The sequence below is a fragment of the Crinia signifera genome, chromosome 12 (genome assembly GCF_055691185.1).
Source record: "Crinia signifera chromosome 12, ASM5569118v1, whole genome shotgun sequence".
Lineage (NCBI taxonomy): Eukaryota > Metazoa > Chordata > Amphibia > Anura > Myobatrachidae > Crinia > Crinia signifera.
The window spans coordinates 4,582,363-4,696,538 of record NC_139228.1 but is presented as its reverse complement, the minus strand read 5'-3'; the positions used below and the strand labels follow the sequence as shown (position 1 = coordinate 4,696,538).

Sequence of the window (114,176 nt, the reverse complement as noted above, 5' to 3'; positions counted from 1 at the left end):
TGTGGGGATGAAGACAGAAGGTTGGAACTGGAGAGACACTGTGGGGATGAAGACAGAAGGTTGGAACTGGGGAGACACTGTGGGGATGAAGACAGGAGGTACGAACTGGGGAGACACTGTGGGGATGAAGACAGAAGGTTGGAACTGGGGAGACACTGTGGGGATGAAGACAGAAGGTTGGAACTGGAGAGACACTGTGGGGATGAAGACAGAAGGTTGGAACTGGGGAGACACTGTGGGGATGAAGACAGAAGGTTGGAACTGGGGAGACACTGTGGGGATGAAGACCGAAGGTTGGAACTGGGGAGACACTGTGGGGATGAAGACAGAAGGTTGGAACTGGGGAGACACTGTGGGGATGAAGACAGAAGGTTGGAACTGGAGAGACACTGTGGGGATGAAGACAGAAGGTTGGAACTGGGGAGACACTGTGGGGATGAAGACAGAAGGTTGGAACTGGAGAGACACTGTGGGGATGAAGACAGAAGGTTGGAACTGGGGACACTGTCGGGATGAAGACAGAAGGTTGGAACTGGAGAGACACTGTGGGGATGAAGACAGAAGGTTGGAACTGGAGAGACACTGTGGGGATGAAGACAGAAGGTTGGAACTGGAGAGACACTGTGGGGATGAAGACAGAAGGTTGGAACTGGGGAGACACTGGGGATGAAGACAGAAGGTTGGAACTGGGGAGACACTGGGGATGAAGACAGAAGGTTGGAACTGGAGAGACACTGTGGGGATGAAGACAGAAGGTTGGAACTGGAGAGACACTGTGGGGATGAAGACAGAAGGTTGGAACTGGAGAGACACTGTGGGGCTGGAGAGAAACTAAGGGGACCGGAGAGGCAGAAGGGGGCTGGCTGAAGACACTGGCACTGAGGGGGGTTGTACTAATTAACTAATTACTGGCTTCAGGGGCCTGTGTCTACCGTCCAACTTATCCCCCTCAGCAAACTGAGCGTGATCCGGAAAGCAGGTCCCCCCCAGTGGCGGATCTAGACTTTTCTTCTAGGGAAGGCGGTTTACAGTCCCCTCCAGTCCTGACTCCTCCCCTTCCCATTCCTGACTCCTCCCATTGTAAGACTGCAAATAACCCCCCAAAATAATAATAATAATAAAAAAACAATAATAAATGTTAAAGAAAAAACCCTGCATGGGGGGTCTGCATTGCACACATATAGGTAGCACACCACAAACACACATGTACATTTCACATCACACACAGCTCACCCGAAATACATACATAGTATATCACACATACAACACACTGTATGTGCAGCCGGACACACCAGCAGCCGGACAGTGCACACACAGGGGAGCTCCAGGCTGTGGCTGATCCCGCTCATCAGGCGACTTCATCCTGAAACCGGGCACACAATGGGCACACACCCACCATGCTGCAGACACAGCCCACCCCACACTGTCTGTGAGCATTCACGGTGGCAAACCACCTAATTTACAGCCCACCAGCCAATAGGACAGTAGGATGGGGAGAGAAAGCCCAGCTATATCAGCTACTGGGTGAGAGAGGCGGCGTCATCACCTCCCCATCATCACTACAATCATTACTTAGTAGGTGCGGGTGCAGATGTGGCCGGCGGCAGTGAGGAGTATACCCCTCGCCCAGGGCCGTCTTATAAGCAGTGTGGGCCCCTGGGCAATGCACTGGGGCCCTTACCCATTCTCCCCTCCTAGGGGTGGGGGTGCTATCAGCAGCTGCTTTGATGTCCCACGGGTGGCAGGGGGTGCTCTATCTTCCATTCAACATGTAGGACCTGGAGCAGTAACTTCTGCTAATTACTCCTTTACTGCACAGGTGGTGGGAGGGTGAACACTAACGTGTGGAAGGGGGCACTGAGCTGTATGAAGGGTCCCATGTAAATGACTTCCAGGGAGGTAGGGGGTGTTTTATACGCGGGGGAGGGTTGGATAATGGAGTGGGCTTAACATTTGTCATTTTCCGGTGGAAGGGCAGCTTGTTTGACTGCAGATATCGCCATTATCTGGAAATAGATTTCTTAGCCTTCAATAGTATAAAAACCTAGAGTCCCAGCTTTCAGGAGGTGCTGGGGACTTGGGGATCAGAGATCAGGAGCCAGAGCAATCCATTGACAAAAATATAAAACTGTACACCAGATGTTTGGAGCTGGAGCAGGGACCGGCTGCTGGAAGGCTGATATCTCTGGTTCTGGGCATGATAGAGACAAGCCGCTAGTGTCCACAGAAAGGGGAGAGTCCCAGCTGTTGGGATTTACTCTCAGAAAAACTATGTCAGAGAGAACCTGAGAAATATGACTGGGAATTGTAATTAACAGGTTGGATGTGGACTGCTGCTTTGAAGTTGGATATCTGCAGTTCCCTAGGGTCGATTTTCAAAATTCTGGTATCCCTGGAAAAAGGGGCCCTCAGCTATCAGTATAGTGATTCAACTGGCCTAGGGGGGGCGATCGCCCCGTTGCCCCCCCCCCCCCCTTAAATCCGCCACTCATCCCCCCTCTCTATCAGCGCCATGTTCCCACTGGCTTCGGGAAGATGGCAGCACACAGAGAGAACATTTTGGGAGTCTTTGCTCTCTAATGCACATGTGCCATCTTCCTGATCTTACCAATTGGCTCTTTTTTACAAACTACCATCACCGTAGAAACACAGGGCTGGTGCCGTTTCTCCATCTGGCCTTGGACTTCTGTACCAGCTGCTTGAACTAACATTCCCGCGGACACCCCTCTATCACACATGGTGAATGGACTATTTATAGCTGCATTTCTAGCCACCTCCCAGTCACCACCAAGGAACATCAACTACATCTCCGCCTCACTACTGCTGATACTGTGTCCCGACACCAACAGCGCATATAAATCCACCATAAGGATTTTTTACAGATCCTTCACCTCCCCCCATGTGGTAATAATGTATTATACAGAACCTTCTCCTCCCCCATGTGGTAATAATGTATTATACAGATCCTTCCTCTCCCCCCATGTGGTCATAATGTATTATACAGAACCTTCTCCTCCCCCCATGTGGTCATAATGTATTATACAGAACCTTCTCCTCCCCCCCATGTGGTAATAATGTATTATACAGAACCTTCTCCTCCCCCATGTGGTCATAATGTATTATACAGAACCTTCTCCTCCCCCCATGTGGTAATAATGTATTATACAGAACCTTCTCCTCCCCCCATGTGGTCATAAAGTATTATACAGATCCTTCCTCGCCCCCCATGTGGTAATAATGTATTATACAGAACCTTCTCCTCCCCCCATGTGGTAATAATGTATTATACAGAACCTTCTCCTCCCCCCATGTGGTCATAATGTATTATACAGAACCTTCTCCTCCCCCCATGTGGTCATAATGTATTATACAGAACCTTCTCCTCCCCCCATGTGGTCATAATGTATTATACTGAAAACCTCCCTCCCCCCATGTGGTAATAATGTATTATACAGAACCTTCTCCTCCCCCCATGTGGTAATAAAGTATTATACAGAACCTTCTCCTCCCCCCATGTGGTAATAATGTATTATACAGATCCTTCTTCTCCCCCCATGTGGTAATAATGTATTATACAGATCCTTCTCCTCCCCCATGTGGTCATAATGTATTATACTGAACCTTCTCCTCCCCCCATGTGGTCATAATGTATTATACTGAACCTTCTCCTCCCCCATGTGGTAATAAAGTATTATACAGAACCTTCTCCTCCCCCCATGTGGTAATAATGTATTATACAGATCCTTCTTCTCCCCCCATGTGGTAATAATGTATTATACAGATCCTTCTCCTCCCCCATGTGGTCATAATGTATTATACTGAACCTTCTCCTCCCCCCATGTGGTAATAATGTATTATACTGAACCTTCTCCTCCCCCCATGTGGTAATAATGTATTATACAGAACCTTCTCCTCCCCCCATGTGGTAATAAAGTATTATACAGAACCTTCTCCTCCCCCCATGTGGTAATAATGTATTATACAGATCCTTCCTCTCCCCCATGTGGTCATAATGTATTATACAGATCCCTCCTCTCCCCCCATGTGGTCATAATGTATTATACAGAACCTTCTCCTCCCCCCATGTGGTCATAATGTATTATACAGATCCTTCCTCTCCCCCCATGTGGTAATAATGTATTATACAGAACCTTCTCCTCCCCCCATGTGGTAATAATGTATTATACTGAACCTTCTCCTCCCCCCATGTGGTAATAATGTATTATACAGAACCTTCTCCTCCCCCCATGTGGTCATAAAGTATTATACAGATCCTTCCTCGCCCCCCATGTGGTAATAATGTATTATACAGAACCTTCTCCTCCCCCCATGTGGTAATAATGTATTATACAGAACCTTCTCCTCCCCCCATGTGGTAATAATGTATTATACAGAACCTTCTCCTCCCCCCATGTGGTAATAATGTATTATACTGAACCTTCTCCTCCCCCCATGTGGTAATAATGTATTATACAGAACCTTCTCCTCCCCCATGTGGTAATAAAGTATTATACAGAACCTTCTCCTCCCCCCATGTGGTAATAATGTATTATACAGATCCTTCCTCTCCCCCATGTGGTCATAATGTATTATACAGATCCTTCCTCGCCCCCCATGTGGTAATAATGTATTATACAGAACCTTCTCCTCCCCCCATGTGGTAATAATGTATTATACAGAACCTTCTCCTCCCCCCATGTGGTAATAAAGTATTATACAGAACCTTCTCCTCCCCCCATGTGGTAATAATGTATTATACAGATCCTTCCTCTCCCCCATGTGGTCATAATGTATTATACAGATCCCTCCTCTCCCCCCATGTGGTCATAATGTATTATACAGAACCTTCTCCTCCCCCCATGTGGTCATAATGTATTATACAGATCCTTCCTCTCCCCCCATGTGGTAATAATGTATTATACAGAACCTTCTCCTCCCCCCATGTGGTCATAATGTATTATACAGAACCTTCTCCTCCCCCCATGTGGTCATAATGTATTATACAGATCCTTCCTCTCCCCCCATGTGGTAATAATGTATTATACAGAACCTTCTCCTCCCCCCATGTGATACTGAACCTTCTCCTCCCCCCATGTGGTAATAATGTATTATACTGAACCCCCCCCATGTGGTAATTCTGATTGACTCATTAAGCTGCGACGATTGCAGCTTATCGAGTCCCTGTGATGTCGCCCTGCCATTTCCCCTAGCAACCATACAAGGAAAGGGGTCTAATTGGGTTCCTTGCATGTGAACCAGAATCGGCTCCATTGCTGTGATCCCATGCTGCTGCCATGCTGGCGGTGGGCAGAGGTTCGGTCTCAGCAGCCTGCGCCCTGTATACTGGTCTTGGTTGGGTCAGGGAACATGAATTCTGGGTAAGCGGTTGGTCCTATGTGGGACAATCGCTCAGTCAGGAGTTGGATCTCGGAGGATTGGACAATCTGATTGGTTGCTGTAGGCACCATCGCCATCTCTCCCTCTCTGATATATAAGGGAGGTACTGACAAGATGAGTGGAATTATACAGCTATAGCAATGGCTGATCCGAGTTTGGAGATGACCCTCCTGAGAAGTGGCGCTCAGTAGAACCATTTAAAGCATTGGGCTTCAAACTGTGGCCCTCCAGATGTTGTGAAACTACAAATCCCAGCATGCCTTGCCACAGTTTTAACACTCCTTTATAGCAAAACTGTGGCAAGGCATGCTGGGATTTGTAGTTTCACAACTTCTGGAGGGCCACAGTTTGAAGACCCATGATTTAAAGGGTGCCTGGGCATGCTGTGACCTGTAGTGCCTGAGCCCCGTTCAGTTATTCTTCCCCATGATCGCTGAGCACTGTCTGCCATAGAAAATCCTAGGTGTCACATCCTACAGGATTATAGATAACGCAGGGTCATGGAGAGGAAATATCGCAGTCACATAGCGGCACGCCCTCGCTGGGTTACATGGGGAGGTCCAGGAATGAGGCCAGGTTACTGGAAATAATTAACTCCAGAGGTGGGGTGGGGGTGGGGGGAGGAGAACACGCTGCCACGTTCCAATTCCCAGAGGCGAGACAAGTGCAGATCTAGGACATTGTGATACAGCTCTGACCCCTCCACCCCCAACACAAGCTCTGTGCTGTTCCACATAATACATCTCAGCACCAGGTGATAGGAGGCCGTAGTACAAGGTACTGTGTGCGCAGGAATTGGTGAGGGAGCCTACTCGCAAAGACTCAATATTAGATTTAATACTCACAAATGGTGACAGGATATCAGACATATATGTGGGTGAGAAAATCAAATGGAGGAATAATAAGACTGCGGACAGACACTGAGAATTTGGTGGAGGGAGACAAGGCAATTGCAGATCATCCAAAGAATTACTTTTGCTCCGTATTCACTATAGAAGGAGAAGGGAAGGGACCACAGTTAAGTTGCAAGGACATTCATAAAAATAAGGTAGATTGAAGTACATTTACTAGGGAGAAAGTCCTAACAGAACTTTCAAGACTGAAAGTGGATAAATCAATGCGGCCAGACGGAGTGCATCCAAGGATACTAAAAGAACTAAAAGATGTGTTGGTAGCACCATTAACAGATTTATTCAACCAGTCACTAGATACAGGTGCAGTTCCAGAGGACTGGAAAAGAGCAAATGTAGTTCCACTGCACAAAAGCGGAAGCAAGTAACTACAGACCAGTGAGCCTTACATCAGTAGTAGGGAAATTAATGGAAACACTATTAAAAGAAAGAATAGTGGAATATCTTACATTAAACAATTTACAGGATCCAAAACAGCCTGGTTTTACTGCAGGGAGATCATGCCAAATAAGTCTCTGACTTTTTTGACTCCATGACCAAAATACTAGATGAAGGGGGGGCTGTAGATGTGGCATATCTAGACTTTTAGTAAGGCATTTGACACTGTCCCACGTCGCAGGCTGCTAATTAAACTTGAAAGTGTGGGATTGGATTATAAAACAATTAAATGGATAAGAACCTGGTTGCAGGATAGGAAACAGACAGTTGTAGTAAATGGAGTGCATTCTATGGAGGGACATGTTACCAGTGGAGTACCCCAGGGATCTGTACTTGGACCAGTGCTCTTTAATATCTTTGTTAGTGACATTGCAAATGGTATTGAAGGGAAAGTATGCCTTATTGCAGAGGACACAAAGATATGCCACAGAGTAGACACACCAGGAGGGGTAAATCAAATGACTGATGATCTAAGTAAACTTGAGAATTGGTCAGGAGCATGGCAACTACAATGCTAAAAAATGCTAAATTATGCACTTAGGACTCAAAAACTCAAAGGCTCAATATAGTATCAAGGGTACTATAATGGAAACTACTGAGGAGGAAAGAGATCTAGGAGTCACTATTTCAAGTGACTTAAGGCCCCCATACACTATACGATTTTGGGACGATTTCATCCGATTTCGGCACTTTGGGCCGATAACCGGATGAAATCGCCCCAAAATCGCAGGTGTGATGTATGATCCGATCCGATGCGCGGTCCCGTGCGCATCGGACCGGATCAGGGAGGTCGGACGGTCAGCACATAAGATCATCCGACCTCCCTGTATGCTATGCATATGCCTGCCCACCTGTCAGGCATATGCATGCAGACACCGGGGGGCGGGGGAGCACGGCGGGCAGACACACTGACCTGGCTGGGCAGCTGTGATCACAAATAGCAGCGCTGCCCGCTGCGGGACGGGACGGGACGCACAGTGGCGGCTATTAGATTTTTAAAATCCCTGTCAAATGACCGGCCGTTCTGTGATTGGCTGAGAGCTCTCTCAGCCAATCACAGAACGGCTGGTCATTTGACAGGGATTTTGAAAATCTAATAGCCGCCACTGTGCGTCCCGTCCAGCAGCGGCAGCGCTGCTATTTCTGATCACAGCTGCCCGGCCAGGTCAGCATCACTCGCCGCCGCCCGCCCCCACTACTGCCGCCGCCCGCCCCCACTGCTCCTCACCGCCCTGCAGCTCCCCATTTGTTTTACATGTGATAAATCGCAAGCGATTTATCACATGTAAAAACTGGCTCATCAAGTGCCAAATTGTATGTGAGCCTCCCGGGGAGCTGCCGGGCGGCTCACAGGAGAATTGGGTCCGACTTGTCCTAAGGACAAGTCGGCCTAATGTATGGGGGCCTTTAAAGGCAGGTAGGCAATGTAACAAAGCAATGAAGAAGGCAAGTCAGATGCTTGGTTGCATAGGGAGAAGAATCCATAGCAGAAAGAAAGAAGTAATAATGCCACTGTATAGGTCATTGGTATGACCTCACCTAGAGTATTGTGTTCAGTTCTAGAGACCATATCTTCAGAAGGATATGAATACATTAGAGAGTGTACAAAGAAGGGCAACTAATATGGTGCATGGCCTACATCACAAAACGTACCAGGAAAGACTAAAAGATCTTAACATGTATACTTTAGAGCAGAGAAGGGAAAGGGGGGACATGATAGAAATCTTCAAATATATCAAGGGTTTTAACTTAAGGTGCCCACAGACGCATCGATCCCGGCGTGCGTTCTGTGCTTAACTAGCACACATCGCATCGTATGCCTTGTGCATGCGATGCGATGCGATAAAAAGCTAGTACAAAAAGTATGTGCAGCACATACTTTTTGTACTGTGCGATGAGGTGCCGCGGGAGCGCGCACCCCATCGCATAGCATCGCACCGCCGGGATCGGTGCATGTGTGGGCACCATTAGTACAGGAGGTACATTTTCTTCAAAGAAAAATAAGTAATAGAACACGAGGACATGCACTGAAACTGGAGGGAGGTAGGTTTAGGGGAAATGTTAGAAAGAATTCACAGAAAGAGTAGTGGATAAGTGGAATAGCCTCCCATCAGAGGTGGTAGAGGCTAAAACAGTAGTACAACGTAAACATGCTTGGGATAGGCATATGAATATCCTTACAAAGAAATAAGGATCAAAAAGGGTTGAGATTACCTGAAGGGTGAAAAAGGGGCAGACTAGATGGGCCAAATGGTTCTTATCTGCCGTCAAATTCTATGTTTCTATGATGTCACTGACTGCAATCAGATAGGCCGTGCTCTCAGTGATGTCACTGGCTCCTATTGATTGGATAGGCTGCGCTGTCAGTGATGTCACTGGCTCCTAGTGACTGGATAGGCTGCACTCCGTGATGTCACTGGCTCCTAGTGACTGGATAGGCTGCGCTCTCAGTGATGTCACTGGCTCCTAGTGACTGGATAGGCTGCGCTCTCAGTGATGTCACTGGCTCCTAGTGACTGGATAGGGTCCGCTCTCAGTGATGTCACTGGCTGCTAGTGACTGGATAGGCTGTGCTCTCAGTGAAGTCACTGGCTCCTAGTGACTGGATAGGCTGCGCTCTCTGTGATGTCACTGGCTCCTTTTGACTGGACAGGCTGTGCACTCAGTGATGTCACTGGCTCCTAGTGACTGGTTAGGCTGCACTCTCTGATGTCAATGGCTCCTAGTGACTGGATAGGCTGCACACTCTGATGTCACTGGCTCCTAGTGACTGGATAGGCTGCAATCTCAGTGATGTCACTGGCTGCTGGTGATTGGTTAGTCTCCTTATATACTCTGTGCTGCTGGGTACCCTGCTCCTCCCACTTTATAAAGCTCAGTCTGTGGCTTCCTGCAGCCTCCATTCCCCTCCTCACATCATGTCACTGCTCCTGTCACATGCAGCCCTGTCCTCACTGACATACCCCTCATTTCCTGATATACTCTGTGCTGCTGGGGACCCTGCTCCTCCCACTATATAACTATCAGTCTGTGGCTTCCTGCTGCCTCCATTCCCCTCCTCACATCATGTCACTGTCCCTGTCACATGCAGCCCTGTCCTGACACATCCCTTATCTCCTGGTATACTCTGTGCTGCTGGGAACCCTGCTCCTCCCACTATATAACTCTCAGTCTGTAGCTTCCTGCTGCCTCCATTCCCCTCCTCACATCATGTCACTGCCCCTGTCACATGCAGCCCTGTCCTCACTGACACAGCACTCATCTCCTGATATACTCTGTGCTGCTGGGGACCCTGCTCCTCCCACTATATAACTCTCAGTCTGTGGCTTCCTGCTGCCCCCATTCCCCTCCTCACATCATGTCACTGCCCGTCACATGCAGCACTGTCCTCACTGACACATCACTCATCTCCTGATATACTCTGTGCTGCTGGGACCCCGCTCCTCCCACTATATAACTCTCAGTCTGTGGCTTCCTGCTGCCTCCATTCCCCTCCTCACATCATGTCACTGTCCCTGTCACATGCAGCCCTGTCCTGACACATCCCTTATCTCCTGATATACTCTGTGCTGCTGGGAACCCTGCTCCTCCCACTATATAACTATCAGGCTGTGGCTTCCTGCTGCCTCCATTCCCCTCCTCACATCATGTCACTGCTCCGGTCACATGCAGCACTGTCCTCAGTGACACATCACTCATCTCCTGATATACTCTGTGCTGCTGGGGACCCTGCTCCTCCCACTATATAACTCTCAGTCTGTGGCTTCCTGCTGCCCCCATTCCCCTCCTCACATCATGTCACTGCTCCGGTCACATGCAGCCCGGTCCTCAGTGACGCATCACTCCTCTCCTGACATACTCTGTGCTGTTCTGTGGACAGGCAGGAGGTGCAGGCACAAAGTGTGGGTTTCAGGAATTTATTGTGTTTTAAAATATTATTTTTCTTAAAAATAAATGTACATTACGTAGCGGTGAGCAGCGCATCCTGGAGCGAGACTTTTATTTACAGTTCAATAAGAAAATATTAAATTTGTTTTCGTATAAAGGTCCTGTCCCCATCATGGGAGGGGCTTAGCGTCCACTCAGTTTATTGCGCCCGTGGAGTGTGGTCTCCGTGGGGGAAGATGGTGGACAGGTAGTAAGTGAAAGACGCAGGTAAAGTCCCCAAACACACAAACCACGTCCTCATCCGCCCTCAGTGGCCTGGATAACGTCAGCTTCATCCAGTGTGGGGGGTGATCAATCACTGTCTGAGCCCACCGCGGCAGAACCCTTCCTCTTCCTCTTGCTGGGCTTTGGCTTGGCGTCTTCTTCGTCCTGTGAGCGAGAGTCAGGGCTCTATATTATTACATCACATAATGGTGGTCATTATCCTGCCACATCCCACCCAGAATGCGTCACAGTGACCTCCACCCCCAGCACTACGGTGTGGCCTCATCAATGGCCAATAGTTCCCCTTACTATGGCCAACTCACTCCCCCATGTGATCTCAGACAGGTCCCCACCAGGCACTCTCACCTCTGTCCCCACCTCCCAGTCCCCACCAGGTGCTCTCACCCGTCCCCACCTCCCAGTCCCCACCAGGCGCTCTCACCCCTGTCCCCACCTTCCAGTCCCCACCAGGCGCTCCCACCCCTGTCCCCACCTTCCAGTCTCCACCAGGCGCTCTCACCCCTGTCCCCACCTTCCAGTCCCCACCAGGCGCTCTCACCCCTGTTGCCACCTTCCAGTCCCCACCAGGCGCTCTCACCCCTGTCCCCACCTCCCAGTCCCCACCAGGCGCTCTCACCCCTGTCCCCACCTCCCAGTCCCCACCAGGCGCTCTCACCCCTGTCGCCACCTCCCAGTCCCCACCAGGCACTCTCACCCCTGTCCCCACCTTCCAGTCCCCACCAGGCCCTCTCACTCCTGTCGCCACCACCCAGTCCCCACCAGGCGCTCTCACCCCTGTCCCCACCTCCCAGTCTACCCCCAGGCGCTCTCACCCCTGTCCCCACCTTCCAGTCCCCACCAGGCGCTCTCACCCCTGTCCCCACCTCCCAGTCCCAACCAGGCACTCTCACTCCTGTCGCCACCACCCAGTCCCCCCCAGGCGCTCTCACCCCTGTCCCCACCTCCCAGTCCCCCCAGGCGCTCTCACCCCTGTCGCCACCACCCAGTCCCCCCCCAGGCGCTCTCACCCCTGTCGCCACCACCCAGTCCCCACCAGGCGCTCTCACCCCTGTCGCCACCACCCAGTCCCCACCCAGGCGCTCTCACCCCTGTCCCCACCTCCCAGTCTACCCCCAGGCGCTCTCACCCCTGTCCCCACCTTCCAGTCCCCACCAGGCGCTCTCACCCCTGTCCCCACCTCCCAGTCTACCCCCAGGCGCTCTCACTCCTGTCGCCACCTCCCAGTCCCAACCAGGCACTCTCACTCCTGTCGCCACCACCCAGTCCCCCCCCAGGCGCTCTCACCCCTGTCCCCACCTCCCAGTCCCCCCAGGCGCTCTCACCCCTGTCGCCACCACCCAGTCCCCCCCCAGGCGCTCTCACCCCTGTCGCCACCACCCAGTCCCCACCAGGCGCTCTCACCCCTGTCGCCACCACCCAGTCCCCACCCAGGCGCTCTCACCCCTGTCGCCACCACCCAGTCCCCACCAGGCACTCTCACCCCTGTCCCCACCTTCCAGTCCCCACCAGGCGCTCTCACCCCTGTCCCCACCTCCCAGTCTACCCCCAGGCGCTCTCACCCCTGTCCCCACATTCCAGTCCCCACCAGGCGCTCTCACCCCTGTCCCCACATTCCAGTCCCCACCAGGCGCTCTCACCCCTGTCCCCACCTTCCAGTCTACCCCCAGGCGCTCTCACTCCTGTCGCCACCTCCCAGTCCCAACCAGGCACTCTCACTCCTGTCGCCACCACCCAGTCCCCCCCAGGCGCTCTCACCCCTGTCGCCACCACCCAGTCCCCCCCCAGGCGCTCTCACCCCTGTCCCCACCTCCCAGTCCCCCCAGGCGCTCTCACCCCTGTCGCCACCACCCAGTCCCCACCAGGCACTCTCACCCCTGTCGCCACCTTCCAGTCTCCACCAGGCGCTCTCACCCCAGTCCCCACCAGGCGCTCTCACTCCTGTCGCCACCTTCCAGTCCCCACCAGGCGCTCTCACTCCTGTCGCCACCTCCCAGTCCCCCCCCCAGGCGCTCTCACCCCTGTCGCCACCACCCAGTCCCCCCCCAGACGCTCTCACCCCTGTCCCCACCTCCCAATCCCCCCCAGGCGCTCTCACCCCTGTTGCCACCACCCAGTCCCCACCAGGCACAATCTGACCCCTGTTGCCACCACCCAGTCCCCACCAGGCACAATCTGACCACTGTTGCCACCTCGCAGTCCCCACCAAGAGCTCTAACCCCGGTCACCAGTTTATAGTCCCCACCAGGCACCCTCTGACTCCTGTTGCCACCTCCCAGTGCCCACCAGGTGCCCTGACCCCTGTTGCCAACTCCCAGTTCTGACCCCTGTTGCCACCTCCCAGTGTCCACCAGGTGCCCTGACCCCTGTTGCCAACTCCCAGTTCTGACCCCTGTTGCCACCTCCTAGTCTCCACCAGGCGCTCTGACCCCTGTTGCCACCTCCCAGTTCCCACCAGGCACCCTGACCCCTGTCGCCACCTCCCAGTTCCCACCAGACGCCCTGACCCCTGTCGCCACCTCCCAGTCCCCACTAGGCGCTCTGACCCCTGTTGCCACCTCCCAGTCCCCACTAGGTGCTCTGACCCCTGTTGCCACCTCCCAGTCCCCACTAGGTGCTCTGACCCCTGTTGCCATCTCCCAGTCCTCACTAGGCGCTCTGACCCCTGTTGCCACCTCCCAGTCCCCACTAGGCGCTCTGACCCCTGTTGCCATCTCCCAGTCCTCACTAGGCGCTCTGACCCCTGTTGCCACCTCGCAGCCCCCACTAGGCGCTCTGACCCCTGTTGCCACCTCCCAGTCCCCACTAGGTGCTCTGACCCCTGTTGCCACCTCCCAGTCCCCACTAGGCGCTCTGACTCCTATTGCCACCTCCCAGCCCCCACTAGGCGCTCTGACCCCTGTTGCCACCTCCCAGTCCCCACCAGGCGCTCTGACCCCTGTTGCCACCTCCCAGTCCCCACTAGGCGCTCTGACCCCTGTTGCCACCTCCCAGTCCCCACTAGGCGCTCTGACCCCTGTTGCCACCTCCCAGTCCCCACCAGGCGCTCTGACCCCTGTTGCCACCTCCCAGTCCCCACTAGGCGCTCTGACCCCTGTTGCCACCTCCCAGTCCCCACTAGGCGCTCTGACCCCTGTTGCCACCTCCCAGTCCCCACCAGGCGCTCTGACCCCTGTTGCCACCTCCCAGTCCCCATTAGGTGCTCTGACCCCTGTTGCCACCTCCCAGTCCCCACCAGGCGCTCTGACCCCTGTTGCCACCTCCCAGTCCCCACCAGGCGCTCTGACCCCTGTTGCCACCTCCCAGTCCCCACCAGGCGCTCTGACCCCTGTCTATGACTCACCGATGCGCTGCTGGATGCAGAGTCCTCTTCAGTGTTTGCTGGCTGGGCCATATTCTTTCTACTTCGAGGACTCGTCATGGGACCTTTCCGCCGACTCTTGGGCGGCTTTGTCGAGTCTTCATATTCCTCCGCCAGTGAGAAAAGGTCACTGAATCTGATAAGACAGGACACTACCTAAGTAATGTTCTTATGTGCATGACTCTATTATCAGACTATACAGATGGAGTGAATGACACCTCAGTCTCTACAACTGCGTCGGGCAACAGAACCCCCCCCCCCCCAGTGAGGCACTTACTTCATCTTGTGTGCCTCGTCGCAGCTGGCCTGGACATGCTGGAGGGCTTGGAGGATCGGCGTCTGGCTGAAAACTAAGCAGAAATGACCGTTATGGGTCCAGTTTGGCAATAACTTTCCCCAGCTGCCAAGGACAGGCCTTCAATGACCAGCAGTGAGACGGATGTCCTCGGTAAGGCGATGTGCCCGGGATAACCATGTGTCAGGGTGCTAGTTACATGTGACATTACATACATAGCTGTGAGGCATTCAGCTACATCTGGTGCTACCAGAGGAGATGCGGGTACACTATTCAGCTGAATCACCCCCAGGTATCACAACAGTGAAGCGAGTTAGAGTTAGATAAGTCATTGCAGCCGCTGCAGCTGGTCCATAAATCAGATAACTGTATATAAAATGTAACATACATCAATCCAAACAATATGATTGCTATACAGTGATACATAGGTGTTATATACCGATACGGTCATTGGGTCTACAGCAAGATGGTCGACATGGGTCAAGGCCAACATGGGTCAAAGGTCGACATGGGTTTTTTCACCGTTTTTTGAGCTGACATGTGCCGACAGGTGGTGTATCATGCCATACCATCCACTAGGGCGTGGTGCCCGAATTGCAAACGATGTGATGCACTGGAAACTATGTCCATGTCGACTGTGTCGACATTCGGGTCAAAAAGCAGTGAAAAACCCCATGTCAACCTTTTGACTGCCGACCTAGACACTGTCAACCTAGACCCATGTTGACCAACTTGCTGTAGACCCATCCAACAATTCCAACCCGTTCTGTACAACGTCCACCAGAAATCTTATTTTAGCATTGTATAGAACAGTTTGGTTTTATATATGTTACATTTCTGACACCTCTATACCACTCTTACCACCTGCAGTAGCTGCTGTTATCTATCAAACACCCCTACACCTGCCGTAGCTGCTGTTATCTATCAAACACCCCTACACCTGCCGTAGCTGCTGTTATCTATCAAACACCCCTACACCTGCCGTAGCTGCTGTTATCTATCAAACACCCCTACACCTGCCGTAGCTGCTGTTATCTATCAAACACCCCTACACCTGCCGTAGCTGCTGTTATCTATCAAACACCCCTACACCTGCAGTAGCTGCTGTTATCTATCAAACACCCCTACACCTGCCGTAGCTGCTCTCATCGAACACCTGCCATAGCTGCTGTTATCTATCAAACACCCCTACACCTGCAGTAGCTGCTGTTATCTATCAAACACCCCTACACCTGCCGTAGCTGCTGTTATCTATCAAACACCCCTACACCTGCAGTAGCTGCTGTTATCTATCAAACACCCCTACACCTGCCGTAGCTGCTCTCATCGAACACCTGCCGTAGCTGCTGTTATCTATCAAACACCCCTACACCTGCAGTAGCTGCTGTTATCTATCAAACACCCCTACACCTGCAGTAGCTGCTGTTATCTATCAAACAACCCTACACCTGCAGTAGCTGCTGTTATCTATCAAACACCCCTACACCTGCAGTAGCTGCTGTTATCTATCAAACAACCCTACACCTGCAGTAGCTGCTGTTATCTATCAAACACCCCTACACCTGCCGTAGCTGCTGTTATCTATCAAACACCCCTACACCTGCAGTAGCTGCTGTTATCTATCAAACACCCCTACACCTGCCGTAGCTGCTGTTATCTATCAAACACCCCTACACCTGCCGTAGCTGCTGTTATCTATCAAACACCCCTACACCTGCAGTAGCTGCTGTTATCTATCAAACACCCCTACACCTGCCGTAGCTGCTGTTATCTATCAAACACCCCTACACCTGCCGTAGCTGCTGTTATCTATCAAACACCCCTACACCTGCAGTAGCTGCTGTTATCTATCAAACACCCCTACACCTGCCGTAGCTGCTCTCATCGAACACCTGCCGTAGCTGCTGTTATCTATCAAACACCCCTACACCTGCAGTAGCTACTGTTATCTATCAAACACCCCTACACCTGCCGTAGCTGCTCTCATCGAACACCTGCCGTAGCTGCTGTTATCTATCAAACACCCCTACACCTGCAGTAGCTGCTGTTATCTATCAAACACCCCTACACCTGCCGTAGCTGCTGTTATCTATCAAACACCCCTACACCTGCCGTAGCTGCTGTTATCTATCAAACACCCCTACACCTGCAGTAGCTGCTGTTATCTATCAAACACCCCTACACCTGCCGTAGCTGCTGTTATCTATCAAACACCCCTACACCTGCCGTAGCTGCTGTTATCTATCAAACACCCCTACACCTGCAGTAGCTGCTGTTATCTATCAAACACCCCTACACCTGCCGTAGCTGCTCTCATCGAACACCTGCCGTAGCTGCTGTTATCTATCAAACACCCCTACACCTGCAGTAGCTGCTGTTATCTATCAAACACCCCTACACCTGCCGTAGCTGCTGTTATCTATCAAACACCCCTACACCTGCAGTAGCTGCTGTTATCTATCAAACACCCCTACACCTGCTGTAGCTGCTGTTATCTATCAAACACCCCTACACCTGCCGTAGCTGCTGTTATCTATCAAACACCCCTACACCTGCCGTAGCTGCTGTTATCTATCAAACACCATTACACCTGCAGTAGCTGCTGTTATCTATCAAACACCCCTACACCTTCCGTAGCTGCTGTTATCTATCAAACACCCCTACACCTGCCGTAGCTGCTGTTATCTATCAAACACCCCTACACCTGCAGTAGCTGCTGTTATCTATCAAACACCCCTACACCTGCAGAAGCTGCTGTTATCTATCAAACACCCCTACACCTGCCGTAGCTGCTGTTATCTATCAAACACCCCTACACCTGCCGTAGCTGCTGTTATCTATCAAACACCCCTACACCTGCCGTAGCTGCTGTTATCTATCAAACACCCCTACACCTGCAGTAGCTGCTGTTATCTATCAAACACCCCTTCACCTGCCGTAGCTGCTGTTATCTATCAAACACCCCTACACCTGCCGTAGCTGCTGTTATCTATCAAACACCCCTACACCTGCCGTAGCTGCTGTTATCTATCAAACACCCCTACACCTGCCGTAGCTGCTGTTATCTATCAAACACCCCTACACCTGCCGTAGCTGCTGTTATCTATCAAACACCCCTACACCTGCCGTAGCTGCTGTTATCTATCAAACACCCCTACACCTGCCGTAGCTGCTGTTATCTATCAAACACCCCTACACCTGCCGTAGCTGCTGTTATCTATCAAACACCCCTACACCTGCCGTAGCTGCTGTTATCTAACACCCCTACACCTACCGTAGCTGCTGTTATCTATCAAACACTCCTACACCTGCCGTAGCTGCTGTTATCTATCAAACACCCCTACACCTGCCGTAGCTGCTGTTATCTATCAAACACCCCTACACCTGCAGTAGCTGCTGTTATCTATCAAACACCCCTACACCTGCCGTAGCTGCTGTTATCTATCAAACACCCCTACACCTGCCGTAGCTGCTGTTATCTATCAAACACCCCTACACCTGCAGTAGCTGCTGTTATCTATCAAACACCCCTACACCTGCCGTAGCTGCTGTTATCTATCAAACACCCCTACACCTGCCGTAGCTGCTGTTATCTATCAAACACCCCTACACCTGCAGTAGCTGCTGTTATCTATCAAACACCCCTACACCTGCAGTAGCTGCTGTTATCTATCAAACACCCTACACCTGCAGTAGCTGCTGTTATCTATCAAACACCCCTACACCTGCAGTAGCTGCTGTTATCTATCAAACACCCCTACACCTGCTGTAGCTGCTGTTATCTATCAAACACCCCTACACCTGCCGTAGCTGCTGTTATCTATCAAACACCCCTACACCTGCCGTAGCTGCTGTTATCTATCAAACACCCCTACACCTACAGTAGCTGCTGTTATCTATCAAACACCCCTACACCTGCCGTAGCTGCTGTTATCTATCAAACACCCCTACACCTGCTGTAGCTGCTGTTATCTATCAAACACCCCTACACCTGCAGTAGCTGCTGTTATCTATCAAACACCCCTACACCTGCCGTAGCTGCTGTTATCTATCAAACACCCCTACACCTGCCGTAGCTGCTGTTATCTATCAAACACCCCTACACCTGCAGTAGCTGCTGTTATCTATCAAACACCCCTACACCTGCCGTAGCTGCTGTTATCTATCAAACACCCCTACACCTGCAGTAGCTGCTGTTATCTATCAAACACCCCTACACCTGCAGTAGCTGCTGTTATCTATCAAACACCCCTACACCTGCAGTAGCTGCTGTTATCTATCAAACACCCCTACACCTGCAGTAGCAGCTCTCATCTAACACCTGCCGTAGCTGCTGTTATCTATCTAACACTCCTACACCTGCCGTAGCTGCTGTTATCTATCAAACACCCCTACACCTGCAGAAGCTGCTGTTATCTATCAAACACCCCTACACCTGCAGAAGCTGCTGTTATCTATCAAACACCCCTACACCTGCAGTAGCTGCTCTCATCTATCAAACACCCCTACACCTGCAGTAGCTGCTGTTATCTATCAAACACCCCTACACCTGCCGTAGCTGCTGTTATCTATCAAAAACCCCTACACCTGCCATAGCTGCTGTTATCTATCAAACACCCCTACACCTGCCGTAGCTGCTCTCATCTAACACCTGCCGTAGCTGCTCTCATCTAACACCTGCAGTAGCTGCTCTTATCTATCTAACACCCCTACACCTGCCGTAGCTGCTCTCATCTAACACCTGAAGTAGCTGCTCTCATCTAACACCTGCAGTAGCTGCTCTCATCTAACATCTGCAGTAGCTGCTCTCATCTATCAAACACCCCTACGCCTGCAGTAGCTGCTGTTATCTATCAAACACCCCTACACCTGCCATAGCTGCTGTTATCTATCTAACACTCCTACACCTGCCGTAGCTGCTCTCATCTAACACCTGCCGTAGCTGCTCTCATCTAACACCTGCCGTAGCTGCTCTCATCTAACACCTGCAGTAGCTGCTCTCATCTAACACCTGCAGTAGCTGCTGTTATCTAACACTCCTAACACATGAAGTAGCTGCTGTTATGTATCTAACACTGCTAACACATGCAGTAAATGCTCCTATCTATAGAACACTCCTAACACACGCAGCAGCCGCTCTTATCTGTCTAACACTCCTAACACACGCAGCAGCCGCTCTTATCTGTCTAACACTCCTAACACATGCAGTAGCCGCTCTTATCTGTCTAACACTCCTAACACATGCAGTAGCCGCTCTTATATGTCGAACACTCCTAACACATGCAGCAGCCGCTCTTATCTGTCTAACACTCCTAACAAACGCAGCAGCCGCTCTTATCTGTCTAACACTCCTAACACCTGCAGCAGCCGCTCTTATCTGTCTAACACTCCTAACACACGCAGCAGCCGCTCTTATCTGTCTAACACATGCAGTAGCCGCTCTTATCTGTCTAACACTCCTAACACATGCAGTAGCCGCTCTTATCTGTCTAACACTCCTAACACCTGCAGCAGCCGCTCTTATCTGTCTAACCTCCTAACACAAAAAGCAGCCGCTCTTATCTGTCTAACACTCCTAACACACGCAGCAGCCGCTCTTATCTGTCTAACACTCCTAACACACGCAGCAGCCGCTCTTATCTGTCTAACACTCCTAACACCTGCAGCAGCCGCTCTTATCTGTCTAACACTCCTAACACCTGCAGCAGCAGCTCTTATCTGTCTAACACTCCTAACACCTGCAGCAGCCGCTCTTATCTGTCTAACACTCCTAACACACGCAGCAGCCGCTCTTATCTGTCTAACCTCCTAACACAAAAAGCAGCCGCTCTTATCTGTCTAACACTCCTAACACACGCAGCAGCCGCTCTTATCTGTCTAACACTCCTAACACACGCAGCAGCCGCTCTTATCTGTCTAACACTCCTAACACCTGCAGCAGCCGCTCTTATCTGTCTAACACTCCTAACACCTGCAGCAGCAGCTCTTATCTATCTAAAGCCCTGTATACATGCTTAGATTTGCTTTAGATTTGATGTTAGATTCGATTTTCTATTAGATCTGGCATTGGATCTTCCCATTAGATTTGGCATTAGATCTGTACTTTTGCATTCGATTCGATTTCGATTTCACAATGTAGGCACAATGTACTCATTCCATTTACTGGATCGAATTGAGATTTCCTTGGCTGCATAGAAGATTTTTGTGTTCGATTTGGTGAAAACGGGAGCGCGCATCGAATCGAAAGCAGATCGAAAGTGACACAAAAACCATTCGATTTCGATTAGGATTCGATTTGATTTTGCTTCTATAAGCAAAATCGAATCGAAAACAGGCAAAAATCTAAGCGTGTGTACTGGGCTTAACACTCCTAACACACGCAGCAGCCGCTCTTATCTGTCTAACACTCCTAACACACGCAGTAGCCGCTCTTATCTGTCTAACACATGCAGCAGCCGCTCTTATTTATCGGTACTTGTGTATTATCACGGCGCCCATTGCATCGCATATCACTAATTAAGGTATGCGATGGCCCCGATTTCAGCCTTTTTTCCGGGCTGAGTATACAATTTTAAAATCGGGTCACATCGCATGCCATTACAATGGCATGCGATGCGATTTGCCATTGAGTCCCATGTTAAATGGCACCCCCAGACCCGATTTTTAATTGTATACCCACCCTGATGGGTAATAAATATGTAAAATGCCCCCATTATCAACTCCAACCCGAAGCGTGGCGAGCATAGTGAGCCCACGAGGGGCGGCGGTACGCGTCCTCCGACCTTTTCATACCCCCACTATCCACGTCGGCGTGGAGCTGATTTTATAAAGTGTGGCGAGCGCAGCGAGCCCCGCGCAGGGACGCGTATTACTTTACATGTATTACGCGTCCACTCGCCACACTTTATAAAATCGACTCCACACCGACGTGGATAGTGGGGGTATGAAAAGGTCGGAGGACGCGGGCTCACTGCGCTCGCCACGCTTCGGGTTGGCGTTCATAGTTGGGTGGCGTTAACAATGGGGGGCTTTTCACATACTCATGACCCATGAGGGTGGGTATACAATTAAAAATCTGGTCTGGGGGGGCATTTAGCATGGTAATAAGACATCTGGGTGCCTGTACAATGAAAAATCGGTTGAAATCGCGTCATATCGCATGCAATGCGACTTTTCATCGTACAATGCCCTACGATGGAAATCGGGGGCGCCGTGATAATACGCAAGTACCTATTTATCTAACACGCTTTAACACTTGCTCTATTAGTATGATGCCTTGGGGTGGATTAGTTGGGCTGGTATTTGGGGTGTCCCACGCCCAAGATTGGAACCCTGAGAACGTTACGTACTTACCTGGTGATGATACATGGAGTGGTGGGAAAGGCCACAACTAGCCACGATCATGTATAATCTATAACCATTGTAATTAGTGCACCTGCACCTGTGTGTGCAGCACTATAAGCCCCAGCAAGTTAGCAGCTCTCATTACACAGGGAGCACAGTCTGGGGCCCCTCCCTATATATCCTACATGGGGTGCCAGAAAACCGCGGATAAAGGGACCCTCATATGGCCGATATATGCAAGAAGCTCTGCAACTGGGAGAAGAGGAAAAGATAATGCGTTGGCCAGGAGATTTATACACTGGACTTCCACGGCAATAATACTGGAAAATCTATCAGCCTGCAGTAGTAATGTTCTACCACAGGGGGGTGCTGCAGCTCCACAGCCAGAATTACATTTTGTGCAATGAGGCTTCTGATGCAAAAGCCTCTCATTGAATGTGCTGAATTAAAAGCCTAAAGGCCCCCCACACACTAGAACAATTTTTTTGGCCGATTGTCCGATATAACGGCCGATTTTTATCGATAATCGGCAATAATCGACCGATTATTGCCGTTTATCGGTAAAAAATCGACCGATATATGGGACGATCGGTCGGAAATCGGACAAAAAAATCGTTCTAGTGTGGGGGCCTTAAGAACAGGGTCACACGGAATACGAGAGGTACTCTAGATCAACCCCCAAAGTCTTGGAACATTGGGGTAACCTAGCTGTGAGCTCACGTACCTGCCCCTCTGTGCTTTACCCCATTATAATGACCCCCATTGGAACACAGCGCATGGTAGGGTATGATATACCGCCTGTCAGCACATGTCGGCTAAAGAAACGTGTGAAAAACCTCATGTCGACATTTTGACTGTTGAACTTGCCATTGTTGACCTAATGCTTGTGTCGACCTTAGCCACGCCGACCTATTTAAGGTGTTGACCTAAGCCCTGTCTACCTTTAATGGTCGACCCATCGCATGTCAACCTAGTGACCACATTCCTGCTGTGACCTCAATAACATACATACATACATACATATATATACATACATACATAGAGCATCCCTACTGTATCCCCGCTGTGACCTCAATAACATACATACATACATATACATACATACATACATATATATATATATATATATATACATACGTACATAGAGCATCCCTACTGTATCCCCGCTGTGACCTCAATAACATACATACATACATATATATATATATATATACATACGTACGTAGAGCATCCCTACTGTATCCCCGCTGTGACCTCAATAACATACATACATATATATATATATATATATATATACATACGTACATAGAGCATCCCTACTGTATCCCTGCTGTGACCTCAATAACATACATACATACATATACATATATATATATATACATACGTACATAGAGCATCCCTACTGTATCGCTGCTGTGACCTCAATAACATACATACATACATACATAGGATTGGCCCCACTGTATCGCTGCTGTGACCTCAATAACATACATACATAGGATTGGCCCCACTGTATCGCTGCTGTGACCTCAATAACATACATACATACATATATACGTACATACATACATACATAGGATTGGCCCCACTGTATCGCTGCTGTGACCTCAATAACATACATACATACATCGGATTGGCCCCACTGTATCGCTGCTGTGACCTCAATAACATACATACATATATACGTACATACATACATACATACATACATAGGATTGGCCCCACTGTATCGCTGCTGTGACCTCAATAACATACATACATACATACATACATATATACGTACATACATACATACATACATACATACATACATAGGATTGGCCCCACTGTATCGCTGCTGTGACCTCAATAACATACATACATCGGATTGGCCCCACTGTACCGCTGCTGTGACCTTAATAACATACATACATACATACATATATACGTACATACATACATACATACGTACATAGAGCATCCCTACTGTATCGCTGCTGTGACCTCAATAACATACATACATATATACATACAAACATACATATATACATACATACATCGGATTGGCCCCACTGTATCCCTGCTGTGACCTCAATAACATACATACATACATACATACAGCGGATTGGCTCCTTTCTTAACAGTATTGCAGCCAATATAAAAAAAAAAAAAAAAATGACCTTTCTCCAAATACACAGATATCTGTATTCCCGAGCACGTGGGGCAGGGAACTATGAGGGTGGTGGTACTAGGTTGTATGGGTTATGAATAAAGGGATATGGGAACACGGATATCTTGAGAGAAAAGAGACCTGAGCAGAAGATTTAAGAAGAGGATAGGGGTGAGAGGAGGGCGTGGCATTATATAGAGGTACGTGGCAAGGTCAGGAAGCGAACAGGTGTGAGGCCCCATGGCAAGAGTTGGTGAGGGGGATGGCACGTGGCTCACCACCACGGGGACCGGAGGGCATGGCATTATATAGAGGTACGTGGCAAGGTCAGGAAGCGGACAGGTGTGAGGCCCCATGGCATGAGTTGGTGAGGGGGATGGTACGTGGCTCACCACCACGGGGACCGGAGGGGAGGGCATGGCATTATATAGAGGTACGTGGCTAGGTCAGGAAGCGGATAGGTGTGTGGCCCCATGGCATGAGTTGGTGTGGGGGATGGCACGTGGCTCACCACCATGGGGACCAGAGGGGAGTGTGTGGCATTATATAGAGGTATGTGGCAAGGTCAGGAAGCGGATAGGTGTGAGGCTCCATTGCATGAGTTGGTGAGGGGATGGTACGTGGCTCACCACCAAGGGGACCGGGCGTGGAATTATATAGAGGTACGTGGCAAGGTCAGGAAGCGGATAGGTGTGAGGCCCCATGGCATGAGTTGGTGAGGGGGATGGTACGTGGCTCACCACCAAGGGGACCGGGCATGGAATTATATAGAGGTACGTGGCAAGGTCAGGAAGCGGATAGGTGTGAGGCCCCATGGCATGAGTTGGTGAGGGGGATGGTACGTGGCTCACCACCACGGGGACCGGAGGGGAGGCCGTGGCATTATATAGAGGTAGGTGGCAAGGTCAGGAAGCGGATAGGTGTGAGGCCCCATGGCATGAGTTGGTGAGGGGGACGGTACAAGGCTCACCACCACGGGGACCGGAGGGGAGGGCCATGCAGCAGCAGGATTATATGGTTGGGTCAGTAAGAGGAGATGTGATACTAACAGTTCTGTTTGGTGTTGGACAGGTTCACTCTCAGATTGTCCAGATGTTCCAGGATCTGCTCTAGCGTCAGTTGGGCCAATTTACTGCTCGAACTCCGGAGACTGTAAAAAGGAAACCACAGAATTATTATTAATGTGCTCAATGCTCAGGGACTAAGAGGCCATACAGCACAATTCCCATCTCTCTGTCCAGATTTGTGGTCTAGGCCCTTACAGTGGGTGAGCTGGGAAGTGGTGGTCTAGGGCCTCAAGGTGTGTGAGATGGGGAGTGGTGGTTCCTGGCTCACAGGGTGGATGAGATGGGGCGTTATGGTCTAGGTGGTGGATATCGGGAGTGAAGGTCTAGGTTCGGACTATGGGTGAGATGCAGAATGGTGGTTCCTGACTCTTAAAGATTGGGTGAGATGGGGAGTGGTTGTTCCTGGTGCTCAGGGTGGGTGAAGTAGGGAATCATGCTCTAGACTTTAAGGGTTGGTGAGATGGGAAGTGGTGGTGTAGGCGGGCTCAGAGTATGGATGAGATGGGGATTGGTGATTCCTGGCACTCAGGGCAGGCTACATGGGAAGTGGTGGTCTAGGCTTTGAGGATGTGCGAGATGGGAAGTGGTGGTCTAGGCTTTGAGGATGTGCGAGATGGGGAGTGGTGGTTCCTGGCTTTCAGGATGGATGAGATGGGGAGTGGTGGTTCCTGGCTGTCAGGATGGATGAGATGGGGAGTGGTGGTTCCTGGCTGTCAGGATGGATGAGATGGGGAGTGGTGGTTCCTGGCTGTCAGGATGGATGAGATGGGGAGTGGTGGTTCCTGGCTCTCAGGATGGATGAGATGGGGAGTGGTGGTTCCTGGCTCTCAGGATGGATGAGATGGGGAGTGGTGGTTCCTGGCTCTCAGGATGGATGAGATGGGGAGTGGTGGTTCCTGGCTCTCAGGATGGATGAGATGGGGAGTTGGTGGTTCCTGGCTCTCAGGATGGATGAGATGGGGAGTGGTGGTTCCTGGCTCTCAGGATGGATGAGATGGGGAGTGGTGGTTCCTGGCTTCAGGATGGATGAGATGGGGAGTGGTGGTTCCTGGCTTCAGGATGGATGAGATGGGGAGTGGTAGTTCCTGGCTCTCAGGATGGATGAGATGGGGAGTGGTGGTTCCTGGCTTCAGGATGGATTAGATGGGGAGTGGTGGTTCCTGGCTCTCAGGACGGATAAGATGAGAAGTGGTGATTCAGGTTGGATCAGAGTATGGATGAGATGGTGATTCCTGGCACTCAGGGCAGGTTAAATGTGGAGTGGTGATTCATAGCCTTCAGAATGGATGAAATGGAGTTATGGTCTAGACTCTGAGGGTGGATGAGATGGGGAGGGGTAATATAGGCTTTGTGGATGCATGAGATGGGGAGTGGTGGTTCCTGGTGCTCAGGGTGGGTGAGATGGGGAGGGGTGGTTCCTTGTGCTCAGGGTGGGTGAGATGGGGAGGGGTAATATAGGTTTCTTGGATACGTGAGATGGGGAGTGGTGGTCTAGGCTCTCAGGGTGGAAGAGATGAAGAGTTATGGTTCTCAGGATGGCTGAGGTCATATTGATGTTTGTAGTCATTGTGTTGGCTGAGATTGTTTGTGGTGGTACCAATGTTGGTTTAGATCAGTATTGCTGGTACTAGCTCACGGTTAGGGATGTGGTAGTCTTCTAGCCGGACCAGACTTGGCCCACTATGGCTCTTACCTTTGCCGTTTCCGGGGAAGACTGTTGTTCTTGATGAGCAAAGACTTGATATGCTCTGCCAGATTGTCGTCATGTTTCAAGCACCAGTGCCGCAGAATACTCGTGGTGAACTGATCATCGGGGTGACATGGCCGGCTGAGGACCATCTTAACCATCTCCTCAGTAGGTCTGGCAATTACAAGGAGAATCATTGGTGAGATAGTATATAACCCCGCCGGGATGGGGATGGGTTGGACAAACGCTATGTAATGGTACAATGAACCTCTGCATAGAGATAAATGATCTGAGTGATGGAGGACATGAGATCACGCTGTGGCAGAGGAGTGTTGTCGTGTTCTGTGTATATCTGGGAGTTCATCGTGCTGCCATACTGCCAGCCACAGATGGTATGATATAGTTACTGGAGGGGCACTGGGCTTACACCACTCTACCCTGCCCAGACCCCATCCCCTGACTACTGGCTGCATGTGCCATAAGTGGCAGCATTCAGTGTCAGCACGCTCTTATCTTCCGAGCCGCTGCCTCTCCTCTGCACAATAGGCGGATTCATTACACAGAGGGTGCTGAGCGGTAGGCGCACACACACAACAGGGCCCTCGTACAGATAAGAGTCCTGGATAATTACAGATTAGCACAGCTCTAATTGTGGTGCTTCATTCACTCATTCCTTCCACTCAGAGGCGCCCTGCAGGGGACATGGGGGCAATGTGGGGACATGGGGGGCGACGGGACAACAGACAATTCTTCAGCTGCTACACACAGTCCCCTCTCCCATCCTGCCCCAGCTGCACACAGTCCCCTCTCCCATCCTGCCCCAGCTGCACACAGTCCCCTCTCCCACCCTGCCCCAGCTGCACACAGTCCCCTCTCCCATCCTGCCCCAGCTGCACACAGTCCCCTCTCCCATCCTGCCCCAGCTGCACACAGTCCCCTCTCCCATCCTGCCCCAGCTGCACACAGTCCCCTCTCCCATCCTGCCCCAGCTGCACACAGTCCCCTCTCCCATCCTGCCCCAGCTGCACAGTCCCCTCTCCCATCCTGCCCCAGCTGCACACAGTCCCCTCTCCCATCCTGCCCCAGCTGCACACAGTCCCCTCTCCCATCCTGCCCCAGCTGCACACAGTCCCCTCTCCCATCCTGCCCCAGCTGCACACAGTCCCCTCTCCCATCCTGCCCAGCTGCACACAGTCCCCTCTCCCATCCTGCCCCAGCTGCACACAGTCCCCTCTCCCATCCTGCCCCAGCTGCACACAGTCCCCTCTCCCATCCTGCCCCAGCTGCACACAGTCCCCTCTCCCATCCTGCCCCAGCTGCACACAGTCCCCTCTCCCATCCTGCCCCAGCTGCACACAGTTCCCTCTCCCATCCTGCCCCAGCTGCACACAGTCCCCTCTCCCATCCTGCCCCAGCTGCACACAGTCCCCTCTCCCATCCTGCCCCAGCTGCACACAGTCCCCTCTCCCATCCTGCCCCAGCTGCACACAGTCCCCTCTCCCATCCTGCCCCAGCTGCACACAGTCCCCTCTCCCATCCTGCCCCAGCTGCACACAGTTCCCTCTCCCATCCTGCCCCAGCTGCACACAGTCCCCTCTCCCATCCTGCCCCAGCTGCACACAGTCCCCTCTCCCATCCTGCCCCAGCTGCACACAGTCCCCTCTCCCATCCTGCCCCAGCTGCACACAGTCCCCTCTCCCATCCTGCCCAGCTGCACACAGTCCCCTCTCCCATCCTGCCCCAGCTGCACACAGTCCCCTCTCCCATCCTGCCCCAGCTGCACACAGTTCCCTCTCCCATCCTGCCCCAGCTGCACACAGTCCCCTCTCCCATCCTGCCCCAGCTGCACACAGTCCCCTCTCCCATCCTGCCCCAGCTGCACACAGTCCCCTCTCCCATCCTGCCCCAGCTGCACACAGTCCCCTCTCCCATCCTGCCCCAGCTGCACACAGTCCCCTCTCCCATCCTGCCCCAGCTGCACACAGTCCCCTCTCCCATCCTGCCCCAGCTGCACACAGTCCCCTCTCCCATCCTGCCCCAGCTGCACACAGTCCCCTCTCCCATCCTGCCCCAGCTGCACACAGTCCCCTCTCCCATCCTACCCCAGCTGCACACAGTCCCCTCTCCCATCCTGCCCCAGCTGCACACTGTCCCCTCTCCCATCCTACCCCAGTTGCACACTGTCCCCTCTCCCATCCTGCTCCAGCTGCACACAGTCCCTTCTCCCATCCTGCTCCAGTTGCACACAGTCCCCTCTCCCATCCTACCCCAGTTGCACACAGTCCCCTCTCCCATCCTGCTCCAGCTGCACACAGTCCCATCTCCCATCCTGCCCCAGCTGCACAGTCCCCTCTCCCATCCTGCCCCACCTGCACACACAGTCCCTACTCCCATTCTTCCCCATCTACACACTCAGTCCCCTCTCCCATCCTGCCCAAGTAGCACACAGTCCCCTCTCCCATCCTGCCCCAGCTGCACACAGTCCCCTCTCCCATCCTGCCCCAGCTGCACACAGTCCCCTCTCCCATCCTGCCCCAGCTGCACACAGTCCCCTCTCCCATCCTGCCCCAGCTGCACACAGTCCCCTCTCCCATCCTGCCCCAGCTGCACACAGTCCCCTCTCCCATCCTGCCCCAGCTGCACACAGTCCCCTCTCCCATCCTACCACAGCTGCACACAGTCCCCTCTCCCATCCTACCACAGCTGCACACAGTCCCCTCTCCCATCCTGCCCCAGCGGCACACAGTCCCCTCTCCCATCCTGCCCCAGCTGCACACAGTCCCCTCTCCCATCCTGCCCCACCTGCACACACAGCCCCTACTCCCATTCTTCCCCACCTGCACACAGTCCCCTCTCCCATCCTGCCACACCTGCACACACAGTCCCCTCTCCCATCCTACCACAGCTGCACACAGTCCCCTCTCCCATCCTGCCCCAGCGGCACACAGTCCCCTCTCCCATCCTGCCCCAGCGGCACACAGTCCCCTCTCCCATCCTGCCCCACCTGCACACACAGCCCCTACTCCCATTCTTCCCCACCTGCACACACAGTCCCTACTCCCATTCTTCCCCATCTACACACTCAGTCCCCTCTTACATCCTGCCCCAGCTGCACACAGTCCCCTCTCCCATCCTGCCCCACCTGCACACACAGTCCCTACTCCCATTCTTCCCCATCTACACACTCAGTCCCCTCTCCCATCCTGCCCCAGCTGCACACAGTCCCCTCTCCCATCCTGCCCCAGCTGCACACAGTCCCCTCTCCCATCCTGCCCCAGCTGCACACAGTCCCCTCTCCCATCCTGCCCCAGCTGCACACAGTCCCCTCTCCCATCCTGCCCCAGCTGCACACAGTCCCCTCTCCCATCCTACCACAGCTGCACACAGTCCCCTCTCCCATCCTGCCCCAGCGGCACACAGTCCCCTCTCCCATCCTGCCCCAGCTGCACACAGTCCCCTCTCCCATCCTGCCCCACCTGCACACACAGCCCCTACTCCCATTCTTCCCCACCTGCACACACAGTCCCTACTCCCATTCTTCCCCATCTACACACTCAGTCCCCTCTTACATCCTGCCCCAGCTGCACACAGTCCCCTCTCCCATCCTACCCCACCTGCACACACAGGGGCAGATTTATTAAGCTTGGAGAAGAGAGAAACTGGAGATAAAGCAGAGAAAAGGTAAAAGGAGATAAAGCACAGCCAATCAGCTGTGTTTGAAAAAGACAGTTGGGAGTTGATTGGCTGGTGCTTTATCTCCTTTTACCTTTTCTCTGCTTTATCTCCAGTTTATCTCTTCTCCAAGCTTAATAAATTTGCCCCACAGTCCCTACTCCCATTCTTCCCCATCTACACACTCAGTCCCCTCTCACATCCTGCCCCAGCTGCACACAGTCCCCTCTCCCATCCTGCCCCACCTGCACACACAGTCCCTACTCCCATTCTTCCCCATCTACACACTCAGTCCCCTCTCACATCCTGCCCCAGCTGCACAATCGTCAATGTGATCTGTGGTTACAGTGTTACTCACTTCTCTCGCCGAAGCTGTAGCAGGAGACAGGATAAAGCCTCAGGGTGTTCTGTAACGAGAAGAGACGCGCGGGCACTTATCACTTAGTAAAGAGAATAAAGTAACATGAAAAGCATTAAAGAAATTACAGATGAAAGAACAAAATATCAGCCGGAAGTAACACAACTCCGTGTGTGAGGAATGACAGGACCGTAAAACACAATGCTGTGTGTGAGGAATGACAGGAACACAATGTGGGGGGTGTGAGGAATGACAGGACAGGAACACAATGCTGTGTGTGAGAAATGACAGGACAGGAACACAATGCTGAGTGTGAGAAATGACAGGACAGGAACACAATGCTGAGTGTGAGAAATGACAGGACAGGAACACAATGCTGAGTGTGAGAAATGACAGGACAGGAACACAATGCTGAGTGTGAGAAATGACAGGACAGGAACACAATGCTGAGTGTGAGAAATGACAGGACAGGAACACAATGCTGTGTGTGAGAAATGACAGGACAGGAACACAATGCTGTGTGTGAGAAATGACAGGACAGGAACACAATGCTGTGTGTGAGAAATGACAGGACAGGAACACAATGCCAGATGTGAGGAATGACAGGACAGGAACACAATGCCGGTGGTGTGAGGAATGACAGGACAGGAACACAATGCTGTGTGTGAGGAATGACAGGACAGGAACACAATGCCAGGTTTGAGGAATGACAGGACAGGAACACAATGCTATGTGCGAGGAATGACAGGACAGGAACACACTGCCGGGTTTGAGGAATGACAGGACAGGAACACAATGCTATGTGCGATGAATGACAGGACAGGAACACACTGCCGGGTTTGAGAAATGACAGGACAGGAACACAATGCCAGGTGTGAGGAATGACAGGACAGGAAAACGCTTCCGGGTGTGAGGAATGACAGGACAGGAACACAATGCCGTGTGTGAGGAATGACAGGACAGGAACACAATGCCGGGTGTGAGGAATGACAGGACAGGAACACAATGCCGGGTGTGAGGAATGACAGGACAGGAACACAATGCCGGGTGTGAGGAATGACAGGACAGGAACACAATGCCGGGTGTGAGGAATGACAGGACAGGAACACAATGTCGGGTGTGAGGAATGACAGGACAGGAACACAATGTCGGGTGTGAGGAATGACAGGACAGGAACACAATGCCGGGTGTGAGGAATGACAGGACAGGAACACAATGCCGTGTGTGAGGAATGACAGGACAGGAACACAATGCCGGGTGTGAGGAATGACAGGACAGGAACACAATGCCGTGTGTGAGAAATGACAGGACAGGAACACAATGCCGGTGGTGTGAGGAATGACAGGACAGGAACACAATGCCGGTGGTGTGAGGAATGACAGGACAGGAACACAATGCCGGTGGTGTGAGGAATGACAGGACAGGAACACAATGCCGGTGGTGTGAGGAATGACAGGACAGGAACACAATGCCAGGTTTGAGGAATGACAGGACAGGAACACAATGCTATGTGCGAGGAATGACAGGACAGGAACACACTGCCGGGTTTGAGGAATGACAGGACAGGAACACAATGCTATGTGCGAGGAATGACAGGACAGGAACACACTGCCGGGTTTGAGAAATGACAGGACAGGAACACAATGCCAGGTGTGAGGAATGACAGGACAGGAAAACGCTTCCGGGTGTGAGGAATGACAGGACAGGAACACAATGCTGTGTGTGAAGAATGACAGGACAGGAACACAATGCCGGGTGTGAGGAATGACAGGACAGGAACACAATGCCGGGTGTGAGGAATGACAGGACAGGAACACAATGCCGGGTGTGAGGAATGACAGGACAGGAACACAATGCCGGGTGTGAGGAATGACAGGACAGGAACACAATGCCGGGTGTGAGAAATGACAGGACAGGAACACAATGCCGGGTGTGAGGAATGACAGGACAGGAACACAATGCCGGGTGTGAGGAATGACAGGACAGGAACACAATGCCGGGTGTGAGGAATGACAGGACAGGAACACAATGCCGGGTGTGAGGAATGACAGGACAGGAACACAATGCCGGGTGTGAGGAATGACAGGACAGGAACACAATGCCGGGTGTGAGGAATGACAGGACATGAACACAATGCCGGGTGTGAGGAATGACAGGACATGAACACAATGCCGGGTGTGAGGAATGACAGGACAGGAACACAATGCCGGGTGTGAGGAATGACAGGACAGGAACACAATGCCAGGTTTGAGGAATGACATGACAGGAACACAATGCTATATGCGAGGAATGACAGGACAGGAACACAATGCCAGGTTTGAGGAATGACAGGACAGGAATACAATGCCAGGTTTGAGGAATGACATGACAGGAACACAATGCTATATGCGAGGAATGACAGGACAGGAACACAATGCCAGGTGTGAGGAATGACAGGACTGGATGGGGCACAGGACTGGTAAGGCAGGAAATAATGGCAGAGATACAGCACAATATGAGTATCAGGACAAGAACCCACCTTTGTATTTCAGGTGTTGGAGGATGGGGATAATAGTCTCCAAGGGAACATTGTGGGCGAGGAAGAGCTGCCATGTGCAGTACTGCTCAAACGTCTCCCATTCTAGACTCTGAACTGAAAGAGGAGATGACCCATCACCTAAACCTGCCGACACAGTGTGACCGGCTGCCAAATCACATCACCCAACCCTTGCCGACACAGTGTGACCGGCTGCCAAATCACATCACCCAACCCTGCCGACACAGTGTGACCGGCTGCCAAATCACATCCTCCAAACCTGCCGACACAGTGTGACCGGCTGCCAAATCGCATCATCCAAACCTGCCGACATAGTGTGACCGGCTGCCAAATCACATCATCCAAACCTGCCGACACAGTGTGACCGGCTGCCAAATCACATCATCCAAACCTGCAGTCACCGGTCCACACCTACATCTACTCACTTAAAATGTTCAGCACGGAGTCTTTCCGGAACATCACCAGGTTCCCCATCATGACATGACACACCAGCTCCTGCAGCTGTGAGACAGAGGAGGTCAGTATACCTACATTACAGTAACATGTGCCGTATAACACGGGCCACACAATGGCCACACCGACCTGTGCCGAGTCAATAACGGCTACGATCATGTTCAGCAGCTCTCCGCTCCTGAGCGTTTCATCCGGGAACTGCAGGAGAAGAGGAGGAGTCAGATCTGCTGGCCCAGCACCACACTATATGGGGAACGGGGCTCTGGACTGCACCCCCTCACTGCTTGCTGCGATCCACCGTGAACACCCCTTAGTTGCTTCCACATCCCCTACATCCTATGACACCTTACACTGCACTGCTAGATTGTATTTATGGGAAGCCTTGGGGGAGGTTGGCTGGACTACTTTGGGGGTTCCCTGTGGCCCAGATGTGAACCCCAAAGTGTTAGGGACCTGCTCGCCAGAAGTGACCTCAATGTTACTAACTGGATATGGTGTACCTGAAGTATATAACACGGTGTCCAGCACTGGAATACCTTATGCCAGACACTGCATGTGTATGACTAACTATAGGAGTTACACCTGTAGTATATAACACAGTGTCCAGCACTGGAATACCTTACACCGGACACTGCATGTGTATTACTAACTGGAGGAGTTACACCTGTAGTACATAACACGGTGTCCAGCACTGGATTACCTTATGCCAGACACTGCATGTATATTACTAACTGGAGGGGTTACCCCTGTAGTATATAACATGGTGTCCAGCACTGGAATACCTTACACCGGACACTGCATGTATATGACTAACTATAGGAGTTACACCTGTAGTATATAACACAGTGTCCAGCACTGGAATACCTTACACCGGACACTGCATGTGTATTACTAACTGGAGGGGTTACACCTGTAGTATATAACACGGTGTCCAGCACTGGAATACCTTACGCCGGACACTGCATGTATATTACTAACTGGAGGGGTTACACCTGTAGTATATAACACGGTGTCCAGCACTGGAATACCTTACGCCGGACACTGCATGTATATTACTAACTGGAGGGGTTACACCTGTAGTATATAACACGGTGTCCAGCACTGGAATACCTTACGCCGGACACTGCATGTGTATTACTAACTGGAGGGGTTACACCTGTAGTATATAACACGGTGTCCAGCACTGGAATACCTTACGCCGGACACTGCATGTTTATTACTAACTGGAGGAGTTACACCTGTAGTACATAACACGGTGTCCAGCACTGGAATACCTTACGCCGGACACTGCATGTATATTACTAACTGGAGGGGTTACACCTGTAGTATATAACACGGTGTCCAGCACTGGAATACCTTACGCCGGACACTGCATGTGTATTACTAACTGGAGGGGTTACACTGTAGTATATAACACGGTGTCCAGCACTGGAATACCTTACACCGGACACTGCATGTATATTACTAACTGGAGGGGTTACACCTGTAGTATATAACACAGTGTCCAGCACTGGAATACCTTACACCGGACACTGCATGTGTATTACTAACTGGAGGGGTTACCCCTGTAGTATATAACATGGTGTCCAGCACTGGAATACCTTACACCGGACACTGCATGTATATTACTAACTGGAGGGGTTACACCTGTAGTATATAACACGGTGTCCAGCACTGGAATACCTTACACCGGACACTGCATGTATATTACTAACTGGAGGGGTTACACCTGTAGTATATAACACAGTGTCCAGCACTGGAATACCTTACACCGGACACTGCATGTGTATTACTAACTGGAGGGGTTACACCTGTAGTATATAACACGGTGTCCAGCACTGGAATACCTTACACCGGACACTGCATGTATATTACTAACTGGAGGGGTTACACCTGTAGTATATAACACGGTGTCCAGCACTGGAATACCTTATGCCAGACACTGCTTGTGTATTACTAACTGGAGGGGTTACCCCTGTAGTATATAACACGGTGTCCAGCACTGGAATACCTTACACCGGACACTGCATGTGTATTACTAACTGGAGGGGTTACACCTGTAGTATATAACACGGTGTCCAGCACTGGAATACCTTACACCGGACACTGCATGTATATTACTAACTGGAGGGGTTACACCTGTAGTATATAACACGGTGTCCAGCACTGGAATACCTTATGCCAGACACTGCATGTGTATTACTAACTGGAGGGGTTACCCCTGTAGTATATAACACGGTGTCCAGCACTGGCGACAGGAGGCCTCACCTCACTGTATATAGAAGGCGTCAGGTAACACAGCAGCCGAACGTCGTCTTCCTGGCAGGCTTTCATATCCATCATCAGACACGTGTGCAGGTCTCCGAGCTGCGTTGCCTGGGCAAAGGACTCGTATAAATTCATCTTTCCGGCTGCTGCTTTGCTGTAGTGGGGCGTCCAGCATACGGGGACAGAGAAATGGGGGAGAGTGAGTGTAAGAGGGGAGAACCCCAGTATTGTAGCCACTTCCTGGGGCTACCGTCACCTCCCACCACTATGTACAGGGACCATGGTCTCCAGGGGGGTCTTACAATGTCCTGGGGGACAGGAACCATCGCAGTTTAGGACATTCTAGTTCTGCATTTAGCAGGCGGAGGGAAGGAACACTCTGGATGCTAATTAATTATCTGTAATGAGCAGACCGGACGGAGAGAGCAAGGACTGGATGTTATTAAGTAGGATCAGTGTATTAATGAGGAGATTATCTATCCCAGGCACACAGTGCGGAGGGGGTGAGTCTACAGACCCCACCATCCCAGCACCTGGCTGGCCTCCATGTATGGGAATGAGGCCTCACCTGGCCTTCAGGTAGTACAACAGGTGGTAGCCGATCTTGGGCTGTTTCTGGTAGAGCTCAGAGAGAAGGTCCAGGAGCAGAGAAAATCCATTGCTGTCCTCCTGCATCTGGATGAGGTTTCTGGAAGGAGGTAATGGGGGAGATATTAGGTAAAGACGTGGAACCTCCCGGAATGTTCAGTTTCCGGAGGTGGCGGACACATACCGGAATATCAGATAAAGGGGTTTTCCCACTGACTCCTCCAGGGACCTGTAGGTGAAAGCAGAAGGATAACCAGGAGTTACAGCATGTCCATAGCCGTTATATCAGCCAACGTGGAAGCAGGCAGGCATGAACCTACTCCTCTGTGATCTCCTCCGGAAGGACCTCTCCCCGGAAATGTGCCTTAAATAACTCCTGCAGACAGGAGGCCAGTACAGAGAGCTGCTCCGAGTCAAAGTCTTCCTGCCAGAGAGGAAACGAGGGGGAGGGGTCAGAGAACAGGGCGAGATAACTGACATCATGGCGGATCCACCTGGAGCTGGCTGACACTCACCTCCAAAATCTGCTCGACAATGTCCTGCATCAGTTCACACTGGGACTCCATGTCACTGAAACGTACAAGCATACACACACCATTGGCATGTCACACGGAGATAAGGCAATGGCGGTTCTGAGGCGGCAATGTAGGACCGGTCTGACCCACCTTTCCTTCTGTAGAGCCACCACCTTCTCCCTGACGGGCTCCTCCAGCTGCTCCAAGTACGGGGTGATGTCCACCGGCTCCTCGATGATAGGCTCCTTGATGGGGTGGAAGCGGAACTCCCTCTTCTTGCCTGGCAGGAGGAGCAGACAGTGAGAGGAGAACGAATATATATCTTATAGGGCAGAGAGTATACAGGATGGGTCAGTACCATTGTCTGAAGTCTTGTTGTTCACCTCCTCGTCGTCATCACTGAATGCGGCCTCCGAATTGTCGTAGCAGCTATCCTCCTTGTCTGGCAGGTTGTTGTCCATTTCCATGGATGCTGGCTCCTCTGTCTTTACTGAGAACGGACATTAAACCATTTTAATCACCTGCGCCCCACAATACAGTTACCACATATGAGGGGGGAAACCTACTTTGAGTCAGGTGACCCTGAAAGGAGTCTGCCGGTTTGATACGGGTTAGAAGGGGGCGGGCTGCCGTGTGATACGGGTTAGAAGGGGGCGGGCTGCCGTGTGATACGGGTTAGAAGGGGGCGGGCTGCCGTGTGATACGGGTTAGAAGGGGGCGGGCTGCCGTGTGATACGGGTTAGAAGGGGGCGGGCTGCCGTGTGATACGGGTTAGAAGGGGGCGGGCTGCCGTGTGATACGGGTTAGAAGGGGGCGGGCTGCCGTGTGATACGGGTTAGAAGGGGGCGGGCTGCCATGTGATACGGGTTAGAAGGGGGCGCACTGCCGTGTTATACGGGTTAGAAGGGGGCGGACTGCCGTGTGATACGGGTTAGAAGGGGGCGGGCTGCCGTGTTATACGGGTTAGAAGGGGGCGGGCTGCCGTGTGATACGGGTTAGAAGGGGGCGGGCTGCCGTGTGATACAGGTTAGAAGGGGGCGGGCTGCCGTGTGATACGGGTTAGAAGGGGGCGGGCTGCCGTGTTATACGGGTTAGAAGGGGGCGGGCTGCCATGTCATACGGGTTAATAGGGGGCGGGCTGCCGTGTGATACAGGTTAGAAGGGGGCGGGCTGCCCTGTGATACACAGTAGCAGGCCTAACGACCAGGAAGCAGGAGCAGCAGGCAAGCGACCAGAGAGCAGAAGGCCAGTGAGCAGGCCAGCGACCAGGGAGCAGAAGGCCAGTGAGCAGGCCAGCGACCAGGGAGCAACAGGCCAGCGACCAGGGAGCAGCAGGCCAGCGACCAGGGAGCAGCAGGCCAGCGACCACGGAGCAGCAGGCCAGCGACCAGGAGGAGCAGCCACAGCAGGCCAGCGACCAGGAGGAGCAGCCGCAGCAGGCCAGCGACCAGGAGGAGCAGCCGCAGCAGGCCAGCGACCAGGAGGAGCAGCCGCAGCAGGCCAGCGACCAGGAGTAGCAGCCGCAGCAGGCCAGCGACCAGAGAGCAACAAGCCAGTGAGCAGCAGCAGGCCAGCGACCAAAGAGCAGCAGCAGCAGGAAAGCAACCAGGGAGCAGCAGCAGCAGCAGGAAAGCAACCAGGGAGCAGCAGCAGGCCAGCAACCAGGGAGCAGCAGGCCAGCAACCAGGGAGCAGCAGCAGCAGCAGGCCAGCAACCAGGGAGCAGCAGGCCAGCAACCAGGGAGCAGCAGCAGCAGGCCAGCAACCAGGGAGCAGCAGCAGCAGGCCAGCACCAGGGAGCAGCAGCAGCAGGCCAGCAACCAGGGAGCAGCAGCAGCAGGCCAGCAACCAGGGAGCAGCAGCAGGCCAGCAACCAGGGAGCAGCAGGCAAGCAACCAGGGAGCAGCAGCAGCAGGCCAGCAACCAGGGAGCAGCAGCAGGCCAGCACCAGGGAGCAGCAGCAGCAGGCCAGCAACCAGGGAGCAGCAGCAGCAGGCCAGCAACCAGGGAGCAGCAGCAGCAGGCCAGCAACCAGGGAGCAGCAGCAGCAGGCCAGCAACCAGGGAGCAGCAGCAGCAGGCCAGCAACCAGGGAGCAGCAGCAGCAGGCCAGCAACCAGGGAGCAGCAGCAGCAGGCCAGCAACCAGGGAGCAAGAAAAAAAGAGCGATGTCAGAATCCTGCAAATGAAGGAGAGATAGTGAGAGCAGCACATCACATACTCACGTGCAGCCCTTACTTTCTGAGGCAGGAGATGGGAGGGTACAGAACTCTGGGAACTTCTCTCTAAGCATCGATCGCAATTCTTTGTCCAATTTGGGGTTGTGGAACAATGGTGCCAGGTGTCTGGAAGAAACCAATGGAAGAGTCTACGTAATGCCAAACCACGGCGGAGCGCACACACCCGCCACGCGCAGCGCACACACCCATCGTGCGGAGCCACATCTTGCGTGGTGTAAGCTGAGCCCAGCACACATTAGCATGCGCAGTGGACATAGCAATCCCTGGGCTAGGACGGGAAGCCGCCAGTAAATGCGCTTCCTATACAAGACTGCAGGGTCTGCCTCTGCTAACGGTCTTCACAACCGGTCTGGTCTCCCCAGTCTTCTAGCATCTGGGCATAGGCCCTTATTCTGGTTCACTCACAAAGGCAAATTTATTTCTCAAATGGACAAAACCATGTGCACTGCAGGTGGGGCAGATGTAACATGTGCAGAGAGAATTAGATTTGGGTGGGGTGTTACTTCAAAGTGAGATCTATACTGTATTTCAGTGTAAAAATAAAGCAGCCAGTATTTACCCTGCACAGAAACAAAATAACCCAAATCGAATTCTCTCTGCACAAGTCACATCTGCCCCCCTGCAGTGCACATGGTTTTCTCCATTTGAGAAGGAATTTGCTTTTGCGAGTGAACCAGGATAAGGGCCTATGCCCAGATGCTATAGGACTGGGGAGGCCAAACCAGTTGTGAAGACTGTTAGCATCAGAGGCAGCCTGGGGCCACAATCTCTTCCTCACAGTGCTTTCAACGAGTGCGAATATTTATATATATATATATAGAAAAGATGGCAATAAGGCGTGACGCCTTATTGCCATCTCTTCTACATTGGGTCTTAGCACCTGGGAAGGCACCGGAGCAAGTATAGCTTTTACCATTGGTAGAGTGCCGGATTTCTCCTTCTTCTATATATATATATATATATATATATATATATATATATATATATATATATATATATATATATATATATATATATATATATATATATATATATATATATATACATACATACATACATACACACACACACACACATATTTATATATATCTTGGCTACCATGTATCACTTATAGAACGTGATGTGTTAGTGTGGAGGCTGACATGTATAAAACAGCTGCACCGATAAGCACCAAACCCCATTGCAATTCCCCATTATACTTACGCCAAGACCCTCTTCTCCATGATGTGGGTGAGGGAACAGAACACCCCTTGCCTGACGTTCCCCTCTAGAGCAGGGTAGAAATTGGAAATTATCTATAAAACAGAACAAACAATTGCAAATGAAGCAGCAACATTGTTATGATGGAGTGAATAAGCCCTAGTGCCGGCCCTATCATCACTTATATATATATATCTGTACACAGCACATGTGCGGAGCTGGATGTGGCCCTCACGCTCGGCAGCAGAGTTAACATTCCCGTTTATTTGTATGGTGCCACAAGGGTTCGGCATAAAGCAGAACACATATGGGTCAGTGTGCACAGAGTGGTAGCAGCGCCCCCTGTAGTATGGCGCACAGGAGACGTGTGCCAGGGTCTGCCTGTCACAGATGATTAATGATCTGCTATACAGGGGCAAAGCATTCACAGGCCGGTAACACAACAGGAAAATAATTGGGGAGACAGAAATCTGGACTTCATATAAAATAATTACTCAGTGTGTGTATGGGGGGGGGGCACTGAGAGCATGTGTGTGTGGGGTCCCATTGGGAACAGATTCTTAAACCAAACTCCAAAATTGGAAACATTCTTTGCATTTCACGGTGTGACTAGACCAGCGGGGAGGAGGGGGAGCCAGGGCAGTGGTCGGATCACCTCCTGGACCAGCGGGGAGGAGGGGGAGCCAGGGCAGTGGTCGGATCACCTCCTGGGACCAGCGGGGAGGAGAGGGAGCCAGGGCAGTGGTCGGATCACCTCCTGGACCAGCGGGGAGGAGGGGGAGCCAGGGCAGTGGTCGGATCACCTCCTGGGACCAGCGGGGAGGAGGGGGAGCCAGGGCAGTGGTCGGATCACCTCCTGGGACCAGCGGGGAGGAGGGGGAGCCAGGGCAGCGGTCGGATCACCTCCTGGACCAGCGGGGAGGAGGGGGAGCCAGGGCAGCGGTCGGATCACCTCCAGGGACCAGCGGGGAGGAGGGGGAGCCAGGGCAGCGGTCGGATCACCTCCAGGGACCAGCGGGGAGGAGGGGGAGCCAGGGCAGCGGTCGGATCACCTCCTGGGACCAGCGGGGAGGAGGGGGAGCCAGGGCAGCGGTCGGATCACCTCCTGGGACCAGCGGGGAGGAGGGGGAGCCAGGGCAGCGGTCGGATCACCTCCAGGGACCAGCGGGGAGGAGGGGGAGCCAGGGCAGCGGTCGGATCACCTCCAGGGACCAGCGGGGAGGAGGGGGAGCCAGGGCAGCGGTCGGATCACCTCCAGGGACCAGCGGGGAGGAGGGGGAGCCAGGGCAGCGGTCGGATCACCTCCTGGGACCAGCGGGGAGGAGGGGGAGCCAGGGCAGCGGTCGGATCACCTCCTGGGACCAGCTGGGAGGAGGGGGAGCCAGGGCAGCGGTCGGATCACCTCCAGGGACCAGCGGGGAGGAGGGGGAGCCAGGGCAGTGGTCGGATCACCTCCAGGGACCAGCGGGGAGGAGGGGGAGCCAGGGCAGTGGTCGGATCACCTCCTGGGACCAGCGGGGAGGAGGGGGAGCCAGGGCAGTGGTCGGATCACCTCCTGGACCAGCGGGAAGGAGGGGGAGCCAGGGCAGTGGTCGGATCACCTCCCGGGACCAGCGGAGAGTAGGGGGAGACAGGGCAGTGGTCGGATCACCTCCTGGACCAGCGGGGAGGAGGGGGAGCCAGGGCAGTGGTCGGATCACCTCCCGGGACCAGCGGGGAGGAGGGGGAGCTAGGCGAGGGGTGGCTTATGGCAAGGGAGAGGGGCGGCCGGCGGCAAGGGAGAGGGGCGGCCGGCGGCAGGGGAGAGGGGCGTCTTGCAGCAAGGGAGAGGGGCGTCTTGCAGCAAGGGAGAGGGGCGTCTTGCAGCAAGGGAGAGGGGCGTCTTGCAGCAAGGGAGAGGGGCGTCTTGCAGCAAGGGAGAGGGGCGTCTTGCAGCAAGGGAGAGGGGCGTCTTGCAGCAAGGGAGAGGGGCGTCTTGCAGCAAGGGAGAGGGGCGTCTTGCAGCAAGGGAGAGGGGCGTCTTGCAGCAAGGGAGAGGGGCGTCTTGCAGCAAGGGAGAGGGGCGTCTTGCAGCAAGGGAGAGGGGCGTCTTGCAGCAAGGGAGAGGGGCGTCTTGCAGCAAGGGAGAGGGGCGTCTTGCAGCAAGGGAGAGGGGCGTCTTGCAGCAAGGGAGAGGGGCGTCTTGCAGCAAGGGAGAGGGGCGGCCGGCGGCAAGGGAGAGGGGCGGCCGGCGGCAATGGAGAGGGGCGGCCGGCGGCAAGGGAGAGGGGCGGCCGGCGGCAAGGGAGAGGGGCGGCCGGCGGCAAGGGAGAGGGGCGGCCGGCGGCAAGGGAGAGGGGCGGCCGGCGGCAAGGGAGAGGGGCGGCCGGCGGCAATGGAGAGGGGCGGCCGGCGGCAAGGGAGAGGGGCGGCAAGGGAGAGGGGCGGCCGGCGGCAAGGGAGAGGGGCGGCCGGCGGCAAGGGAGAGGGGCGGCCGGCGGCAAGGGAGAGGGGCGTCTTGCAGCAAGGGAGAGGGGCGTCTTGCAGCAAGGGAGAGGGGCGGCCGGCGGCAATGGAGAGGGGCGGCCAGCGGCAAGGGAGAGGGGTGGCCAGCGGCAAGGGAGAGGGGCGGCCGGCGGCAAGGGAGAGGGGCGGCCGGCGGCAAGGGAGAGGGGCGGCTGGCGGCAAGGGAGAGGGGCGTCTTGCAGCAAGGGAGAGGGGCGGCTGGCGGCAAGGGAGAGGGGCGGCCTCCTCTCTGACTGCATCCCTCAGAACATAGTATAATATGCAGCTGCAGCAGCTAATGTGAGGTGATCTCTCTTCTCCCATCTCAGACGGAATCTGTGCGATTCCTGTGCTCCTATTAAGCGTCTGTTTCGGGGTCGCCCCAGAGGGCAGTGCGCAGATGGCTTTATTAACGAGCGATGTATAATTCAAAGGCTTTTCCCTTCCTGCCTCTGTCCTAATGATCCCTTGACCTCTGCTCTCAGCGCAGAACATGGGGGCGGGCGCAGAGTAGACATACCCGGCACATGAAGTCCAGAAGGGTGGCGGTGATCGCCGGGTGCGGCTTCATGGAGTGATGCATCACCAGGATGGCCGGTTCTGTGAAAGGTAAAACTAGCGGGGTTAGGACATGAATACGGGAAAGAGGCGACCATGCATTATAATTCCACCTGCAAGTATCTGGGACAATTCTAATCCACGTAAGCAGAGAACGTGGCAGCCACAGGCATCAGTGAGGACATCACACGGAGAATGCACTGAAATATTCATAGACAGCAGCCAAGGCAGCAGCGCGTGTGAGACAGGAGGGGGTATAGGAACATAAAGCAGTAACGGGGACAGAGACAGGCAGGGTAGAGATATGACATGGAGGATGACAGAAAGGACGAGGGGGGTGGGGGGGCGCCAGAAAAATCGAGGGGGGAGGGGGAGAAAGGACGAGGGGGGAGGGGGAGAAAGGACGAGGGGGGAGGGGGAGAAAGGACGAGGGGGGAGGGGGAGAAAGGACGAGGGGGGAGGGGAAGAAAGGACGAGGGGGGAGGGGAAGAACGGACGAGGGGAAAAACGGACGAGGGGGGAGGGGAAGAAAGGACGAGGGGAAGAGAGGGGAAGAGAGGGGGAGGGGAAGAGAGGGGGAGGGGAAGAGAGGGGGAGGGGAAGAGAGGGGGAGGGGAAGAGAGGGGGAGGGGAAGAGAGGGGGAGGGGAAGAGAGGGGGAGGGGAAGAGAGGGGGAGGGGAAGAGAGGGGGAGGGGAAGAGAGGGGGAGGGGAAGAGAGGGGGAGGGGAAGAGAGGGGGAGGGGAAGAGAGGGGGAGGGGAAGAGAGGGGGAGGGGAAGAGAGGGGGAGGGGAAGAGAGGGGGAGGGGAAGAGAGGGGGAGGGGAAGAGAGGGGGAGGGGAAGAGAGGGGAGGACGAGGGGAAGAGAGGGGGAGGGGGTAGGACGAGGGGAAGAGAGGGGAGGACGAGGGGAAGAGAGGGGGAGGGGGTAGGACGAGGGGAAGAGAGGGGAGGACGAGGGGAAGAGAGGGGAGGACGAGGGGAAGAGAGGGGAGGACGAGGGGAAGAGAGAACGAGGGGGGAGTAGAAGAAAGGACGAGGGGGGAGGGGAAGAAGGGGCGGGGGGGAGGGGAAGAAGGGGCGGGGGGGAGGGGATAAAAAGGACAAGGGGGACAACAGAAAGGATGGGGTAGGATGCTATAGAGGGGTGCGAGTGTGGCCCATAAATAGTGGGGGTAGATATACCTCCAGCAATAAAAGAAAGACTTCCAGGGGTCATTTCAGGTGCCTGCTGCCCATCTCGCCCCGCTCAGTACATTTCCTATAACAACCTAATGAGCTATGAAGTAAACATAGCAGGCCTGGCTCATTTACCTCATAGCCAGCAGCCAGCAGTGACAGAACACATCAGTGTCTCTCGCACAGTGCCCACATAATGAGCAGCCATTACAAATCTAGTGGAGGTGAGATACTGCCTGGGGTGGGAATTATGCAGCCACGTCTGGGCATGACAACTGGGTGAGACTAGCGACAAGATGCATTATCAGCTCCTCATTACCGACTGTCACCTACACACACTGGAAAGTGATACCTTGTGCATCACACTAATATTCATACAAAGGCAGCCAATCAATTCACTAGGAGCCAGTGACATCACTGAGAGTGCGGCCTATCCAGTCACTAGGAGCCAGTGACATCACTAAGAGTGCAGCCTATCCAGTCACTAGGAGCCAGTGACATCACTGAGAGTGCAGCCTATCCAGTCACTAGGAGCCAGTGACATCACTGAGAGTGAGGCCTATCCAGTCACTAGGAACCAGTGACATCACTAAGTGCAGCCTATCCAGTCACTAGGAGCCAGTGACATCACTGAGAGTGAGGCCTATCCAGTCACTAGGAACCAGTGACATCACTAAGAGTGCAGCCTATCCAGTCACTAGGAGCCAGTGACATCACTAAGAGTGCAGCCTATCCAGTCACTAGGAGCCAGTGACATCACTAAGAGTGCAGCCTATCCAGTCACTAGGAGCCAGTGACATCACTAAGTGCAGCCTATCCAGTCACTAGGAGCCAGTGACATCACTAAGAGTGCAGCCTATCCAGTCACTAGGAGCCAGTGACATCATTGAGAGCGATGGTAATAGGCCCAGTGATACGGCAGGCGATACGACTGGTCTGCCATGTTCATGCTGAATCGTGCTCTGCACAAGTTGTATCTTTCCAGTGTTGATGTAAGTAAGTGGCACACAATCCCCCCCCTTGCCGGATCAAACATCAGAGGACGGCAGGAATGTCTGGGTGAAGGGAGGGCAGACTGATGAAAGATGGCAGAGAAGTGGTGAAGGACGGGGAGATAAGGCGCAGCCAGAGATAAGAGACTAGAGTGCATCACAGCCTGAAGAGCGCTGTCCCTAGGAGAGACGCAGCAGGTAAAGCCACGCACTGATCTCATCTTACCAATGTTCATGATGCTGTCTTTCTCCGGACTGAAAAACAGCCAATCGTAAAACAGGGCCAGCTTTGCATTTGATGCGGCCACGTTAGACTGGAAGAAAGAAGAGATAAGTAACAGATGGCGGCTGCCATTCACAAAGTATCCAGCAGAGGGCGTGCAAGCCGCCATACTCCCCCTCCTGTGAGGTACAGACACATCCCATCAGCAGTACAGCTCCCCTAGTGGGCAGGTTATCAGGACACCCTGCAATTACTGCAAACCCCGAATACACACAGCACATACACCCGGCCCATATACACCTCACATACACCTCACATACACATCTGGTGGCAGGATGCCATGGACTCACCGTGCAGGTCGTCAGCAGCCACCCGATGATCGCCCAACGAGGCAGGATGTCAGAGCTGAGCACCTCGTTAGATGGGTGCACCACCCCGCAGATATAGCGGATCAGGTCACAGCGTAGGGACTGGCTGTCAGGGGTTGAGAGGTACTGGCGCTGGAACCAATCTTGGTACCTCTTCTGCTGACCAAAGCGCACCTGTGGAGGAAGTGCGGTGGGGGGGCACACTGATTAGACCTTTAACCAGAGAGCAGTAAATATGCCCCTTTATGCACCAGAAGGTCTTCTACTGGAGACAGTGACAAGTCCTAAGCTAATAACGCTTTGGAAGCTTCACATTCCTCCAGTTGGACTCTGTACGAGTTGTGGAGGACAGATAAACTCCCAAGTGCCCTAACTCAACAGAACTTGGTAATCCTAATCTTCTAACATGAGAAGACAGCCGGTAACATCTCAGCCGAAAGATGCAGAGCTTTCTCTTTATGGTTCTCTAACAACAGGACATCTCAGTCGAAGGATGCAGAGATTTCTCTCTAATGTCTTCTAACGAGAACATCTCAGCCTAAAGATTCAGAGCTTTCTCGCTATGGTCTTCTAACGAGAACATCTCAGCCTAAAGATTCAGAGCTTTCTCTCTATGGTCTTCTAACGAGAAGATCTCAGCCTAAAGATTCAGAGTTTTCTCTCTATAGTATTCTAACGAGAACATCTCAGCCTAAAGATGCAGAGTTTTCTCTCTATGGTATTCTAACGAGAACATCTCAGCCTAAAGATGCAGAGTTTTCTCTCTATGGTATTCTAACGAGAACATTTCAGCCTAAAGATTCAGAGCTTTCTCGCTATGATCTTCTAACAAGAGAACATCTCAGTCGAAGGATGCAGAGATTTCTCTCTATGGTCTTCTAACAAGAACATCTCAGCCTAAAGATTCAGAGCTTTCTCGCTATGGTCTTCTAACGAGAACATCTCAGCCTAAAGATTCAGAGCTTTCTCGCTATGGTCTTCTAACGAGAGAACATCTCAGCCTAAAGATGCAGAGTTTTCTCTCTATGGTATTCTAACGAGAACATCTCAGCCTAAAGATTCAGAGCTTTCTCGCTATGGTATTCTAACGAGAACATCTCAGTCTAAATATGCAGAGTTTTCTCTCTATGGTCTTCTAACAAGAGAACATCTCAGCCTAAAGATGCAGAGTTTTCTCTCTATGGTATTCTAACAAGAACATCTCAGCCTAAAGATTCAGAGCTTTCTCGCTATGGTCTTCTAACGAGAACATCTCAGCCTAAAGATTCAGAGCTTTCTCGCTATGGTCTTCTAACGAGAAGATCTCAGCCTAAATATGCAGAGTATTCTCTCTATGGTATTCTAACGAGAACATCTCAGCCTAAAGATGCAGAGTTTTCTCTCTATGGTATTCTAACGAGAACATCTCAGCCTAAAGATGCAGAGTTTTCTCTCTATGGTATTCTAACGAGAACATTTCAGCCTAAAGATTCAGAGCTTTCTCGCTATGATCTTCTAACAAGAGAACATCTCAGTCGAAGGATGCAGAGATTTCTCTCTATGGTCTTCTAACAAGAACATCTCAGCCTAAAGATTCAGAGCTTTCTCGCTATGGTCTTCTAACGAGACCATCTCAGCCTAAAGATTCAGAGCTTTCTCGCTATGGTCTTCTAACGAGAGAACATCTCAGCCTAAAGATGCAGAGTTTTCTCTCTATGGTATTCTAACGAGAGAACATCTCAGCCTAAAGATTCAGAGTTTTCTCTCTATGGTATTCTAACGAGAACATCTCAGCCTAAAGATTCAGAGCTTTCTCGCTATGGTATTCTAACGAGAACATCTCAGTCTAAATATGCAGAGTTTTCTCTCTATGGTCTTCTAACAAGAGAACATCTCAGCCTAAAGATGCAGAGTTTTCTCTCTATGGTATTCTAACAAGAACATCTCAGCCTAAAGATTCAGAGCTTTCTCGCTATGGTCTTCTAACGAGAACATCTCAGCCTAAAGATTCAGAGCTTTCTCGCTATGGTCTTCTAACGAGAACATCTCAGCCTAAAGATTCAGAGCTTTCTCTCTATGGTCTTCTAACGAGAAGATCTCAGCCTAAATATGCAGAGTTTTCTCTCTATGGTATTCTAACGAGAACATCTCAGCCTAAAGATGCAGAGTTTTCTCTCTATGGTATTCTAACGAGAACATCTCAGCCTAAAGATGCAGAGTTTTCTCTCTATGGTATTCTAACGAGAACATTTCAGCCTAAAGATTCAGAGCTTTCTCGCTATGATCTTCTAACAAGAGAACATCTCAGTCAAAGGATGCAGAGATTTCTCTCTATGGTCTTCTAACAAGAACATCTCAGCCTAAAGATTCAGAGCTTTCTCGCTATGGTCTTCTAACGAGAACATCTCAGCCTAAAGATTCAGAGCTTTCTCGCTATGGTCTTCTAACGAGAGAACATCTCAGCCTAAAGATGCAGAGTTTTCTCTCTATGGTATTCTAACGAGAACATCTCAGCCTAAAGATTCAGAGCTTTCTCGCTATGGTATTCTAACGAGAACATCTCAGCCTAAATATGCAGAGTTTTCTCTCTATGGTCTTCTAACAAGAGAACATCTCAGCCTAAAGATGCAGAGTTTTCTCTCTATGGTATTCTAACGAGAACATCTCAGCCTAAAGATTCAGAGCTTTCTCGCTATGATCTTCTAACAAGAGAACATCTCAGTCTAAAGATTCAGAGCTTTCTCTCTATGGTATTCTAACAAGAACATCTCAGCTTAAAAATGCAGAGCTTTCTCTCTATGGTCTTCTAACGAGAATATCTCAGCCTATAGATGCAGAGTTTTCTCTCTATCGTCTTCTAACGAGAACATCTCAGCCTAAAGATGCAAAGTTTTCTCTCTATGGACTTCAAACAAGAGAATATTTCAGCCTAAAGATTCAGAACTTTCTCTCTATGATCTTCTAACGAGAACATCTCAGCCTAAAGATTCAGAGCTTTCTCTCTATGGTCTTCTAACGAGAAGATCTCAGCCTAAAGATTCAGAGTTTTCTCTCTATGGTATTCTAACGAGAACATCTCAGCCTAAAGATGCAGAGTTTTCTCTCTATGGTATTCTAACGAGAACATCTCAGCCTAAAGATGCAGAGTTTTCTCTCTATGGTATTCTAACGAGAACATTTCAGCCTAAAGATTCAGAGCTTTCTCGCTATGATCTTCTAACAAGAGAACATCTCAGTCGAAGGATGCAGAGATTTCTCTCTATGGTCTTCTAACAAGAACATCTCAGCCTAAAGATTCAGAGCTTTCTCGCTATGGTCTTCTAACAAGAACATCTCAGCCTAAAGATTCAGAGCTTTCTCGCTATGGTCTTCTAACGAGAGAACATCTCAGCCTAAAGATGCAGAGTTTTCTCTCTATGGTATTCTAACGAGAACATCTCAGCCTAAAGATTCAGAGCTTTCTCGCTATGGTATTCTAACGAGAACATCTCAGTCTAAATATGCAGAGTTTTCTCTCTATGGTCTTCTAACAAGAGAACATCTCAGCCTAAAGATGCAGAGTTTTCTCTCTATGGTATTCTAACAAGAACATCTCAGCCTAAAGATTCAGAGCTTTCTCGCTATGGTCTTCTAACGAGAACATCTCAGCCTAAAGATTCAGAGCTTTCTCGCTATGGTCTTCTAACGAGAACATCTCAGCCTAAAGATTCAGAGCTTTCTCTCTATGGTCTTCTAACGAGAAGATCTCAGCCTAAATATGCAGAGTTTTCTCTCTATGGTATTCTAACGAGAACATCTCAGCCTAAAGATGCAGAGTTTTCTCTCTATGGTATTCTAACGAGAACATCTCAGCCTAAAGATGCAGAGTTTTCTTTCTATGGTATTCTAACGAGAACATTTCAGCCTAAAGATTCAGAGCTTTCTCGCTATGATCTTCTAACAAGAGAACATCTCAGTCGAAGGATGCAGAGATTTCTCTCTATGGTCTTCTAACAAGAACATCTCAGCCTAAAGATTCAGAGCTTTCTCGCTATGGTCTTCTAACGAGAACATCTCAGCCTAAAGATTCAGAGCTTTCTCGCTATGGTCTTCTAACGAGAGAACATCTCAGCCTAAAGATGCAGAGTTTTCTCTCTATGGTATTCTAACGAGAGAACATCTCAGCCTAAAGATTCAGAGTTTTCTCTCTATGGTATTCTAACGAGAACATCTCAGCCTAAAGATTCAGAGCTTTCTCGCTATGGTATTCTAACGAGAACATCTCAGTCTAAATATGCAGAGTTTTCTCTCTATGGTCTTCTAACAAGAGAACATCTCAGCCTAAAGATGCAGAGTTTTCTCTCTATGGTATTCTAACAAGAACATCTCAGCCTAAAGATTCAGAGCTTTCTCGCTATGGTCTTCTAACGAGAACATCTCAGCCTAAAGATTCAGAGCTTTCTCGCTATGGTCTTCTAACGAGAACATCTCAGCCTAAAGATTCAGAGTTTTCTCTCTATGGTATTCTAACAAGAACATCTCAGCCTAAAGATTCAGAGCTTTCTCGCTATGGTCTTCTAACGAGAACATCTCAGCCTAAAGATTCAGAGCTTTCTCGCTATGGTCTTCTAACGAGAACATCTCAGCCTAAAGATTCAGAGCTTTCTCTCTATGGTCTTCTAACGAGAAGATCTCAGCCTAAATATGCAGAGTTTTCTCTCTATGGTATTCTAACGAGAACATCTCAGCCTAAAGATGCAGAGTTTTCTCTCTATGGTATTCTAACGAGAACATCTCAGCCTAAAGATGCAGAGTTTTCTCTCTATGGTATTCTAACGAGAACATTTCAGCCTAAAGATTCAGAGCTTTCTCGCTATGATCTTCTAACAAGAGAACATCTCAGTCGAAGGATGCAGAGATTTCTCTCTATGGTCTTCTAACAAGAACATCTCAGCCTAAAGATTCAGAGCTTTCTCGCTATGGTCTTCTAACGAGAACATCTCAGCCTAAAGATTCAGAGCTTTCTCGCTATGGTCTTCTAACGAGAGAACATCTCAGCCTAAAGATGCAGAGTTTTCTCTCTATGGTATTCTAACGAGAACATCTCAGCCTAAAGATTCAGAGCTTTCTCGCTATGGTATTCTAACGAGAACATCTCAGCCTAAATATGCAGAGTTTTCTCTCTATGGTCTTCTAACAAGAGAACATCTCAGCCTAAAGATGCAGAGTTTTCTCTCTATGGTCTTCTAACGAGAACATCTCAGCCTAAAGATTCAGAGCTTTCTCTCTATGGTCTTCTAACGAGAGAACATCTCAGCCTAAAGATGCAGAGTTTTCTCTCTATGGTCTTCTAACCAGAACATCTCAGCCTAAAGATGCAGAGTTTTCTCTCTATGGTATTCTAACGAGAACATCTCAGCCTAACGATTCAGAGCTTTCTCGCTATGGTATTCTAACGAGAACATCTCAGCCTAAATATGCAGAGTTTTCTCTCTATGGTCTTCTAACAAGAGAACATCTCAGCCTAAAGATGCAGAGTTTTCTCTCTATGGTATTCTAACGAGAACATCTCAGCCTAAAGATTCAGAGCTTTCTCGCTATGATCTTCTAACAAGAGAACATCTCAGTCTAAAGATTCAGAGCTTTCTCTCTATGGTATTCTAACAAGAACATCTCAGCTTAAAAATGCAGAGCTTTCTCTCTATGGTCTTCTAACGAGAATATCTCAGCCTATAGATGCAGAGTTTTCTCTCTATCGTCTTCTAACGAGAACATCTCAGCCTAAAGATGCAAAGTTTTCTCTCTATGGACTTCAAACAAGAGAATATTTCAGCCTAAAGATTCAGAACTTTCTCTCTATGATCTTCTAACGAGAACATCTCAGCCTAAAGATTCAGAGCTTTCTTGCTATGGTCTTCTAACGAGAAGATCTCAGCCTAAATATGCAGAGTTTTCTCTCTATGGTCTTCTAACAAGAGAACATCTCAGCCTAAAGATGCAGAGTTTTCTCTCTATGGTCTTCTAACAAGAGAACATTTGAGCCTAAAGATGCAGATCTTTCTCTCTATGGTCTTCTAACAAGAGAACATTTCATAATAAAGATGCAGAGCTTTCTCTCTGTGTCCTCTAACAATAGAACATCTCAGCCTAATGATGCAGAGCTTCCTCTATATGATCTTCTAACAAGAGCCACAGAGAGCTCAGGCCCACTGATCCCTTCTAGAGTCCCTCTACCATATCTAGACCTACAGAACCAGGTCTGAGCACTTGCAATCCATCTAAGCAGGTTCCCGACCAAGACTTAGAGAACAAAGACTTCTAACGCTCAGCGTTCCTTCTGCCACAAAGGCCCCACAGAAACCCAACTTCTCTTGTAATAGTAAATAACAGGAGTGTTCCGAGACCCCGGAGAGACGTCTACATCTATAAATGGGCAAACACACTAACTAAAGTGTGTTTACGTGATGTCCATGAATCCCTGAAATACAGAGCACACGTGTATCTATGAGATCAGCTCCGCTATGTAGCAGCGCAGAACCTGATACGCCTGTCAGGAATCAGATCACTCCAGCAGAGCGTAGACAGAAACCAGCGCTTGCACGTCAGGATGCGCCTGGAGCTTCTGCAGAGATTCTTATATGGGGGACGTGTGTATCTTACTAATCAATGGCCCTTCCTTCCCCACATGCAGGCTCCACATCAGTGATCGGGAGAGGAGCAGAGGGCTGAGGATTATTGATCTGGATACAGAGCAGGCTATTATCCCATTTCTAATAACCGCCCATCAAAGCAAGTGCGATCGCTCACCCGGGAAAGCCAGATAATTGGAGATGGGGGAGGGGGTGAACAGACCAGGGAATCATGTAAGAATGATGATGGAATTCAGGAAACTCTCTCAATTCAACTACCCCCATCATCCTTTGCTCTGTTCTACTGAATCTCAGGCTCCCTGCGACCCGCCATAGGTTACCAGGCCCGTACCCGTGACGTCATGAACAGGAGCTTGGTCTCCATATCGGGAGTCAGCCGGCACGCCAGGAACTTCCGGGAGGTGCGAGACTGCAGCAGCTGGAGGATTCCTACAAAGGACGAGAACAAGTTATCACCACAGGAGCTGACAATCTATGGATCTCGCTGGGCAATGATCCCAGACTACTGTGGGTGGCATAGTGGTTAGCATTGCTGCCTTACAGCTCTGGGTTAATTGGCTGCAGACCGAGATTCGCTTGCAGCAGGAGCGTTGCAACTGCCCCACAGCGTGAGGTGCCGCCATATAAGCTGCGCCACTTAGTAAATAATTAATAGAGGTGCGAGCTATACCCCCCCTCACACACAGAGGGAACGCAAGGTGCGCCAGGAAGTGCGGTGATGGACGACTTCTTGTCACTACAACAGATGTGCAGTAAGATTACACAGAATGTTACTTGCCCTAGAGGTGCTCCTCTGTCCTGATGCTAACCCCAGTACAGACCATATGGTACAATGCCTACTGGAGCTCGGGGCCAAAGGGAAGGGACAGCAGCTGTGCCGGGGCCACTGTCGGGCACGTTCCCGGGACTGGAAGTGACACATAGAAGCTCAGAGGGACAGGAGCGGATTGGCAGGAGTGAGGGGGTTAACACAAGAACTGCACTATACACAGCAGCTCTGCTGTGAGCGATAATGAGGAGACCCCCCCCCCCCCCCCCCCCCCACGTACACCTACAAGACCTCCGGCTCACAGTGCATGGGAGAGGGGGGGGTGAGCCGGCTGGGACACGCTAGCTGGTGGATGGGTGAGAGGAGGCAGCTGCTGGCGCACAGCGGCACAGGAGAAAGCGTCTATAAATAGATGTTCTACAGAGTCCAGCGCCACAGAGAGGAGTAGGGAACTAATTAGACCCTGTCTGTGCAGGTGGGTGGGGGGGGGGAGTGGAGGTACCACTCTCGCCCCAACAACAATCTTCAGGCCAGGAAATATCAGATTTCCATGTCAGGCAGAGAGAGGTAACCTATTACAGTCACCAGGCCAGGCATGGTGCGGTGTATTTGGGGGGGGTGGTCTCTTCCTAAGCGTGTCAAACAGTCCTAACCGCATAAAGGCTAGGGCGCACCTCAGTCTTCAGTGATTATTTACAGACTGACGCCGAGGGTTCAAAAAAATCACTTGTGTTTCAATGACGCACCTGTATCGCATATCTCACGTGCTGCTCTGCCACCGGTAATGGCGCTGCCACATGAAAACTACGCCACATTGTATGGTGGAAGGAGCACGTTAGCCGACATTTTCCATGCAATCTCGCTGCCGCAGCTACCAGATAATTCCAGTCTGCAGGACATGGTTACAGGATTGCCTAAATAAGACTTGAAGGCACTACGCAGGTGGCAGCACTGCGTAACGATGGAGAGTGGCGCGGAAAGGCATTGGCTGGTTCCTGACTGCATAAAAACATTGTCACTAAATCTAGTCCTGAATGGCTACAGTTACGCGCCCAGCAATGTGCACGGAGGGACTGTTAAGGAAGGCAGCCCGACAGCGACAATAAGGACTATTCTCCAATGATCTATCGATAAAACATCGCCAGTCGCAGCGAAGAGATACACTCCGGCGACGTAAGGGTTAACTGACCACGCACACTGTGACTAAAACACAACACATGGGATCCCAGTCCACAAATAGAAAAATAAAAATACATTTTATTCTACGAAAAGAAATAAAATCTTTTGGTCTATTGTTACCACATGCGGAGGTGGGGGTGGGTGGGGGGTGTTGTGTTATAGTCACGGTGCGCATGTAACCCTATACTATTCAGATAACAGGGGGATTATTTCATTTCTAGCTCCTAGTACACAGAACATTCCTAACTCATCACCATATGCTGTGCCACAGTATCGGGGTGCCTGAATGATGGGGGTACCTGTAAACTGGGGGTTCAGAGCCTGCGGGTTGTGAAGCATGTCCTTCCACAGCAAATCAAACTCTGGGATGCGAGCGACGGTCTGCAGCAGCCGCACCAAGTCCCGGCCAATCATGAAACAGTCCATGAACTGGGAGGCGGGAAAGGGAGAACAACAGGTCACATGATCATATAAACATTCCCAACCTTGGTCGACAGAGGTAATGGGTGGCATCACACAGGGGGACCTTATGTATGGGTGCGTAAGAACTGTCAGGGGCCCCGCAGTACAAGACTGAGAGATTCCATCACATGGGGGGCCCAGCACTTACCCGCTCCTGGAGGAGCATCTTACGGGGATGTTATATAGTGGAGGGGACGGCCGTCTGTATTACACTACCCCAGCAGGGGCCCCACAGTACAGGAATGGGAGATTCCATCACACGAGGGCCCAGCACTTACCCGCTCCCGGAGGAGCATCTTACGGGGATGTTATATAGTGGAGGGGACGGCCGTCTGTATTACACTACCCCAGCAGGGGCCCCACAGTACAGGAATGGGAGATTCCATCACACGAGGGCCCAGCACTTACCCGCTCCCGGAGGAGCATCTTACGGGGATGTTATATAGCGGAGGGGGCGGCCGTCTGTATTACACTACCACAGCAGGGGCCCCGCAGTACAGCAGTGAGAGATTCCATCACACGGGGGCCCAGCACTTACCCGCTCCCGGAGGAGCATCATACAGAAATCCACCTCCTTCTGCCGCAGTGCTGTGAGCTGGGTGGTGCCGTGGTGGTCTACAATGAGCCGCAGGTAGGTGTACACAGACATGGCTATCAGGATGCTGCTCTTCATGACCCACTCCCTGTAACACGGAGGAAGAACACGTTTATTCATCAGGATTACTACATGTAACATACAGATGGCATGGAGGACTGGCTCGGAGCCGGACCCTCCATGATCCTCCTCCAGCTGCGTCCATGCTGCGGAGTTGTGTGATGATGTTTCCACGATATTATTGCGTGTCCCATGGTAATACCATATGACAGTACAGAGCAAAAAGCTAGACGGCTTTCCCCGTCTGCCTATAGTATCCCCTCCCACTGCGTCCTGCACCAGAGGCACCGTGCGAGGGGTCCCGACTGCAAGCCTCTGATGCCGCCCTCACCACCTCTCACGCTCCCACACCGAGCACGTGGGAGAAAGACGGAGTAAAAAAAAAGCAAAGCTAAAAAAACGACCGCACATTACTGGAATGTCCTGCGTTCTAAATAAAGAGCAATTAGTGCAGGATTCATGGCCGTGGCTCTGCTAAGAGAACACAACCTATTTATACGCTGCATTTGTCTTCTTTTTCCCCGCTTATCGCTGTTCTGCAAACACGGTTACGCCACACAAAAGGCCACGACGGCCAAGGGTGACGCTGTGCCTGTGACTCCTTTCTCAGCAGTTACAAGTGTTTTCTATTAGTTTACAATTCCTCATGATGTCTGCAGAGGGGTCAGAGACAAGGGGGGGGGGGGGGTTGCGCGCTGTGGAAGATAAGTGGCTGACAGCGCTGCATGAACCAGACACTTGGCCTTTTTTAGGCTTGGTAAACAAGCGCAACGCTGAGCCCATACATCGTCTGCACGGGGCAGGCCATGGACAGCGCATTGGGCCTGCTCGTGGTGCGACGTGCATTTCGGCATCTCAAGAATTTCCTTTGACAGGATGGATTCATGAGCGCAGATGACAAACCCTAGCCTGCGGGACACGGAATGGTCCCGCACTATTTATTATAAAGCATCATCTGACGGCACGCTAGAGTAAGTGTGTCTGTGTTATACACTCATCCCATTACGGTGCGGGGGGAGGCTGAGCAGATTTCCCTTCCCTGTCTTACAGTTGTATAACTGTTCACCACTGCATGATGCCATATTTCTGGGAACGCCTGTCTCCCATCTCCAAGGATAACTTAGGTTGCCCATATACTATAAGTGCTATAAGACATTTGACCATAAGCCAGGAAGGATTATTGCCAGAGATGCCCCTGTTGTATCGACCATACACAAGCTAATAAGCAATTTGCTGGTCTTCCCAGAACATAAAATAAGACAGCGCTGGTCACTGGATCCACGGTGAGGAAAGAGACATGCTCTCCATGCGCACTGCAGCCATTTTGTGCCATTACCTCACAATGCCCTAGTGCACAGGTTCTCAAACTCGGTCCTCAGTCAGGACCACACACACAGTGCATGTTTTGCAGGTCTCCTCACAGAATCACAAGGGAAATAATTTAAAATGTGCCGATGAGTAATGAATGCACCCGTGCACCTGCCCGGTGACCTGGGAAATGTGAACTGTGTGGGGACCGAGTTTGAGAACCCCTGCCCTAGGGTATTGGCTTACAATATGGCCACCTGTGCTCTGCGTAGGTAGCAGTGCCGGAGATGACGGATGTCTCCCACCTGCGGGGTATAAGGTAATGGGGCTCGCACTCAGAAGACCACTTACCTCTGATCCATCAGAATATCCAGCACGCTCTCAGCCAGCCAAATATTCTTAGCGGATATGTCGCCCCCTGTAGGCGGAGGGATGAGACAGACAGAGAGAATAATGCCATTTTACAGAGATTACAGCCGGTCAGTGATTACATCTAGATGAGCCGTGTTCCCAGGTGACGGGATCTGTGATTACATCCGCTCAGTGTAACCAGCATCGCACAGACCTCACCGGCAGCATTCAATCAGCCACTATTAGTGTACGTAGGCAGTGATTACCTCAGCTGATAATGTATACACCCCCCCCCCCCGTATTACTGCACCCCTGTACCCTAGTCACACTCCTGTGTCAGTATTAGTGTATGCAGGCAGTGATTACCTCAGCTGATAATGTATACACCCCCCCCCCCCCCGTATTACTGCACCCCAGTCCCCTAGTCACACTCCTGTGTCAGTATTAGTGTACGTAGGCAGTGATTACCTCAGCTGATAATGTATACACCCCCCCGTATTACTGCACCCCTGTCCCCTAGTCACACTCCTGTGTCAGTATTAGTGTACGTAGGCAGTGATTACCTCAGCTGATAATGTATACACCCCCCCCCCGTATTACTGCACCCCTGTCCCCTAGTCAGGCTCCTGTGTCCGTATTAGTGTATGCAGACAGTGATTACCTCCGCTGATGTATACACCCGTATCACTACAACCTTGTCCCCGAGTCACACTCCTGTGTCAGTATTAGTGTATGCAGGCAGAGATTACCTCCGCTGATGTATACTCCCCCCCAATCAGTATTTGGCACTCACCTGCGATCTGCTTCATGAAGGTCATACACACCCCATCAGCGCCAAGGACCCCACTCTTCACCAGCTCTCGGACCAGCCAAACCAGCTAACATAAATAGAAGGTGGCACCAGTTAGTGTGACACAATGCCAATGTAAGACACCATCCCCAGCCCCCAATCTTGCACATACCAAACTGGCATCACCTCAGCGTCCTCAACACCAATGTCACCTCAGCTTCCCCAACACCAATCACCAATGTCACCTCAGCTTTCCCAACACCAATCACCAATGTCACCTCAGCGACCCCAATACCAATGTCCCCTCATCACCACAGGGTCCTCAACAGCAATGTCCCCTCATCACCTCAGCGTCCCCAACACCAGTGTCACCTCAGTGTCCCCAACACCAGTGTCACCTCAGTGTCCCCAACACCAGTGTCACCTCAGTGTCCCCAACACCAGTGTCACATCAGAGTCCCCAACACCAGTGTCACCTCAGCGTCCCCAACACCAGTGTCACCTCAGCGTCCCCAACACCAGTGTCACCTCAGCGTCCCCAACACCAGTGTCACCTCAGCGTCCCCAACACCAGTGTCACCTCAGCGTCCCCAACACCAGTGTCACCTCAGCGTCCCCAACACCAGTGTCACCTCAGCGACCGCAATACCAATGTCCCTTCATAACCCCAGATTCCTCAACACCAATGTCCCCTCATCACCTCAGGGTCCTCAACCCCAATGTCACTCACCACCTCAGGGACCTCAACACCAATGTCACTCATCACTTCAGGGTACAAAACAACAATGTCCCCCACCCACACCCTCACGAGCAGTCACCTTCCTGCACACCTCTTCCACCTCCATGTTCCTACCTGTGTCCGACAGGTGTCCTGCAGCTTCAGGTATTTCTCCATCAGGAGCTGGTTGATCTTGTTGAGGACGATGTTCATGCCATCTCTGCTGACAAGAGCCAGGTCGCGGTAACACTACAGTAAGAGAGAGACGTCACACCCCCCCTCAGGACACAGATAACCAGCAAGCACAGCATCTGCCTACACACAGACCAATCACATGCCACATTAGGGTGAGGTTGCCCTAAGATGACGGTGCTACACGTAATGGACAAGCACCGGTGAGTGTGCATCTTAGCTGCAACGCAATGTGACCAAACCGCTTCACAGGACTGCGCTGATTGACTTAATAGGAGACACTTGTATGTGCGACTGAGGCTGACTCAGAATAGGATGTGCCATGATACGCCACAAATACAGACTCAGTTGCACACAGATATACAAGTGTTGCGTACCAGATGAATCAGTACAGTCGCAGCGACAAGCTACGAATAAAATGCACATTTGCATGGAAATGAAGAAAATCATGCAACCGGCCAGGTGGCCGCTCTCTGGCGCCAGGTATAGCGAGGGGCAAGGCGTATTGAGGCTAGATGCATGAGGACACATCTGTATATGGCTTAAAGCAGCTTTGAGCACCAATAGACAGGCTGAGAGAGCAGAACAGCCCCATGTAGGATGCACCGGCTGAGAGCATCACCGTCCATGGGCTAGAACGCACAAGTCGATGGCGGTACGCGCCTCTCTCTCATTGTTTGATAAACAGTAATTGCCGACGGCGTATCTGTCACAACTAGATGTGTGGGAAGGTTCAGAGGCACATACACCTGTGTGCGGAGAAGCCACACAAAGAGACTGAATCGGGAGGGGGGGGACTGACTGATCTCTCCAGGCATGACGGGGTAAATGCTGATCTCGCACACAGATGCCAGGCAGAGTGTCAGCCCCGGCATCAAAGTGACAGATCTAATTATCCATCAACCGAGAGGCCCGCAGTGAACCGGCGCCGTGGATCAAACGCTGCATCAGGGAGAACTAATGAGAAGGTTTGAGGAGACGGCAGTAAAGGTGCGATCTGTCACCGCCCCTGGCGCCCAGCGCGTCCGCCTGATGTACAGAAGTACAGACGGAGCGGCCGGCACAGAGAACCATCCTGTCTGACACATTATACAGTTATAATGAGTTATTGCATAATACCGTTACTGGGGGTGGCTCTTCCTGAGATTACATCGTAGACGAGTGCCCGTGTGCCAACTAGTGACTGGGTCCCCTCAATGACGAGTATCCCCCCCCCCGAACCACCAATGTAATCTGACCCCCGCAGGACTCGTCCACACATCCCCCAGGGGGCTCATTGTAGCAAATACATCACCCTAATGCAGAGGCTCTCAAACTCGGTCCTCAGGACCTCACTCAGCAGGTGCACAGGTGCAATAATTACTCACTGACACATTTTAAAAGATCCACAGGTGCAGCTGTTTATTTCACCTGTGATTCGGTGAGGAGACCTAGAAAATATGCACTGCGTGGGGTCCTGATGACACAGTTTGAGAACCTGTGGCCTAATATATCCAACAATGGCTATGTCTATTAGTCAAGTATTAGATCATCAAGAAGAACTAATCACAGTAATCAAAGGCAGACCGTTCTGATCCCTCACGGACACGATACACCGCGTCGCCCCCTTTGATATGTACTTCCGACACGTGTTACTACTGAACCTGCCGACACGTAACTCTCAGCCCCGACATCATATAAGTCAGGAAGCGGAATGCGCTAATTAGTAGGAAAACTAACATCTGGCAGCAGCGCAGATCTGGGACCGGTCCCCAGATACCAGACTACCTTGAGGAACGGCGTACCCCGGTAATCAGCGGCTGAGGAAGGCGGACTCCTCCCACTTCTCAATCATTGATCAGAACCTTCGCTGTCTGGAGAAAGTAATTATCTACTTGAAAAGAGCTTCCTCCGCTTTGAGGCCGGCTGCGGCTGCACCCCCCCCCCCCCTCATGCCCCTCCAGCTAATGACTACTGCTAATAAACCCTATCTGCCGGATTAAACAAACATGCTGCAGATCTGCTCACTGCGAGGGGAAGCGACGAGGAAGTGGCCCCTTCTGTACCCGTATCTGTGTAGCATGCTTTTGCCTTTAAGTTAATTGTCCTTTTAAAAACCATCCGAGTTCGGCGGACATCTCACACTGCCGCTGAACTTGGGCGCCATTAAATCTCGCCCCTAGTATCCATACCAGCGCTGAGGCTTATACACTGCATATACTGACTCTAGGGAGGCGCTACGTACCAACTGCCGGGGTAACTGCCAGCCATATCCAGGCCTCCAGCCTGACCCTCCACCAGTGTAATAGAGCACACTGGTCACACAGGCACTGATATCTAACGGTGGCCATACATCAGAAAGATCCAATTGTGTCCAATTTCCCTTCAACTCCCCGGCAGTCCTTGGTGGTTTTTGGACACACGATGTACTCACAATCCATCATACAATCTGTCATACAATCCATCTGCTCCATGATTGTATGATTGAAGCTTCATTTCAATAGGGTGCTGGCCTACTAGGATCAATAGGATAGGAGAACCAAATATCCGTTTTTTTTTATTTATGTTTTTAATTGACAGGTTGCCACAACAACCTATCTGCTCACATCTGCTGTGTTAAGCCATTATTAAATAGCCCGAATGCAGCAATCCTCTGAAAACTGTTTTCGGTACTTATGTAGTATCTGGGCGCCCGATTTTTTGATTGTATGCCTTAAGTTAAGGCATACAATCAGATGCGATGCGATATCGCATCGCATGCGACCATCGGATGCGATGCGATGACCCGATTTTTCCATAGGAATCAATGTTAAAATGGACTGAGCCCATTTTAACATGGAATTCAATGGGAAAAAGGGTCCTTTTCATACCCCTACTATCCAAGTGGGCATGGAGTTGGATATAAACCTGTGGCGAGCGTAGCGAGCCACCGAGCCCGAAGCGTGGCGAGCCCCGCGAGGGGACGGTATTCTGTGTCCCCTCGCGGGGCTCGCTACGCTCGCCACAGGTTTATATCCAACTCCATGCCCACTTGGATAGTAGGGGTATGAAAAGGACCCGTTTTTCCCACTGAATTCCATGTTAAAATGGACTCAGTCCATTTTAACATTGATTCCTATGGAAAAATCGGGTCATCGCATCGCATCCGATGGTCGCATGCGATGCGATGTGCCCGATCCAACCCGATTTCTAAATCGGGCGCCCAGATACTACATAAGTACCCTGTTTTCATAGTGAAATTGTGCAAAAGGACGTCCACCGCCCTCTGCAGCCGCCCAGATACTTCTGCAGGTCCCGGCATCTTCACTGCACCTCTCTTCTCTGCTAGTCAGGGAGGGAGGGTCACATGACTCTGGTTGTATGAGCCATCTAATGACAGATTGCATGTGCTTAAAAGCAATCTGCTCCCAATCCCAATTGATATTTTACGTGCAGCAAGTCCGATCAGAGGACCAATCCTCCAATCTCCCGGGGACGGGAGATTGAGTGATTGTATGATTGGGTACAATATCTTTCCGATGTATGGCCACCTTTACCTACATACACAATTATACCTGTAACACAATATAAGGCGCTGCTGGGGACCCTGCTACTACCACTATATAACTCTCAGTCTGTGGCTTCCTGCTGCCTCCATTCCCCTCCTCACATCATGTCACTGCCCCTGTCACATGCAGCCCTGTCCTCACTGACACATCACTCCTCTCCTGATATACTCTGTGCTGCTGGGGGACCCTGCTCCTCCCACTATATAACTTTCAGTCTGTGACTTCCTGCTGCCCCCATTCCCCTCCTCACATCATGTCACTGTCCCTGTCAAATGCAGCCCTGTCCTCACTAACACATCACTCATCTCCTGATATACTCTGTGCTGCTGGGGACCTTGCTCCTCCCACTATATAACTCTCAGTCTGTTGCTTCCTGCTGCCCCCATTCCCCTCCTCACATCATGTCACTGCCCCTGTCACATGCAGCCCTGTCCTCACTGGCACATCACTCATCTCCTGATATACTCCGTGCTGCTGGGTACCCTGCTCCTCCCACTATATAACTCTCAGTCTGTGACTTCCTGCTGCCTCCATTCCCCTCCTCACATCATGTCACTGCCCCTGTCACATGCAGCCCTGTCCTCACTGACACATCACCCATCTCCTGATATACTCTGTGCTGCTGGGTACCCTGCTCCTCCCACTATATAACTCTCAGTCTGTGACTTCCTGCTGCCTCCATTCCCCTCCTCACATCATGTCACTGCCCCTGTCACATGCAGCCCTGTCCTCACTGACACATCACCCATCTCCTGATATACTCTGTGCTGCTGGAGACCTTGCTCCTCCCACTATATAACTCTCAGTCTGTGGCTTCCTGCTGCCCCCATTCCCCTCCTCACATCATGTCACTGCCCCTGTCACATGCAGCCCTGTCCTCACTGACACATCACCCATCTCCTGATATACTCTGTGCTGCTGGAGACCTTGCTCCTCCCACTATATAACTCTCAGTCTGTGGCTTCCTGCTGCCCCCATTCCTCTCCTCACATCATGTCACTGCCCCTGTCACATGCAGCCCGGTCCTCACTAACTCATTACTCATATCCTGATATTCTCTGTGCTGCTGGGTAAGAAGACGGATTGGAGTCTGTATGATCCCTAAGAAGGTAGGCATTAGGTACTGCAGCTACAGCACCCAGATGGTGTCCTGAGACTCAGGCCTCCGCTCAGTGAGGCTGCCCCATTATGTGTAATTACAGCAGAAATATGCGATGGAAACACAGAGCTGAGCCGGGTCACAGAACTATGGGCACGAGCACCTGCCCTGCTCACCAGGAACCGGACGGGAGGGCAGCAGCTGGCTCCAGAAGCTTACAATCAGCCGCTGATGGCGAGGATCCGAGAGGGAGAGACTGTGCCTTATATTCTAAGCAGAACACGTACTGCACCACTCACCTTCTGTGCCTGGGCCGGCTCAGAGAGCACGAGGGCAAAGAGTCCCAAACAGACCTCCTCATGCTGCGTGGCTCCTTTGCAGACCTAGGGAGAGAGGAGAAGAGTCTGTGAGACGTAGTGGCAGCACTTGTACCCCTGCTGTGGCTGGTGCCTTATATCTGTGTATATCAGTAATAGCGCCCCATCCTAAACACACCCACCGCCTTCAAGGGCACAGAGGAAAAGCCATTGGCAGCATCTGCAGAATGCACTCGCCCTCGGTACCTACTGTCTGATACATACAGACACTGAGGGGACTATTTACCCACCGATTGTGCCGGTTGGAGATTTACTAAAGGCAGAAATAATCAAAATCAACCAAAATAGAACATTGGGGAAACATCGATGATTGACATTGTGCACAACGTAAACCATCGTAGAATAACGAACACTCGACATGTAAAGTCGGTTAAATAAATAAATCATTTTTCTTGATGGATTGTTCCCCCGTTTTGCTCTTATTGAGGAGGCCCCATCGGACTCACAATAGTAAATGATTTATCTGCCATAGAAACAAGGTGGCAGATTATTTGTGTTGATGTGGGGTGAGTTGGCGATAGGCAGCGGTGCCCGACGTTATCAGGCAGCGGGTACTTACGTAGGCATTGAGTGCGTCATTGGACTCTCTCTCCGACACGCCTGCCGTCATGGAGGTGACCAACCCGACGCACCGCTCAAGACGCTGGAAAGGAAACAGAGAGAGAACGGAATGGCGAGATAAGTGAGAAATATTTACATGGCGCCAGCATACGCCATAGTGTGCTACATATTGCCGAGACGTCAGTCATGTCAATGGCTCCCATTTCCTCATTTACTTATATAGCGCCCACATATACCGGAGCCAGTCCCTGCACCAGAGGAGCTTACAATCTATATCACATGGACACAGAAGAGTTCATCACGGTCAGGCACCCTATAACCTCCGCGTGGATTAGACGTGTAGCATGAAGCGGGGGGAATATGGGGAGAACATACAAACTCCACACATGTTAGGACTCAGGACTAGATGCATCAAGCTTCAAAATGAATAAAATAGAGAGTGATAAACAACCAGCTCCTAACTGTCATGTCACAGGCTGGGTTTGAAAAATGACAGGTAGGTGCTGAAGGGCTGGTTATCACTCACCATTTTAGCACTTTATCAAGCTTGATACATCTGGCCCATAGTGCTGTGAGACAGCAATACTAACCACTGTATTACCGTGCCAGGACTGCTGAGTGTAGCCACACCCTAATATGCCACCAATGCCAACCACACACCATAGGCCTCCCCTCAGCCACCAGTGCCAACCACACACCATAGGCCTCCCCTCAGCTACTGCCACCAGTGCCAACCACACACCATAGGCCTCCCCTCAGCCAGTGCCAACCACACACACCATAGGCCTCTCCTCAGCCACTGCCACCAGTACCAACCACACACCATAGGCCTCTGCCACCAGTGCCAAACACATGCCATAGGCCTCTGCCACCAGTGCCAAACACATGCCATAGGCCTCTCCTCAGCCTCTGCCACCAATGCCAACCACAGATCATGGGCCTCTCCCACCAGTGCCAACCACACACCATAGGCCTCCCCTCAGCCTCTGCACCACACTACACATGACATAGGCGTGATGGAGCGAGAGGCCGTGCCTTCCCGGATCAGAGCAATAACTGTAGCGCATATAGAGGCAGGTGACTGGCAGTAACACAAGGCACGCTACAGAGTACCGCACTCGCGGCGTAGGCTACACGGAGTGCTGCACTCGCGGCGTAGGCTACACGGAGTGCCGCACTCGCGGCGTAGGCTACACGGAGTGCCGCACTCGCGGCGTAGGCTACACGGAGTGCCGCACTCGCGGCGTAGGCTACACGGAGTGCCGCACTCGCGGCGTAGGCTACACGGAGTGCCGCACTCGCGGCGTAGGCTACACGGAGTGCCGCACTCGCGGCGTAGGCTACACGGAGTACCGCTACCTGCATATACTACTGGTTGTACTACACTCACTGCAACACCGCTACCTGCATCTACTACACTCACTGCAACACCGCTACCTGCATATACTACATGGTGTACTGCACTCACTGCAACACCACTGCCTGCATATATTAAACGGTGAACTGCACTCACTGCAACACCGCTGTCTGCACATATTAAATGGTGTACTGCACTCACCGTAACCTGCAAATATTACACAGTGTACTGAACTCACAGTGTATGCTACACGGAGTACCGCACTAACTGCGTATGCTACACGGTGTACCGCACTAACTGCATATACTACACGGTGTACCGCACTAACTGCATATACTACACGGTGTACTGCACTCACTGCATATACTACACGTGTACTGCACTCACTGCAACACCGCTACCTGCATATACTACAGGGTGTACTACACTCACTGCAACACCGCTACCTGCATATACTACAGGGTGTACTACACTCACTGCAACACCGCTACCTGCATATACTACAGGGTGTACTACACTCACTGCAACACCGCTACCTGCATATACTACACTCACTGCAACACCGCTACCTGCATATATTAAACGGTGTACTGCACTCACTGCAACACCGCTGCCTGCAAATATTAAATGGTGTACTGCACTCACCGTAACCTGCAAATATTACACAGTGTACTGAACTCACAGCAACACCGCTACCTGCATATACTACACGGTGTATCGCACTCACTGTCACCTGTGTATACTATATGGTGCACCGCAATCACTGTAACCTGTGCATACTACATGGTGCACCGCACTCACTGTAACCTGTGCATACTACATGGTGCACCGCACTCACTGTAACCTGTGTATACTGCACTCACTGTAACCTGTGCATACTACATGGTGCACCGCACTCACTGTAACCTGTGTATACTGCACTCACTGTAACCTGTGCATACTACATGGTGCACCGCACTCACTGTAACCTGCATATACTGCACTCACTGTAACCTGTGTATACTACATGGTGAACCGCACTCACTGTAACCTGTGTATACTGCACTCACTGTAACCTGTGTATACTACATGGTGAACCGCACTCACTGTAACCTGCGTATACTGCACTCACTGCAACCTGTGTATACTACATGGTGAACCGCACTCACTGTAACCTGTGTATACTGCACTCACTGTAACCTGTGTATACTACATGGTGAACCGCACTCACTGTAACCTGCGTATACTGCACTCACTGTAACCTGCGTATACTGCACTCACTGTAACCTGCGTATACTGCACTCACTGTGACCTGCGTATACTGCACTCACTGTGACCTGCGTATACTGCACTCACTGTGACCTGCGTATACTGCACTCACTGTAACCCGCGTATACTGCACTCACTGTAACCCGCGTATACTGCACTCACTGTAACCCGCGTATACTGCACTCACTGTAACCCGCGTATACTGCACTCACTGTAACCCGCGTATACTGCACTCACTGTAACCCGCGTATACTGCACTCACTGTAACCCGCGTATACTGCACTCACTGTAACCCGCGTATACTGCACTCACTGTAACCCGCGTATACTGCACTCACTGTAACCCGCGTATACTGCACTCACTGTAACCCGCGTATACTGCACTCACTGTAACCCGCGTATACTGCACTCACTGTAACCCGCGTATACTGCACTCACTGTAACCCGCGTATACTGCACTCACTGTAACCCGCGTATACTGCACTCACTGTAACCCGCGTATACTGCACTCACTGTAACCCGCGTATACTGCACTCACTGTAACCCGCGTATACTGCACTCACTGTAACCCGCGTATACTGCACTCACTGTAACCCGCGTATACTGCACTCACTGTAACCCGCGTATACTGCACTCACTGTAACCCGCGTATACTGCACTCACTGTAACCCGCGTATACTGCACTCACTGTAACCCGCGTATACTGCACTCACTGTAACCCGCGTATACTGCACTCACTGTAACCCGCGTATACTGCACTCACTGTAACCCGCGTATACTGCACTCACTGTAACCCGCGTATACTGCACTCACTGTAACCTGCGTATACTGCACTCACTGTAACCTGCGTATACTGCACTCACTGTAACCCGCGTATACTGCGCACTCACTGTAACCCGCGTATACTGCACTCACTGTAACCCGCGTATACTGCACTCACTGTAACCCGCGTATACTGCACTCACTGTAACCCGCGTATACTGCACTCACTGTAACCCGCGTATACTGCGCACTCACTGTAACCCGCGTATACTGCGCACTCACTGTAACCCGCGTATACTGCACTCACTGTAACCCGCGTATACTGCACTCACTGTAACCCGCGTATACTGCACTCACTGTAACCCGCGTATACTGCACTCACTGTAACCCGCGTATACTGCACTCACTGTAACCCGCGTATACTGCACTCACTGTAACCCGCGTATACTGCACTCACTGTAACCCGCGTATACTGCACTCACTGTAACCCGCGTATACTGCACTCACTGTAACCTGTGTATACTGCACTCACTGTAACCAGCGTATACTGCACTCACTGTAACCCACGTATACTGCACTCACTGTAACCAGCGTATACTGCACTCACTGTAACCAGCGTATACTGCACTCACTGTAACCAGCGTATACTGCACTCACTGTAACCCGCGTATACTGCACTCACTGTAACCTGCGTATACTGCGCACTCACTGTAACCTGCGTATACTGCGCACTCACTGTAACCTGTGTATACTGCACTCACTGTAACCCGCGTATACTGCACTCACTGTAACCTGTGTATACTGCACTCACTGTAACCTGTGTATACTGCACTCACTGTAACCCGTGTATACTGCACTCACTGTAACCCGCGTATACTGCACTCACTGTAACCCGCGTATACTGCACTCACTGTAACCTGTGTATACTGCACTCACTGTAACCTGCGTATACTGCACTCACTGTAACCTGTGTATACTGCACTCACTGTAACCTGCGTATACTGCACTCACTGTAACCTGCGTATACTGCGCACTCACTGTAACCCGCGTATACTGCACTCACTGTAACCTGCGTATACTGTACTCACTGTAACCCGCGTATACTGCACTCACTGTAACCTGCGTATACTGCGCACTCACTGTAACCCGCGTATACTGCACTCACTGTAACCCGCGTATACTGCACTCACTGTAACCCGCGTATACTGCACTCACTGTAACCCGCGTATACTGCACTCACTGTAACCCGCGTATACTGCACTCACTGTAACCCGCGTATACTGCACTCACTGTAACCCGCGTATACTGCACTCACTGTAACCCGCGTATACTGCACTCACTGTAACCCGCGTATACTGCACTCACTGTAACCCGCGTATACTGCACTCACTGTAACCCGCGTATACTGCACTCACTGTAACCCGCGTATACTGCACTCACTGTAACCAGCGTATACTGCACTCACTGTAACCCACGTATACTGCACTCACTGTAACCAGCGTATACTGCACTCACTGTAACCAGCGTATACTGCACTCACTGTAACCCGCGTATACTGCACTCACTGTAACCTGCGTATACTGCACTCACTATAACCTGCGTATACTGCGCACTCACTGTAACCTGCGTATACTGCACACTCACTGTAACCCGTGTATACTGCACTCACTGTAACCCGCGTATACTGCACTCACTGTAACCTGTGTATACTGCACTCACTGTAACCTGTGTATACTGCACTCACTGTAACCTGTGTATACTGCACTCACTGTAACCCGCGTATACTGCACTCACTGTAACCTGTGTATACTGCACTCACTGTAACCTGCGTATACTGCACTCACTGTAACCTGCGTATACTGCACTCACTGTAACCTGTGTATACTGCACTCACTGTAACCTGCGTATACTGCACTCACTGTAACCTGTGTATACTGCACTCACTGTAACCTGCGTATACTGCACTCACTGTAACCTGCGTATACTGCGCACTCACTGTAACCCGCGTATACTGCACTCACTGTAACCTGCGTATACTGTACTCACTGTAACCCGCGTATACTGCACTCACTGTAACCTGCGTATACTGCGCACTCACTGTAACCCGCGTATACTGCACTCACTGTAACCCGCGTATACTGCACTCACTGTAACCCGCGTATACTGCACTCACTGTAACCCGCGTAAACTGCACTCACTGTAACCCGCGTATACTGCACTCACTGTAACCCGCGTATACTGCACTCACTGTAACCCGCGTATACTGCACTCACTGTAACCCGCGTATACTGCACTCACTGTAACCCGCGTATACTGCACTCACTGTAACCCGCGTATACTGCACTCACTGTAACCCGCGTATACTGCACTCACTGTAACCCGCGTATACTGCACTCACTGTAACCAGCGTATACTGCACTCACTGTAACCCACGTATACTGCACTCACTGTAACCAGCGTATACTGCACTCACTGTAACCAGCGTATACTGCACTCACTGTAACCCGCGTATACTGCACTCACTGTAACCTGCGTATACTGCACTCACTATAACCTGCGTATACTGCGCACTCACTGTAACCTGCGTATACTGCACACTCACTGTAACCTGTGTATACTGCACTCACTGTAACCCGCGTATACTGCACTCACTGTAACCTGTGTATACTGCACTCACTGTAACCTGTGTATACTGCACTCACTGTAACCTGTGTATACTGCACTCACTGTAACCCGCGTATACTGCACTCACTGTAACCTGTGTATACTGCACTCACTGTAACCTGCGTATACTGCACTCACTGTAACCTGCGTATACTGCACTCACTGTAACCTGTGTATACTGCACTCACTGTAACCTGTGTATACTGCACTCACTGTAACCCGCGTATACTGCACTCACTGTAACCTGTGTATACTGCACTCACTGTAACCTGTGTATACTGCACTCACTGTAACCTGCGTATACTGCACTCACTGTAACCTGTGTATACTGCACTCACTGTAACCCGCGTATACTGCACTCACTGTAACCTGTGTATACTGCATCACGTGAGTGCACAGAGATCAGCAGCTGGCCAGAAGCATGCCAGCAGTGCACTACACTAATCAGGGGACCACATGCTCAGGAGTCGACAACAAGAAAACCCATGTCAACGTTTTGCCTGTGTCCACCCTTTGATCCAACATCCCAGTAAAAGATTCCCCGCCACAAGAGCTAGCACTCATCTGCTGCAGTGACATAGGCCAGCTATACAGGTATGTCGGAAGGCTACAATCACACAGCTGGTTAATGCTGACATCAGAGGCCCAGTGTGATATGACCTGGGGAAGATGAATGCGGTCACACGCTGTCACGCTGTCACTCAGTCCCGCTCGTCAGGCGCTGTGACAGCAGCTCGGTCCCCCAGGGGCTCCAGGTGACTCCTCTGACGGATAATTGGAGGTCTATCTGCTCTAGTTATTTCCAGCAGGAGACAGCAACATGGCCTCGGCCTGGTTACCGCTGTGTATGTCATACAACATGTACTGTATGTATGAGAGACTGAACCATGTGCATGCATAAGTATTCCTTCCCTGCAGCCTAGTACTGAGTCGAGCCGCCTTATGCTGCAATAGGTACCCACCCTCACAATACATTACATGGTCCCCACCGGTCAGGACCACCACCCTTACTTCCCTGCAGCCTAGTACTGAGCCGAGCCGCCTTATGCTGCAATAGGTACCCACCCTCACAATGCATTACATGGTCTCCACCGGTCAGGACCACCACCCTTACTTCCCTGCAGCCTAGTACTGAGCCGAGCCGCCTTATGCTGCAATAGGTACCCACCCTCACAATGCATTACATGGACCCCACCGGTCAGGACCACCACCCTTACTTCCTTCCCTGCAGCCTAGTACTGAGCCGAGCCGCCTTATGCTGCAATAGGTACCCACCCTCACAATGCATTACATGGACCCCACCGGTCAGGACCACCACCCTTACTTCCCTGCAGCCTAGTACTGAGCCGAGCCGCCTTATGCTGCAATACGTACCCACCCTCACAATACATTACATGGTCCCCACCGGTCAGGACCACCACCCTTACTTCCTTCCCTGCAGCCTAGTACTGAGCCGAGCCGCCTTATGCTGCAATACGTACCCACCCTCACAATGCATTACATGGTCCCCACCGGTCAGGACCACCACCCTTACTTCCTTCCCTGCAGCCTAGTACTGAGCCGAGCCGCCTTATGCTGCAATACGTACCCACCCTCACAATGCATTACATGGTCCCCACCGGTCAGGACCACCACCCTTACTTCCTTCCCTGCAGCCTAGTACTGAGCCGAGCCGCCTTATGCTGCAATACGTACCCACCCTCACAATACATTACATGGTCCCCACCGGTCAGGACCACCACCCTTACTTCCCTGCAGCCCAGTACTGAGCCGAGCCACCTTATGCTGCAATACGTACCCACCCTCACAATGCATTACATGGTCCCCACCGGTCAGGACCACCACCCTTACTTCCTTCCCTGCAGCCCAGTACTGAGCCGAGCCGCCTTATGCTGCAATACGTACCCACCCTCACAATGCATTACATGGTCCCCCCCGGTCAGGACCACCACCCTTACTTCCTTCCCTGCAGCCTAGTACTGAGCCGAGCCGCCTTATGCTGCAATACGTACCCACCCTCACAATACATTACATGGTCCCCACCGGTCAGGACCACCACCCTTACTTCCTTCCCTGCAGCCTAGTACTGAGCCGAGCCGCCTTATGCTGCAATACGTACCCACCCTCACAATGCATTACATGGTCCCCACCGGTCAGGACCACCACCCTTACTTCCTTCCCTGCAGCCTAGTACTGAGCCGAGCCGCCTTATGCTGCAATACGTACCCACCCTCACAATGCATTACATGGTCCCCACCGGTCAGGACCACCACCCTTACTTCCTTCCCTGCAGCCTAGTACTGAGCCGAGCCGCCTTATGCTGCAATACGTACCCACCCTCACAATACATTACATGGTCCCCACCGGTCAGGACCACCACCCTTACTTCCCTGCAGCCCAGTACTGAGCCGAGCCACCTTATGCTGCAATACGTACCCACCCTCACAATGCATTACATGGTCCCCACCGGTCAGGACCACCACCCTTACTTCCTTCCCTGCAGCCCAGTACTGAGCCGAGCCGCCTTATGCTGCAATACGTACCCACCCTCACAATGCATTACATGGTCCCCCCCGGTCAGGACCACCACCCTTACTTCCTTCCCTGCAGCCTAGTACTGAGCCGAGCCGCCTTATGCTGCAATACGTACCCACCCTCACAATGCATTACATGGTCCCCACCGGTCAGGACCACCACCCTTACTTCCTTCCCCGCAGCCTAGTACTGAGCCGAGCCGCCTTATGCTGCAATACGTACCCACCCTCACAATGCATTACATGGTCAGGACCACTACCCTTACTTCCTTCCCTGCAGCCTAGTACTGAGCCGAGCCGCCTTATGCTGCAATACGTACCCACCCACACAATGCATTACATGGTCCCCCCCGGTCAGGACCACCACCCTTACTTCCCTGCAGCCTAGTACTGAGCCGAGCCGCCTTATGCTGCAATACGTACCCACCCTCACAATGCATTACATGGTCCCCACCGGTCAGGACCACCACCCTTACTTCCTTCCCTGCAGCCCAGTACTGAGCCGAGCCGCCTTATGCTGCAATACGTACCCACCCTCACAATGCATTACATGGTCCCACCAGTCAGGACCACCACCCTTACTTCCCTGCAGCCCAGTACTGAGCCGAGCCGCCTGATGCTGCAATACGTACCCACCCTCACAATGCATTACATGGTCCCCACCGGTCAGGACCACAACCCTTACTTCCTTCCCTGCAGCCCAGTACTGAGCCGAGCCGCCTTATGCTGCAATACGTACCCACCCTCACAATACATTACATGGTCCCCACCGGTCAGGACCACAACCCTTACTTCCTTCCCTGCAGCCTAGTACTGAGCCGAGCCGCCTTATGCTGGAATACGTACCCACCCTCACAATACATTACATGGTCCCCACCGGTCAGGACCACCACCCTTACTTTCTTCCCTGCAGCCTAGTACTGAGCCGAGCCGCCTTATGCTGGAATACGTACCCACCCTCACAATACATTACATGGTCCCCACCGGTCAGGACCACCACCCTTACTTCCTTCCCTGCAGCCCAGTACTGAGCCGAGCCGCCTTATGCTGCAATAGGTACCCACCCTCACAATGCATTACATGGTCCCCACCGGTCAGGACCACCACCCTTACTTCCTTCCCTGCAGCCCAGTACTGAGCCGAGCCGCCTTATGCTGCAATAGGTACCCACCCTCACAATGCATTACATGGTCCCCACCGGTCAGGACCACCACCCTTACTTCCTTCCCTGCAGCCCAGTACTGAGCCGAGCCGCCTTATGCTGCAATACGTACCCACCCTCACAATGCATTACATGGTCCCCACCGGTCAGGACCACCACCCTTACTTCCTTCTCTGCAGTCTAGTACTGAGCCAAGCCGCCTTATGCTGCAATACGTACCCACCCTCACAATGCATTACATGGTCCCCCCCGGTCAGGACCACCACCCTTACTTCCTTCTCTGCAGCCTAGTACCGAGCCGAGCCACCTTATGCTGCAATACGTACCCACCCTCACAATGCATTACATGGTCCCACCGGTCAGGACCACCACCCTTACTTCCATCCCTGCAGCCTAGTACTGAGCCGAGCCGCCTTATGCTGCAATACGTACCCACCCTCACAATGCATTACATGGTCCCCACCGGTCAGGACCACCACCCTTACTTCCTTCCCTGTAGCCTATTACTGAGCTGAGCCGCCTTATGCTGCAATACGTACCCACCCTCACAATGATTACATGGTCCCCCCGGTCAGGACCACCACCCTTACTTCCTACCCTGCAGCCTAGTACTGAGCCGAGCCGCCTTATGCTGCAATACGTACCCACGCTCACAATGCATTACATGGTCCCCACCAGTCAGGACCACCACCCTTACTTCCTTCTCTGCAGCCTAGTACTGAGCCGAGCCGCCTTATGCTGCAATACGTACCCACCCTCACAATGCATTACATGGTCCCCACCGGTTAGGACCACCACCCTTACTTCCTTCCCTGCAGCCCAGTACTGAGCCGAGCCGCCTTATGCTGCAATACGTACCCACCCTCACAATGCATTACATGGTCCCCACCGGTCAGGACCACCACCCTTACTTCCTTCTCTGCAGCCTAGTACTGAGCCGAGCCGCCTTATGCTGCAATTTGTACCCACCCTCACAATGCATTACATGGTCCCCACCGGTCAGGACCACCACCCTTACTTCCTTCCCTGCAGCCTAGTACTGAGCCGAGCCGCCGTATCCTGCAATACGTACCCACCCTCACAATGCATTACATGGTCCCCACCGGTCAGGACCACCACCCTTACTTCCTACCCTGCAGCCTAGTACTGAGCCGAGCCGCCTTATGCTGCAATACGTACCCACGCTCACAATGCATTACATGGTCCCCCCCCCGGTCAGGACCACCACCCTTACGTCCTTCCCTGCAGCCTAGTACTGAGCCGAGCCGCCTTATGCTGCAATACGTACCCACCCTCACAATGCATTACATGGTCCCCACCGGTCAGGACCACCACCCTTACTTCCTTCTCTGCAGCCTAGTACTGAGCCGAGCCACCTTATGCTGCAATACGTACCCACGCTCACAATGCATTACATGGTCCCCACCGGTCAGGGCCACCACCCTTACTTCCATCCCTGCAGCCTAGTACTGAGCTGAGCCGCCTTATGCTGCAGGGTTGGGATCATTTGGTCTATTGCATTATGGTCGAAAGTCATTAGGTCGAATCCATTAGGTCGACATGCTAAAAGGTCGACATGACTCTAGGTCGACATGGGAAAAGGTCGACATGATTCTAGGTCGAAAGGTCATTAGTTCGACAGGTCATTAGTTCGACAAGGTCATTAGTTCGACATTGTCTATGTCGACATTCACAAGGTCGACATGGGGTTTTTCACTGTTTTTTTACCTGAATGTCAACACAGTCGACATGGACACAGTTTAAAGTGCACTGCATCCCCTCTCATCGCTCGCTGCGCTCGCGATGCGTCGGGCACGGTGCCTCGCTACGCTCGGCACACTATTTTATTCTCCCACCACGCCCTAGTGGATGGTAGGGCATGAAATACCGCCTGTCGGCACATGTTGGCTCAAAAAACAGTGAAAAACTCCATGTCGACCTTGTGAATGTCGACATAGACAATGTCGAACTAATGACCTTGACGAACTAATGACCTGTCGAACTAATGACCTTTCGAACTAGAATCATGTCGACCTTTTCCCATGTCGACCTAGAGTCATGTCGACCTTTTAGCATGTCGACGTAATGGATTCGACCTAATGACTGTCGACCATAATGCAGTAGACCAAATGACCGCATCCCATGCTGCAATACGTACCCACGCTCACAATACATTACATGGTCCCCCCGGTCAGGACCACCACCCTTACTTCCCTGCAGCCTAGTACTGAGCCGAGCCGCCTTATGCTGCAATACGTACCCACCCTCACAATGCATTACATGGTCCCCACCGGTCAGGACCACCACCCTTACTTCCTTCCCTGCAGCCTAGTACTGAGCCGAGCCGCCTTATGCTGCAATACGTACCCACCCTCACAATGCATTACATGGTCCCCACCGGTCAGGACCACCACCCTTACTTCCTTCCCTGCAGCCTAGTACTGAGCCGAGCCGCCTTATGCTGCAATACGTACCCACCCTCACAATGCATTACATGGTCCCCACCGGTCAGGACCACCACCCTTACTTCCCTGCAGCCTAGTACTGAGCCGAGCCGCCTTATGCTGCAATACGTACCCACCCTCACAATGATTACATGGTCCCCACCGGTCAGGACCACCACCCTTACTTCCTTCCCTGCAGCCTAGTACTGAGCCGAGCCGCCTTATGCTGCAATACGTACCCACCCTCACAATGCATTACATGGTCCCCCCCGGTCAGGACCACCACCCTTACTTCCCTGCAGCCTAGTACTGAGCCGAGCCGCCTTATGCTGCAATACGTACCCACCCTCACAATACATTACATGGTCCCCACCGGTCAGGACCACCACCCTTACTTCCTTCTCTGCAGCCTAGTACTGAGCCAAGCCGCCTTATGCTGCAATACGTACCCACCCTCACAATGCATTACATGGTCCCCACCGGTCAGGACCACCACCCTTACTTCCTTCCCTGCAGCCTAGTACTGAGCCGAGCCGCCTTATGCTGCAATACGTACCCACCCTCACAATGCATTACATGGTCCCCCCCGGTCAGGACCACCACCCTTACTTCCTTCCCTGCAGCCTAGTACTGAGCCGAGCCGCCTTATGCTGCAATACGTACCCACCTTCACAATACATTACATGGTCCCCACCGGTCAGGACCACCACCCTTACTTCCTTCCCTGCAGCCTAGTACTGAGCCGAGCCGCCTTATGCTGCAATACATACCCACCCTCACAATACATTACATTGTCCCCACCGGTCAGGACCACCACCCTTACTTCCTTCCCTGCAGCCCAGTACTGAGCCGAGCCACCTTATGCTGCAATACGTACCCACGCTCACAATACATTACATGGTCCCCACCGGTCAGGACCACCACCCTTACTTCCTTCCCTGCAGCCCAGTACTGAGCCGAGCCACCTTATGCTGCAATACGTACCCACCCTCACAATGCATTACATGGTCCCCACCGGTCAGGACCACCACCCTTACTTCCTTCCCTGCAGCCCAGTACTGAGCCGAGCCACCTTATGCTGCAATACGTACCCACGCTCACAATGCATTACATGGTCCCCCCCGGTCAGGACCACCACCCTTACTTCCTTCCCTGCAGCCCAGTACTGAGCCGAGCCGCCTTATGCTGCAATACGTACCCACGCTCACAATGCATTACATGGTCCCCACCGGTCAGGACCACCGCCCTTACTTCCTTCCCTGCAGCCTAGTACTAAGCGGAGCCGCCTTATGCTGCAATACGTACCCACCCTCACAATGCATTACATGGTCCCCACTGGTCAGGACCACCACCCTTACCTTCCTTCCCTGCAGCCCAGTACTGAGCCGAGCCGCCTTATGCTGCAATACGTACCCACGCTCACAATGCATTACATGGTCCCCACCGGTCAGGACCACCGCCCTTACTTCCTTCCCTGCAGCCTAGTACTAAGCGGAGCCGCCATATGCTGCAATACGTACCCACCCTCACAATGCATTACATGGTCCCCACCGGTCAGGACCACCACCCTTACTTCCCTGCAGCCTAGTACTGAGCCGAGCCGCCTTATGCTGCAATACGTACCCACCCTCACAATACATTACATGGTCCCCACCAGTCAGGACCACCACCCTTACTTCCTTCCCTGCAGCCTAGTACTGAGCCGAGCCGCCTTATGCTGCAATACGTACCCACCCTCACAATGCATTACATGGTCCCCACCGGTCAGGACCACCACCCTTACTTCCTTCCCTGCAGCCTAGTACTGACCCGAGCCGCCTTATGCTGCAATACGTACCCACGCTCACAATGCATTACATGGTCCCCCCCGGTCAGGACCACCACCCTTACTTCCTTCCCTGCAGCCTAGTACTGAGCCGAGCCGCCTTATGCTGCAATACGTACCCACCCTCACAATGCATTACATGGTCCCCCCCGGTCAGGACCACCACCCTTACTTCCTTCCCTGCAACCTAGTACTGTGCCGAGCCGCCTTATGCTGCAATACGTACCCACCCTCACAATGCATTACATGGTCCCCACCGGTCAGGACCACCACCCTTACTTCCTTCCCTGCAGCCTAGTACTGAGCCGAGCCACCTTATGCTGCAATACGTACCCACCCTCACAATGCATTACATGGTCCCCACCGGTCAGGACCACCACCCTTACTTCCTTCCCTGCAGCCTAGTACTGACCCGAGCCGCCTTATGCTGCAATACGTACCCACCCTCACAATGCATTACATGGTCCCCCCCGGTCAGGACCACCACCCTTACTTCCATCCCTGCAGCCTTGTACTGAGCCGAGCCGCCTTATGCTGCAATACGTACCCACCCTCACAATGCATTACATGGTCCCCCCCGGTCAGGACCACCACCCTTACTTCCATCCCTGCAGCCTTGTACTGAGCCGAGCCGCCTTATGCTGCAATACGTACCCACCCTCACAATGATTACATGGTCCCCACCGGTCAGGACCACCACCCTTACTTCCTTCCCTGCAGCCTAGTACTGAGCCGAGCCGCCTTATGCTGCAATACGTACCCACCCTCACAATGCATTACATGGTCCCCACCGGTCAGGACCACCACCACCCTTACTTCCTTCCCTGCAGCCTAGTACTGAGCCGAGCCGCCTTATGCTGCAATACGTACCCACCCTCACAATGCATTACATGGTCCCCACCGGTCAGGACCACCACCCTTACTTCCTTCCCTGCAGCCTAGTACTAAGCCGAGCCGCCTTATGCTGCAATACGTACCCACCCTCACAATACATTACATTGTCCCCACCGGTCAGGACCACCACCCTTACTTCCTTCCCTGCAGCCTAGTACTGAGCCGAGCCACCTTATGCTGCAATACGTACCCACCCTCACAATGCATTACATGGTCCCCACCGGTCAGAACCACCACCCTTACTTCCTTCCCTGCAGCCCAGTACTGAGCCGAGCCGCCTTATGCTGCAATACGTACCCACCCTCACAATGCATTACATGGTCCCCACCGGTCAGGACCACCACCCTTACTTCCTTCCCTGCAGCCTAGTACTGAGCCGAGCCGCCTTATGCTGCAATACGTACCCACCCTCACAATGCATTACATGGTCCCCCCCGGTCAGGACCACCACCCTTACTTCCTTCCCTGCAGCCTAGTACTGAGCCGAGCCGCCTTATGCTGCAATACGTACCCACCCTCACAATGCATTACATAGTCCCCACCGGTCAGGACCACCACCCTTACTTCCTTCCCTGCAGCCCAGTACTGAGCCGAGCCGCCTTATGCTGCAATACGTACCCACCCTCACAATGCATTACATGGTCCCCACCGGTCAGGACCACCACCCTTACTTCCTTCCCTGCAGCCTAGTACTGAGCCGAGCCACCTTATGCTGCAATACGTACCCAAACTCACAATACATTACATGGTCCCCACCGGTCAGGACCACCACCCTTACTTCCTTCCCTGCAGCCCAGTACTGAGCCAAGCCGCCTTATGCTGCAATACGTACCCACCCTCACAATGCATTACATGGTCCCCACCGGTCAGGACCACCACCCTTACTTCCTTCCCTGTAGCCTATTACTGAGCTGAGCCGCCTTATGCTGCAATACGTACCCACCCTCACAATACATTACATGGTCCCCACCGGTCAGGACCACCACCCTTACTTCCATCCCTGCAGCCTAGTACTGAGCCGAGCCGCCTTATGCTGCAATACGTACCCACCCTCACAATGCATTACATGGTCCCCACCGGTCAGGACCACCACCCTTACTTCCTTCCCTGTAGCCTATTACTGAGCTGAGCCGCCTTATGCTGCAATACGTACCCACCCTCACAATACATTACATGGTCCCCACCAGTCAGGACCACCACCCTTACTTCCATCCCTGCAGCCTAGTACTGAGCCGAGCCGCCTTATGCTGCAATATGTACCCACCCACACAATGCATTACATGGTCCCCACCGGTCAGGACCACCACCCTTACTTCCTTCCCTGCAGCCTAGTACTGACCCGAGCCGCCTTATGCTGCAATACGTACCCACCCTCACAATGCATTACATGGTCCCCACTGGTCAGGACCACCACCCTTACCTTCCTTCCCTGCAGCCCAGTACTGAGCCGAGCCGCCTTATGCTGCAATACGTACCCACCCTCACAATGCATTACATGGTCCCCACCGGTCAGGACCACAACCCTGACTTCCTTCCCTGCAGCCTAGTACTGAGCCGAGCCGCCTTATGCTGCAATACGTACCCACCCTCACAATGCATTACATGGTCCCCACCGGTCAGGACCACCACCCTTACTTCCTACCCTGCAGCCTAGTACTGAGCCGAGCCACCGTATGCTGAAATACGTACCCACCCTCACAATGCATTACATGGTCCCCACTGGTCAGGACCACCACCCTTACTTCCTTCCCTGCAGCCTAGTACTGAGCCGAGCTGCCTTATGCTACAATACGTACCCACCGTCACAATACATTACATGGTCCCCACCGGTCAGGACCACCACCCTTACTTCCTTCCCTGCAGCCTAGTACTGACCCGAGCCGCCTTATGCTGCAATACGTACCCACCCTCACAATGCATTACATGGTCCCCACCGGTCAGGACCACAACCCTTACTTCCTTCCCTGCAGCCTAGTACTGAGCCGAGCCGCCTTATGCTGCAATACGTACCCACCCTCACAATGCATTACATGGTCCCCACCGGTCAGGACCACAACCCTTACTTCCTTCCCTGCAGCCTAGTACTGAGCCGAGCCGCCTTATGCTGCAATACGTACCCACCCTCACAATGCATTACATGGTCCCCTCCGGTCAGGACCACCACCCTTACTTCCCTGCAGCCTAGTACTGAGCCGAGCCGCCTTATGCTGCAATACGTACCCACGCTCACAATGCATTACATGGTCCCCACCGGTCAGGACCACCACCCTTACTTCCTTCCCTGCAGCCTAGTACTGAGCCGAGCCGCCTTATGCTGCAATACGTACCCACCCTCACAATGCATTACATGGTCCCCACCGGTCAGGACCACCACCCTTACTTCCTTCTCTGCAGCCTAGTACTGAGCCGGGCCGCCTTATGCTGCAATACGTACCCACCCACACAATGCATTACATGGTCCCCACCGGTCAGGACCACCACCCTTACTTCCTTCCCTGCAGCCTAGTACTGAGCCGAGCCGCCTTATGCTGCAATACGTACCCACCCTCACAATACATTACATGGTCCCCACCGGTCAGGACCACCACCCTTACTTCTTTCCCTGCAGCCCAGTACTGAGCCGAGCCGCCTTATGCTGCAATACGTACCCACGCTCACAATACATTACATGGTCCCCACTGGTCAGGACCACCACCCTTACTTCCTTCCCTGCAGCCTAGTACTGAGCCGAGCCACCTTATGCTACAATACGTACCCACCCTCACAATACATTACATGGTCCCCACCGGTCAGGACCACCACCCTTACTTCCATCCCTGCAGCCTAGTACTGAGCCGAGCCGCCTTATGCTGCAATACGTACCCACCCTCACAATGCATTACATGGTCCCCACCGGTCAGGACCACCACCCTTTCTTTCTTTCCCTGCAGCCTAGTACTGAGCCGAGCCGCCTTATGCTGCAATACGTACCCACGCTCACAATGCATTACATGGTCCCCACCGGTCAGGACCACCGCCCTTACTTCCTTCCCTGCAGCCTAGTACTGAGCCGAGCCGCCTTATGCTGCAATTTGTACCCACCCTCACAATGCATTACATGGTCCCCACCGGTCAGGACCACCACCCTTACTTCCTTCCCTGCAGCCTAGTACTGAGCCGAGCCGCCTTATCCTGCAATACGTACCCACCCTCACAATGCATTACATGGTCCCCACCGGTCAGGACCACCACCCTTACTTCCTACCCTGCAGCCTAGTACTGAGCCGAGCCGCCTTATGCTGCAATACGTACCCACGCTCACAATGCATTACATGGTCCCCCCCCCGGTCAGGACCACCACCCTTACGTCTTTCCCTGCAGCCTAGTACTGAGCCGAGCCGCCTTATGCTGCAATACGTACCCACCCACACAATGCATTACATGGTCCCCACCGGTCAGGACCACCACCCTTACTTCCTACCCTGCAGCCTAGTACTGAGCCGAGCCGCCTTATGCTGCAATAGGTACCCACCCTCACAATGCATTACATGGTCCCCACCGGTCAGGACCACCACCCTTACTTCCTTCCCTGCAGCCTAGTACTGAGCCGAGCCGCCTTATGCTGCAATACGTACCCACCCTCACAATGCATTACATGGTCCCCACCGGTCAGGACCACTACCCTTACTTCCTTCCCTGCAGCCCAGTACTGAGCCGAGCCGCCTTATGCTGCAATACATACCCACCCTCACAATACATTACATTGTCCCCACCGGTCAGGACCACCACCCTTACTTCCTACCCTGCAGCCTAGTACTGAGCCGAGCCGCCTTATGCTGCAATACGTACCCACCCTCACAATGCATTACATGGTCCCCACCGGTCAGGACCACCACCCTTACTTCCCTGCAGTCTAGTACTGAGCCGAGCCGCCTTATGCTGCAATACGTACCCACCCTCACAATACATTACATGGTCCCCACGGTCAGGACCACCACCCTTACTTCCTACCCTGCAGCCTAGTACTGAGCCGAGCCGCCTTATGCTGCAATACGTACCCACCCTCACAATGCATTACATGGTCCCCACCGGTCAGGACCACCACCCTTACTTCCTTCCCTGCAGCCTAGTACTGAGCCGAGCCGCCTTATGCTGCAATACGTACCCACCCTCACAATGCATTACATGGTCCCCCCCGGTCAGGACCACCACCCTTACTTCCTTCCCTGCAGCCTAGTACTGAGCCGAGCCGCCTTATGCTGCAATACGTACCCACCTTCACAATACATTACATGGTCCCCACCGGTCAGGACCACCACCCTTACTTCCTTTCCTGCAGCCTAGTACTGAGCCGAGCCGCCTTATGCTGCAATACATACCCACCCTCACAATACATTACATTGTCCCCACCGGTCAGGACCACCACCCTTACTTCCTTCCCTGCAGCCCAGTACTGAGCAGAGCCGCCTTATGCTGCAATACGTACCCACCCTCACAATGCATTACATGGTCCCCACCGGTCAGGACCACTACCCTTACTTCCTTCCCTGCAGCCCAGTACTGAGCAGAGCCACCTTATGCTGCAATACGTACCCACGCTCACAATACATTACATGGTCCCCACCGGTCAGGACCACCACCCTTACTTCCTTCCCTGCAGCCCAGTATTGAGCCGAGCCACCTTATGCTGCAATACGTACCCACGCTCACAATGCATTACATGGTCCCCCCCGGTCAGGACCACCACCCTTACTTCCTTCCCTGCAGCCCAGTACTGAGCCGAGCCGCCTTATGCTGCAATACGTACCCACGCTCACAATGCATTACATGGTCCCCACCGGTCAGGACCACCACCCTTACTTCCTTCCCTGCAGCCTAGTACTAAGCGGAGCCGCCATATGCTGCAATACGTACCCACCCTCACAATGCATTACATGGTCCCCACCGGTCAGGACCACCACCCTTACTTCCCTGCAGCCTAGTACTGAGCCGAGCCGCCTTATGCTGCAATACGTACCCACCCTCACAATACATTACATGGTCCCCACCAGTCAGGACCACCACCCTTACTTCCTTCCCTGCAGCCTAGTACTGAGCCGAGCCGCCTTATGCTGCAATACGTACCCACCCTCACAATGCATTACATGGTCCCCCCCGGTCAGGACCACCACCCTTACTTCCATCCCTGCAGCCTTGTACTGAGCCGAGCCGCCTTATGCTGCAATACGTACCCACCCTCACAATGCATTACATGGTCCCCACCGGTCAGGACCACCACCCTTACTTCCTTCCCTGCAGCCTAGTACTGAGCCGAGCCGCCTTATGCTGCAATACGTACCCACCCTCACAATGCATTACATGGTCCCCACCGGTCAGGACCACCACCCTTATTTCCTTCCCTGCAGCCTAGTACTGAGCCGAGCCGCCTTATGCTGCAATACGTACCCACCCTCACAATGCATTACATGGTCCCCCCCGGTCAGGACCACCACCCTTACTTCCATCCCTGCAGCCTTGTACTGAGCCGAGCCGCCTTATGCTGCAATACGTACCCACCCTCACAATGATTACATGGTCCCCACCGGTCAGGACCACCACCCTTACTTCCTTCCCTGCAGCCTAGTACTGAGCCGAGCCGCCTTATGCTGCAATACGTACCCACCCTCACAATGCATTACATGGTCCCCACCGGTCAGGACCACCACCCTTACTTCCTTCCCTGCAGCCTAGTACTGAGCCGAGCCGCCTTATGCTGCAATACGTACCCACCCTCACAATGCATTACATGGTCCCCACCGGTCAGGACCACCACCCTTACTTCCTTCCCTGCAGCCCAGTACTGAGCCGAGCCGCCTTATGCTGCAATACGTACCCACCCTCACAATGCATTACATGGTCCCCACCGGTCAGGACCACCACCCTTACTTCCTTCCCTGCAGCCTAGTACTGAGCCGAGCCGCCTTATGCTGGAATACGTACCCACCCTCACAATACATTACATGGTCCCCACCGGTCAGGACCACAACCCTTACTTCCTTCCCTGCAGCCTAGTACTGAGCCGAGCCGCCTTATGCTGCAATACGTACCCACCCTCACAATGCATTACATGGTCCCCACCGGTCAGGACCACCACCCTTACTTCCCTGCAGCCTAGTACTGAGCCGAGCCACCTTATGCTGCAATACGTACCCACGCTCACAATGCATTACATGGTCCCCACCGGTCAGGACCACCACCCTTACTTCCCTGCAGCCCAGTACTGAGCCGAGCCGCCTTATGCAGCAATACGTACCCACCCTCACAATGCATTACATGGTCCCCACCGGTCAGGACCACCACCCTTACTTCCTTCTCTGCAGCCTAGTACTGAGCCGAGCCGCCTTATGCTGCAATACGTACCCACCCTCACAATGCATTACATGGTCCCCACCGGTCAGGACCACCACCCTTACTTCCTTCCCTGCAGCCTAGTACTGAGCCGAGCCGCCTTATGCTGCAATACGTACCCACCCTCACAATGCATTACATGGTCCCCACCGGTCAGGACCACCACCCTTACTTCCCTGCAGCCCAGTACTGAGCCGAGCCGCCTTATGCTGCAATACGTACCCACCCTCACAATGCATTACATGGTCCCCACCGGTCAGGACCACCACCCTTACTTCCTTCCCTGCAGCCCAGTACTGAGCCGAGCCGCCTTATGCTGCAATACATACCCACCCTCACAATGCATTACATGGTCCCCACCGGTCAGGACCACCACCCTTACTTCCTACCCTGCAGCCTAGTACTGAGCCGAGCCGCCTTATGCTGCAATACGTACCCACCCTCACAATGCATTACATGGTCCCCACCGGTCAGGACCACCACCCTTACTTCCTTCCCTGCAGCCTAGTACTGAGCCAAGCCGCCTTATGCTGCAATACGTACCCACCCTCACAATGCATTACATGGTCCCCACCGGTCAGGACCACCACCCTTACTTCCCTGCAGCCTAGTACTGAGCCGAGCCGCCTTATGCTGCAATACGTACCCACCCTCACAATGATTACATGGTCCCCACCGGTCAGGACCACCACCCTTACTTCCATCCCTGCAGCCTAGTACTGAGCCGAGCCGCCTTATGCTGCAATACGTACCCACCCTCACAATACATTACATGGTCCCCACCGGTCAGGACCACCACCCTTACTTCCCTCCACTGTCTACCCCATATTCTCACATATACTGCACTGATCTCCAGGCCCATACTACGTGACCTCTATGCTGCTTATTGGCACCATTTCTGCCATCACAGAACATACTCTCCAGCCTACATGGTCCCATCAGTGTCTCCACGTCTGACTCTTGTGGCCTCTCCTCTCCCACTCTCCTCCTAGTGTCTGGCGTCTCTGCACCTCCTCTCACTCCATGAACTGGCACTCTCCTCCCGGGGTCCGGCCTCTCCTGTCGGGCCCCGCAGGAGCAAGGCGCCATGTCTCACCAACAGGAAAACATCACACCAGCAGGAACAAGGCACCATGGGGCAGATGTATTAAGCCTTACCAAGAGATAAATGCCAGGGTGATAAAGAGAGATAATTGTCCAGCCAATCAGCTGCTAACTGCCATGTTACAGGCTGTAGTCAGTAAGGAGCTGATTGGCTGGACGTTTATATCTCCTTATCACCCTGGCATTGATCTCTTGGTAAGGCTTAATACATCTGCCCCCGTGTTCATACTCCCAATAGTAGTCTACATGGATGAAAACTGGAATATGATGCAAGGAGCCCCGTCCTTTGCCTGTCCTGGATTGAGCCCAGTATCTCCAAGCGCTTCCCACTGACAGCTACCGACGCAGACGCCTAGTCAATTGATAGTGACCAGAGTGGAACCAACCAAGCTCAGTCAGGTGGTGTGTCAGCAGCGTGTCGACGTATGTAAAGCAGTCATTGGCATTTAGGTGCTGTGGTAGGCGCCTGAGCAATAACATGGTACTAGTGCCATGTGGAGTAATCCGTAACATGCAGTTACTGATGGCAAGAGGGAATTCCCTATTGGTCAGGTCCTGTGATCCCCGAATCATGTCTGTGATTGGTTGGTGCATGCAGCAATGCCCAACACAGTAACAATACAAGTATAAGTAACACAGGGGCAGATGTATTAACCCTTAACAAGAGATAAATGCAAGTGTGATCAGGAGAGATAAACGTCCGGCCAATCACCTGCCAACTGCCATGTTACAGCCTGTGTTTGAAAAAAGTCAGTAATACACCTTTTACACCAAAATCCCTGGTCGGACCCTGGTCTTTGAACACAGGAGTTTCCAGGGTTGGACCCAGCTTCATACCCCATTTACACAGCACTGTGACTCAGGTTGGACCCAGGTCTGCGCCGTTTACACTGAGCCTGGGTCAGCCCTGCTATTCCCCTTTGGATGAAATTAAAAATGTCCATTTTAGGACTAATAAACTGCCAGCCAACTTTCCCTCAATGATTTAAAATAAAAATGAAAAGACCTGACAAGTTAGCATTGAAAAATGTTGGTTTGTTTATTTTGTAAAATATTTTTTCAAAAAGTTTTATTCAGTGCTCAAGCACACACAGCGGTATAAAAGTGCAGCATCACCCATGTGCTCTCCCCAGCCCCTTCCCCTGCAGCAGCAGACCGAATCTCCCATGTGCTCCCCCCAGCCCCCCAAATAATAATAATATAAATGATACTGCATCCAATTATGATTACTGAGTACACTGCCCGCATCCTTCCTGGCTGCTGTCTTTTGCTACTGCAGCACACTGTGGAAAGGCGTCCAGCACTTCTGGTATCCTTTCAGCACTACCCGGATGTCCCAACCTGGGTTGGGACCATTTACACCGCCCACGACCCAGGTCCAACCAGTGTTCAACCCTGGTCAGGACCTGGGTAGGAGACCAGTGTTACTGGACCTGGGTTGGCCCCTTTTACACCAATGCTGACCTGGGTCCAACCTGGGTTATTCCTTGGTGTAAAAGGGGTATAAGGAGCTGATTGGCTGGACGTTTATCTCTCCTAATCACACTTGAATTTATCTCTTGTTGAGGCTTAATACATCTGCCCCACAGTAAGAATACTAGTATAGGTATAGCATGTGTAACACAGTAGCAATATGACTAGAGGTGTAATGTCTGTAACACTGTAACAATATGACTACAGGTGTAACACAGTAACAATACTAGTATAGGTGTAACACAGTAGCAATATGACTAGAGGTGTAATGGTAACAATATGACTACATGTGTAATGTGTGTAACACAGTAACAATATGACTACAGGTGTAATGTGTGTAACACAGTAACAATACTAGTATAGGTATAACTTGTGTAACACAGTAACAATATAACTATAGGTGTAATGTGTGTAACACAGTAACAATATGACTATAGGTGTAACACAGTAATAATATGACTACAGGAGTAATGTGTGTAACTCGGTTGCAATATGACTACAGGTGTAACGTGTGTAACAGTAATAATATGACTACAGGTGTAATGTGTGTAACAGAAACAAAACGACTGCAGGTGTAATGTGTGTAACACAGTAACAATATGACTACAGGTGTAATGTGTGTTACACAGTAACAATACTAGTATAGGTATAAAGTGTGTAACACAGTAACAATATGACTACAGGTGTAATGTGTGTAACACTGTAACAATATGACTATAGGTGTAACGTGTGTAACACAGTAATAATATGACTACAGGTGTAACGTGTGTAACAGTAACAATATGACTACAGGTGTAACGTGTGAAACAATATGACTATAGGTGGTGTAACGTGTGTCACAGTAACAATATGACTATAGGTGGTGTAACGTGTGTCACAGTAACAATATGACTATAGGTGGTGTAACGTGTGTCACAGTAACAATATGACTATAGGTGGTGTAACGTGTGTCACAGTAACAATATGACTATAGGTGGTGTAACGTGTGTCACAGTAACAATACGACTATAGGTGGTGTAACGTGTGTCACAGTAACAATACGACTATAGGTGTTGTAACGTGTGTAACAGTAACAATACGACTACAGGTGTAACGTGTGTAACAGTAACAATACGAGTACAGGTGTAACGTGTGTAACAGTACCAATACGACTACATGTGTAATGTGTGTAACAGTAACAATACGACTACATGTGTAACGCGTGTAACAGTAACAATACGACTACATGTGTAACCGTAACAATACAAGTACAGGTGTAACATGTGTAACAGTAACAATACGACTACATGTGTAACAGTAACAATACGAGTACAGGTGTAACGTGTGTAACAGTAACAATACGAGTACAGGTGTAACGTGTGTAACAGTAACAATACGAGTACAGGTGTAACGTGTGTAACAGTAACAATACGAGTACAGGTGTAACGTGTGTAACAGTAACAATACAGGTGTAACGTGTGTAACAGTAACAATACGGGTACAGGTGTAACGTGTGTAACAGTAACAATACGAGTACAGGTGTAACGTGTGTAACAGTAACAATACGAGTACAGGTGTAATGTGTTTAACAGTAACAATATGACTACAGCAGGTGTAACGTGTGTAACAGTAACAATACGACTACATGTGTAACGTGTGTAACAGTAACAATACGACTACATGTGTAACGTGTGTAACAGTAACAATACGACTACATGTGTAACAGTAACAATACGACTACATGTGTAACGTGTGTAACAGTAACAATGCGACTACATGTGTAACGTGTGTAACAGTAAAAATACGAGTACAGGTGTAACGTGTGTAACAGTAACAATACGGGTACAGGTGTAACGTGTTTAACAGTAACAATACGACTACATGTGTAACGTGTGTAACAGTAACAATACGACTACATGTGTAACGTGTGTAACAGTAACAATACGACTACATGTGTAACAGTAACAATACGACTACATGTGTAACGTGTGTAACAGTAACAATACGACTACATGTGTAACGTGTGTAACAGTAAAAATACGAGTACAGGTGTAACGTGTGTAACAGTAACAATACGGGTACAGGTGTAACGTGTTTAACAGTAACAATACGACTACAGGTGTAATGTGTTTAACAGTAACAATTTAACTACAGATGTAATGTGTGTAACAGTAACAGTATGACTACAGGTGTAATGTGTGTAACAGTAACAATATGACTATAGGTGGTGTAATGTGTGTAACAGTAACAATACGACTACAGGTGTAATGTGTGTAACAGTAACAATATGACTATAGGTGGTGTAATGTGTGTAACTGTAACAATACGACTGCAGGTGTAATGTGTGTAACAGTAACAATATGACTACAGGTGTAATGTGTGTAACAGTAACAATATGACTATAGGTGGTGTAATGTGTGTAACAGTAACAATATGACTATAGGTGGTGTAATGTGTGTTACAGTAACAATACGACTACATGTGTAACGTGTGTAACAGTAACAATACGACTACATGTGTAACGTGTGTAACAGTAACAATACGACTACATGTGTAACGTGTGTAACAGTAACAATACGACTACATGTGTAACGTGTGTAACAGTAACAATATGACTACAGGTGTAATGTGTGTAACAGTAAAAATATGACTATAGGTGGTGTAATGTGTAACAATATGACTACAGGTGTAACAGTAACAATATGACTATAGGTGGTGTAATGTATGTAACAGTAACAATATGACTATAGGTGGTGTAATGTATGTAACAGTAACAATATGACTATAGGTGGTGTAATGTATGTAACAGTAAAAATATGACTATAGGTGGTGTAATGTGTAACAATATGACTACAGGTGTAACAGTAACAATATGACTATAGGTGGTGTAATGTATGTAACAGTAACAATATGACTATAGGTGGTGTAATGTATGTAACAGTAACAATATGACTATAGGTGGTGTAATGTATGTAACAGTAACAATATGACTATAGGTGGTGTAATGTGTGTAACAGTAGCAATATGACTATAGGTGTAACAGTAACAATATGACTATAGGTGGTGTAATGTATGTAACAGTAACAATATGACTATAGGTGGTGTAATGTATGTAACAGTAACAATATGACTATAGGTGGTGTAATGTATGTAACAGTAACAATATGACTATAGGTGGTGTAATGTGTGTAACAGTAGCAATATGACTATAGGTGGTGTAATGTATGTAACAGTAACAATATGACTATAGGTGGTGTAATGTGTGTAACAGTAACAATATGACTATAGGTGGTGTAATGTGTGTAACAGTAGCAATATGACTATAGGTGTAACAGTAACAATATGACTACAGGTGTAATGTGTGTAACAGTAACAATATGACTATAGGTGGTGTAATGTGTGTAACAGTAGCAATATGACTATAGGTGGTGTCATGTGTGTAACAGTAACAATATGACTATAGGTGGTGTTATGTGTGTAATAGTAACAATATGACTACATGTGTAACAGTAACAATATGACTATAGGTGGTGTCATGTGTGTAACAGTAACAATATGAACTATCAACACCAAGCAAAACAAAGTAAAACCATTTATACACAGCTCAATCACCACGTCTGGATTTCCCCATATTCTACCCAAATACTAGCGACTTCTATTACACACATGCCTGCACGCCTGTATTCTGTGCTTTCCAGCCCCGTCTCTGAATCATCACAGAGGGCTGGGCAGTGCTTTTGTCCTGGGATAGGAGATGGACCTTCTCCTGGGGCATAACTGGGCCCAGTGCAGAAAGGACGGTGGGGACCACATCATCTCCAAGGACAACAAACCAACTCTGCCTGATAACAACACATGGCTGAAACACACAGAATGATCCCAGGGAACACATACTGCGCAGAACAATAAACATTGTGTATGTGAGTGTGTGTATATATATATATGGTACTTGTTTCCTAGCACGGCGCCCACAATTTTCATCTTATGCCATCGTTTTGATCGCATCACATGCGATGGGATCAAAACGATTTTTTAATTGTACAGGCACCCTGATGGGTGATTACTATGTTAAATGCACCCCCATTGTTAATGCCACCCCCACTATGAACGCCAACCCGAAGTGTGGTGAGCGCAGCGAGCCTGCGAGGAGCGGCGGTACGCGTCCTCTGATCTTTTCATACCCCCACTATCCACGGCGGCGTGGAGTTGATTTTATACAGTGTGGCGTGCGCAGCGAGCCACCGAGCCCGAAGCGTGGCAAGCGCAGCGAGCCCCGCGGATTACTTCACATGTATTCCGTGTCCGCTCGCCACGTTTCGGTGCGCTCGCCATACTATATAAAATCAACTCCCCGCCGACGTGGATAGTGGGGGTATGAAAAGGTCGGAGGATACGTACCGCTGCGCTCGCCACACTTCATTTGGCGTTAATAGTGGGGGTGGCGTTAACAATGGGGGTGCATTTAACATATTAATCACCCATCAGGGTGTCTGTACAATTACAAATCGCATCGATGGGACGCTATATTAAAATTGTACAGTGCGGCTCACATCGGGTCACAACGCATACCTTAATTAGTGGTATGCGATGGCATACAATGGGTGCTGTGCTAGGAAACAAGTACCATATTATATATATATATATATACATACACACACACACTCACCAGCAGCTGTCAGTGTAAACAACCCCCCCCCCCCCATGATAAGTTACCTCTTCCAGCTCATCCTTGGCATCCAGACTGGTGGAGATCAGCAGCTTGACTTTAGATTTCTGCTCCATTTTGGGGTCTGCAACCGGTCTCTCCAGAAGGGAGGGGGCACGGGGGTGACACAGCCCCTCCCTCTATTTACACACAGTGTCAGTTATATGGGGGGGGGGGGGGGGGATGATGTGACAGTGGGTTGTAAGTGGGGGATACCTCTCTGTGAGGGTACCAGGGATCTGTTACAGAATTGGGGACCAATGACTAGATGAACAATTGTACTATACAATATGGGGTGACCTGGCTGTAGGGAGGACCTCTTTTTTGTTGTTGTTGGGGGTGGGGGGGGCAACCTGATTTTGGGGGAAGGGGGGGGTGTTATAAATGGGGTAATTCGTGTTTGTGGGGCTCAAGTTTGTTTTTCAGGCCCTATTTAAGAGAATGGGGGGCCCCAGGCTGTGATTTGGGGTTAATAAAAGAGAATGGAGCCCAGCCTGTGATTTGGGGGTAATAAGAGAGAATGGGGAGTGTATGGGGGGGGGGGGGGGGGGTAACTACAGATAATAGGGGAACCAGGATGTGCCCTAGGCTAGCAGGAGGGAGATTGGGGTACTGTGGGGCCGTAGAGTGTAGAGATTGGGGGGGGCTATGAGTCGGTAATGGGGATACACTGCTTGCCCCGGTTTGAGGCCGGTACCGGGAGATCTCACCCCCGCTTCTAACACACAGAGGAAGCCATCCCGAGCCCAACAACCGGCCGGAAGCTCCCGCCCTCTCTCCAGCAATCGACCAATCAACACGCATACTGTGTATGACTGACGGCCCATCATCCCGCCCCCTAACCGGACGTCCCCCCCTCCTTGGACCGTTTCCACCAATGACAGCGTGTTTCGGGTTTTGTAAGGCGTAAGCGCAAACCACATCACGTGATAAGTGTGAAAAGCGGATCCGCCATGTTTAGTGTGGGATTCTGCCAGTCTAGTCCTAGGTTAGGTCGGGTGATATTATAATGGTGTGTGTTATAAGGGGGAACGTGCACGAGACACTGGAGCTCAGAGAGAGGAGGTTGAGCCTGGGGAACTTAGGGAGGGGGATGGGAGCATTGTATGTCCTGTTTTACATGTATGTGCTCTGTGCCCATCACTCAGTGTCATCACCTAAGAGACCACAAGTACCGGGTGCTCTGCTCTCCTCAGCACCACGTCACCTGCTGTCATCCCCACTGCCTGTCCCAGGCCCAGCCAGGGTGACCACTGATCCATTAGCACACACATTACTGGGGGTCCCCCCATCTGCCTGCTGGTGTAACCCTCATTACTGCCCGCTCATCTGCTGGTGTATACCTCATTACTGCTCCCTCATCTCTGCTGGTGTAACCCTCATTACTACCCCCTCATCTACTGGTGTAACCCTCATTACTGCCCCCTCATCTCTGCTGGTGTAACCCTCATTACTGCCCCCTCATCTCTGCTGGTGTAACCCTCATAACTAGGTGCACCATATAGCTTGTATCAAAACTAATGAAAGAGTTTGTAATCCAGGGCAAAGAAAGTGGGTTGGCAGTGTCCTGAATCCTGGCACAGTGCCAACACTGGGACTATTCCACAAAAGCTTCTGGTAAATGGCCGGACTGGCCTGCAAACAAGGTTCAGGAAATATAATCTGCTTAGTGGGCAACTTCCTGTGATCGGCAGTGGATAGGGCCTAACGGGCCACTGAAGAGAGGGGGCCTAATAATGCACGTGGCTATAGGGATGGTGGGCCGCAGGGAGAACAGTGTCAGTGTAGGGTTAGCTGCACAATACCGGAGCATCTGCTGCTGTTTCTGCCTCCAGCAAGTCACTAATCCTTGGACTGCCTCATCTCCTTTGGGGTGGCAGCAGCGGCATCTAGGGTCTATGTACAGCTGCTGCGGTCAGGGTGCACTGGGCTGCTTCCTCTCTGGTTCCCTGCTGTGGATTACCGCCGGGGCCTGAGACTGCACGGTCCCGGTGTGTCCTCCTCTCACCGGCTTCTCTGTGCTGCTGCGCCGGCCTCCTGTCACTCAGCACCAGGGACACTTCCGGGCCACACCGCCACCGCTTCTCTCCCTGGCTGTCACTCACTGCGTGGGTGCCGATACAGGGCAAACTCTCGCAGTGATTCATGCGGGCACTGTTTTCTTGAATATAAATGGCTTTTCAATTCCGCTACTGTTTTTGAGCCACATGACTTCCCGTCATACACCTGGCCCCACACCTGTGTATTCCCTGACACTCCCAGTTAAAAGCTGCTCACCATGTAATGATTCCACAGTGTGCGCAGTCTGTGCGTAGCCCAGGACTTACTCAGCGGTTGCCATAGAATCAGGCTGATCGGGGGTGGAGCTGACGTCACATGACTTCCTCTCACACACCTGGCCACGCCTGCATTATCCCTGACACTCCCAGATACCATCCGCTCACCATGTAAAGATTCCCCAGTGTGTGCAGACTGTACGTAGCCCAGAACTTACTCAGCGGCTGTGATAGAATCAGGGTGATCGGGGTCGGAGCTGACATCACATGACTTCCCCTCACACACCTGGCCACGCCTGCATTATCCCTGACATTCCCAGATAACAGCCGCTCACCATGTAATGATTCCCCAGTGTGTGCGTAGCCCAGGACTTACTCAGCGGCTGTGATAGAATCAGGCTGATCGGGGGCGGAGCTAATGTCACATGACTTCCCCTCACACACCTGGCCACGCCTGTGTATTCCCTGACACTCCCAGATAACAGCCGCTCACCATGTAATGATTCCCCAGGACTTACTCAGCGGCTGTGATAGAATCAGGGTGATCGGGGGCGGAGCTGACATCACATGACTTCCCCCTCACACATTTGGCCACGCCTGCATATTACCTGACACTCCCAGATAACAGCCGCTCACCATGTAATGATTCCCAGTGTGTGCAGTCTGTGCGTAGCCCAGGACTTACTCATCGGCTGTGATAGAAACAGGCTGATCGGGGGCGGAGCTGATGTCACATGACTTCCCCTCACATACCTCCCAACTTCCGTCCGGAGGAAATAGACGCTGTGCGCATGCGCACAGCGTCTATTCTACTAGATTGGGGGGTCTCCCAACTGCCACCCCCCGCAGCGGGACAATGCCTGCCGCGGGTGGGACGTCGGGAAAGGACCCGAAAATCGGGACTGTCCCGACGGAATCGTGACAGTTGGGAGGTATGCCCTCATACACCTGGCCACGCCTGCGTATTACCTGACACTCCCAGATAACAGCCGCTCACCATGTAAAGATTCCCCAGTGTGTGCAGTCTGTGTGTAGCCCAGGACTTACTCAGCGGCTGTGATAGAATCAGGCTGATCGGGGGCGGAGCTGATGTCACATGACTTCCCCTCACACACCTGCGTATTCCCTGCCACTCCCAGATAACAGTCCCATTGGTGTGACCCTTGTGCATAGAGTGTCTGTAATACGATGGTTTACATACAAGACCGATGGTGGAAACGCATGTGCAGGACGGGTCTTGCGATATCACACATGTTATTATGGAGATGAGTATCCTAGTATGTACGATCAGCGACTCCGTCCGGGGAACTGACCCACAGGAGTGTATATCTCATCCCCACTCCCCTGTGAGATCATCGCCATAGTAACAGGTGAAAGGATATTCCTCACGCGCAATTGTCTCCATGCCAAGTTAAACACTGAGGATGCTTTTATACAGACGAAGCTGCGCTGACATTAAATATTTGATGAGACCTGGTTGTGTTCACTCGCTGACCTGTTTTGAAGACCCCGGGAGCCTTTACAGTCTTCTCTAATGTTGGATTGTGAAATGGGCTATGTGAGCGATGCCAGTGTAAGCGTCCCTCCCCTAGCGCACTACTGTGCCGTGCACTGAGCGACCCTGCTGCACCCACCCTGCAGCCTAAACCTATCACTGGCCTAACGGTAACCCACCCCTCATACTTACATTCGGGTTGCCAGCAGTTAAGAATAGGGCGTAGGACATCATCACGGTGTCAGTATTCTGACTTCTGGCATTCCGTCCGCCTGGATGTTCACCGCATCCTGATACAATATGCCACATCCATTTGCAAACATCAAACCATGGAACAGTTTTTTCCATCGGCACCAGCCTAGGGCTTCCACTAATCTGCTGAAGAACCCAGCTGGAAGTTGTTACTGCAGCTGCCAGAGACACACTCGTAAGGCACCTGGGCGCGCTGCGTCCTCACACACGCAGAAAAAGCCATGTTACTGCCCCAAAACGCCACCTTGCTATCAGTCACACTATGACTACGCTGTGACCGGACACCTGCCCTGTTGTGACCGGACGCCTGCCCTGGGCTTTGGCTACTTCCTCCGGGTCCACAGATGGCGGTTTCTGGTCTCATGGGACCTAGCCAATAAGGGGATTCCCTGTTACCACCAGTAACTGCCTATTACTGACTCCACCCACGCAGTGGATATCGCTGCCACCACCAGACTCCTACCACGTGGCATCTGGAACCACGGATTCCTCCTCAGGCCCAACCACTGGCACGAGTACTACCTGCTAGGGTGTATGCGTTTATATGCTGCTGACACACCCCTGACTGGCGTCGGTTGGTTTCCCACTGGTCACGGACCAGGCCTCTGCGGCGGTAGCTGGCAGAGCGGAGCAGGGAGACGCTGGATACTTTACCCAGTACAGCCGGAGAACGGGATTACGTTTGGTGTATTCCTGTTGGTCGCAAGATGAAAACGGTCATCTTGAGGCAAGGGATGGTTATTGCTCAAATATAAGCCCTGAAAAGGACCCTCTCCTAAATCTCTCTAGGAGGCAGACAGGGCCGGATTATAATGGAGGCACAAGGGGTCAGTGCCCCTGGGCCCCCCTCTAGCTAGGGGCCCCCTGTGGTTGGCATGTATTATTTTTTTTTTAGCTAAAGGTTTTGTGCATGGGAGTGGGGTAGTGCTGCAGCTTCACCTATCTGCCAATGTGACAATGATTAATGGTGCTGAGCATCGGGAGCCAAGGCACACTGATTGCACAAGTGTGCGGTGCATTACTGGGAGCTGACTGAGTCCCATGACACTTTGCACCAGAGGGCAGAGGCTGAGAGGTTTGTTCTGAGCTCTGATTGGTGGAGCTCATTACATGCTTCTCAGGCCCATGGAGAACAGCAGCAGCTTAGTTCATGGGAGGGTTTTTAATCAGAGGCAGCACTGGGACTGTGAGGTGTCCTACAGAGTAAGGTGCAGAGGGACAAACACAGGCTTTTCATGTGGTAAGCAGCTGAAAGTCTGTGCAAGAATATATGTAGTGCAGCTCTTTTCAAATGGGGCTAGTCAGGCCTCAGGCACAGTGAGAATATACAAGGAAAAAGAAGGAGCGCACAAAAGAGCCAAATGTTAAGATTTTACTAAAAAAATCTGTATCAAAGCTCATACATCACAATGAACATAGCCAGAATGAGAAAAATAGTCACCGACAGTTTATGCATGCTACGGGTACAGGATCTGGGGACTCCAGGTAACTCCGTCCAAGATGTGCAGCGGCGTTCTCTTGATGAGGAACACGTGTGGTGCGGGATCTGGGGACTCCAGTAACTTCCGACCAGGATGGATAAGCAGTGACAGCGTACTCGACACACCACGCTGAGGGTACGGGACCTGGGGACTCCAGTCGCTCCGACCCAGATGGACCAGCGGCGGCGGCGGCGTTCTCAGCACGGCGATGCAACAGACAAGCAGGAATCAGCACAGGAGTTCTGATACGTCAGGAGGACATGCGCCAACGCGTTTCGACGTGGGACTTCGTCAGGACTCCTGACGAAGTCCCACAACGAAACGCGTTGGAGCGTGTCCTCCTGACGTATCAGAACTCCTGTGCTAATTCCTGCTTGTCTGTTGCATCCACCTCCTGAGGAAGCTGGTAAATATTCGAAAGGCAGAGAAACGCGTAGACGGCACGGGGCACGACTGGCCACGTTAAGTTTTGGACTGCTGACTACCTTGGACAACTGACCTTTCTCGGATAAGACCACAGACTGGGACTGCACCAAGCGGTCGGAGACTGTCACTGGAAACCATCAGCTGATCCTCCCTGTTGTATCCTGACCTAATCGGGTAATCAAGCAAGTTCTAACAATCACTAATAACTTGATACTAATCCACTGATACATTGAGGGCATATAACAAAGAAGAGCCCAATATAAACATGCAGGCATTTACTAACTGCTGAAAACCTACCAATAGAGGTGTTATCTACATTTTACATTTTTATTTAACCCCCTTGTTTGTCCTTTTGTTGGCCACAATATTATATTGTAAAAATAATTTTCTATTAAATACTTATTCAGTACAGCGCTGTTCCGCTTCTTGCTTTTTTTTTGGGTGTAGTTACACGAGTAACCTTAGGCTATGATGAGCTACTGCCATTTTTAGATGCTGGTAGCTGCGGGGAGAGAATTACTGAATTACAGATATTGGTAAACTCATTGAGCATCGCATCCCCCCATAAAAACCTACAGTGGGCTGTGGCTGGCGGTGGCAAGTGAAGGAGCGCAGCTGGCAGTGGTGGAATGTGTGGGTGGTGAGCCAAGATGCAAATATATAATGTGGGCCCCCCTCCTACACTTTAACCCTAGTTCACAATATGCCACTCATCACTGGGTGACAGGGGAGATGGGGGGTGGGGTAGGCTCTGGGTGACAGGAGAGGTAGGGGGTGACAACATAGGACATGGAGATGCAGAGGGTGACAGCATAAAGAGGTGGGAGGCAGAGGGTGACAGCAGAAGACAAGGGAGCAGGGGCACTGGGTGAGAGGGAAAGGAAGAGTGGGATAGTTTAACGCAGGTGGAGGCAGAGGGTGACAGTGAAAAGCAGGGGAGTAAAAAGGGCAGGGGGGACCAGTGGGTGACTGGGAGAGGCAGGGAGAAGGCAGAGAGTTACAGGGAGAAGTGGGTGACAGGGAGAGAATGACAGGGAGAAGCAGAGGGTGACACCATCAGTTGGGGTGGGGGGCACTGGGTGACAGGAAGAGGCAGAGGGTGATAGAGGCAGGCAGAGGGTGACAGGGAGCAGTGGGTGACAGGGAGAGGATGACAGGGAGAGGCAGAGGGTGACAGCATAAGGTGGGGTGGGAGGCACTGGGTGACTGAAAGAGGCAGAGGGGGACAGGGAGCAGTGGATGACAGGGAGAGGCAGAGAGTGACAGCAGCAGGCAGAGGGTGACAGGGAGCAGTGGGTAACAGGGAGAAGCAGAGGGTGACACCATAAGGTGGGGTGGGAGGCACTGGGTGACAGAAAGAGGCAGAGGGTGACAGCGGCAGGCAGAGGGTGACAGGGAGCAGTGGGTGACAGGGAGAGGATGACAGGTAGAGGCAGAGGGTGAAACCATAAGGTAGGGTGGGGGCAGTCGGTGGCAGGAAGAGGCAGAGGGTGACAGCGGCAGGCAGTGGGTGACAGCGAGCAGCGGGTGACAGGGAGAGGATGATGGTAATTCCTCAATGAAGTGGGTGCGGATAGATAACATCAGCGGATCCCAACTGGACGCCTGCTTCCCGCACAGGGAGCTCGCCGGTCTGAGATACCATAGAGGTCTCAGACCTGCGGGCGCTGAAGAAATCATTCACCCAAGGCTGCGAATGGATGGTGTGGGGCAGGGATAACTCAATGCTGATCTGGGCAGAAGTGGGCCCCTTAGTTCTCAGGGCCTGGTGCATTGCCCACACTGCACCAATGGTAGTCCCGCCTCTGGCTGCAGGTATCTCAGGTACTGTATCTGCGGGATATGATGGCCCTGTAAGGCTTTTCCAGTGGAGATACAGGAAAACAGAACTGGATAATGTAGGTGCTCAATACAATGGTGAGTATTCAATGCCGGTGCGAGTGGCCGGCGAGGGGGTTAAACTGCGAGGATCACAGAAAACCAATGATGCTCGCAGTTTAACCCCCGCGCCAGCCGCTCGCACTATGCAACGTTCCGGGGGAATCCTCGCAGTCACAGAACGGCGAGGATTCCCCTAAACTGCGAGAGCCGCGGCTAGTGCAGCAAACTCGCTGTAATTAGCCTCGGCTCTCGCAGCTTTTAGAGGCACATTCGCAAATTCCCCCTCGCTCAAAAAACGGAGCGAGGGGGAATTTGCGAATGAGCGGTGACTGCGAGCAAAAAGTCCTGCTCGCAGTCACCACTCGCCCACGGCATTGAATATATGCTAAGTCATCTTTCATATCTTTATACAGGGTATTCAGAAAATGAACCCTCCAGCTGCTATGGGACTACATATCCCAGCATGCCCTGCCACAGATTAGCATGCCACAATAGCACAGCTGTAGCAGGGCATGCTGGGATGTGTAGTTGTATAGCCGTTGTGGCTGTGTGTGTGTTATCACCACAGCCAGTGTACAGTAATGGAAGGAACAGCCGCTGCTCTGCGAGTCTCTGCTTAGAAATAGTTGTCTGAAATAAATATTAATGGAGGCTGAAATTTCCAGGTATTAATGCAATTTTAATAAACATCAATGAAATAAAAAATACATAGAACCCCATAGAGGCAGAATGGGATCTGAGCGGAGAAAACTCTTCTGTGGCGTTAATGAGTCCCAGGGAGCCTGAGAGCGGGAACACGTGTAATTAGTCCTGTATACAGTGTCCCTTATATTTATTTATTTATTAACAGTTTCTTATATAGCAGCATATTCCATTACAGTGTCTTATATAGCGCAGCAGATTCCGTTACAGTGTCTTATATAGCGCAGCAGATTCCGTTACAGCGTCTTATATAGCGCAGCAGATCCCGTTACAGTGTGATATATAGCGCAGCAGATTCCGTTACAGTGTCTTATATAGCGCAGCAGATTCCGTTACAGCGTCTTATATAGCGCAGCATATTCCGTTACAGGGTCTTATATAGAGCAGCAGATTCCGTTACAGCGTCTTATATAGCGCAGCAGATCCCGTTACAGTGTGATATATAGCGCAGCAGATTCCGTTACAGTGTCTTATATAGCGCAGCAGATTCCGTTACAGCGTCTTATATAGCGCAGCAGATTCCGTTACAGTGTCTTATATAGCGCAGCAGATTCATGTACAGTGTCTTATATCGCACAGCAGATTCCGTTACAGTGTCTTATATAGCGCAGCAGATTCCGTTACAGCGTCTTATATAGCGCAGCAGATTCCGTTACAGTGTCTTATATAGTGCAGCAGATTCCGTTACAGTGTCTTATATAGCGCAGCAGATCCCGTTACAGCGTCTTATATAGCGCAGCAGATTCTGTTACAGTGTCTTATATAGCGCAGCAGATTCCGTTACAGTGTCTTATATAGCGCAGCAGATTCCGTTACAGTGTCTTATATAGCGCAGCAGATTCCGTTACAGTGTCTTATATAGCAGCAGATTCCGTTACAGTGTCTTATATAGCGCAGCAGATTCCGTTACAGCGTCTTATATAGCGCAGCAGATCCCGTTACAGAGTCTTATATAGCGCAGAAGATTCCGTTACAGTGTCTTATATAGCAGCATATTCCGTTTCAGTGTCTTATATAGCGCAGCAGATTCCGTTACAGTGTCTTATATAGCGCAGCAGATTCCGTTACAGTGTCTTATATAGCGCAGCAGATTCCGTTACAGCGTCTTATATAGAGCAGCAGATCCCGTTACAGTGTATTATATAGCGCAGCAGATTCCGTTACAGTGTCTTATATAGCGCAGCAGATTCCGTTACAGTGTATTATATAGCGCAGCAGATTCTGTTACAGCGTCTTATATAGCGGCAGATTCCGTTACAGCGTCTTATATAGCGCAGCAGATTCCGTTACATTGTCTTATATAGCGCAGCAGATTCCGTTATAGCGTCTTATATAGCGCAGTAGATTCCGTTACAGTGTCTTATATAGCGCAGCAGATTCCGTTACAGTGTCTTATATAGCGCAGCAGATTCAGTTACAGTGTCTTATACAGCGCAGCAGATTCCGTTACAGTATCTTATATAGCGCAGCAGATTCCGTTACAGTGTCTTATATAGCGCAGCAGATTCTGTTACAGCGTCTTATATAGCGCAGCAGATTCCATTACAGTGTCTTATATAGCACAGCAGATTCCGTTACAGTGTCTTTTATAGCGCAGCAGATTCTGTTACAGTGTCTTATATAGCAGTATATTCCGTTACAGTGTCTTATATAGCGCAGCAGATTCCGTTACAGTGTCTTATATAGCGCAGCGGATTCCGTTACAGCGTCTTATATAGCGCAGCAGATTCCATTACAGTGTCTTATATAGCAGTATATTCCGTTACAGCGTCTTATATAGCAGCAGATTCCGTTACAGTGTCTTATATAGCGCAGCAGATTCAGTTACAGTGTCTTATACAGCGCAGCAGATTCCGTTACAGTATCTTATATAGCGCAGCAGATTCCGTTACAGTGTCTTATATAGCGCAGCAGATTCTGTTACAGCGTCTTATATAGCGCAGCAGATTCCATTACAGTGTCTTATATAGCACAGCAGATTCCGTTACAGTGTCTTTTATAGCGCAGCAGATTCTGTTACAGTGTCTTATATAGCAGTATATTCCGTTACAGTGTCTTATATAGCGCAGCAGATTCCGTTACAGTGTCTTATATAGCGCAGCGGATTCCGTTACAGCGTCTTATATAGCGCAGCAGATTCCATTACAGTGTCTTATATAGCAGTATATTCCGTTACAGCGTCTTATATAGCAGCAGATTCCGTTACAGTGTCTTATATGGCAGCAGATTCCGTTACACTTTACAAAGGAGACAGCGATACAGCAAGCAGGGTATTTACAGACAGTCAAAAGGTAGGAGGGCCCTGCTCGCAACCTTAAAATTATATATAATGTATACCTGCCAGTCACTTGTCAGAAGGGTGTAATGAGTGACAATGCTCTTACATTGGTCAGGGGTCCTCCTCAGGGGTTTTTCAATGTTCCATGCTCTTACAGTGGTCAAGGGTCCTCCTCAGGGGTCTTCCCACGCTTCATGCTCTTACAGAGGTCAGGGGTCCTGCCACGTTCCATTCTCTTATAGTGGTCACGGGTCCTCCTCTGGGTTCTTCCCATGTTTCATGCTCTTACAGTGGTCAGAGGACCTCCTTAGAGGTCCTGCCCCATTTCTTGCTCTTACAGTGGTATGGGGTCCTCCTCAGAGATCCTGTCCCGTTCCTTGCTCTTACAGTGGTCAGGGGTCCTCCTCAGAGATCCTGCAACAGTTAATTCCCTTACAGTGGTCAGGGGTCCTCCTCAGAGGTCCTGACACATTCCATTCTCTTACAGTGGTCAGGGGACCTCCTCAGAGGTCCTGCCCCATTCCTTGCTCTTACAGTGGTCAGGGGTCCTCCTCAGAGATCCTGCCACCTTCCATTCTCTTACAGTGGTCAGGGGTCCTCCTCAGAGATCCTGCCACCTTCCATTCTCTTACAGTGGTCAGGGGTCCACCTCAGAGGTCCTGACACATTCCATTCTCTTACAGTGGTCAGGGGTCCTCCTCAGAGGTCCTGCCCCGTTCCTTGCTATTACAGAGGTCAGGGGTCCTCCTCAGAGGTCCTGCCAAATTGCATTCTCTTACAGTGGTCAGGGGTCCTCCTCAGAGGTCCTGCCACATTGCATTCTCTTACAGTGGTCAGAGGTCCTCCACAGAGGTCCTGCCCTGGTTCTTGCTCTTACAGCGGTCAGGGGTCCTCCTCAGAGGTCCTGCCACGTTCCTTGCTCTTACAGTGGTCAAGGGTCCTCCTCAGAGTTCCTTCCCCCGTTCCTTGCTCTTACAGGGGTCAGGGGTCCTCCTCAGAGGTCCTGCCCCGTTCCTTGCTCTTACAGTGGTCAGGAGTCCTCCTCAGAGATCCTGCCACATTCCATTCTCTTACAGTGGTCAGGGGTCCTCCTCAGGGGTCTTCCCACGTTTCCTGCTCTTACAGAGGTCAGGGGTCCTCCTCAGAGGTCCTGCCACATTCCATTCTCTTACAGTGGTCAAGGGTCCTCCTCAGAGGTCCTGCCCCGTTCCTTGCTCTTACAGAGGTCAGGGGTCCTCCTCAGAGGTCCTGCCATATTTCATTCTCTTACAGTGGTCAGAGGTCCTCCTCAGAGGTCCTGCCCTGGTTCTTGCTCTTACAGCGGTCAGGGGTCCTCCTCAGAGGTCCTGCCACGTTCCTTGCTCTTACAGTTGTCAAGGGTCTTCCTCAGAGGTCCTGCCATATTTCATTCTCTTACAGTGGTCAGGGGTCCTCCTCAGGGGTTTTCCCACGTTTTCTGCTCTTACAGAGGTCCTCCTCAGGGATCTTGCCCCACTCCATATGGCATTGAATCTGAGACCATGGGGTCGGAGCTTGTTTTTAGGGGCACAAACGATTGTGTAAAGCAGAGGTTATATGTGGTTATGGTTGTGCGGTAACAAACATGGTAGCAGGGTCTTGTGAAGGATGCAATAAAATGCTTTAACTGGAAGTGCATTTATGCGGATAGTCAACAAATGACCTTATGAACTTATCTCTAACACCAACAGCCTGACACCTTTATTAAGTCAGACAATAAAGTAGCGTCACTCTTTGTAAGGTGGTCTCATTTCTTTTTTTAAAGTGCTCTAACTCTTTGGAAAGAAATGATCTCACGGTTAAGAACACAGTACAATTAACATTGTGAGTATTAATTAGTGTCTATACCAGAAGTGGTAGTAGGGATCAACCGGTTATCTTATAAGAGGATTAATAATTGTGTAATTTCCTCTGGGGACACCCAGGGCTGTCTTAACAGCAATTTTGTCCCCTGGGCAAAGCAATGCACTGGGGCCCTTACCCATTCTCCCCTCCTAGGGGTGGGAGGTGCTATCAGCAGCAGCTTTGATGTCCCACGGGTGGCAGGGGGGGCTCTATCTTCCATTCAACATGTAGGACCTGGAGCAGTAACTTCTGCTAATTACTCCTTTACTGCACAGGTGGTGGGAGGGAGAACACTAACATGTGGAAGGGGGCACTGAGCTGAATGAAGGGTCCCTTGTAAATGACTTCTAGGAAGGTAGGGGGTGTTTTATACACAGGGGATGGTTGGATAATGGAGTGGGCTTACTATTCATCATTTTCCGGTGGAAGGGCAGCTTGTTTGACTGCAGATATAGCCATTATCTGAAAATAGATTTCTTAGCCTTCAATAGTATAAAAACCTAGAGTCCCAACTTTCAGGAGGTGCTGGGAACGTGGGGATCAGAGATCAGGAGCCAGAGCAATCCATTGACAAAAATATAAAACTGTACACCAGACGTTTGGAGTTGAAGCAGGGACCGAAGGCTGATATCTCTGCTTCTGGGCATGATAGAGACAAGCCAATAGTGTCGTCAGAAAGGGGAGAGTCCCAGCTTTTAGAATATGCTCTCAGAAAAACTCTAAATTAGAGATAACCTGAGAAATATGACTGGGAAATGCAATTAACAGGTCGGATGTCGGATGTGGACTGCTTTGAAGTTGGATATCTCCAGTTCCCCAGGGCCAATTTTCAAAATTATGGTATCCCTGGAAAAAGGGGATCCTCAGCTATCATTATAGAGCCCTTATACACCTGGGGCCCCTGGGCAAGTGCCCATTAAGCCCATATGAATAGACGGCCCTGGGGACACCTCTATCTCCTTCCAAGTACAATGCCAGCTTTTGCATCAGGAGGGGATAATATTCTACCTGAGCAGGTTGTACAGGAACCCCTACAGTTCTCGCAACAGCGACCTGATTCTAGCATGTTGGTGCTGATAACGATGACTCAGGTATCGTTGTGTAATGTCTACGTATTTCATGTCCAACTACAGGCCATCAGCAGATGTCCCCTCAAAATATTGGAGACTGTTTCATTTTTCCGTCCCCAGGAGAACATCTCGGTCACTTTCATTGTTCATAATCATGTTCTGCCTCCTTCCTCCCTCAGTAATTCTATATATTGCATCGCTTGTATGCACCATTTCAGCAGGAATGGATTAGGAGGCTGTGAATGACTGGCCACCGGCTATTTAAAGCCCTGTCTGTCATCCGCGCGGGGACATAATGGGACATACCCAAGACACAAAGACACCATTTCCCTCTGTATTGTTTACAGCCTCCCAGGCAGTGCGAAGCGGCCGCTGCCTCCATTATCTTTAATTAAACTGCAGGAGATAGACGGCTGTGTGTAAACTGGGAACAGAATGGAGACGCTGGTCGGTGGGGAGGAGAGAGACTCTGGTGTTCAGCACAACCAGAGCGGCGGGAGGCAGGCGGCAATTGGGGAAGGGGTTAATGCATAAGGCCAGGCCGCCGATGGGAGAGGGTTTCAGAGCTGCTAAGAGGTTCTGTTGAAAAGAAGTTGAGTTCATGGACTCTTTGATCAGAATTATCCTGAGTGGCGCCATGCTGGATAGTGCTGTATTCTGGAGGGGAGAGAGAGGGGGGGGGGGGGATTATTCTACCGTTGTAGAATTCTACCGCCACCCATCAGGCTATCTGATTCCCTTACCTCCTTCAAGCGCTCCCTCAAAACCCACTTTTTTCGACTAGCCTATCCCTCCTCCTAACCTCTTTTGATCCTCCTATCCTGCCTCCGTTCCCCTCCGTTCCTACTTATCCACACCCTGTACGTTACCTTGTAATTTTTTTTTTTTTTTTTGTTTGCTATGTACGGCGCTGCGGACACTTTGTGGCGCCTTATAAATAAACGTACTACTACTAATAAACGTACTACTACCGTTAATTAGCCTTTACTATCAATTGTACATCACTAACTGGATCATTGCTCACCTGTCCCTTACTGGAAGACCCTCACCCTGGCCTGTGATGTAATAATATGCAGTTTTGTAGTAGCGCAGAAACAATCCAAATCCTTTCTGTTCTTAACATTCAAATAATTGCTAGCTTTTATTAGTGACAGTGACTGGAAGGAAGATGGTGACTGACCTATAAGGTGCGCTAGGGTGGACCTGTTTTACCTCAGGACAGGATGCCATTATGGCCGCCCACAGACAGGAAACTCAGTCTTCAAGGCACACTAACAGTCCAGATTTAAAGTATATCTATGCTTGAGCACAGGTGCTTAAATCCCGAGCGGCGATAAGGGGGCGTGGCCACGAGCTGAGGCTGGAAATAGACGAGCTCCGGCCGGGAGCTCGACTATTTCCGGCTTTTCTCGGCAGAACGAGCCCGACAGCTTCTGAAGCCGGGCTCGTTCTGCCGAGAACCCCTGTTCAATGCGGTCGGGGAAGACATCATTGAATAGGGACCCACAGCCATCTCCCCATCGGTGTGTTGGTGGTACCGGTGTGATGGTGGTGATGGTGTGTTGGTGGTACTGGTGCGTTGGTGGTGATGGTGTGTTGGTGGTACTGGTGCATTGGTGGCAATGGTGCATTGTTGGTACCGATGTGTTGGTGGTGATGGTGCGTTGGTGTGTTGGTGGTACTGGTGTGTTAAAGGTGATGGTGCGTTGGTGTTACTGATGCGTTGGTGGTACTGGTGCATTGGTGGTACTGGTGCATTAGTGGTGATGGTGTGTTGGTGGTACTGGTGTGTTAGAGGTGATGGTGCGTTGGTGTTACTGATGCGTTGGTGGTATTGGTGTATTAGTGGTGATGGTGCGTTGGTGGTACTGGTGCATTGGTGTTACTGATGCGTTGGTGGTACTGGGGCGTTAGTGGTGATGGTGCGTTGCTGGTACTATTGCGTTGATGGTACTGGTCCGTTAGTGGCAATGATTCCGTGCACAATGATTATGGCCCCTACATCAGAGATGTCTGTAAAATGCAGCTAGACAGCCCATTTCAAGCACTTTCTCCTTATATGAGGGGGCTGCCCCCCATCTCACCTCAGCCACAGATATTCCGTCAGTGCACCAACTCTACCTGGCCGGTTTACACCAATGGCTGCAGTCGGACTGGGAGGATAGGCCTGTTTCTAGGCTCAGAGGAGCACCACCCTCCTGAGAACTGCTGTGTGTAGTAGACTATAGACCGGTTATTATTATTACTGCGCACAATATACATTGTGTTATGTTTTGAGTGTAGTACTGGACTACCACCTGCAGGTGTCACTCTCGCTGCTGCTATCTGCGCAGAGGATTACCTAGCGGCAGACATCTCTGTGCAGGTTGCAGAAGCCTCGGGCCCAGCGCAGACGCGGTGAGGTATGTGCTGATTACTGATGGTAATGTCCAGCTCTGCTCACTTGCAAAGAAATCTTACTCTGAGTCATCTCTAAAATATATGGCTATCTCCAATTCAGGGACTGGACCCAAAATTATTCACCCTCTTTCACCCCGGCCTGCGTACAAACCCCGCCCATTGATTTCCTGCATTCTGGGGACACCCTCCACAAGTGCGCTTCTCAGAGTCCGAAACACTTGGCATTTAGATTATCTGGTTATTTATCACTCTCCATTTTATCACCTTTTGAAACTTAGTACATCTGGCTATTAACCCCTCACAACACTTTACCGGCTTCTGCGGACATGGTCACGTAGCCGACAATCACAGCCGGCTCCCATGTAGCCGCCGCGCCATTCCAGCGGCAGCTTTGTCCAGTCTCCTTTCTGTCCGTGCAACAGTCTCTGCGTCCCCGGTGAACGCCTGCTATCAATCAGCGGGTCAGGGAGGCGATGTCCGTGGACCCCTGCCTGACAGATGAGAGGAGACAGCTTCTCCCTGTGATTACACAACACTAGAAATGGGGCGGAGGGCGACGGTGCCAAAACTCATCCACTGGGATCACAATAGCAACATAACACTAGAAATGCTGGATCAGCGAGTCCTAGGAAGCCCGCACAGCTCGCAGGGTTAGTACAGAGGACGGAAGCAAAGAGGTAAAAAAACAAAAACTAATGGCTGCAAGGTGGTAAAAGTTCACCAGTTGCACACGTGTGCACTCTCCCACCCCCTGCCAGGGTACAAGCACCCCCCCCAGAGAATGCTGGGGCCCTTCTCTTCCCAGAAATAAAATATTTCTGTAAATAGATTTAGGATTGCACAATGTCAGTAATCGCTAGCAGGCCCCAGGCGCTGGGATCAGCCGAGCAGCAGAACTTCACACTTTAACCCAAACTTTATAGATCAGGAGTGCATGGCCCCGCCCCTTTCCTGTACCGCCACTCGCTCCGGCTCCTCCTCTCATACCGCTCAATGAGAGCTTGGGGGAGGAACTGCAAGGAGACGAGATTAACAAGCCCAGAAGCTCCACCTTACTGCCGGGCTCTTCCAAAATGGAGGCATCTGCATAGACGGCCAGGACAGTGGCGCTCGTTAATCCAGATTGTTCCACAGCTGCAAATATTGGGCCTGATTCAGGGGTTTATGCAGGCCTGGTGATAACTGAACAACTGTGCATGCGTACAACTCATTGCCATACTACAATAAAATGCTGCTACTTTTTTGGTCACTGGCTTTATGCAAGATGATTGACAGGAAGCCGGCATTTGGGGGTAGTAACCGGCCAGTGTCAGAGAAACCGCAGGTGTGCCCAGGCATTTGAGGGTAAGTCACATACCGCTCAACTGTCCTGCTTTCTTGCGGTAATGTCCTGGGTTTTTGGGATGCTCCCGCATCCCTCCCGGGCAATTGGGAGTCCCCCCTGTCACCCTGCATGCACACAGCGTCTATTCCTGCAGCCAGAGGGGCTGAAGGCATAGCCGACAGCTCACGGAGCTGCTGGGCATGCCCCCATAGCGGCAAAAACTAGGACACGCCCCTTTCTGCTAGGCCACGCCCCCACGGCGCCGAAAAGGGGGCCATGTCCCTTCCTGATAGGCCACACCCTCAAAATTTTGGAACGCACTGTCCCTCCTTAAAGGGATGAAATGTTGGGAGGTATGAAGTCATGTGACGTCAGCTCCGCCCCCAATCAGCCTGATTCTATTGCAGCCGCTGAGTAAGTCCTGATGGAGTTGCAGGCCTGTGACATTTTTGCAATTCTTGCACAGTGCAGGATGTCACTCTGCCAGGGCAGTGACTACGTGATCGCAGGGCACTGCAAATTAGCAGCTGTGCCAGTGGAGGGCAGAAGAGGAGGAGCCGGAGTGCTAGTAGTGTGAGTGGGGAGATGTGGAAGCTGTGAGTGTCAGAGGGGCACAGAGGAAGCAGTAAAGCACTGAGAGGGAATAGGAGACATGGAGAGTGGGGGGATGGAGGAGGGGGAGTGCTAGTGAGTTTGAGTGGGTAGATGTGGAAGCTGTGAGTGTGAGTGGGGACAGAGGAAGCTGTAGAGGAGGGAGAATGACACGTAGAGTGTGGGGGGTAGTGCTAGGGAGTGTGAGTGGGGGACAGAGGAAGCTGTAGAGGAGGTAGAATGACACGCAGAGTGGGGGGGGTGCTAGTGAGTGTGAGTGGGGACAGAGGAAGCTGTAGAGGAGGTAGAATGACACGCAGAGTGGGGGGGTTGGAGGAGAGGGAGTGCTAGTGAGTGTGAGTGGGGGACAGAGGAAGCTGTAGAGGAGGGAGAATGACACGCAGAGTGGGGGGGGGTGCTAGTGAGTGTGAGTGGGGACAGAGGAAGCTGTAGAGGAGGGAGAGTGGCACGCAGAGTGGGGGGAGTGCTAGTGAGTGTGAGTGGGGGACAGAGGAAGCTGTAGAGGAGGGAGAATGACACGCAGAGTGGGGGGGGGGGGGTGCTAGTGAGTGTGAGTGGGGACAGAGGAAGCTGTAGAGGAGGGAGAATGACACGTAGAGTGTGGGGGGTAGTGCTAGGGAGTGTGAGTGGGGGACAGAGGAAGCTGTAGAGGAGGGAGAATGACACGCAGAGGGGGGGGGGGGAGTGCTAGTGAGTGTGAGTGGGGACAGAGGAAGCTGTAGAGGAGGTAGAATGACACGCAGAGTGGGGGGGGAGTGCTAGTGAGTGTGAGTGGGGACAGAGGAAGCTGTAGAGGAGGTAGAATGACACGCAGAGTGGGGGGGGTTGGAGGAGAGGGAGTGCTAGTGAGTGTGAGTGGGGGACAGAGGAAGCTGTAGAGGAGGGAGAATGACACGCAGAGTGGGGGGGGGGGGTGCTAGTGAGTGTGAGTGGGGACAGAGGAAGCTGTAGAGGAGGGAGAGTGGCACGCAGAGTGGGGGGAGTGCTAGTGAGTGTGAGTGGGGACAGAGGAAGCTGTAGAGGAGGGAGAATGACACGCAGAGTGTGGGGGGGGTGCTAGTGAGTGTGAGTGGGGACAGAGGAAGCTGTAGAGGAGGGAGAGTGGCACGCAGAGTGGGGGGAGTGCTAGTGAGTGTTAGTGGGGGACAGAGGAAGCTGTAGAGGAGGGAGAATGACATGCAGAGTGGGGGGGGTAGAGGAGAGGGAGCTGTAGTATTGTGAGTGGGGCACAGAGGAAGCTGTGAGTGGGGATAGATGAAGCTGTAGAGGAGGGAGAATGACATGCAGGGTGGGGGGATGGAGGAGGGGGAGTGCTAGTGAGTGTGAGTGGGGACAGAGGAAGCTGTAGAGGAGGGAGAATGACATGCAGAGTGGGGGGGGGGGTGGAGGAGAGGGAGTGGTAGTAGTGTGAGTGGGGCACAGAGGAAGCTGTGAGTGTGAGTGGGGATAGATGAAGCTGTAGAGGAGGGAGAATGACATGCGGGGTGGGGGGATGGAGGAGGGGGAGTGCTAGTGAGTGTGAGTGGGGACAGAGGAAGCAGTAGAGGAGGGAGAATGACACGCAGAGTGTGGGGGGGGGGAGTGCTAGTGAGTGTGAGTGGGGGACAGAGGAAGCTGTAGAGGAGGGAGAATGACACGCAGAGTGTGGGGGGGAGTGCAGGTGAGTGTGAGTGGGGGACAGAGGAAGCTGTAGAGGAGGGAGAATGACATGCAGAGTGGGGGGGGGTGGAGGAGAGGGAGTGGTAGTAGTGTGAGTGGGGCACAGAGGAAGCTGTGAGTGTGAGTGGGGATAGATGAAGCTGTAGAGGAGGGAGAATGACATGCGGGGTGGGGGGATGGAGGAGGGGGAGTGCTAGTGAGTGTGAGTGGGGGACAGAGGAAGCAGTAGAGGAGGGAGAATGACACGCAGAGTGTGGGGGGTGGAGGAGAGGGAGTGGTAGTAGTGTGAGTGGGGCACAGAGGAAGCTGTGAGTGTGAGTGGGGACAGAGGAAGCTGTAGAGGAGGGAGAATGACATGCGGGGTGGGGGGGATGGAGGTGGGGGAGTGCAAGTGAGTGTGAGTGGGGACAGAGGAAGCAGTAGAGGAGGGAGAATGACACGCAGAGTGTGGGGGGGAGTGCTAGTGAGTGTGAGTGGGGGACAGAGGAAGCTGTAGAGGAGGGAGAATGACATGCAGAGTGGGGGGGGTGGAGGAGAGGGAGTGGTAGTAGTGTGAGTGGGGCACAGAGGAAGCTGTGAGTGTGAGTGGGGATAGATGAAGCTGTAGAGGAGGGAGAATGACATGCGGGGTGGGGGGATGGAGGAGGGGGAGTGCTAGTGAGTGTGATTGGGTGACAGAGGAAGCTGTAGAGGAGGGAGAATGACATGCAGAGTGGGGGGGGGGGTGGAGGAGAGGGAGTGGTAGTAGTGTGAGTGGGGGACAGAGGAAGCTGTGAGTGTGAGTGGGGATAGATGAAGCTGTAGAGGAGGGAGAATGACATGCAGGGTAGGGGGATGGAGGAGGGGGAGTGCTAGTGAGTGTGAGTGGGTGACAGAGGAAGCTGTGAGTGTGAGT

General features: G+C 51.6%; 1 protein-coding gene across 1 annotated transcript; it reads right to left on the bottom strand.

The window, feature by feature from the left end:
• Positions 1 to 10,716: 10,716 nt before the first annotated feature.
• INTS3 (integrator complex subunit 3) lies at positions 10,717 to 94,352 on the bottom strand. The gene is made up of 30 exons (XM_083167280.1): positions 93,571 to 94,352; positions 65,045 to 65,128; positions 64,408 to 64,491; positions 59,426 to 59,539; positions 58,576 to 58,660; positions 57,783 to 57,849; positions 56,007 to 56,151; positions 55,306 to 55,435; positions 53,390 to 53,487; positions 46,433 to 46,624; positions 46,086 to 46,173; positions 43,652 to 43,731; positions 40,651 to 40,742; positions 39,446 to 39,552; positions 37,568 to 37,699; positions 37,360 to 37,489; positions 37,210 to 37,264; positions 37,015 to 37,118; positions 36,879 to 36,923; positions 36,675 to 36,794; positions 36,107 to 36,260; positions 33,968 to 34,036; positions 33,811 to 33,886; positions 33,368 to 33,481; positions 30,850 to 30,898; positions 26,826 to 26,993; positions 25,115 to 25,215; positions 14,555 to 14,627; positions 14,260 to 14,413; positions 10,717 to 11,063 (listed from the first exon to the last, which is right to left on the bottom strand). Exons 1-30 carry the CDS (start codon positions 93,637 to 93,639, stop codon positions 10,986 to 10,988), a joined length of 3,057 nt encoding a protein of 1,018 aa, XP_083023406.1. The 5' UTR covers positions 93,640 to 94,352; the 3' UTR covers positions 10,717 to 10,985.
• Between the last annotated feature and the right edge of the window lie 19,824 nt (positions 94,353 to 114,176).

Coding starts and splice junctions, on each gene's coding strand:
- INTS3 (XM_083167280.1), bottom strand. CDS start 93,639: ATGGAGCAGAAATCTAAAGTCAAGCTGCTGATCTCCACCAGTCTGGAT. Junction 57,850..58,575: donor CTTCATGAAGCAGATCGCAG/GTGAGTGCCAAA, acceptor CTCCGCCTACAG/GGGGCGACATATCCGCTAAG. Junction 11,064..14,259: donor CTGCATCCAGCAGCGCATCG/GTGAGTCATAGA, acceptor TCTCGCTCACAG/GACGAAGAAGACGCCAAGCC.